Source organism: Bactrocera tryoni, unplaced genomic scaffold (genome assembly GCF_016617805.1).
Source record: "Bactrocera tryoni isolate S06 unplaced genomic scaffold, CSIRO_BtryS06_freeze2 scaffold_25, whole genome shotgun sequence".
Taxonomy (NCBI): domain Eukaryota; kingdom Metazoa; phylum Arthropoda; class Insecta; order Diptera; family Tephritidae; genus Bactrocera; species Bactrocera tryoni.
Genome location: NW_024395977.1, coordinates 14,527,542 through 14,671,720, shown reverse-complemented (window position 1 = coordinate 14,671,720; position 144,179 = coordinate 14,527,542). Strand labels below are relative to the sequence as shown.

At 35.4% G+C, this 144,179-nt stretch overlaps 2 protein-coding genes across 2 annotated transcripts; both read right to left on the bottom strand.

The window, feature by feature from the left end:
* Positions 1-60,555: 60,555 nt before the first annotated feature.
* On the bottom strand, positions 60,556-123,328 carry LOC120780756 (coiled-coil domain-containing protein lobo). The gene is made up of 8 exons (XM_040113011.1): positions 123,203-123,328; positions 117,324-117,683; positions 116,537-117,251; positions 115,269-115,450; positions 114,977-115,195; positions 93,999-94,220; positions 60,934-61,125; positions 60,556-60,869 (listed from the first exon to the last, which is right to left on the bottom strand). The coding sequence occupies exons 1-8, from the start codon at positions 123,326-123,328 to the stop codon at positions 60,627-60,629; spliced, it is 2,259 nt and encodes a 752-aa protein (XP_039968945.1). The 3' UTR covers positions 60,556-60,626.
* A 620-nt stretch (positions 123,329-123,948) lies between these two features.
* LOC120780755 (histone-lysine N-methyltransferase, H3 lysine-79 specific-like) lies at positions 123,949-124,695 on the bottom strand. The gene is made up of 2 exons (XM_040113010.1): positions 124,648-124,695; positions 123,949-124,589 (listed from the first exon to the last, which is right to left on the bottom strand). Exon 2 carries the CDS (start codon positions 124,573-124,575, stop codon positions 123,949-123,951), a length of 627 nt encoding a protein of 208 aa, XP_039968944.1. The 5' UTR covers positions 124,576-124,589; positions 124,648-124,695.
* Between the last annotated feature and the right edge of the window lie 19,484 nt (positions 124,696-144,179).

Sequence of the window (144,179 nt, the reverse complement as noted above, 5' to 3'; positions counted from 1 at the left end):
AAGTTTTATTCCGCTATCATCATTGGTTCCTAATGTATATACTCGTATTATACAGAAAAGGCATCAGATGGAATTCAAAATAGCGTTATATTGGAAGAAGGCGTGGTTGTGAACCGATTTCACCCATATTTCGTACATGTCATCAGGGTGTTAAAAAAATATTATATACCGAATTTCATTGAAATCGGTCTAACAGTTCTTGGGATATTGTTTTTGGTCCATAAGTGGGCGAGGCCACGCCCATTTTCAATTTTTAAAAAATGCCTGGGTGCAGCTTCCTTCTGCAATTTCTTCCGTAAAATTTAGTGTTTCTGACGTTTTTTGTTAGTCGGTTAACGCACTTTTAGTAATTTTGAACAAAACCTTTGTATGGGAGGTGGGCGTTGTTATTATCCGATTTCTTCCATTTTTGAATTGTATATGGAAATACCTGAAGAAAATTACTCTGTAGACTTTGGTTCATATAGCTATAGTAGTTTCCGAGATATGTACAAAAAACTTAGTAGGGGGCGGGGCCACGCCTACTTTTCCAAAACAATAGCGTCCAAATATGCCCCTCCCTAGTTATGACACTTTATAGGTTTTCGGTTTCCGCCATTTTGTGGGCGTGGCAGTGGGCCGATTTTGCCCATCTTCGAACTTAACCTTCTTATGGAGCCAAGGAATACGTGTACAAAGTTTCATCATGATATCTCAATTTTTACTCAAGTTACAGCTTGCACGGACGGACGGACGGACAGACAGACATCCGGATTTCGACTCTACTCGTCGCCCTGATCACTTTGGTATATATAACCCTATATCTGACTCTTTTAGTTTTAGGACTTACAAACAACCGTTATGTGAACAAAACTATAATACTCTCGTTAGCAACATTGTTGCGAGAGTATAATGAATTATTGCGACCCTGACATTCAACAACGAACGGTCAAATAGAAAGAATCCACTCAACAATAATTGAAATTGCAAAATGCCTAAAAGAGGAAATGGAATTAATAAATGATGTTGAAATTATAATACGTGCGGTACAATCATATAATCAAACTATTCTTTCTGTAACGGAAAGAAAACCTTTTGAAATATTAGATAATAAAATTAAGCATAATGATTTAACCGAAAAATTAAAATTAGGTAGAAGTCAGATGCTTAATTATACTAATAAAGGCCGTAAATTAAGATCACTCAATGAAAATCAAACGATATATGAAAAAGGAAATAAAATTCAAGAGAAAATCTGGATATAAGAAACAGATAGTTAGCAGTATTTTGGAAATAAAGTTATGATTCAAGAGAAAAATAGAATTATTCACAAAGGTTGTATACATAAAATCTTAAATTCTATAGATACAATGATGCAGATTACGATACTCTTTTTGGCAATACCTCTAATCGCAGCCCAGATAGAAATAGTAGATTTGAACCATGGTAACGGCTACTCGCTACTAGAATTAAATGAAGTCAAACTAATCGAAATTAATGACAGAATATCATAATTAGTAAATACAACGTACAAACGTCAAGTAAATAATTTGGAAAAATTAATTTTGAAAGAACAAAATCCTTACCCCTTTACATATTGCTAAACTCAAGCACATTAAAATTCAAATATATACTTTAACCCCATATCAGCAAAGGCAAAAAAGAGAATTGTTTAACTTTTTGGGAACAGGACTTAAATATATCTATGGAACTGAAGGAAAATTAAATATTAATACTCAAATTGAACATAATGCAATTGAACAAATTAATAAACAAAAAAATATTAATGAAAAATTTTCCAATGAAAAATAAACTAGTAGTTTATACACTCTTGTAAAGAATTAGTTGAAAATATGAAGAGTATCAACTCAGAACTTAAAGCTGTATCGAAAGAAAAATGGGAGAAATCACAATGACTAGCCAAAACAACTTATTAAGTAGAGATATTATTACAGATGAAGATATAAAAAATTTTAATGTAACTTTCGAAAAACTTAAATAAATAAAAATTATAATAGTTGCTAAAAACGAAAATATTGTAGTATTAGTAAAGTTACCTCAATTTGGAAAATAAATATATCAAACAGTTCATGTACAACCAATACCAAATGCAAGACAAATGGAAATTTGTATTAAAGAAAACGATATATTGTCCATTAATGAAATAACTTATAAGAAAACGAAATTTATATAAATTATAAGAAGACGATTTTAATATTTACAACAATATGAAGATAATTGTATTGAAAATATTTTTAAAAGAAAAATGCACTGTAATTATATAAAAAACAATAAAACCAATGTTATTGAATATTGAATACATATATAATCAATGCCATAAATGAAACAGTTAATCACAATTGTGATTCAAATAACTTTACCATACAGTCTTCTGATGATATTGATATCATCGGCCTAAACACCCGCGCCGTTAGTTCTGCTTTCTCCAGGCTGGACAAGGAAGCACAAAAAATGGGTCTAGCAGTGAACGAGGGCAAGACGAAATATCTCCTGTCATCAAACAAACAGTCGTCGCACTCGCGACTTAGCTCTGACGTCACTGTTGACAGTCATAACTTTGAAGTTATAGATAATTTCGTCTATTTAGGAACCAGTATTAACACTAACCAACAATGTCAGCCTGAAAATCCAACGCAGGACTGCTCTTGCCAACAGGTGCTACTTCGGACTGAGTAGGCAATTGAAAAGTAAAGTCCTCTCTCGATGAACAAAAGCCAAACTCTATAAGTCACTCATAATTCCAGTCCTGCTATATAGTGCAGAGGCTTGGGCGATGACAGCAACCGATGAGTCGACGTTACGAGTTTTCGAGAGAAAAATTCTGCGAAAGATTAATGGTCCTTTCCGCATTGGCCACGGCGAATATCGCATTCGATGGAACGATGAGCTGTACGAGATATACGACGACATTGACATAGTTCAGCGAATTAAAAGACAACGGCTACGCTGGCTAGGTCATGTTGTCCGGATGGACGAAAACACTCCAGCTCTGAAAGTATTCGACGCAGTACCCGTCGGGGGAAGCAGAGGAAGAGGAAGACCTCCACTCCGTTGGAAGGACCAAGTGGAGAAGTACCAGGCTTCGCTTGGAATATCCAATTGGCGCCACGTAGTGAAGAGAAGACGCGACTGGCGCGCTGTTGTTAACTCGGCTATAATCGCGTTAGCGGTGTCTATACCAATTAAGAAGAAGACGATTTTGTAAATATACTTACATACAAATATTATATACATATCTAATTTTTACTTTGCTGAAAAGGTGTCCAAAAATTGAATACAATTGAAAAAAGGATTCGAATAATTGTTTGAATGTCCCTATGCAAATATGTGACTATTATAGGCTCGTTTCATAACTGCTGACTATGACTAACTGGTTTCTGTTGAAAAAGCGTTTCTAAACCCAAAAAACAAGCAGAACATAGCACAATTTAAGAGTGTAAGCGGCAAAGAGAGCTGGTATTGAAATTTCAGCTAAAATTAGCCGCTGTTAAAACATACTAACTTATGTCTATATAAGAAAAATTTTAAACATTTGCAATTATGTTTGTTTTAATAGTTTTTAATTGTGAAAATAGAAATTCTATTAAAAAATTTTTAATTGTTTTTTAATAATTTAGCATTTTAATATTTTTTTTAAATATTTTTTTTGCCAATTTCTGCTAGTTGCTAGTGTGTTTACACTTTTGTTGGTTCGCTCCTTGCGTGAGTAACCAGCATTCTGGTTCTCACTGATTGCTACAGAAATGGTCCATGGTCTGCTTACAGATGACAATTATTTATTGTACTTACATTCTTGTTGATGTTAGGGTTATTACAAATTGACCAAAAGGGTTGATAGTGAGATTTGATCATTTTGATTCTGGGCCTAGTATAATTTTTCGTGGGAATGCATTCATTAACATGTGCTTTTGAATATTTTATCGAGTTAATAGGTGAGTATCTAACAAGACGAAAATTTATTTTTGTTCAGTTTTCTCTAGTTTAAAGTTGTTAAGTCAAATGAAAAGTGGATTTTTAACCAAAAGCTTAGAATACATTGCTTATATTTTTAACGTCCTTTGCAATAACAAAAATTTAAGTTAACATAAAACGTCACAATAAAATTGATTGTAGGTATTATTTTCTATATATATATAGATTTCTTTGGAGGAAACCATGGATTTTGAGAACCTTATACACATTTCTCTGTTGGTCCGCGTGCAACCGTACTGGGGAAATACTTTCACATGTAACCGAACTTTTATATTCGCAAAATTTACTAATTATCCATTTCACACTGCTGGTAAAAGTTTTTAAGGCGTTTGTCCTAGCGAATTTGGTTATTATAGCTTAATTGGTTTAAGAGATATATTCACTAAACTAAATGAGGCAACTATTTTTTTTTTAATTTTTAATGCGCAGGTTCCTCTTGCTATTGCAATACTCTGTACGTGTATTGTATATCTTAGTTTACTGGTTAATTAGGGTATGTTATAAGTTTGCGATTAATGACGTTTTGTGGGCATGGGATTGGTCCGATTACGCCCATCTACAAACTTCTCACTTTTTTTGCCAAGGAGCACGTATGCATTAAGATGTCTCAACCTTTACTAAAGTTATAGCTTGCACGGGCGGACGGACGGACACTGTGCCAAATAAATAAAATATATTTTTTTTTTCGGTCCCATATCAAAATTTCGTTGAGAGTCACGAAAAAAAGATTGTGTCAAAATTTGAGCCCTTTATCTTCATTTTTCAGTTAGCGCTCGCAAAAATAAGAATTTTCGTCAAAAAATGTTTTTTTCATTCATTTTTTGGTTATAGATAATTTAAAATACCAAATATAAAAAAAACCTTGGAATGGTTTTGTAGCAAATTAAATTCTCCACCAAAATGATCCTTTCTCGAATTTATAGAATCAACACCGTTTTTTTTATTGCTCATTCAATTACAATTTGTTCTATGATTTTTATTTTCAATTATTGACAAATACTTATTAAACTTCTTTCCAACGAAAAAAAAAACAAACTAAATCAATTTTTCTAGGAATGTTTATGATCTAAACAAGTAGTTTTTATACTGAAATAATGAATTTTATGCTAATTTTATCTTTTTTTGCTTTTGTCCTTATTATTGTGTCAAAGCTTAGTAAAATTCATGTTTAGAGTCAGAATTCCACAAATCTTCGATTTTATGAAAAATTATTGGTATGTTAATAGAAATAGATAGTTACTACAAACAAAATATCTTAAAAAGCTTACATTAAGTAAAGAAATGATGAGCTATTGTATTTTATTACTTTTATTCACATGTTTCATTAATTGTTAAGATCTTACATCTTTTCTCTAAAAGATCCTATATCCTCTGTCATAAAATTATCATGATAAACATATTTTTGATCTTGTAATAAAAGAGGATGATAAGATCTTTACTCGAATGACTTTAAAGTCAATTATGAAATCCAAGTAAACATATTACTCACATAGATTTCGTTTATTACAATTGGGATATTGTTTGCGATGTTCAGCAAATACGAAGTTTATAATAATTACCATGTTCATAGGTGTCATTTTCTATTGGTTCAAGAGGAAAACTCTCATCTTCTACGTCATCTGGTAGATGTGTTAACCGGCCTTAACTTTTTTTACTAACAAAAAAAGTTCTTCAGGACAGGAGTTATCAGATATATCTTTTTTGAGTCTTATATCAAATAATTCTTCCAATTTATTGGTATTTTTTTTTATTTTCAACAGATGAAACTCAGAATGTTTTTTAAATCGACTTTTATCTAAATTTCTCCATTCTGTAAAAAGCGTTTCGATTTTTGTGATAGCATGTTGGTTTTTTATAAGTGGTATGTTCATAACACTCCAATTCTCTTGAACTTCTTCTATAACCTCGGCAGCACATTCACGAATTGTTTTCTTTAAGATCTTGTACTTAAACCTGAAATAATTAACAACTTCTCAATTTTTGGGCAGCTTGCGTGATGGCAAATTATTATGAACGGCACCCAAAAGATAAACATAATTTGAACTATTTTCCGACATAAGTAATATATCTTTACAAAACAAATAACAATAAATACCCACAGATCTCAAATTATAGAACAGAAACTAGTCAGCTAATGCAGCCAATTTCATCTAATCAGGTGTGACACATACATACTTATACTTACGACATCTATGAGGTCCGCGAGACTTATAAATAAAAATTGTAAAAAGATTAATCTTTTTGTCCTCATTATATTTGTTAATAAAATTATTTTTATATTTTACTGTACCATATAACAATCAATTAAAGTATAAAAACTACTTGTTTAGATCATAAACATTCCTAGAAAAATTGATTAAGTTTGTTTTTTCGTTGGAAAAAAGTTTAATAAGTGTTTATCAATAATTGAAAATAAAAATCATAGAACAAATTGTAATTGAATGAGCAATAAAAAAACGGTGTTGATTCAATAAATTCGAGAAAGGATAATTTTTGTAGAGAATTTAATTTGCTACAAAACCATAATAACTGTTATTATAACCAAAAAATGAATGAAAAAAAAACATTTTTTGACGAAAATTCTTATTTTTGCGAGCGCTGACTGAAAAATGAAGATAAAGGGCTCAAATTTTGACACAATTTTTTTTTTCGTGACTCTCGAAAAAAAATTCGAAAAAAAAATATTTTATTTATTTGGCACAGTCTAATGTATATAACATAACCTCATTTATTTTTAGGTGATACAAATATGTAACTGTTAAGTGAACAAACTATTATTCTATGTAGCAACATGTGGTAAGAGTATATAAATATGGAAAGACTAAGTTCGGGTGTCACCCATCATTTTATACTCTCCCAAAGTAAAGTTTTATATCAGATTTTTGCATATTTTAATTTGAGGTAGGAAATATTACCTCAGTTATTTACATTCACAGTGAAATTCACTACAGCAGTTTATGTACTAAGTTTACTAAAATTAGTAGAACTCGCACTTAAGTTTTGTGATGAATTTTATTTATTTGGCCAATATTATAATACTGTAACTTAAAAGTAATAAATATTATCAACTTAAATATTTTATATTTGAAAGTTTAAATACACATTTTTATATAGATTCTATTACCTCGGTGTATATATGTATGCCTATGCAACATATATCCATTTAACAACATTTATCCAAATTACATTTCATTTCCTCTTATACTATTTAATTTTTATTTTATATATACACAATTCTTATAAATAACAAATAACACATATAATTTATATTTTATTAACTAAAATACTTATATATTGATATATTTTATTTTATTCGGAGAATGGACTTCCCGAAGTGCAAATAAATGTATGCCAGAAAAATTTGCATTTCTGTATAGAATTGAATACAGGGTTTGTCCGGAAAGTAATAGGACTGAGTTAATTAAAAAAAAATTATTGAACTAATCGTTACAACTCCTTTCAAAATAGGCTCCTTCTGCGCCGATGCAGTGCTGTCAGCGCGATTTCCATGCATTGAAGGCGTCACGGAAGGCATTCTCCGGAATTGTCATCTCAAAATGCTTGCTTTTCATCGGCTTTTTCTGGCTTGGAACAAATTTATGGAGGACTATGCCTTTGATGTCAAAAAAGGCAATGAACATCGTTTTCACTTTAGATTTGCTCATTCATTAGCGACCTCTTTCCGGCCCTCAAAAGAGGTCTGCTGAAACTGAAACACACCATTTCTTGCTAAAGCAACTTCTGAGAAAGCCTGCTTGATCATATCAAGCAGGTTAATCGAGTTTCACACCGAATTTAATCGCGTACCTCTACTCTAACAAACGCTGCATTTTCGGCTTGGACCTCTCACAGAAACACGTCGCGCGAAAATGTTTGTCCTGACTCTACTGGTGCTCGGAGACAATTCACCAGCCGCTTGTTCCTTAGCTAGGAACGCCCTCTACCGAACCCAGTGTGTGCGCGCACGCTCCGAAATATAGACGCGGTAGAAGAAAATCAGTCCTATTACTTTCCGGGCAACTCCTGTATTAACATTAAAACCTTTAAACAAATCCGCTTCAAAAACTTTGAGGTCTGAATAATTTTTTGGGGCACTGCATTAAAAATTCACTATTTTTATAAATATTGTGTCGATAACGTCATTGACTCAAGATTTACTACTGTGAACAAATTGAAAGGTGAATTTTGTTATATTTTTAAAATCTTTATTTATTCTTGCAAATCCATTTCATCTCCTTCAAAGCAATCCCCTCCCGCTGCAATACACTTATGCCATGTCCGTCGTGATGGCCATCAGAGCCTTCTTCGATTCAGCTTTTATATCCTCAATGAAGTCAAAACGGTGTCCTCGGAATGGTCTTATGAGTTTGCCAGAAGTCACACGGGCCAAATCAGGCGAAAACGGTGGTTGCAGAACGATATTTTATTGAATTTTTGGCGAAATTATCACGAATAACCATTGCAGTATGAGGAGATGCATACGTAAACGGGGCATAACACTTAAATAATATTCCTTGTTCACAGTTTGGCCCGGTGGAAGGAATTCATAATGCACCACCCCACGATAATTGAAGAAAACTGTCAACATAAAGTTGGTGTTGAGCGACTTAGACGAGGCTTTTTCGTTTTCAGCTCGCCTTTAGCACGTTATTCGCTCGATTGATCGGTTGTTTCGCAAACATAAGCATAGATCCAAGCCTCATCTCTAGTTATGATGCGTTTTATTACGTTTTTATAGTCAGAAAGCATTGTTTCACAGATGTTAACACGGCGGTGTTTTTTAGGAAAAATGGAGTGTTTTTGGAACCATTCGATATTTGACTCTTCTCAAGCCTAATTCGTCTTTCAAAATCGCCTGCACCGATCCAATTGATATGCATAAACTATCAGCAATGTCTCTAATAGTTAATCGACGACTTCTTTGACTTGTTTGACATAATGTTCATCAGTTCATCAGTCGATTTGACACCACATTTTTCTCAACACTTCACTTTTAGAGCCTCACAAATAGACGCGTATCTCAAATACTAATGAACATTTTTATCACAGTAGTATATTCTGTATAAGAAAGTCAGGATTATATAATATATAAGAAATTTGGTTGAAGATTGTAGAGTTGTTACTGGGATATGAGGGTACAATAGACCCTAGGTCGCGGTGCAATCCTCATTAATTTATCTACTGGGATATGGGATTACCTTAAGATTGTGACACCGGCTACTGTGACGCCATTACATATCAAAGTGGTGGTGAAATATAAAGTGCTTAAGTATTTTTAATTCACACTATCAGAGGAGGTATCGGTGGGGACACTCCTACTTAAAAAATTTCATATTTGCATGATTGAAATGTTCGGCAATGTTCGAGTTGTATATTATATACAATACACTGCTTTACTCGTGTACTTGCTGTACTACGTAGCATGCTGAACTAAATAGGAAAAAGTTAATGTTGTATTCGGCAAAAAATGAATATAGGGATTTATAACTTATAGCTGCATTTAGAGGATGGAGTCATATGCAGAAGTTCACGAAAGTGAAGACAGTTCCCTGAGCACCATTCACCTGGGATTTACCAGAAAAATTTATTTTATATATGTCTCAACGAGCTCACGACTTCCAGTCTCAGACCAAATATCATTTGGGCAACTTTTTCCGTTTGAAGGCGATCTAAAGTGAGAAGGCGAAACATCCATTTCCAGGCTTGTGCTCTGGTTTTGGGACCTGCCACATAAAAACCGACCCAACTGAAAAGGAAACAACAACTTCGGATGAGAGACGCCGCTTTTGGTGACGACCACTGCAATTGCATTAAAGATTGTGATTTAAGGGCATGCACCTGGAATATCCGGTGCCTTAATTGAGAAGGTGGCACTGCCTACCTGGTTGATGTTCTCGTAAAAGTAAAAGCTGACATCATCACCATCCAATAAGTGCGATGGACAGGAGATGAGTAGGTTATTGTGGCTTTTATTTATTGCAGTGGCGATATAAAAAAGCGCAAATTCAATATGGGATTCGTGGTGCAAGAGAAACCACGACGCCAAGTCCTGGCATTCAACCCGGTGGCCGTCTAACTACAATTCGCATTAAAGCGAAGTTCTTCAACATATCTATGAGCGCTTGAAGTGCGCCTGTGAGAGCTGCCCCACCACGACGATAGAAAATCGTCGTTGGATACTTTAACACCCCGGGTGTCCAAAGAAGTTATATTTTTCATAACGTCCTAACATTGACGTCTTTGTGCAGCAAAAACGCACGTCAACAAACACAAGGAAAGTTCGATGACAGAAAGCTGCCGCCCCAACATACCTGCTTCTTCTCTCTGAGATAACTCATCAGCAACTCGGTATAAGGGAACTGTGGGACGGGAACAAGCTCCTTACATACAGCTGCCAACGAAACCATTGGCTTTCGGAAAATGCAAAAATAAACAGCTGGTAAGATGAGGAATGCCATCATGCTCTGCCCAATCCACAAAAAGAGATACCCACAATCTGCGCCAACTACCGTGAGATAAGCCTCCTCAACATCGCATATAAGTTTCTATCGTGTGGCTTCAGACCTGAAGAATAAGCAACTGACCATATAATCACCATTCGGCAAATTTTCATAAAGATCAGTGGAAAGAAGATCGACACTCAGTGTACAGCTGCTAGCGTACGCCGATGATATGGATATCGTTGGCCACAACTTTCGCGCCGTTAGATCTGCTTTCTCCAGACTGAATAAGGAATCGAAACAAATGGGTCTGGCAGTGAACGATGCCCAGACGAAATATATTCTGTCATCAAACAAACAGCCGTCGCATTCCCTGCTTGGCTCCCACGTCACTCTTGACAATCATAACTTCGAAGTCGTATATAATTCCATCTATCTTGGAACCAGTATTAACACCAACATATGTCAGCCTCGAAAACCAGGACAGAAAACTTTTCCAACAGGTGGTCCTTCGGACCGAGTAGGCAATTGAGAAGTAATGTCCACTCTCGGCCAACAAAACCCAAAATCTACAAGTTACTCAAACCCCCGTCCGTGCTGTATGGTGCAGAGGCATGCACGGTGACAACATAGGATGAGTACAAGTTTTCGAGAGGAAAATTCTGCGGAAGATTTATAGTACTTTCTGCCTTGGCAGTGGCGAATACCGCACTTGATGTCACGATGAACTGTACGAAATATACGATGACAGTGACTTAGTTCTGTGTATTAAGAGACAGCGGCTTCGCTGGCTAGGGCATGTCGTTAGAGTGGATGAAAGCGCTCCAGTTCTTTCAGTTGGAAAAACTGGGTGGAGAAGCACCTCGCTCCATTTGGAATCTGGAATTGGCGCCAAACTGTGCTTAGTTATGTTTCAAAGCTTTCAAAGTGAAGATTGTGAAACCAAAACTACTAGTAAACTACATGTAAGGAATTTTAACAGAATTAAAAATGGTGTAATGACTTATTTTTCATATATGCAGTATATGTATAAGTTTGATGAGTTTTCTGAAAGCTTGATGTATTTGCTAAAAGATCTTTTCTGTTCTGTTGTGCCGTTCGAAACTACAGTTAGAAAGAAGTAGACAGTATCGAATATACTTCAAAATAAGCGATTATACGGTTTCAAAGAGCAGCAAAAGTTATTTCCGCCAAACCTTATGCAAAATGTAGAATAAATAAATAAACATAAGTATTTTAAATTAATACCTGAAAAGATTTCCGGCGCAATTAATGCAATCTAATTTTTACGTTGAAGCGACTGAAATATTTATTGAAAAAAAAAATTAAATAGTAAATAATGAAATGAATAATATATAAAGATAGGTAAGTTATCATAAAAATTTGAGCTAAAGTGGAAGAAAAGACATCGTGTGAAAACGTATTTCTAAAAAATACGCCTTATTACCTCGTCCAGTTATTGTTATTGAAACATCAGCAGAAGTGCATTTGCAGTAGTTTTTGGACAAAACTGCTGAGAGTTTGTTGAGTGGAAGTTATTTTACTTTGCAAATGGGGTTTAATGGAAGTCATAGCATTTTAAGAAACCCTCAATAAGTTAAAATATTAACTATGACATGTTGTATTGTTAAAGTAAATCGATAACACTGGTATGTAACTAAAAACTCCTTTAAACAAATATAGGATCAATATGAAGTACTCAATATCCTGAATCTAGATCTGCTTTTATTTTTCTGCTACAAGTATATGTATATTTTTATACTCTCGCAACAATGTTGCTAAGGAGAGTATTATAGTTTTGTTCACATAACGGTTGTTTGTAAGTCCTAAAACTAAAAGAGTCAGATATAGGGTTATATATACCAAAGTGATCAGGGTGACGAGTAGAGTCGAAATCCGGATGTCTGTCTGTCCGTCCGTCCGTCTGTCCGTCCGTCCGTCCGTGCAAGCTGTAACTTGAGTAAAAGATGAGATATCATGATGGAACTTGATACACGTATTCCTTGGCTCCATAAGAAGGTTAAGTTTGAAGATGGGCAAAATCGGCCCACTGCCACGCCCACAAAATGGCGGAAACCGAAAACCTATAAAGTGTCATAACTAAGCCATTAATAAAGATATTAAAGTGAAATTTGGCACAAACGATCGCAATAGGGAGGGGCAAATTTGGACGCAGTTTTTTTGAAAAAGTGGGCTTGGCCCCGCCCCCTACTAAGTTTTTTGTACATATCTCATAAACTGCTACAGCTATGTCAACCAAACTCTACAGAGTCGTTTTCTTCAGGCATTTCCATATACAGTTCAAAAATGGAAGAAATCGGATAATAACCACGCCCACCTCCCATACAAAGGTTATGTTGAAAATCACTAAAAGTCCGTTAACCGACTAACAAAAAACGTCAGAAACACTAAATTTTACGGAAGAAATGGCAGAAGAAAGCTGCACCCAGGCTTTTTTTAAAAATTGAAAATGGGCGTGGCCTCGCCCACTTATGGACCAAAAACCATATCTCAGGAACTACTAGACCGATTTCAATGAAATTCGGTATATAATATTTTCTTGACGCCCTGATGACACGTACGAAATATGGGTGAAATCGGTTCACAACTACGCCTTCTTCCAATATAACGCTATATCGAATTCTATCTGATGCCTTCTCTGTATAATATACATATGTATTTATTAGGAACCAATGATGATAGCGGAATAAAACTTTACAAAAATACGGTATTTGAAAAATATATAAATGACGTATAATGAAATCTCGATTATCACTTTATCATGCGAGAGTATAAAATGTTCGGTGACACCCGAACTTAGCCCTTCCGTACTTGTTTTAATTTTTTTTTAAGCTTAAAATTCTATATTTTTTAATGTAGTTCGTGCGTTAGAGCAACTTCATTTAGTTGAGATAGTGGTTATGCACAAAAAAACCACTCGTTTTTATAGAAAGAGAAAGAACGATACCGACTGAGTCATTTTTATACGAATACATGCGCCTGCGGAGTTATCGCTGTAACTTTGTGGCGCTCAGTACGTTAATTTTTGTATATGTAGTGCTTGTTTTGGATTTACACGGAATATTTTGGTAAGTTGCGAACAATATTTATATGTGTAGTGAAAATTACATAATAATCTCAGTTACAGTGGAAAATAAAGTCACACGATAGGAATATTACTTTGATTTTATAGCATTTTTTATTATATTGCAGGTACGTAATGCCAAGGACTTGCAAAAATTCTCCTCATGTGTTTTGCTACATTTGTGATGAATTTACTGCAAAAGCTCAGAGAACTGGTTTGTCTAGCCTCGTTAAAAGTGCTTATCTACGTTATTTTGGGTTTCCGATTGATGACAAGGATAAAAATTGTCTCCCAAAAATGTGCTGCAGCAGTTGCTCAAGAACCTTACGTGGTTGGCTTCATCTACAAACTTAGAAGAACCTCATCTACGAACTCAGTCAGATTTGAATGATCTTGTTCGAGATCGGAGATTGAGATAGGACTCTCAAAATCAAAGAGTCAACTTTCTGATCAAGACTTAAACAATGGAATTTATTAGAAGAAAATACGAGGGTCTCATATTTTCGACACAGACATCAAGAGTTTGTTTGTTACTTCACCAAAGATAATGATTTAGTATTTTGTTCTTCCTGAACTCCATATAAAGCTTGGTCTAATGAAGAATTTGTTAAAGCCATGAATAAAGATTGTGAAGTCTTTCAGAATCTATTATTGTCCGCCAGTTTAAAAAAGAGCTCGTTCTCGCGTGATCTATTCCCTCTGATGTTCGACCGGTGCTCCTTTAAGACCTCACAGTTGCAATCATCCGCGGTACGAATACGACAGTCCTCGTTGTGCCTCGCAGCAGCGGCTGCTAAGGATTGCAAAGCTTCCATAATCTTTACGTGGCGTATGGTATTAGATGTATACGGTAGAGATGTTTCAATATTGTTAATAGAAATAGGTATGTATATTGACAATAACATCTTTGAGCAAACTCTGTCTCTGATACCCCAAAAGACGGATGGTAATTAAATGCAATCTGTGCATTATCAGCCGTTTCCTCAATTGGAGTTAATTTTTCAAACCGTATGGTATTTCAGGAAATTTTAGATCATTAGCTAAAAATATTTTTGCAATGTTCTTTTTTGCAAACTCATTTTTGTAGGTTGCATAAAAGTAAAAAGAGGGCCGATACACAATTCAGTTGACCTTGAGCCTTGATTAATTGCTTTGAAATTTAACTCGGTAATATTAAGATAACAGTTAAAGAAATAATGGAAATCATACCATCCCCCCAGCAAATTGTCAAATAGTCACTATGATATATTTCTATAACATTGAGACTAATTCTTTGGGACTGTCTTTAATTTTCCATTCACCTGTAAGTTATGTTATTTTTAAGTAGGAGAATGTCACTATGTCCAAAATGTTCTTAGTTCAAATTTTCTTTTTTTTGAACCCCTCATGCTAAGCTGTCGACGTTGTAGTAATCTAATACGTTTTTTTTTTATTTGAGGATTTCTTCTTACGTTTTCTCTTTATGTTTGATTACGCATGCGCCCTAAACACTTAAATGAGATCTACGAGATCTACGTCTGTGCTGTGTTAAACAGTACTTGCACCTTGTTCAACATATCGAAATTCAGAATTTTCATATGGAAATTACCATACTTGTATGTCTTCTTCTTCTTAATTGGCGTAGACACCACTTACGCGATTTTAGCCGAGTTAACAACCGCGAGCCAGTCGCGTCTTCTTTTCGCTACGTGGCGCCAATTGGATATTCCAAGTGTAGGCAGGTCTTTCGTAGAACTTTTCTCTCGAAAACTCGTAACGTCGACTCATCGGTTGCTGTCATCGTCCAAGCCTCTTCACCATAAAGCAGGACGGGAATTATGAGTGACTTACCTTCTTCTGCTTAATTGGCGTAGACACAGTCCTTATTTCGTTTGCCATGGTCGTCATCAAAAGGCGGGTCTCTCATCCGAGGCTGATTATACCTATTCACTGGGGCACAGTGTTGCGAAACCGGAATTTTTTGGAAATCATATTGCCTAAACTGTAATTTTAATTGTATCGATGAGAAACTTCTACAGATTGGTCATTATGAAATCCCAAACAGAATGAGTGAAAAAAAAATTTACACCGAAAAAAATTGTTGGGTCAAATTTTCAACAAAAGTATAAAAAAAAAAAGTTGTTCGAAGAATTTACAAAAAAAAATGTATTTTAATTCTTCTTTTATTTCTGATAAATACCCTATGATTAGTTTTTTATATAAAGTATAGGGTGGTCCGAACAAGAATTATAAACGTCAAATTTTCATGATTTTTCGATATTTCTTGAAAACCTCTGAAATTTTATATAAAACCAAAATCTATTTCATTTTTTATTTGAAAGGTGGCAATAAAAGCTTTAATTTGATACCGCTTTGAGCTCAATAGCTTCAGTTTAAAGAGAGTTATGCTCATTTTTGTGGAGTGCTAGAATAAATGTAGAATAAAAAAAATAAGTGATTCCGAGAATTTCCGTTCTATTTCTATGGAATAAATACTGAGAGTGATATACTAAAATCGCTATAACTCCCAGGACGGCAGGTATGGGCAGCTGATTTTTTCACAGTTCGTTGAAAACAAATTATGTAACATTTCTGTAGTGGGACTCTCTGGGACTTTTTAGATATTGCTTACCTAACCCAAATTTAAAGGAAAAAGGGACCTTTAGTCGGGTTTTCGCTCTAAAAAAGGTGCACATGAAAATGTCTCAAACAACATTCCTTTGTTTTACAGAAGATACTTGTCCGAAGGCAAATTTTTTTTCCGAATCAAAATATCTGTCACCAAAATCAAATGAGATCATTTTGAATACAGCCCTGAAATCCCCTCTTTTCGTGAAAATTTTGTATATTTGACTTCTAAAATCATTTAAAAATCAACGGACCAACATAAAAATAAGTTTTATGTGTTTTTTGTTTACTTGGAATGTAATCTGTAACAAAATTGCATCATTAAAAACACTGAAAAAAATAATCGGAGGAAAGTTACTTTTCCACTAGCCGCAACACAGAAGGCGCTACTTCGGAATGAGTAGGCAATTGAGAAGTAAAGTTCCCTCTCGACGAACAAAAGCAAAACTCTGTAAGTCACTCATTATTCCCGTCCTGCTACATTGTGCAGAGGCTTGGACGATGACAACAACTGATGAGTTGACATTGCGAGTTTTCGAGAAAAAAGTTCTGCAAAAGATTTAGGGTCCTTTGCGCGTTGGCCACGGCGAATATCGCATTCGATGCAACCTCCACTCCGTTGAAAGGATCAGGTGGAGAAGGACCTGACTTCGCTTGGAACAGCCAATTGGCTCCACGTAGCGAAAAGAAGAAACGATTGGCACGCTGTTGTTAACTCGGCTATAATCGCGTAAGCGGTGCCTACGCCAGTAAAGGAGAGGAAGAAGACACAGATATGCACCGTGCGGAAGAAAAAAAACTACTTACATATTGGCCGATAAAATTTTATTATTCTGATGCATGTGGTTATTGATTTATCGTACTTTTTGAAGCTTTTAACAAAACCGTTATAAAGAAATGTAGGTGATTATAATCCTATTTCACCTATTTCCCCACTGCCGAAAGAGGTATGGAAAGGATTTTTCCTGGTAGAAAAAAATTTCAAGCCACAGGTTTTTTATTTTTTGAATCTATTTAAAAACAAGTAAGGAAGGGCTAAGTTCGGGTGTCACCGAACATTTTATACTCTCGCATGGTAAAGTGATAATCGAGATTTCATAATACGTCATTTATATATTTTTCAAATACCGTATTTTTGTAAAGTTTTATTCCGCTATCATCATTGGTTCTAATGTTTATACTCGTATAGCATACAGAAAGGCATCAGATGGAATTCAAAATAACTTTATATTGGAAGAAGGCGTGGTTGTGAACCGATTTCAGCCATATTTCGTACATGTCATCAGGGTGTTAAGAAAATATTATATACCGAATTTCATTGAAATCGGTCTAGTAAAACAGCTCCCTGAGGATATGGTTCTTGGTCCCATAGAGTGGGCGGCGCCACGCCCATTTTCAATTTAAAAAAGCCTGGGTGCAGCTTCCTTCTGCCACTTCTTCCGTAAAATTTAGTGTTTCTGACGTTTTTTGTTAGTCGGTTAACGCACTTTTAGTGATTTTGAACATAACCTTTGTATGGGAGGTGGGCGTGGTTATTATCCGAGTTCTTCCATTTTTGAACTGTATATGGAAATGCCTGAAGAAAACGACTCTGTAGAGTTTGGTTGACATAGCTATAATAGTTTCCGAGATTTGTACAAAAAACTTAGTAGGGGGCGGGGCCACGCCCACTTTTCCAAAAAAATTACTTCCAAATATGTCCCTCCCTAATGCGATCCTTTATTGCTTGAAATTTCACTTTAATATCTTTATTTATGAAACTTAGTTATGACACTTTATAGGTTTTCGGTTTCCGCCATTTTGTGGGCGTGGCGGTGGGCCGATTTTGCCCATCTTCGAACTTAACCTTCTTATGGAGCCAAGGAATACGTGTACTAAGTTTCATCATGATATCTCAATTTTTACTCAAGTTACAGCTTGCACGGACGGACGGAGAGACGGACGGACGGACAGACAGACATCCGGATTTCGACTCTACTCGTCATCCTGATCACTTTGGTATATATAACCCTATATCTGACTCTTTTAGTTTTAGGACTTACAAACAACCGTTATGTGCACAAAACTATAATACTCTCGTTAGCAACATTGTTGCGAGAGTATAACTAGACAAGCTCAAGCAAGTGTTTGAGCTTTTTATACTCTCGCAACAATGTTGCTAACGAGAGTATTATAGTTTTGTTCACATAACGGTTGTTTGTAAGTCCTAAAACTAAAAGAGTCAGATATAGGGTTATATATACCAAAGTGATCAGGGCGACGAGTAGAGTCGAAATCCGGATGTCTGTCTGTCCGTCCGCCCCCTACTAAGTTTTTTGTACATATCTCGGAAACTACTATAGTTATGTCAACCAAAGTCTACAGAGTCGTTTCCTTCAGGCATTTCCATGTACAGTTCAAAAATGGAAGAAATCGGATAATAACCACGCCCACCTCCCATACAAAGGTTATGTTCAAAATCACTAAAAGTGCGATAACCGACTAACAAAAAACGTCAGAAACACTAAATTTTACGGAAGAAGTGGCAGAAGGAAGCTGCACCCAGGCTTTTTTTAAAAATTGAAAATGGGCGTGGCGCCGCTCACTTATGGACCAAGAACCATATCTCAGGAGCTACTAGACCGATTTCAATGAAATTCGGTATATAATATTTTCTTAACACCCTGATGACATGTACGAAATATGGGTGAAATCGGTTCGCAACCACGCCTTCTTCCAATATAAAGCTATTTTGAATTCCATCTGATGCCTTCTCTGTATAATACGAGTATAAACATTAGGAACCAATGATGATATCGGAATAAAACTTTACAAAAATACGGTATTTGAAAAATATGTAAATGACGTATTATGAAATCTCGATTATCACTTTACCATGCGAGAGTATAAAATGTTCGGTGACACCCGAACTTAGCCCTTCCTTACTTGTTTGGTGATACGTTGCTCCTTAGTACGCAGGCATATCTCTTCGTATAAGGCATGTTCGCAGGAATGTACAGAAGCATTAGCCAAAGGGTTTGGGTGATCCCGGAGTTTAGATATTTATTTAATTCTGCTGTCATCTACTTCTTTCTTTACCATAGAAATACCAAGGTCTTTATGGATATTTTCATTACGCATGTATCATGGTGAATACGTGATTGTTCTAAGCATTTTTGAATGGTACCTTTGTATTATATCAATATTAGTTGCACAGGTTGTACCCCACAGTTGAATGCCATACATCCAAATATAATGACCGCATTATATAAAAGTACTTTGTTGTCGAGGCTATGTTTGGAGTTTTTATTAAACGCTAATTTAAATTTGCAGCTCTAATCTTCACGCAAGTTATTTTGCTAGATATATGTTTTTTCCACGTAAGTCTTCTATCTAAGTGAATACCAAGATAAGTTACTTCGTTCCCTTGGGGTACTAAAATAGTGTTCATTTTTACTGTCGGGCGCATTTTTGGTTTTAGCGAAAACGTATTCTTCGACAGACCTTAAGTGCTCTGCTAATATTCTTGATGCAATTATGTGGCATTTCATACGGCCCATTTAAGCTGTGTCATCCGTAAAAGTTGATGTTAATACATTATTAGTTGTTGTATATATGATGTATAGAGTTGGGCCTAAAACACTGCCGTATGGTACACCAGCCCTTATTTGTCGTTTATCAAATTTGAAATCCCCCACTTTTACCATAAATTGTATATTTTTTTAAATAAGACCCCAATGTTTTATACAATTCTAAGAATTTTGTTAATCTTATATAAAGGTCTTCATGCCACACCTAATCAAACGCCTGAGCCACGTCTAGAAATAAAGCCGAACAGTACTCTCCTGTGCTCAAATGCCTTTTTTATTTCGTTGGTAATTCTGTTTACTTGCTCTATCGTGCTATGTTTTTCACGAAACCCGAAATGGTGCGTTGGTATTATATAATTTTCGTGGAGGAAAGGGGACATCTTTGATAGTAACACTTTATCAAATATTTTATAAAGACAGGGTAGAAGACTGATTGGTCTGTATGAAGACGGCTATGTTAAAGATTTCCCAGGTTTATCTATCAAGATAATCTGCGACCTTTTCCAATAATTAGGATAGTATCTGAGATTATGAATTGCATTGAAGAGCAAAGAGAGCACTTCTACGGCAATATTTAGGAACTCAATTAGCATTTTTGGGGTAATATTATCATGTCCTGGTGACTTTTTTGGGTTAAGCTCTTTTATTATTCTAATAATTTCAGAAGGTGAAGTCTTAAATAACTCGAGTGACTCGTTAACTGTCTTGGGTAAGATTGACAGCTTAAAGTTGTTCTTTGGCAAATATGATTGAATTACCTTTTCTAGGTGATTTGCAAAACAATTAGCATTTTCCTTGTCACTTCGAGCCCAATTTCCACCCATGTCTCGTAAAGGCATGTTGGAGTCAGTTGGTGGCTTCATGGGCTTTTGGGCTTTCCAAAGGGAATTTTGCTTGCTTGAATTTGGACAGAGCTTCTTTATATACATTTCGGTATTGAATTCTTCCTCACGTTTAAGCGCTTTTTTTAATTTACGTGCAGCAGATTTCAATTGAAGCTGAGTGGAAGGGGAGCGATTTATCTGCGATTCACGCCTTGCACGCCTTTTTTCATTTACAAGCTTTTCTATTTATCTCTTAGAGCAGGGATGGGCACATTTTTAGCCCGCGAAGTTAGCAAAGTGCGCACGAAGGCTAGATGAGGAGAATATCAGTTTACGGAGGGAAGGGCAAAAGAAGTTGCGAAAAAAATCAATTGCATTCCTCCGTAACTTAATGTTCATCGCAGAATGGTTGCGGAAATACTGACATTGACAAATTAAAGAGCGGAAGTTTACTTCAAATCGGAATTGTACAGTTGCGTGAACGAAAAGAGGAAAACATAATTTGTAGGGTTTAGAGTTATAAATTAAGTATTAAATTATAATCACTGTTAGGAAAAAATTATATAAGTTATACTTGTATCTAAAAACAATTTTATTTATTAAAAAACAGCATGTTTTAAAACTTAAAAACACCTTATGGTTGTTCTTATTTTGTTCACACCACTATACATGTGATAGAACAGTTAATGGTGGTGATGCCAGTTGTAAAAATTCATTTTAGCTACAATTGGGGAAACTTTTCTCAAGTTGTGGGCTTTTGTACGTGCATATGCAAAGCAGTTTTACATATATATCTGCATATATAAACAAGAAAAGATACTTGTGACCATAATATATGTATATTTTGTTTAAACATATTGCAATTTAATGAAAATGCTTATATAAATATATAATTTGTGATATTTTCAGTTAGGTTGTTTTATCAAAATATTCAAAGAATTGAGGTTCCTTTCTAATATTGTTTTGTTAAATTTTAAAAATATAAGTTGCCTCTATAAATGTATTAAAATAATAATACGCGCTAAAGAAAGGGAACACATATTTTCAAAAATATAAAAAATTATCAAATAAAAATATATTTGCGCGGTATAGCATTATTGATTGGGAGTGGCTAAGCACACAAATAGGATACAAACATAGGAAACATAGAATACGCTTCTCCCTTCGCAACGAGCGGCAAGCGTTTTGTTCTCGTTTTCATTCGAACTATGTTGCTATTACTCAATACGCATATGCAGTTTTATACACATCTAACTTTTCAATTATAGTTTTTCATAATATATAATATCAAAACTGAAATCAAACTATTAAAAATAGTTTATATATTTTTAAATAATAGCATTCGATTCTGATTTTGGGTTAGTTTAAGAAAATTTCGAACATATTGAAGACATTTTTTTATAATTACTGCAGTATATCGAAATTGGCAACCCCGCGAGAGAGCAATCTGTTGACGCGTTTCTACGGGGAAAGCCCCATATTGTAAGCGGGCGGTAGAAGCGGTGTTGGCTTATCATTCACATTGCGCTCTCATAAGATTCATTTGGGCATATGTGTTTGAAGAAACAGTGGTTCATAAACTGAAGTTATTATTAAAATTACTTTCTATTAGGATGTTTAAAGAAATAACCTGGCTTGAAACTTTTTGATTCGAAAATTATATCTATGTTTGGAAGTACCTACACTTGTGAATAATTTTTTTCAATAATGAAGTTAAACAAACATAAAATAAGAAGAAAGTTATCTGATTTAAATATTGCTACAATAATGCGTGTAGCTACAGCAAATGAGATTAAACCAAACATAGAATGTATTATTTGAAATAAACTAAATTAAATGCTGTTATAAAGACATATAAAAAAAAATGATTACTAAAATAAAATATTTACTATACTTTTTGTACTTTGTCTTACATTTTATAAATTTATAGTAATTACAAAGAAACTTAAAATTCTTAGGCAATTTTACAGTTGTTACCCACAGTTCAACTTCCCATATATGCGCGCGCTCTCATTTGTAAACATGGTGTGGCAAAATACGTTGCTCCCATTTGTAAATATGGAGTGGTAAAATACGTTGCTCTCACTTCCCTCTTCATGTCTGCCCCCGATGATCACTGTTATAAAGAATACGAATATTTATTAATTGAGTTTTCCAAAGAATTGTTTGTCCAAGTGCATTTTCGCTAACGAAAATGCAACAGTCAACAACTCCGAAGAATTTTAATAATTTGTATTTATTGTTCATTCAAGTGCATTTCCGCTAACGAAAATTCAACAGTTAACAAAATGTATAATAACTTTATTAACTGTATTACTTTGCAAAATGCACAAGACACATTTCCTAAGAATTTTTACGCAAGCATTTATTTTTAAGTTATTGCAAGAAAGCAAAATATTAGTATTTAAGAAAGCACAAAATAAAACGGAATGCTGATTATCGATTAAACCTTCAACTCAGTTGTTTAATTTGTCGTTGTTCATCACTTCGGTGAAAAAAGTGATCACCTCATCTAGCCCTCAAAATGTGCACTCGTGCCCGAACGGGCAAAATGCCACTGAGGGCTAATATGCCCACCCCTGTCTTAGTGATTTTTCTGGGACCAAGCGGCTTATACATAGTTATACCCTGAGCAGGGTAGGTTAAGTTTGTCACGAAGTTTGTAACATCCAGAAGGTAGCGTCGGAGACCCTTTAAAGTATATATATATAAATGATCAGTATGTTGAGCTGAGTCGATTTCACCACGTCCGTCTGTCTGTCCGTCCGTCCGTCTGTCTGTATATATACGAACTAGTCCCTCAGTTTTTAAGATATCGTTTCGAAATTGTGCAAACGTCATTTTCTCTTCAAGAAGCTGCTCATTTGTCGGAACTGCCAATATCGGACCACTATAACATATAGCTGCCATACAAACTGAACAATCGGACTCAAGTTCTTGTATGGAAAACTTTCATATTTGACAATTTATCTTCACAAAAGTTGGCACATGTTATTTTCTAAGATAATAATGTAATATACGAAGAAATTGTTCAGATCGGCTTACTATAGCATATAGCTGCCATACAAACTGAACGATCGGAAAAAAGTTGTTGTATGGAAAACTTTTGCATTTGGCAAGATATATTCACAAAATTTGGTATAGACTATTTTCTAAGGCAACAATGTAACTTCCGAAGAAGTTCTTCAGATCGGTTAACTAAAGCATATATCAGCCATACAAACCGTACGACCGGAATCAAGGGCTTGTATGGAAAACTTTCGCACTTGACGTAGTATCTTCACGAAATTTGACATGGATTACTGCTTAAGGTAATAATATCTTCCTCTTCTTCTTAATTGGCGTAGACACCGCTAACGCGATTATAGCCGAGTTAACAACACCGCGCCAGTCGTTTCTTCTCTTTGGAATTATGAGTGACTTATAGAGTTTGGTTTTTGTTCGTCGAGAGAGGACTTTGCTTCTCAATTTCCTACTCAGTCCGAAGTAGCACCTGTTGACAAGAGTTAATCTGCGTTGGATTTCTAGGCTGACATTGTTGGTGTTGTTTACACTGGTTCTCAAATATACGAAATGACTGTCAACAGTGACGTAGGAGCCAAATCGCGAATGCGTCGACTGTTTGTTTGATGACAGGAGATATTTCGTCTTGCCCTCGTTCACCTCGTACACTCTTATAAAAGATTGTACCTGGTCGATTAAGTTCTGCAGCGCGAATTATTTTATCCAGCAGCAGGTTGAAGAAGTCGCACGATAGGGAGTCGCCCTGTCTGAAACCTCGTTTGGTATCGAACGGCTCGGAGAGGTCCTTCCCGATCCTGACGGAGCTTTTGGTGTTGCTCAACGTCAGTTTACACACCCGTATTAGTTTTGCGGGGAAACCAAATTCAGACATCGCGGCATAAAGGCAGCTCCTTTTTGTGCTGTCGAAAGCAGCAGGGATCTCCATTTTTGAGGATTGGGTAGAGCATACTTAAATTCCAATCGTTGGGCATGCTTTCGTCCGACCATATTTTGAAAAGAAGCTGATGCATGCTCCTTATTAGTTCTTCGCCGCCGTGTTTGCTCGGCCGGTATTCCAACGACCGCCGCTGTTTTGTTGTTCTTCAGACGGGTAATGCTATTCGAACTTCTTCATGTTCGGGCAATGGAACGTCTGCTCCATCGTCATCGATTAGGGAATCGGGTTGGCCTTCTCCTGGCGTTATGTGCTCACTACCATTCAGCAGGCTGGAGAAGTGTTCCCTCTATAATTTAAGTATGCTCTGGGCATCGGTCATTAGATCACCTTTGGGGGATCTACAAGAGTATGCTCCGGTCTTGAAACCTTCAGTTAGCCGCCGCATCTTTTCGTAGAATTTTCAAGCATTAAGGTAATAATGTAATCGCCGAAAAAGTTGTTCAGATCGGATTACTATAGCATATAGCTTCCATACAAACTAAACACATAGTTACTAAAAGAAAAGTACCTGTGAGGGATTTATTAGCTTCTGTGCATCCGAAGTTAACGTTTTTTTTTTGTTTTTGTTTGGTGTTGCTATGACAGCTACGTTAGTTATTATATCATTCAGTTCTCTTATTGTTTCGTCAATATCTATTCCTGTATTTATGTTGAACTCAACATTAATGTGGCTACTCACGTATTGTTTTATATGGTAGCCAATTCGTTTTATAAGATGCTAGACCCACTTTTGGATCAACGAATATGGGTTGTTCGCATAATTTTATTAGTACAGAAGAGTGATCAGAAGATAGATCAGTACATGTATCAGCTGTTATGTGCGATTTATCTATATTTTTGATTACAGCAAAATCAATTAAATATGGCATTTTGTTACGATCACTAGGCCAATATGTCGGCTTACCAGGAGATATTATGTCAAGGTTATTGTGCCTGTTTTGTGATACAGTTGTCGTCCTTTCGGATTATTTTATCGTGAGCCTCAATACGTATGTTTTTCATTGCAATCTGCACCTGCTAGAAATCTATGGCCTAGTGTTCCAAAAAAGTCTTTAATTTCGATGTCTGTAATTTTAAATCGAGATGGGCAGTATATTGCCGTCAGGTTTAAGTCCCCGGAGCAGTTTTTTACAGTTATTGTTGTAGCTTGTAATTGCGCTGTGGCATAAGATTCTTATGCGAGGTGATTTAACCGTTTTATAACCAACACTGCTGTTCGTCCATGCGCCTTTCCATCTGGGTGATTTGTAAGATATATTCTTAATCTTAATTAGTTTCTGACAAAAGCATTACATGAATATTATTTTCATCCAGAAATCTAATAAGTTCCAATTTATGTTGGTTAACACCGTTAACATTCCATAAACAAATGTTCAATACACTTAATTTTTATTTAAAAAAGTTTGCAATATTTGGTTTTGGGATTTGATTATCTTTTGAAACATATTTTGCTTTGACGCCATAAATTGTGTCATACATTGGGTAAATTAGAAAATCATAGTCTCAACGCTTCCATTTGGTTGGTTTTGGGGCAATTGCTTTACTGGTTTGAAATAGGGACGGGGATTTCAATAGCATCATTAGGAGGAATATTACCCTGTGACAACTTCGATTTCAAATCTTTGTATACAGGGCAACCCCTGTAGTTAGCAGTGTGATTGTCTCCACAATTGCTGCATTTTTTTTTTGAATCCTCTTTTTTGAGAGTACATTTTGAAGTAGGATGTAGATCACCACATACTACACAGACACTTCGTAGAGTGCAATATGCTTTCGTGTGTCCATATTTTTGGCAGTTTGTACATTGTACTGAACCATTTCTCTTGTGTGGTTTCTCAACGGTGATTCTGCGATGGATCAGATATTTTAAATTGTAAATCGGTCGTATTTCATTTTTCTTTAGTTGGTTACAATTTGGCATCAATTCTATTTTGAACATTGGTTGTGGGACTTTGTTGCTGTTAAAAATATTTACTACTGATTGAACCATCTTCTTCCAGTGCTGCTTTAACATCGTTAGAGTCTACCGAAGACTCTATACCTTTTATGACAACAACTAGGCCTTTTGAGCTCTTCAGTTGGTAACAGTAGTAATTCTTGTTATTATTTGACAAGTTCTTTACAATATCCATGAAACTTTTTTCAGTGTATGTTTGAATTTTTGTTTCATCTATGTTACCTTGTTTCAAGGGCACAGTATGAAAATTGTTCGTGCCTATTAAATTGCTTAGTTTGGAGACAAGTGCATTTGAGCTACGCTCACGCAAATACGTTGGAGGGGGTTTGGCATTCACGACTGTAGTGGTACCCTTTGCATCATCGTTAGGCTCCTTGGCCTTGGAATTTCTGGCTTTTTACCATTTGGCGTACCTGGTTGAAATTTTTTGTTATTGACCGTTGATTTAATTGGACTCGATTTCCTTTTTACATTTACGTTGAAATTAAGTGTTATTGACCGTTGATTTAATTGAACTCGATTTCCTTTTTACATTTACGTTGAAATTAAGTGTTATTGACCGTTGATTTAATTGAACTCGATTTCCTTTTTACATTTACGTTGAAATTAAGTGTTATTGACCGTTGATTTAATTGGACTCGATTTCCTTTTTACATTTACGTAGCGGTCAATACCAGTCTGAACAGATGGTCCTTTTTTGCATACATTCTCACCTTGCGTTTTGTTTTCCTTCGCTGTCTGGGGGCTAGCTGGTACGTATACCTGCATAGTGTCTGCTGTCGGCGCATTTGTTGTTGCCCGATTGTTATTTACTGTTGGCTACGCTTGTTTAATTTTCATTTCGGCTGATTGCTGCGATAAGTCATCATCGCCGTTACATTTTTTTTTCCAGGCGTTGTTTTTGAAAAAATCGATCAATCTGCGGCATAATTTATTGAAATTCAGAGCAAATCTTTCCTTATAACAGTATGCCTGTGTGTGTGTATATAGGATCCTCTTAGCCGCCATATACATAATATAAAGATTTTTGATTTTCCAGTTTATTTTATACCCCATATATCAGCCAATATATCGGTTATCTTGGTGAAAACGGGTGAACGTATTCTCCTAATAACAGGGGATCTCTGTGCCTAAGATTGATAAAGTTGGGTGGAAATTTGTCCCATATAATTGACATCAGGATTTTCAAATATCTGTTTGACTTTACTCCTTATTGCTTATATTGCTGATAGTATGTGAGGGACAGTAATGCTAAAAATACAAGCCAATAAAACTGGGTCAATGCTACCCGTATGCGGCATGGCTTTGTACCGTATATACATATTGGTCGATAAGTGTGATATCTTAGCAAAATTAACTCAACGTATTATATTAGTTATACCATAGTTTAATACCGAAAATATGCGAATTTATCCTCAAGCTCAATAGTATTATGTATAATTATTATCGTTATTCTAGCAAACCTTAAACACCTGATATTTCCTCGGCTTTGATCCTGAAAAGTTGCAAATGTAAAATTAAATGATTGGTTACACCCGAACTTAGACCTTTATTACTTGTTACAGATAGTTTTAAGTTTTAAATTGAAAACATTTAATAATATTTAAACGCATTAAATATTATTTTGATCAAAAAACAACGTAAGTTTAGTCTGTAGGTGTTCTAATAATCGAAATACATATGTATATGTATGTATATGTAAAGTTAGTACAACATATGAACGAAACCTTTTATATCAACCGTTAAGCATGCTCTTAAAAAGGTGTGGTCTGATTTGTGCCTACCGATGTCAAATCGTCTAAAATCAGTTATTGAAGCACAAGGTGGACCAACAAGATACTAACTTGATTTTATGAAATTTAATATACCCCGGACAAGGTATACCCTTATTAAGTTTGCACGAAGTTTGTAACATTCAGTAGGATACTTGGAAGACGTTATAAAAAATATATGTATGTACACATATGAAAGTCCATCAGTGTATATAAGCGTACTAGTCCCTTAGTTTCGAGATGTCGCGCGCCGATATCGTCATTATACGATAATTGCTAAAGTGAAGGATCAAAATTAAGTTCTTGTATAAAAAACATTTTTATTTGTGAAGATATTTCGGTGTGAAGTTAACGCATTTCTTGTTATACTCTTGCAACATGTTGCTACAGAATATAATCAGCCTTATCGTCAACGCCATACCTAATGAAAAAGTTCCCAAATTTGCGTTTTCATTAAATGAAATTAAAATGAAGATATTTTTTATTTCGATATCGAGATATTTTTTGTCTTAATATAAACAACTTTTTTTTTAAATAAGTTATATTAATAAGGCAGAGAACTGATTAGGTTAAAGGATTTCAGAAGGAGAAGAAAGAAAATGTTAATACATAATCAAAGAAGTTGCATGGTTCCATCAACAGCATACGCCCACCATTGAAATCAATTGCAGAATGAAAAAAGATAAAAATTGCTGTTATAGCATAATAAATTGGTGGAGAAGGTTTTGAGATGTATGGATAATAGTGCAGCCATTGTCCAATTTTAAACCAGATTTCATAAAACTCTTTCTTACCAACTTTCTGCAAAACTTAGTGCTTCCTAAGTGTTTCCTTACCGAAGGCACCCAAGAACGCATCGCAATTGATTGAGCGTAGCTAGTAGTGACATGGTTCACTTTATTATTTCCCCAGGGCCTCCTAACCTCGGGAAAATAATATGCTTTACTTATCTTTACCCCCCACCCCAAAAGAAAAAAAAACTTACATACAAATTGCTTGAAAACTTTCCAGAACTTTCTCAAGTTAAAAAAGATTGTCCTAATTTTGTTCTAATATCTACAGCAGATTCAAACAAAACCCTCTTAAAATATTCTTGTTTCGCTGTACATAATAGCTTAGAATCAATAAGCAAGGAAATTTTATCTATCACCGAATTAAGTGATGGAAATCTACTCCTACTTGTTAAAAATCAGAAAATTACTGAAAGATTTCTAACAACAAAGAAATGAAATGGAATTTGTGATATTAAAGTGAAATTAAACAACAATTTGAATTGCTCAAATGGTTCAATTTACACTCTATTCCTAAACAACATCGCAGAAAAAGAAGTTGTTGACAATTTAAAAGATCAGGGAGTTACTTGCGTCTAAAAATTCACTAAAAATCTAGGAGGATCGAAGTCTCATGGCGCATAATGCGGATTAGAGCCTTTTTCCCAAACCCCATGAGGTGTAAAAGTTGACAGCTTCTAGGCCACACAACTAAACGTTGCAACAACAATCCAGCCTACGATATGTGCAATTTCCGCCCATATCTTCCCTCGCCATGTAACCGCACCTTTTTTGCACTCCCCTCCCCTACCACTCTCCATAGACACTGTACAAAAATCCACAACAAAAGAAAACCATGAAAGAAAATAAAAACAATTTTGTAATTAATAACCATATAACCATCAACCCTCTCTCTCTACAGCCAACCCCGATCTCTCTTCGCCTACTTATACAGACTATATCTCACCTCTTGTAATTACCACCTCTTATAATTCCTCCGCACTTTTCTCTCAATACCCATATTACTAAGAATTGTTCAAATGGATTATGAACGGATTCTACAACAATTACACTGAAATAGAATTACTCTTAAAAAAACAATCATCAAGCGTTATATCACTACAAGAAACACACTTTTTTGCCAAAACAATGCCCTGCCTATTTCTCCAACTTAACACAAAATCATACTAACAAACAAGGTGTTGCTACTTTAATAAAAAAGGTATCTGTTCACATGAGCTATGAACTGCAACATCTCACATCGCATCACCTCCCGTCACGTCACATCACGTCACGTCACAACACCTCATCACACAACATTTCACAGCATACACCAATACACACACACGCATCAAACACAGTACTTAACACCGATCATTACTACAACACTACAACACAACAACCACACGATTATCAACGAGACGACTCGTAATCAGCATCTATTCACCACCCAAACCTTTAAAAGGGATTGATTCGACCGGGATTGGTCTCTTACCGTTTGCATCCGTAAAGCAAAGCAGTCGTCCGTGACATTTAATTTTCATTTTTTTTTTCAACGCAATCATCAACGCAAATTTCTTATTAAAAACGCCAAGTGACGAGAGTAAAGTGAATCACCAAGTTCGACAACCGTGTGCAGCAGTGGGTTCCGCAGAACATCACAATAAAATATACGCATAGAGCATATATACATATATACATAAATTTTGGAGTTAAATAAATTTTATAACGAGTGTGAAAAGTGCGTTTTATTTTCGATCTCATACGTATACTATACCACGTAAGTATACTAGTGGCATACGTTACTAAATGGTCCTTCGAGCCGTTCAGAAAGGCACCTAAGAAGAAAAAAAAATAATAATAATAATAATTTAATAACTTCCTGGTGCAAGTGCGCAAGTGCAGTGTCTGAACACAAAAGTCATAAAATAAAATAAAACAAAACCCTGAAGTGAACATACTATGACAAAGTTAAAGTGAACAAATACATATGTTACAGTGAAAAAAAAAAAACATCCCAGAATCACGGAAAACAGAAAGTGACGTGAAAATATATAAGTACATAAAAGAAATTTAAATATAAGAAAAAATAGAAAGTGACGTGTAAAGATACATAAAAGAAATTGAAACATAAAGTGAGTGAAAAAACAACAAAGAACCTACTAACATCAAAACAGGCGCGGAATTAATACAGCAAAGCTTAAAAAATATAAAACCAAAAATCAAAAACGGGCGCGAAATAAACTAAAAACCGAAACAACAATACCAAACCCTACTAACATCAAAAACGGGCGCGGTAAAAGAACAAAGTTCAACAAACATACAAACATTAAAACTGAAACAGCAAACAGGCGATAATCACAATTAGCATAAATAGTCACGGGAGACTACATCAAAAAACAACAAAGAGAAAGACAGCTAATCATCAGGGACAGCGCTGAACGTACAGAAGAAAAAAAAAAAACCTGAAGAAGGAACTGAAGGAAACAAAAAAACGAGTAAAGGTTCAATGACCCAAAACCCTTGGCGGAAATAAAAGTGAGTCCGTTCCATATTTACTTTAATATATAAAAATATATAAATTCAATTTTTATGCACATATATATGTATGTATGTTAAGGTACAGTTTTGACGGTATTTCGGGACACCGTTAACTGTTCTTAACAGTTCCATATATGTATGTATATCTACAAAAAAATAATAACTGCAAAAAAGTACAGTACCCGCCTTTTGCTTAGCTTGTGTCGTTAGGCACCCGATTATAATTTCAAAAAAAAAAAAAAATTTCCAAAGTCAAGTATAGCTTGCGATAATTCTTGCGATACCCCTTGCAAAAGCGGAAGATAAGAAAAGAAAACGAAATATATACATACATATATAAAAAAGAAAACATACATATATATAAGCATATTCCCCTAAAATTGCAAGTCTTCCGTTTAATATACAGATGTACATATTTACATACATATATGCATACACAATCATATGGTACATACATACATAACATAATTTAGCATAAAGCTAGAACATATAATAATACCAAATAATACCAAACTACCTGCTTGGATGTAAAAATCGCTTAGAGCATTCAAGCAAAGGTAGGTAATAAACAAAAAAAACAAAAGGATAAAGAAATAATAGAGAGAAAAAAAGGCATTACATTTATGTACATATGTACCTATGTGCCGGTAAACATATGCAACTCCCGTGCGACATCCATAAACTCATATACATAATTATAAATATATCAACATACATATATTATTTATTTCAATTTTCTTTTTCTATTTTCTAATAATAGTTCACATTTGAACTACTATTCAACAAATATACATAGATCATTACATAAATACATATATGTATAAACATATACATACATATTATATATTTCTATTTTTTCCGCGCGTTTATACATTTATGTGCGATTAGCGAAGTGTTATATGTTACATTTTTTTAACATATATACATACATATTTAGCGAATTGATAACTACAAGGGATACGAGCAAACATATGATAATAAATGATACATACAAACAATTTTACGTATTTTATTTCTCTTTCGCGTTCTTGATTCGTGCAGATACAATTATACAAATTAAGCGCGAGTGACCTGAAGATACTTTGATACACTTCAAAAAATATTTTCAGTCACATTAAAAAAAAAAAAAAAACAAAAAAAAAAGGATTAATCTTTGCGGTAGCGAAACGAAAATTTGATCACATTATATATTTTACAAAAATATATATATTTTTACAAAAATAAATCTTCTATTAACAAAATTTTTAATTTATTCTTTTTCTATTTGACTACATTGCTGTAGCAATATTAATTTTGAAACAATTATTCAGTTGACAAAACTTTAAGCTAAAAGCTTCAAACTCTATTCAAATTAATGCAATCTGACAAATCAAGAGAGGTTAAGCCAAAAACACCTCTATCATTAGAAATTCCGAAAATGGCTGATGAAGATAAACCACAAGGCACACCTGCTGAAGCTACACGCTCAAAGCAGAGTATAAAACAAAAAAGATCAAAAGATCAGACAATATCTAGATTCATCACTGAAAGTGACAGTTTTATAAGATATTGTATAAGATTTCAAGCTTCCCCTATTACTGACATAACAGAATCAGTTTTAAATATAAAATTAGAAAGTGTTAACAATCTATGGGCACGCCTTCAGGCAGCGTACGATACAGTACTAGATACTGACGACGCAGAACTCCCAGAAAACACAAAAGCTTCGGCGACAGCCAAGTATGATAACTGCCGTGATCAGTACGAATTGACAAAGGGAATGATAACTGAACAAATAAGTTTAGTAAGGCCAAGTAGAGCCACTACTCTACTTACAACACAAAAAGAAGACCTAGATAAAGGCATGTATCTAAAAGTACCAGCTTGTGATACTGAAGTTTTTAATGGATGTTATGATCAATGGCCGTCCTTTCGGGACATGTTCACTGCCGTTTATATAAACCATCCTAAACTCTCACAAGCGCAAAAGTAATACCATCTAAGGTACAAAACAAAAGGGGAAGCAGACAGTATCGTCAAGCGATTCGCTTTAAACGACGAAAATTTTAAGCTGGCTTGGGAAGCACTAGTCTAAAGATACGAAAATGGAAGGGTTATGATAGAAAACCCAATAAAAACATTATTACATCTACCAAAAATTCAAAAAGAAACCAGCCAGGAATTTCAGAATTTATACTCGACACTGACTAATTGCATATCAGTGTTAAAAACACAAAATATCTCCACAGAATCGTGGGACCCCATCATAGTAACTATTTGTGCAGAAACACTCCCTGATGCTGCGTTACTACGATGGGAACAATCTCTTGTGGAAAGGAAAAAAATGCCTACATGGGAGCAAATGAAAGCATTCCTCACTGCTCAATACGAGATAGCTGAGCGAATGACAACAAAAATATAAATCTAAAAAGTCATCAAAATGACTCAAGTAAAAACTTGTTCAAACCTCAAGCCAGCAATATGCAATTCAATAGACACGTTAATAAAAGTCACACTTTCGTGTCAAACCAAACTAATAAATGGCAACCATTATGTGAAATTTGTAAAGGAGGTCACAACATAAGATCTTGCGAGAAATTTAAAAAACTTTCCGTTTCTGACAGGAACAATCTTGTCAGACAACATAAACTTTGCATCAACTGTCTGTCGAATGCTCATACGACAAAAGACTGTGAAAGCAAATTTAATTGTGTGAACTGTCAACGAAGACATCACTCATTGCTTCATATTACAAATTTTCAAAATATGAAGCAAAATCAATTTCATAAAACCACCGGGTTAGTCACTACAACCAAAAGTGGTAATCCCGAAATCTCAAATCCCTAAAAAAGGGAAGAACAACCATGCTGCTCTAAAGCAGCAAAAATTCAAGCTCTTCATTCCGAAAATGAAAGCAAAATTCTTTTACCCACTGCGGTCATCACCATAGAACATAAGGGTGATTTATTCAAACTAAGAGCACTAATAGATCAAGGATCTCAAAGATCCTTTATATCATCAAAGGCTCAAAATCGGCTCAATTTGCCATTAAAACATTCAAATTTCCAAATTTCGGGAATGGGCCGAAGAATTATCCAAAATTCGAACAAAATATGCCCAATTACCATAGTATCTCCAAATGCGGATATTAGAATAGATGCACAAGCCATCGTTCTACCGCAACTTACAAATTTGCTTCCAAGCTATGAAGTAAATAAAGTACACTGGGAAAAATGCTCACATCTCAAATTAGCAGATCCCAATTGTCATACCCCATCACAAATCGACATATTATTAGGCAGTGACTTAATACCTCAAATAATTCTTGAAGGTATTGAGAAAATCTCCAATAAATTGTTAGCCCAAAATACAATCTTTGGGTGGATTATAAGTGGCCAAGTCCCTGAAAAAATCAATTCTTTCACCACACAAGTGGAAAATATCTCAAACGAATTTTTAAATAATCAACTTAAAAAATTTTGGGAAATAGAAGAATTACCCCAAATTACCCAGCTTTCAGAAGAAGACCAGGCATGCGAAGCCTATTACAAGTCCACAACAACAAGAAACGAACATGGTCGTTATGTTGTGCGACTACCATTCAAACCAACTTTCCCTGAAACCATAGCTCTAGGCCACTCTAGAATATCAGCAGTCCAGCAATTTCTAAGCCTGGAAAAAAGCCTGATAAAGAAAAGTGAGCTTAAATCGGCATACGATAATGTGATGGACGAATATCTTGACCTCAATCATATGGAAGAAGCTGTACCATATGAAAAAGTATCTAAAGGTAGATATTTATCTTTTTATCTGCCACATCATGGGGTAATAAGACCTGATAAAATTACAACAAAAGTACGAGTGGTTTTCAATGCCTCAAAGTGTACGAGCTCAGGCAAATCACTCAATGATGTACTATACACAGGGCCAACCTTACAACCTGATCTCATGCTGTTAATATTAAATTGGCGCATGTTTAAATACGTTTTTAATGGGGATGTAGAGAAAATGTACAGACAAATCCTAGTACATAAAGATGAAGATTTCCAGCGTATAGTCTTCCGCAAATCAAGTAATAGTCCAATCAGCGACTACAAACTTAAAACCGTCACCTTTGGCATCAATTGCGCACCCTATTTGGCGATCAGGACACTACATGAAGTGGCAAAAACAAATGCAACAAATTTGCTTTTAGCATCTTCTGTGTTGCAAACACAAACATACGTGGACGACATACTATCAGGTAGCCACAGTATCGCATTAGCATGCGAATCACTATCGCAAGTGATCAAAGCATTAAATTCAGCAGGTTTCCCCCTAAAGAAAATTACTTCAAATCACCCTGAAATAATAAAAGGCATTAAAAAAGAAGACTTATTAGATACAGACTTCCTTAAATTTGAAAAGGCTAGTACAACTAAAACTCTAGGAATTCAATGGAATGCGATAACAGATCAATTCTCATATACAATTGGGTCAACATCTTCAATGTCCGCCTATAAAAAACGCCAAATACTTTGCTCGGTGGCAAAACTTTTCGACCCCGCAGGATGGCTTTCGCCAATAAGGATTCAAGCTAAACTACTCGTTCAAGAATTGTGGCAAGTTGCACTGAATGGGATGAACAGGTAAAACGTTTACGTTTAGCAAATGAATCCCTCGTCGGGTAAATTTCACCCCTAACATTAACCCAGAATTACACGGTTTCTGTGATGCCTCTGAAAAGGCTTATTGCGCAACAATCTACGTACGCACTCAGTACGATAACAAAATATCTTCACACCTCTTGGTAGCCAAAGCCAAAGTTGCACCTTTGAAGACACTCGGTCTACCACGGATTGAACTGAATCGTGCTCTTCTGTTAGCAAAATTTATTTCAATAGTTCAAACCCATCTCAAATTAACCGATCATAAAATGTATCTTTGGTCAGACTCGGAAATAGTTTTAGCGTGGTTAGAAAAACCACCCTATTGCTGGAAGACCTATGTATCTAACCGAATATCTCAAATTTTAGACTTAGTTGGCCCAGCAAAATGGCAACATGTTGCAAGTTTGCAAGTGCAGATAACCCAGCGGATCTTGGGACAAGAGGCTGCAAGCCACTGCACCTTACCAGCACTACACTCTGGTGGAACGGTCCCACATGGCTAGCAGAATTCCCAGAATTCTGGCCTAAATCTCCTGCTCGGAATATCATACCTCCGGAAAGAGGGAAAATAGAAAATTTTCATGTCACTCCAGAAGAGGATGATATTCTCCACAGATTTTCATCATTTCCTAGAGCACTAAGCGTAGTCGCTTATATGAACCAATTCATTCAAAGACTTAAACAAAAAATGAAAGGAGCACCAAATGATCCTTGCCTACAACTAACGCATTCCGACTTGCAACATGCCAAGGTCAGTCTAATACGATATACACAAACTCGCTATTTCAGCAAAGAGATATCGAAGTTGCTTGAAAAGCGACCTCTCGAAAAGGGAAGCTCTCTTCTCGTCCTAAATCCATTCTTGGACTCTAAGGGATTAATAAGGGCAAATGGAAGATTAGCGAACTCCAGCCTTAGTTATAACGAACGACATCCCATCATTATTCCAGAGAAATCCCGTTTCACTTACCTATTTCTATCATATCTGCACCAGCTTACACTGCTTGGTGAGCATCGCTTAATGCAACAAATGGTCCGTCAAGAATTTTATATACCGCGACTAAAGCCACAAATCAAAAGGACGATTTTCATGTGTAAACCATGTACCATGTACAAACACAAAATGCGTACGCAGATCATGGCAGCTTTACCACCTGAACGCTGCAACTATGCTCTACCCTTTACCATCACTGGGGTTGATTTTGCTGGACCTTTCCAGATAAAGGCCTCCATGTTAAGGTCTTCTTCATTTAGAAAAGGGTATGTGGCTGTCTTTGTATGTTTTACAACAAAGGCAGTACACCTCGAGCTTTGTTCAGATCTGACTACTGCGGCTTTTCTTGCAGCATTTGCACGCTTTGTCGGACGACGCGGATTTCCCTCAAAAATAATGAGCGATATTGGGAAAAACTTTGTCGGAGCCCAAAGAGCAACAGAGAAGGTCTTTATAAACTTCATGAAAGAAGTCTCCCCTGAAATAGTTAACAAATATGCACCCCAAGGGATCAATTGGCAGTTTATACCTCCATGTTCTCCACACATGGGTGGACTTTGGGAACCAGCAGTAAAAAGCTTTAAGTCCCATTTAAAGAAAACGGCTGGTAATCATAAATTCAATTATGAGGAGTTTACTACACTACTCACTCGTATCGAAGCCGTACTAAATTCAAGACCCATATCACCCCTCTCGCAAGATCCCTCCGATTTCACAGCGCTTACACCAGGTCATTTCCTCAGAGGAGCTCCTCTTCTCGCTATACCTGAGACAGAAGGAGACTCACTCACTTTAATAAATCGATGGGAAAGAATCAAGATTCTCCATCATGAATTCAGCCACAGATGGAAGGAAGACTATCTCAAGGATCTCCATAAGAGATATCGATGGAAAACGGCCCAGAAGGAAGCCAATTCAGGAGAATGCGTCATCATACAGGACGAATGCCTTCCTCCAACAGAATGGCGACTAGGCCGCATTGAAAAGGTTCATCGAGGATCAGATGGTCACATACGAGTAGTCGATGTTCGAACACAAACCGGCATGTTAACTCGACCAGTCACTAAATACTGTAAAAATAACACCTTCCAATTTTTCAAGTGCGAATATCTCTATAAACAAATGCAAATTATTCCATCTTTGTAGAAAACACAAATGTACTAACTTCAATGTAATCTGTAATAATGCAAGTATTGTAAATACTACAAGCCTTAAATTCCTAGGTTTAGTATTTGATAAAGGACTTACTTTTAAGGAAAATTGTACAAATCTTCGTAAGCAACTAGTTTCTAGGCTTAATATAATTAAGTACCTATCATCGAAAAATTATTTGATTCATATTTCTTCTCCCATCAATATTACAAGAGATTTATTTGTATCTAAGATTGATTATGGTCTCCCTATCGATGGCAATTGTGCCAAAAGCAACATAAATCAAATCTTTGCACCTTATCATCAGAAGCTTTTAGAAAGTTCATATTAACGGAAGCGGGACTCCATCTACCGAGGAAAGAGTTATACATACTTCGCAAAATCGTATTCCAAAACTACTATTATGCAATAACAAGGTTTTATATGGTATAGTAAAAGCCAAATGGACCGACGAGTCAAACTCCAATACTTCCTCCACTATTTCTAAATGTATTAAATTAGCTAAAGATCTAGGTACAGTGGTATCACGATTCTTGCGCATCTCGATACTTGCAACATCTCGATTCTTGCAGCAAAAAAATATTTTACATTACGTACATGCGACATCCAATAAATTTGACCTCGATACTTTTGACGAGACCTTGTTGATTTTGGTAACGGTTCCTTAGTTCGAATATATTTCTGAGAAGGCCCGTTTTTTCGATGATGAATTGTTGTAATTACGCATGTGCGTTTCGGGAGATTTGAATTAGTTTTAACGCTTTGTGTAGCGTGGTTTCATAATGGGAAGCAACAAATTTACGTTGCTAACAAAAAAGATAAAGTTGACATTTTAAAAAATCTAAATGCATGATAGTCTGTCAATTCCTTATCCAAAAGTTATTAAGAAAAATCAATGGTCCTGGAAAGACGAAAACGTTTAAGTCACCAGAACTTCCAAAAATGGAAAAAGCACTCATGAAATGGTTTGCAAAACAACGAGCAAAGAACTTACCTATCACGACTGATATGCTCAAGGTAAAGGGTGGATCACAAATTTCAAAAACAGATATGGAATATGATATGAATAATACGATAATAATAATCGTTCAGTTAACCCATTTTTACGAACCTTAAATAACAAAAATTACTGATTTAGGTTTGAATAAAGATATATACTATACAATGCCGATGAGTCTGGCCTCTTTTGGAAGCTTTTGCCTCTTGTGCGCTCAAAAGAAACCTCGGTTCCGGGACATAAAATCAGTAAAGAAATAATAAATTTTCTTGTTTGTACGAAAGCGTCTGATAATCATAGAGTAAAAATAAGGGTTGTTGGGAAATTATTGAATCCACGCTAACTAAAAATTTTACGGATTTGCCTGTTATCTAGAAAGGAAATAAAAGTGCTTCGACGACATTGGCTTTATTTGAGGAATGGTTCATTTGTTCTAGAGTTGTGTAGATGATTTGTTTTAAAATTTCTTAAAACTGCAGGTAAAAGAGTTTGTCCGGTTCGAAAATGTTCCCGAAAAGGCTATTTTAGATAATGCTCCCTGTCACCCCAAAGAAGGAGAGTTAAAGAGTACTGACGGTCAAATATTGGTAATGTGTCTTCCTCAGAATTGTACTGCTGCTATACAGTCCATGGACCAGAATGCCACAAGGCTAACGTAAATGAACTAGCTTTTTAGGTCACATCGTTCGACAATGAAAATCAGTTGATTAAGCTCTGAAAAGCATCAGCTTGAAAGACGCAAAATGTTTTTGAACTAACGCATGGAATGTTTTTAATGTGTCTTCAATTCGGTCACCTTTTCAAAAATCGTTTGACATAATAACCGAATGAGTTAATGAAGACGACATCCCTCTTTCACCCCATTTAAATTTTGCTTCTAGATGTAGAACCATTGCAGAAGATATCCAACTCTGAAATTGAGCAATTGATTGGTGAACATACTTTGGAGTCTTTCGTACAAAATGTAGTTCACTGTGCCTATGATGATAACTCTACTGAAGGTGAGGAAACAAACGACGCGATCCTCAATACGGAAAAAGTTACGTCGGCGAAGACTATATCAACATTCCATACTTGCCTAGAATGGACGGAGCAAAACAATTCTTCATTAAACGATGTTATAACGCTTCAGAGGCTCAGAAGCAACGCAGTACAGAACAAGGCAGGCAATTAAAAATTTCAAATTTTTTTAACTCCACATAACATACTCGTACTATACATACACAAGATGCGTTCCAAAGTGAACAGGTTTTTGAATGTGGCGCCCCCTGGTGCGCCATCTATATGTCGACTAGTGCGTTAGAGTCTGCTATCTTTATCGATTGTCGAGTGAGAATTTCAAGACATTTCATTGATTGGAAGTGAAGTTATTACGTTTTAAGTGTCAGTATGTTTGTGTTATCGGTGCCAGAATGAGCATCGAACAAAGAGCCAACATTAAATTTTGTTTTAGAATTGGTAAAACTTTTACCGAAACGTTTAAATTAATGAAACAAGTTTATGGCGATGATTGCCTATCCCGTAACAGAGTGCACGAGTGGTTTTAACGTTTTCAAAGCGGTCATGAGGACATAAATGACGATCAATATGTGGGCCAATCAAAATCCGTGATCACCGGAAATTCCATCGAAACTCTGTGCGAATTCATCAACAATCAGCCGAAATCATCATTGAAGTTCATGGAAATGGAATTGAACACATTCAAAACAACGAACTATCGCATTTTGACCGGGCGTTTGGGCTTACGAAAGGTGTGTGCACGGTTTGTTCCGCACAAGTTGACTGACGACCAAAAATTACTCAGAATCCAACATTCGAAGGACGATTATTTGACCAAAAATCACATTTTAACCATTAACCACTTTCCGTATTCACCTGATATGGCACCGTGCAACTTCTTCCTTTTCGGAAAAATGCATTTGTCCATGAACGGAAAGCGTTATGCAGACGTAGGGGCCATTCAAAAGGCTTGCACCGACTTATTGGCGGCCATACCGTGCGGTGTATTGAAGCAGAAGGAGACTATTTTGAATAAAATAAATTGATTTTGCCGAAAAAACCATTTGTACTGTTTTTTAACCTCCTGTTTGTTTTGGAAAGCACCTTGCATTAATTGTTTCTTGATTTGTTCACTGGAAAATGAAATTCAAAACTGTGTGATATGGGAAGTAGACGCGGTTTTTCAGTTTAGAAATTGGAATATAAAAGGAATGCCATCTTTTAAACTTTGTCGAAATCGGTAGGTCGGGTCCCGAGAAATGGGATTTCACCAAAAAGGGCGTGGCACCGCCGCCCATCATTTAATTTTTACACCGGCTCATTTAAAGCCCTCTCATACTATTTCGGAGGTGAAATTTAATGTCCCTTTGCGAATTTAGTTATTGATTTATTGCGCTTTTAGTCGTTTTTAACAGTACCTTATATGGTTATATGGGGAGTGGCGGGGTTATCTTTCGATTTTATGCATTTTCGCACTGTCGGTGGGAGAACTTATAATATTTGTGGTGAACGAATTTGGTTATTGTAGCTTTAATGGATATCTACATTAAACTTATTACAGGGCGGGCCACGCCCACTTTTTCACAAGTTCTTGTCTACAACTGCCCCTTGCTACTGTTATCACCTGTGCCAAATTTAAGTCGTATATCTTAATTTAGTCCTTAGTTATGGCACTTTATAAGTTTTCGGTTAAGGGCGTTTTGTGGTCATGGCATTTGTCCGCTTACGCCTATCTACGAACTCGTAATTTTACCCTGAACAGCGTATATGTATTAAGTTTGTCACGAAGTTTAAAATGATCAGTATGTTGAGCTGAGGCGATTTAGCCATGTCCGTCTGTCCGTCCGTCTGTCTGTATATATACGAACTAGTCCCTCAGTTTTTAAGATGTCGTTCGTTCAGTTTATATAACAGCAATATGCCATAGTGAGCCGATCTGAACGTTTTCATCCGATATGACATTATTTCTATGAACAATAACTCTTACCATATTTCGTGAAGTTATATTGTCAAATGAGGAAGTTTTCCATGCAAGTATTTGATTCGGGTCATTCATTTTGTGTGGAAGCTATATGCTATAGTAAGCCGATCTGATCAATTTCTTCGTATATTACATTATTATCTTAGAAAATAACATGTGTGTACATTGTCAAATATGGAAGTTTTCTATACAAGAACTTGATTCCGATCGATCAGTTTGTAGGGCAGCTATATGTTATAGTGGTCCGATATCAGCAGTTCCGGCAAATGAGCAGCTTTTTGAAGAGAAGATGACGTTTGCAAAATTTTGAAACGATATCTTAAAAATTTAGTGACTAGTTCGTATATATACAGACAGACGGACGAACGGACGGGCATGGCTAAATCGTCTCAGCTCAACATACTGATCATTTGTATATATACTTTATAGGGTCTCCGACGCTTCCTTCTGGGTGTTTCAAACTTTGTGACAAACTTAATATACCCTGTTCAGGGTATAATAAAACACTGAAGCTTTGTCAAAATTGATTCTCCCTTTTATGATTTGAACTAAATTTCAGCTAAGGCTGCATACTTCCACCAGTTTATGCCAATTTTCGATGAACTGGTGCAGAATTTCGGCTATAAGCGCATAATGTTGTCTTCTGGCTGCTGGAACGTTGTTGATTGATTGCCCTAAACCAGTGTTTCCCAAAGTGGGCGATAACGCCCCCTTGTGGGCGCTGCAGGTGTCAAGGGAGGCGGTAAGAGACCCAGAAATAAAATGGGGGCGTTGTGTAGAGGCCTGGGGGGTTATTTGTAATTTAATTTAGCTAGGAGGCCTCTTAGACAACGACTACATGAGCTCCCGACTCTCAACAACAACTTGTGAACATCAACTAATATGAATTAAGAGATTGCTCAAACTCGGTTCTATATTTCTCTTCGCGTAGTTCATATATCTGTCCTATTTTATTGAATATAGAAAAAATGAAAATCATCTCCATCGGTCGCTTCGTTTCATAAGGGGGCATCTCGACAGGATAGAATTTATAGAATACTGACTGTCAAGCGTATTGCTATTGCCATTGCCAAATCTGTATGTGGGCATTTGCTATCATAATATAATCATTTGCGCAAAGGTGTAGGGTAGGTAGGTTTGAGCTGATGTAGCGAATGCTTTGAGCTCTTGAATAATTTATTTTATCACTTGCGAAATGTCGTCGGCTAGGTAGCTGATGTAGCGCACGTTTTGAGCTTTTGAACTCCTTAAATCTTTTTTATGTGGAAAATAAAAAAAGGATCTTTATCCTTTCTTACAAATTTCTGGGGAAAATAAAAAAAGGATAAAGATCCTTTTTTACAAATGTATTTCTGGGAAAAATAAGATAATACTTAAAGGAGAAAGATCGTTTTTTTACAAATGTATTTCTAGGAAAAATAAGAATTCATATTTTTGGACTACTATATAATAATTGTGCTTAAGCATTCCTATATAAACAATGTAATATTTATTTTATATTCATTTGTGGTTTTGCGCGCAATAGATGAGCATTACTTACGCCTCCTTTACACTACTCGCGAAGTTAAACGTATTTCTCAAAGCAAAACAATGTCGGAAGTAAAAAAGAAGAGACGGCAATACTGTGCGGAATACATTAAATTCGGATTCATTGAAAATCCCACAAACCCATCCTCGCCTTTTGTGTCTTCTATGTCTAAAAACATTTTCGAATGAAGCAATGAAGCCTTCAAGACTGCAAGATCATTTGAATAAAATGCATCCAGATAAGAGAGACAAGAATGTAGCATATTTTCAAGACCTAGAGAAGAAGCATAATACTCAGCCAAGTGTAGCAAAACTATTTTCGGCGGCTCCTAAGCAAGATGACGACGGAATTCGTGCTTCGTACAATATCTCTGTGTTAATTGCTCAAAAAGGCAAACCACATAACATCGGAGAAGAGTTAATATTGCCAGCAATAAATGAATTAATAACTACCGTGCTTCATAAACCGGCCGCAGATATTATCCGAAAAATTCCTTTGAGTAATAATTCTGTGCAAAGACGAATTGATGAAATGGCTGAAAACATTGAAGAATCATTTTGGGATCACCTGAGGTCAAGTCAATTTTCAATTCAGCTGGATGAGTCCACTTTACCAACTAATGAAGCATTGTTGTTGTCTTACGTGAGTTTTATTAAAGATGAAAATATGTGAAGATAATAGTTCTTGATAGAAATTTAAAGACTGATACAAAAGGCGAAACCATATTCAATATATTGGAAAAGTTTTGCGATGAGAAAGAAATTCCTTTGAAAAATATTGTTTCAGTTGCTACGGATGACGCTCCGGCTATGACAGGGTGCCATAAAGGCTTCATAGCGTACTTAAAAAATAAAATTCCAGATGTCCTTGGTGTACATTGCGTTTTTCATAGACAACATTTAGTTGCTAGAAACTTGAGTGAAAAACTATTTCAATCACTGCAATATGTCATCAAAGCAGTCAATAAAATCCGCAACAGCTCTTTGAATGATAGATTATTTCATCAGCTTTGTGTTACTAATGACAAGGATTTCAATCGTTTGTTATTTCATACTGAAGTTCGTTGGCTATCAAGTGACAATTGTCTGACTCGATTCTACAACCTGTTTGACTCTGTTATAGAGTTCTTGGAAACTAAAGATACAGAATTTCAAGACAACCTCATAACATCAAAGAATGATATAGCTTACATGACAGACCTGTATAAATTGTTCAACGACATGAATCTCCAACTGCAAGGCGATAAACTAAATTTAATTAAAACAAAGACGTGAGTTTCACAATTTTCCGAATTTATCAGTATCATGCAGTAACGACGAATTATTTGCCTACTGCCAATATTTGGAAAACCTCCACATTGACTCCACCGAACGATACCAGGAAATTTTGAACTTGGAAATACCAGACTGGGTGTTGGATCCGTTTACAAATTTCAACACAGCAATGTCACCTCAGCTGGAAGAACTTATAGAATTGACAACAAACGAGGAAATAAAAATCAAGTTCAAAAATGGTTACCAGGAATTTTGGCTACAAAAACCGATCCCGCAATTGTACCCTGGATTGTGGTCAATCGTTCAACGATTCTTGATAGCATTCCCATCGTCATATTTGTGTGAACGTAGATTTAGTGCTGTGACAACACTGCTTACTAAAAATAGAAAACGTTTGCTTGTTACCGAACGTGGCGACTTGCGACTGTTCTTGAGTAAATTGAAACCTGATATTAACAAACTTATTAAACAGCATCAGATTCATCCTTCACATTAGTTTTTATATATGTATAAAATATTCTCTGTTTTAATACTATAAAGGTTGTGTTTCAATAATCATTCTTATTGGCAGGTGGAGCCCGTAAGGGTTAGCTTGAGACCTAAGTTCTAAAGTTTCGTTTAGAATTCTTCGTTAATATACATACATATATAGGTCACAATAATTAATTTGAAGTTATAGTGGTTTTTAAATAGGTGAAAAAATGGGGGCGCTAAAAAAATATTTATTCTCAAAGTGGGCGGTAGACAAAATAAGTTTGGGAACCACTGCCCTAAACCTTTGATTGAACATATCCCCAAAGAAAGTAATCTAAATTCTTTAAATTGCATGATCTTGGCGGTAATTAATTGAGTAATTTTTCGAAATTAAGGGGCACACCTAGTGTAAAGTTTTCAAAAAATCGAATTTTTTCTATATTTCGATAGGTTATATCTTTAAAAATAACATACTAAAATTTCAAATCGATATCTGAAACAGTTTTTGAGTTAAAGCCATTTAAAAGAGTTGCCGCTCGTCAGTTAGATAACAATCACTTTATCTTTAAACGCGTTTTTCTCGAAACAGCATTTTTCGAATTTGCTGGAGTGATCAATCGGAGACAAATGATCCCATCGTTATCAAATTTTTTTTGCATCCATCCCATCCATACGAATTTTGGGCAAGCCAAAAACGACCATAATTTTGGGTGAAATTTAACTTTTTTTAACATGCCGCTATTTCGTCAATTTTTGATTTTTTTATTAGTCCGAGGTCATCGTATAGATAATATGTTTTAGTTTAACGAGAATTTTTTTTTTACGTTTTATCAACAGAGAAGGCTGCAATAATGGCAACATTGGAGGACCTTGTTTTTTTTGGCGCCGCCGGAGATCGCTTGTCATTTCAAAAATATTTATTATTTTCTTTCAAAAATTTTCTTGTTTACTCTTAATATATGTATAAATATACCCTCAAAATTTTAAAACGATTGAATGACTAGTTTTTTGTTTTTTTTGATCCCAAAAAATGCCTTTTTTTACGCGGTCACTCTAGGTGTTCCCCTTAACGTGTCGCCAAGATTTGCACACAATGTTTCCACGTTTAGACGCGAAACATGAAGCAGCGCACTAACTTATTGAAAATAGAGATTGTCTGTGGCAATTGGCAAGTTATTGAATACATTAATAAAATTTAATATAAATACCTAAACAAGCATTACAGCCAGAGCTGTCAAAATCACGTCTTATAAATATAAAATGTGTCATAACTTCAGCAGACAGAGTGTACTAATTTCTCAAACTACAGTGTACACCAGTCGTGTTGGACAAAACCATTTTCTCCAAGAGATTGAATGGCAACAAAAAAAGAAATTTCAGTTTCTTGAAGTCCAAAGTGAAAATTTTTACCTTCGAAATTCAAAACATTTTATAAAACATGCCGTATGATTTACTTGGTTATACAGGGTTTGTCCGGAAAGTAATAAGACTCAGTCGATTTAAAAGCATTTATTTAACCAATCGTTACTATTCTTTAAAAACTTCCTTCTGCCTTTCCAAGCATTGAAGACGTCACGGAAGGCATTCTCCGGAATAGCCTTGAGATCCGAGGTGTATGCTGCTTGGAACTCCTCTGTCGCCTCAAAATGCTTGCCGTTCATCGGCCTTTTCAGGCAAGGAAACAAATAAAAGTCCGGGAGGTCACATTTGGGCTGTAGTGCAGCTGCGGAAGCGTTGGGATGCCGGCCTTGATTAGGTAGCTGTTCACAAGAAAGGCGGTGTGAGCCGGGGCGTTGTCGTGGTACAACTTCCAATCGGCTGCGATGTCTTGTCAGACCCGATTAACCCTTCGTTTAAATCCTTTGAGGACTTCCACGATAAACTTGGCGTTGACGGTTTATCCAGGAGGAACAAACTCAAGGTGGCCGATGTAAGCCTGTTTGATCATATCAAACGTCTTGGTCGCAGATTTATCGAGTTTTACACACACTCTCCAGGTGCTCGGAGACAACTCATCAGCCGCTCGTTCTCTACCGAATCCAGTGTGTGCGCGCACGCTTCGAAGTACAGTCGCGGCGGAAAAAAATCAGTCCTATTACTTTCCGGAAAAACATGTACAGTGTTTCAGTTTATTAGAAGTACTCGGCAAAGTAAATTTAAAGATGAAAATGAAGTTAGGTACATGCGTCTTATGTTTTTTCTGTTTTTTTTTTTAAATTCCAAACAAAAAAATATACAATTTTGATTTGAGTATAATCGAGATATCATATGCTGTATTATGAAAATTGCAGCTATTTTTTAATGAGCTGTCAATCATCCCTAGAACTATGTATGTAAAAAATTATGTCGCCATAATTTTTTAAGCTAAATTTTTTGAATCAATATTTGGCTTATGTAAGTTTCCTCTACCACAGTAGGCTTTCAATATACTGCGGATTTCTTTTATTTATGTAATACTAGTACTACTACATCTACTTAGAGTATGTTCGGCAAGCCTAATGACATTTATTAAGCTGTGATTTAAAAAGTCTACCCAGGGGATCGCATAAGGAACATCTGTTGACTGAATTTTTTTTAGGCGGCTACGTCCTCAAACTGGTGTAGTGTACATACTATATATTCCAAACCATTAAAGATAATGCAACCAAGCTTGCTCCTAAAAAGTCTCTTTAGCATCTCTTTTTACTCTGAGAAAATGGGTAAAGTCCGATAATAACACCGCCCACTTCCCATAACGGTTACGATGAAAACTACTGAAAGTACGATAACAGATGAATAAATGCGCCACAAGCATTAAATTTCACAACCAAGATGGTGGAGAAGAACTTTACAGGAGATCTCAAGAATTACCGTACCAATTCCGAAATTTGGTAAGTGATACTACCCCGATAATTCTATCACAAACTGTGAAAATGAGTGAAATCAAACAAGAACCATGTCTACTTCCCAAAAAATACAACTTTAAATTTCATCTGAATCTTTTACCACTAATATACAAATCGTACACCGATGAATATATCCATATAATACTTTACAGAAGTAGTGTTCTTAAGTATTTAATCTTATGCAAAAAAGTAAGGTCAACTGTAGGTACCGGGGTCAAAATATTTGGTACCTATGGGCTTGAACAGTTTTTATGGAATTTAAATATCTGAACGAATAAAGTGGAATTCAAAATTGTGCTATATGGAAAGTAGGCAGGGTTGTTGTTTGATTTCGTCCATTTGCACAATGTCACATAAGAGTGAAAAATAATGAATTCCATGTATTAAATTTTGTCGAAATCGGTTGGTTGAGTCCCAAGATATTGGCTTTCACCAAAAAGTGGGCGGTGCCATGCCCATCGTCCAGTTTTCACACCAGGTCTCATTCCATCTGGGTGGTAAAATTTAATGTGTTTAGCGTAATTATCGCGCTTATAACAGTTTTTAACAGTACCGTTATATGGGGAGTGATCGGGGTTTTCCTCCGATTTCATCCATTTTCGGTGGAAGTTAAATTTGGTTATTGTAGCTTAAGTGGTTTAAGAGATATGTACATTAAGATTGTTAGAGGGCGGGGTCCACTTTTTCAATGATTTGAGCCCACAACTGCCCTTGCTGCTGCGATTCTCTGTACCAAATTACAGCTTTATCACTTAATTTAGTGCTTAGTTATACAAGGAGTGTTCAAAAGTAAACAGGACTTTAAAAAATAAACCGCACGAATGGTTTTTTCGTCAAACTCAATTTATTTTATTCAAAATAGTTTCCTTCTGCTTCAATAAAGCATGGTCCAAAAGCATGTTGAACGAGAGTTTTAGTTCGTTGGCCGGTATGGCCGCCAGTATGCCGGTGCAAGCCTTTTGAATGGCCTCTACGTCTGTATAACGCTTTCCTTTCATGAGCAAATGCATTTCTTTGAAAGGGAAGAAGTTGCACAGTGCCATATCAGATGAATACGGGAAGTGGTTAATGGTTAAAAGGTGATTTTTGATCAAATAATCGTTCTTCGAATGTTGGATTCTGAGCAATTTTTGGTCGTCAGTCAATTTGTGCGGAACGAACCGTGCACACACCTTTCGTAAGCCCAAATGTTCCTTCAAAATGCGATAAGTCGATGTTTTGGAGATGTTTAATTCCACTTCCATGAATTTCAATGATGATTTCAGCTGATTTTTGATGAACTCACGCACAGTTTCGATGGAATTTCTGGTGATCACGGATTTTGATTGGCCCTCATGTTGATCATCATTGATGTCCTCACGACCACTTTGAAAACGTTGAAAACACTCGAGCAATCGGCTAAGAGATAGGCAATCATCGCGATAAACTTGTTTCATCAATTGAAACGTTTCGGTAAAAGTTTTACCAATTTTAAAACAAAATTTAATGTTGGCTCTTTTTTCGAAGCTCATTTTCGCACCGATATCACAAACATACTGACACTTAAAACGCAATAACTTCACTTCCAATCAATGAAATGTCTTGAAATTCTCACTGGACAATCGATAAAGATGGCAGATTCTAATGCACCAGATGGCGCTACCAGGGGGCGCTAAAGTTGTGTTTAATTTGGAATCCACCTTTTATGTTTTCAGTAAATGGCGAGTGGTCCGATTACGCGCATCTGCGAACTCGAAATATTTTTTGTACTAAGGAACCCACAATTTTTACTCAAGTTACAACAGACAGACAGTGAACTTGATTTCAACTTTTCTCGTCATCCTGATCATTTATATACATATATGTATGTGTGTATATAACCCTATTGCCCGGTTTCACAGCCCATACTTAAGTTGTGCTTAAGATAAATCAGGAAAATAGTGTTTTACAGTTCATACTTAAGTTATGCTTAAGCACTGAAAAGTGGAGATTTAAGCAGTGCTCAAATAACAGCTAATTTTTGTTTTCAATTATTTTGAATTTTCAGCGACAGCAACTGATTAGAAGTGTATAAAAAATAAATAAAACAATATAAGTTAAGAAGTACCAAGTACGGGTGTAACCAAACATTTCAAGCTCTTGCAACCTGCAATCATCAAATCCGGTAAAATACCTCTAGGTGCAATAGGTTTGTAGTTATATGGGGTCTAGGCTAGTTTTCACTCGCTTTTATTCATTTTAGTTTCGCTGTTTTAAAAAGAAATACGCTCCCTTAATTTCAACAAAACAACTCCCACATTGACCCATATCAACTGGAAGTTTGAAAATCTTTATATTAGGTATGTAAGGCTATAGGAAGTTTTTATTTATTTATTTATTTATAATAATTCATATAACAAAAAGAGTTTTATTATATAAATACATAAAAACGCAGCACTGGCTACGAGGCCTTCAGCCGTCTTGTAATTATAACTAGGTGAAAAATTCTATTTGCTAAGGGTTAGTAAAGATGTAAGTTGCTTAAATATATTTTAACAAATCGTTGGTTTTTAAGAATCTATATACAATCATCACGTTTTTTCTGAAGGTTCACTTAGTAGTTTTATGAGATCAATGTTGCCAGAGTTGTGGGCTGTTGGGTGAAGCATCGGACAGAGTGTGAGTAAGTGTTTGATAGAAGCGGTGTCATCGCAAAGGGGGCAAATGGATGGGCTTTTACCCGATAGTAAGTGGGCGTGTGTTATGATAGTGTGTCCAATCCTTAATCGAGTATATGTCTTCATTGCGCTAGTTGGAACTGTTGACGAGTAGATTATACGATTTCTGGCTGGGTTTATGACCGCGTAGTGATGTTTAAATGTTTTCCATTCGCTTGCGTTTTTTATGCCTTTTGTGCTTAATAAGGTTAAGAATGTCTTGCTTAGATGAGACGTAGTATGTTAAGGCAGGAGTCCTGGCTACATTTTTCGCAGCGAGGTCTGCAAAGTGGTTGCCTGTAATACCAGCATGGCCAGGGATCCACATTACTTGGATTTCTGAGGGGCACCAATGACCGCGTCCCTGATAACTTCTATTATGGGATTGCGATTGGAAGGAGACGTTATTGCAGACATACACGATTTGCTGTCTGTACAGATGAGGAACTTTCCTTTAGTCTTTTTGCGTAATTAACTGCATGAAGGATAGCAGATCCTTCAGCGGTAAATACAGAGCTCGTTGAGGGAAGAAGCCAATTGCAGATAATTTCTCCTGTGGCAGTGACAACTGCTAACGAAGTGGAATCGATGGACTTGAGCCATCCGTAAACAATAACTTCCAGCCATTATTTGTGTAATTAGATTCCAGTTCAGCAAAGGTTTGTTGAAAGACTTCGTTTGGTGTGTTTTGCTTGGACAAAAACATAAGCTTATTCTGTAGTATTTTATCATTGATCAGACAGGGAGGATGTCGAGTAGTGAATTTGCGTGTTGCGTTACGTAAAATATTATTTTCTGCAGCGAAACTTAAGCATCTCGAAATAGCCGATTGTATTATTGGAATTTTTCGTTTTTTCGTGGCATGCGTGATAGTTGTATTTAGTAATGGGTTGGTGTTCTCAGCCGTTTTCGCAAGAATTTGAAGCGAAGAATCTATAATTTTTTTTTGAATTGTTGGTAAACCAGATTCAGCCATTATCGTTTTTATTGGCGAGGTTGGAAAGGCCCGGACACTTCTCCGTATTGCGCAATGGTAAGGTGCATTTAAAAGGTTGATACTGCTTTTGGAGCAATTGCCATAGATGGGGAGCCCATAATCTATTTTTGAAGTTAGCAAAGCTCTGACAACATTGACTAGTGTGTTCGGATGAATAAATGAATGCTTAGACGAGAGATATTTAACAATATTTAATCGTGACATTAACGAGTTTCTGACATATTTACAGTGAGCATTAAAATTATAATTAGAGTCAAAAATTAATCCTAGTATTTTCAGCTGTGTTTTACATTCGATGTTAGTTTGGTTGTGGGTTAGTGAAATACCGTTGCAATTTTGCTTCCTACATACATGAAGGATATGTGTTTTGTCTAAGGAAAGTGAAGCACCAGACTCCAGTGACCAAGTCTCAATTCTGGCGAGTATATTAGTAAATAAGGATTGAGCTAAATTAACGTCAGAGACTTTTGTGTAGATTAGGACATCGTCAGCATAGATCTGATGCTCAACTCCTATGTAATTTTTTATCATCCTACTAATATCATCGAAAGCAATGATAAAAAGGAGGGCTGAGAGAGGTGAGCCTTGCGGCGTACCATTAGAAAGCGGGAGTGTTGAAGAAAGTTAGTAATAAAACGTATCATATTCTGGCCTATTTTCCATTTTCTAAGTTGTCGAATAATAATATGGGCTCCAATTTTGTCGAAAGCTCTGTGAAAGTCCAGAGATAGTACGGACACGTGGTTTTTGCTGGACAAAGCGTTAGTAATGAAGTAGTCTAGTTGGATTAAAGCATCTAACGTGCCTTGACCTTTTTTGTAGACGACTTGATTCGGTGATATGAACTTGTTTCGCTGAGCATACCACATCAAGCGGTTAGCCACGATCTCTTCCAAAATTTTGCCCATACATGGAAGGCCTATAGTTAGCAAGTTCATCGGAGGATTTGTGTGGTTGGGGTAGACACCAGTATTGAAAATTTTGTTATAAAGCTTTACCAATCGGAGCTTGAGACTTTTTGGCATATGTCTGATAATTGGATAAGAAATTTTATCTTGCCCCGGGGACTTACCCTTAACGGTAGATGCAACGAACTCGAATTCAGACAGTGAAATGCTGGTTTCTATTTGTTTAGCAGAAAAAGAAAGAGGGGAGACAGAGTAGGAAGTGTCGGACAGTGTGGTGGTTTTAGAGGTTTGAAACTGTGTGCTGAATGAAATATCTGAGCTTGTTTCAGCATAGTGGTTTGCAAAACTCGGAAATATCGGATGGATTGGTTACCAAACCTGTTGGCCCCTTTACGCATTGAATGGTTAGATTTCTAGGCACTCCAGAAAGTTTTTTTAAAGCGTTCCATATTAACTTAGGACTAGACGAAGGATTTATTTTGCTTGTGAAATCCTGAAAACATTTACGCTTGGCCTGTTTCGCGGAACGACGGAAAAGAGCATTGGCTTTCCTGAAAGATATTAAGTTGACTAGTGATCGAGCGCGTTTGTATTCATACCAAGCTGTCTGTTTTTTTGTCCGCAATTCAGTGATTTCTTTATTCCACCAAGGAACACTCTTTGAACTTGCTGTTGGCTTTGTATGAGGAATGCTAACATTCGCTGCTGAACGGATAATTTTTGTTAACCTCGCACTTTCTTGGTTAGCGTTGTCAGATATTGGGGTATTATTGCCATTTATCTCGCAATGTGTCTGAAACTTCTCCCAATCAGCGTAATCAGTTTTGAATACCTTATTTATTTTGTGTTTTTTAGTTGTTGAACATAGGTGCAATTTTAGTACAATGGGGAAGTGATCGCTTCCATGCAGGTGGTCGAGTATACTCCATTCGCACTCTGTGGCAAGTGTGTCGGTGCACATTGTCAAGATCTACATGGGAAAAAGTGGAGTGAGTGGAAAAGTGTGTCGCGGATCCGTTATTCAAACATATTGGGTTACAGGAAAGTAAAGCATCTTCAATGCATTTGCCCCTCTTTCTTGGCTATTGGAGAGCTCCATAGTGGACTCCATGCATTAAAATCAACAGCGAAAATTAAAGGAGTAGAAGCTTGGTTGATTAATTGCAGGATGTCTGTACTGGTAAAATGTTCATCTGGTGCAATATAGGTGCAGATAATGGTGATTTTTTTAACTAAGATAATTTCGATCGACATAGCCAGCAAGTTGGATTGAATGGCATTAATTTTGTGTGGAATATCTCTTCTTATGAGAATCGCAATACCTCTCTTACCTAAGCTAATATGTGGAAGATTGTGAAACATGCCAATATACTGCTTAGGAGTAAAAGCCGACAAGTTGAAAGAGATGTGAGTTTCATTTAAGAGTATAATAGCTGGGACATGATCTTGTATTAATAATTGAAGCTCATTGTAATTATTAGTGTAGCCGTTTAAATTCCATTGCAATAATGGAATCATAAGATCTATGTAGGAAAAAAAGAAAAAGGGAAATAGAAGAGAGCTAGAATATCAACTCGTATGAGCAGTCAGTTGAAGCTGAGTGTCACCAATTGAGTACTAGTTCAAAAGAGAGTAAAAGCTAAACGTATTTATTCAGAGTCAATTTCTATTTGTTCAGTATGTTGAGTAGAGTATTGATTATCGTTGGAATTGCTTGTTGTTGGAAAGAGATTTTCGTGATTAGGTGGATTAGACTGCACGGTAGTGTTGTTGAAGTCAGTATATTTATTAAGCGAGTTTAAGGAGTTGTTTAAGTTAGAAATGAGAGAGGCTTTTGTTGGACTGAAAAGTTTGGGATTTAAGAAAGAGGCTTGTTGGGTACAGTTGTCGCTGATATTTTTAGCTGAATGTGAGACGTTGTTGTAGTCTGAACTGATCGATGCAGGCTTGTTGATGGAAATATTTTTGTTGTTGGCGTTTGATGAGTGATTTTTTCTAGTTAAAGAGTTTATTGATGAGTTGGGTGCAGAGGTGACCTCTGCGTTTTGTTTTGATGTACTAGGCAAGTCATTGTCGGCAATTCTATGAGTATTTTTAGATTTTGTGGAATTGTTGATAGCTGAAATTTTTTTGAAATTAAGCCCATTTTTTTACACAAGGGTGTATTATTAACAAAAAAATATTTTACCCGAATTACATACCTCGCGGATAGACCTATATTTTTGTCAAACGTATCTGAAATGTGAGGTCTTTAACAGTTATGGTCCGATTTTGACAATTTTTTATCTAGCTAGTTTACCTCAAAAGCACTATTTGTGCAAAGTTCTGTCGAAATATATTGTATTGCTTGTCTTGTGTATTGGAAAGGGAAGGAATCATACAAAATTTAAAATTGTCCTATATGGGAGGTAGCCGTGATTGTAATCCGATTGATACCGCTTGCTATTGCGATCCGCTGTACGAAATAACAGTTTTATATCTTAGTGCTTGTTTATGGCACTTTAAAAGTTTTCGTTTAATGGCGTTTTGTAGGGGTGGCAGTTGTTTCATTTACAAATCAAGCTTCACATATGTGCCAGGGGAAATGTCGTTTGCACAGACGAACGGAAGAACAGACTGCTATCACGGAATTCAGAAGTTTCACATCCTGATCATTTATAAATGTATATAAAACCCCATATCCAGCTCGATTTTTTTAGGTGTCAACCGTAACGGGAACGAAACTATTATACTCTGTAGAAATATATTGCAATAGTATACTAAAACTGTGTAGTTAAAAACATCAAATTTCCGTGCTGTAATTTGAATAACAAATTTACTTCCTTAAAGAATTTGAGAAACCACATGTAACATAAATAATAAATAATGACACAAAAATTTTAAAACATGCGTTTAGAGCAGATTAAACAATATAAATTTAATAATAAAACAAAATTAAAAAAAAATTAAAAAAGCACCTCAAACAAAAAATTCAAAATGATTGTACAGACAGATAAAAAAAATACTTGTATTATTGTGGGAAAATCCATATTTTTCGTATTTCTAGCACACTACAATTTATATTGAGAATTAATATTCACCTTTCATTTCTTAGGTGCTTAAAGTGCTGATTTTTAGTTTTTTCATATACTACTCGTATATACATATGTATGTACGTATTACGGTTGCATCCTCCATTTTTGCTGATTGTTTGAAATGCCAACAGCTTTATGCTTGAGATTTAATCTAGCTCGAGGGCCTTCGATTCGGTTCTTGGTTCGGCTTAAAACCAACAAAAAGAAACGATTCAGGTCAACAAGCGGTGTCATAAAAAATTAAATTTGTGCAAATAAACGCAATTTGGGTTAGAGGGCACACCTGGTATGAAAATTAGAATAATTTGGTTTTTTATATTTCTCAAAGCTATACAAGCAGTTGGATGCAATTTTGTTTCTACTGGAAGACCCAGTTATTGGCCTACAGATAGACAGAAATTGCCAGACCTTCTTGACTTCTTTATAATCAATAAACTACTGAAATTCAATTTATTAAAGATTGCTCAGACCTAAGATCTGACCATTCCCCAGTGCTACTAACTCTGTAGGAAAAGTGATTTATTTCGGCAGCCAAGCCAACGTTAAGTAATAAAGTCGACCCCAAGCTTAAGCACATTGCACTGTGAGGTTGAAGATTTCACAAAAATATTATAAATCAAAACGCTGCGTGGAAGAGTACACCAAATATCCGCTTGAATCTAAGTGGTACCAAATACCCAAAACACATCTTAGAAAGTATCCATAAAAAGCGCAAGCTTTGCCGGAGATGGCAGCAAACTGAGCCTAATAATTGTACATCGAAATTAAGAATACAAATTAAACAGTTTAAAAATGTTTCCTTCTACATCCACCGACTATTCACTCTGGAAAGCTGCAAGAAATATTAGTAAACAAATAAAACATGTAGCACCATTAAAACTAACGAAACTGCATGGGCCAAAACGAATGAACAGAAAGCTGCCGTATTTGTAAATCATTTTAGAAACACACTTATCCCTAACGATAGGTATGAGATAAACTGTGAAAATAGTTGGGTGGATTCACACATCAGAATTTCCCCTGTTACTATTAAAGAAATTAAAAATCTCTCAAGACTCAAAAAAGCACCTGGGTATGATTTAATAACTGGAGAAATATTATGCAATTTACCAAAGAATTGTATAAAAAACTTGTAAACATTATTAACAGTGCTTTAAGCCTAAGATACGTGCCATCGCTTTGGAAAGTATCTGAAGTCATAATGATACCTAAGCTTCGCTGCTGCCAGCTTTATCTAAAATCTTTGGGAATGTACTCATAAATAGGCTAAAACCAATAACCATGCTACCCAAACAATTTTGGGAAATAATTGCTTCATACTTAAAAGACAGACACTTCCGCATTAAACAAGAGGATGCATATTTAAACTTACAACCGATAGAAACGGGTGTTCCCCAGAGAAGCGTGTTGGGGCCAATGCTTTATTTGCTTTTTACCAGTCACCTCCCATCTGATTCTAGTTATATGACAGCGACATTTGCGGATGACACAGCTTTGGTAGCAGCTGGAGAGTCAACTTCAGTATCTAGTCGACGAATGCAGACAGCAGTCAACGCAATTACTAAGCGGGCATCTAAGTGGCGCATGAAATTAAACGACATCAATTCATGTCGACTTTACCTTGAAAAGCCGGCATATTGTCCAATTTATATACACAATTAACATTCCTATACCATATCATAACAGTGCTAAGTACCTAGGTACCACCTTAGATGCTAAGCTACGGTGGAAAGACCATTTCAAAAAAAGGTGCGAGCTTGATATGAAATTTGGCAAACTTTACCACCTAGTTGGCAGGAAATCCACGCTACCAAATCACACAAACTGTTAATATATAATCAAGTTCTAAAGCCAGTTTGGGTCCACGGATCCCAGCTATGCGGGTGCTCAAGTCAAAGCTGTATTGCCAGTATTGAGCGCTTTCAAAGGAGGGTACTAAGGACTTTAGTTAATGCTCCTTGCTACATTAGATATGCTGACCTGCATCGTGATCTAGGCGTGAATTCAGTGGTAAATTAAATCTTCAAAATAGCAAAGTCTCACGAACTGAGGCTTAGACAACACGTTAATGAGGAAGCCTCCAGACTCATCGAAACTGCTGGGCAAGAAATCCGGTTGAAGCGCAAGAAGCCTTCCGACCTAGTAAGACAACAGTAGCAGCAAATGTATTTCCTAATGTTTAGCTTTTAAGTATCTCTCCTAATTATTTTGACTATAATTGTTGTTAGTATTTTATTTTTATATACTAGGTACAATGTAAAATAATAATAACAAAAAAAAATATTTCTGTAGTTTACACTTTTCCAAAGTACTAAAACTAAAGCTTCAAATCAATCAAACGATATCTCAGATAGTTTTTGAGTTACAGCCAATTAAGACAGTTATTTCTTAACCCTTAATCTGCCTATTATGAATATAATTTTACATACAACGACTGTATCGGTTTTTTGACCTGATCTAAAATAAAATTCTGAAGACCAAAAAAAAAACCAAAATTTGGTGTAAAATTAAACTTCTTTAAAAAGCCGCAATTATATCAATTTCTTATATTTTTTTATAGTAGGTTATTGTACGGAGAATATCTTCTAGTTTAAAGTTTTTAATTTTTTATTTTTAGGTTTCATCCATGGCAGGGGCGTGCGCAAAGGAGGGTTTGGGAACATTTTACACTTTCGCAGTTTGGTGGCGAAATATTTTCAGATATTGACAAAACTTTATATTAAACAAGTAAGAAAGTACTAAGTTCGTGTGTTACCATGCATTTTATACTTTCCCAATTTAGAAACCCTTTTATTAAAAAATTTACGTAACAATTCAACATTCATTATTCGACGAAATGTTGGATATAATAGAATCATATTTGGCATATTAGTAAATAATATTAACTATAAATTTACTTAGTTTCATTACTATATTGTGGCCGATATATTAATATTATATAAGTGCAACTAAATAGAGAATGAAAAATCATTATTCTTCTTCTTAATTGGCGTAGACACCGCTTACGCGATTATAGCCGAGTTAACAACAGCGCGCCAGTCGTTTCTTCTTTTCGCTACGTGGCGCCAATTGGATATTCCAAGCGAAGTCAGGTCCTTCTCCACTTGGTCCTTCCAACGGAGTCTTCCTCTTCCTCTGCTTCCCCCGGCGGGTATTGCGTCGAATACTTTCAGAGCTGGAGTGTTTTCATCCATCCGGACAACATGACCTAGCCAGCGTAGCCGATGTCTTTTAATTCGCTGAACTATGTCAATGTCGTCGTATATCTCGTACAGCTCATTGTTCCATCGAATGCGATATTCGCCGTGGCAAATGCGCAAAGGACCATAAATCTTTCGCAGAATTTTTCTCTCGAAAACTCGTAACGTCGACTCATGAAATCATTATATTAAAAATTTTGCCTCATATTTTCGCGGTCTAGACCATTTTTATTCAAATTCACCGCTAAACTACAAAAATTCTTAAGACTATTTGACAATTTCTCCACATATTAAGTAACATAAATGGTTTAAAGTCAGAGGGAAAAACGGAAATCGCTATATGTAGTATATTGGGGCTAGAGCAAGATTTGAACTTAAGTTTTGGAATAGTTCAAGTGTTTTGTGGGACATGTTTTCACACAATTTTCTGGAGGTAATTCGCACGCAGACCGACATATGCGGCTTACAATAATGTGAATGTTATACATATACAAGTATTAATAGTAATTTTTGAGATCTGCGGAAATTCATGGACCGAGTTCACACATTTTCGGCAATAAACCATAGTATATTCAAATATTGTACGTTCCCTTAATTTTGCTAGATATCTTAGTCATTGACCAATATATACGATATAAATTCAAACGAAACCTTGAAAGTCCCTTAATTAGATTTTTATACGGATATTAGAAGCATAGACCCGTTTTTATCCATCCTTATTTTCAGTTGAAAGATTATTCATTTTTTTTGGTAAAAACTCTTTCACTGGCACGAAGGTTTACATATTCGGTATCTGGGATTACACATCCGTTTCCGACTATTTTTAGATGTGAGATGTCATAACTTTAAGGACTACTTGTACAAGTGTTTATTGACTAGGTTTAACCTAAAATTGTGTCATAACTCCTGTTGTCGATTTTTCATATACAAGTACATGAGATCTTATGAAGCCCTTTTGCATCAATATTTGAGATTTTAATACTTCTGATGTAACCATTCGACGGTTATATAGTAGTGGGCTCGCCTTCGGCAAGTTATGGGATATGAACATTACACATAAGTATCTATTAAGTTCACATGTACTCTTAACTACTGTTCTGCCCTATACCAAATTTATAACTTAATTTGAAACTTAATTATTGCCAAGGAAGACGTATAGAAAGTTTTATCTCAACGTTTACTCAAGTTGTCGCTCATGGAATTCAACTCGCCCTAAATATTTATGTACATTCATATTTAACTCTAAATTAATCTCGACTGTTTTTAGATGTTATTAGCAATATGTGGCGAGAGTATAAAAATATTTCTTTATTAAATTGGTTGCATGTGTTCCAGAGTATTTAGGTAGGTATATGCATATATTTAATCTTCTGCTTTAGACATTGTACGATTTAAGTTAAGACGAGGATCTCTCAGAAGAGATTTTTTCACAGTTTCATATTTTTTTTGAGATTCTTCATGTGCTAAAGTCAATCGTTGTTGGATCATTCGCTTGTGCAAGGCGATGATGTCAGCTTGCTCCACAAGTTTCTCATAATTATAGTTATCAAACTGGTCTTCAAATTTATTTAAAAAAATTTGAAGTGACTTAGCTTCAGAAGTAAGCTGCAAATAAATATTAAAAACACGTCACCATTTAAATATTAGCTTAATACAAATTTTTACATACCTCTTCGTATTGACGTTGAAGATCACTTAGCAGCCTCACAAACCGGGTTTTGAGTTCGAATAAGCATTCATTGTAAGCTGCCCATGATTCTTCATATGTGAGTGACCGCTTTTTATAAGATATTAAATATGGAGCTAGAAAATCTGCTGGTTTGATTGACATCTCGTATTTAAACGCTTCTTCTTCAGCAGCCTGAAAACAAAATTGGTTTTAACAAAATAAGTATTTATAAAAAAGATAACGGAGCGATAACTGCTTAGAGAAAAAAATAAGTTAATATTTACGATTACGCAAATAGACAGAGCGTAGTTCTAATGAGCTTAATTAAATAATAAATAGAATCTTTTGTTTACAAAATAATTATTTCAGCATGTGTGGTCTGGCAGTTAACTTGCAATTCAAGTATGTATGTGTGGCATATCTCTTCAAATCTTTGAAGACCAATTGGTGCAATCGAGCAATGTTTTGAAGCCCTAGTAGTGGAAGCGATGAGACCTGGTTCCATTCCTAACTACATTTTATGCTGTAATAGACCATTTCAAAAGTTGAACTTCCTATTTGTGAAATTGTTGGTAATTGTTTGGATTTGGTTCTGCAAACATGCAGCCATGATTGTATCGCTTACTCCGACCGATGAAAATGAACACGGCGATGTCCTACGAAAAGTAACAGATCACCCATTTCGCTTACCATAGGGACGAAGAATTCTTCGATACCAAAGTTAATGAAGAATTCTTCGATGCCTCAATTAACGAAGAATTCTTCATTGCCAAAGTCAACGGAGAATTCTTCTATGCCAAGGTCAATAGTATAATACAAAAAATTTCATATTAATTTTGCTTTATTTATGAAAATACATGTATAAAATTCGATATGAAAATAAGTATTTATGTATTAAAAGGAAGGGTTTTCTTTTAATTTTGTGGCTGAGTCTCTTTTCGTTTTTTTTCCAAGCAACGAGACTTAAAGAAAGGGCCTTTGGCGAGTGTGATGCATTTTTGAGTTTGGTGAACACATCCGATTCTACAAAAAAAGATGAAACCGTATGTAATTATAAATTTCCATCAATGATAAAAACACGAAAAACTTACCAAATAGTAACGCATTAAAATGCTTCACTTTCTTCATTTTTAATTAGTCTTCTCATATGCCTTTTCGATAATGTTAATCTTTTTTTTTATTTAAAGTTTAAACACAAAATTAAACAAAATTTTTAATTAAAATAGCAGCTCACCTAAACACAACAGACTTTCTGCAAATTTTCTAAAAATGCTTGACGATTTGACGACATAGTGAAAATATTTACTTATAAATTTTATTTCATCAACATTTGCTGTTTACAAATTGTATTCTAACATTTTTCATGTACTTACTTGATTGTAAATATGAACGCAGTAGAATTTAACCGCATTGCTTATTTTTATGCATTACCTACTATCGAAGAATTCTACATAGAATTTTCTTCAGAGCATTCTTCAAAGAAAAATGTAAGCGATGAACCATTATTCCGCTGGGTATAAGTAAGTTATTTATTCAGTAATATTTGTAAGCAGAGCGGATATTTGCTTAAAAATGCATGTTGCATATGCATTTTGCATATTTAATACTTAAAAGCATGTTTCCAAAATTTTGCATTTCGCATTTAATTCAAAAACCAAATGGCAATCTTTAAATAGAAAAATTACATAAATTTTTTCTGGCAACGTGTTTAGCCTTAGGTATCGATGAGCTGATTACCAAACAAGTTTTGCGAGGCAAAAAAATTGTTGCTCTGTTAATTGCTCTGTTACGGCTACACAAATGTGAAGAAACACCATTTTCAATGCAGGTATTCAGCATAACAAAGACGTACTTATTATAATTGATGCAGTAACATAAGTATGTATATACTGGCTGCTGTTAATGCTCTCCAGGTTATGTATCCTAAAATGAAGTGTTTCACTTGTCTTTCGCTTAAATTACATAGACTAGCGGAGACAGTTTTTTATTGTTTACAGTTTCATTTCAAATAGGAAAAACGTATTTTTAAATGTAAAGTGTTGATAAAATATTTTAGAACATTTAACTTATTTAAATTTTTGAAGGCTCCATAAAGTAGCAATACATTTCAATGTATTCTGCCTGGCGTACTTCTATGGCCAAGGCCATGTTACACATTGAAGTATGTATGTGGCTTAAGACTTGGGTTCAAAAAATCGAAAATTTTTTTTTGCTTAATTTGAAAATACACTGTGAATATTTCAGACATATATTCGAAATACTTCGGGAGTTATAACGAGTTTCCCAGACCGGCTCGGAGTTCTCTCTCTCGCAGTTGTTGAACTTTAAACGCGTTTTCCTCAAAACATTGTTTTTCTGGTCAGCCCGGGTCCTAACTATTTTTCTACTGAACCGATTTTTTTTATATTTTCAATATGTAAATAAAAACACTATAAATATTCAAGATAATTAATTTTTATTTTCCTATAAAAAACCACCCTCTAAAGAAGTCATGAAAATAGGCATAAATTACCAGACTACTACCTTAAATCTGCTCCTTAGTATTTTGATTAATAATAATAGTAATAGATTCACTTAATAGCGACGATTCTGGAGCCATTCGATTGTCTCAGCATTTTAATTGAAAAACGAAAACCTTTCGGATTTGTTCATTGTAATCGTAATAACTTTCACGAACAACAATTTGAGTATATATTGTAAACAAATTTTTATATGGTTTACTTAAAGATTCAAGAAAAAATTTATAAATTTTTTTTCTTTTTTGCTTATTTGAGCGCAAATTTTTATGCTTTTTGGTTATATTATAAGCGCTTGTTTTAACATTTTTCGTGCATATAAATATCCGCTGTGGTAATAAGTGAGTGTTAAAATAATAATTTATAAGGTATGCTCTGTGTATCATTGTAATATTTGCTGTAAAGCATTTCATCTGACTTCAGTTAACCCTTTTTACACAAATTTAAAACTCGTAGTTAAATATTTTTCATTTCTATTTAACTCTTTTTCATATTTTACTTTTACAACCTGTTGCACCAGAGTATACTATGTAATAGTTTTGTTCACCTAACGGTTGTATGCCATGCCACGCCCAAAAATCGCCATTAACTGTATACATATTGAAACATTTTCAAGCTTTTTTGAGTAATATAAATTAATTGGGATGCACGATTTACTTTAAACGTGCGAATTGCCTGTCTTTATAACACGGATTTCATGGTTTAGCTTAAAACTGAACCAAACGGCTTAAACTAGTGGTAAGTATGTATATAAAAAAGGGGTAAGTATATGTAGTCATAATTCATCAATCTTATAATTCATCGTAATAGAGTATTCTAATACATTTGTAGTAGATGATATTTTGTTAATATAAAAAGGTAAGTATTTTACATGATATAAAAACTTTTTGTAATATATTCAAATATTATTCAATTAATTTTATTTATTTCTAAAACAATATTTTTAGATTTATGAAGCCGCTTGACGCAACACCGGCCACCTTGACAGAATCATAATCCTTCAACTTCGATAGGGCGCTTAATTTTGCTTGCCTTGGTTGCCATGTCTGCCCCTCATACCTTTCCATCTCGCCCCTCTACGGTTGCGGCGATTCGTCCTAGTACCCACTGCTGCGGTGGCGTGTTGTCTTCGTGGACGAGATCGCCGGGTTGCAGGCTGCATTTGCAGCCACTTGTTGCTAGAGACAACAAACAAGTGGCCATCTCTCGTAGCAGCGAGTTGGGTCCATTTACACCTGTGCCGTTAGTAAAGTTCGGAGGGAGCACCGAATGCTACACCATCGTTGGGATCCTGGCTCAACGGTGCGAGGGGCCGGAAATTGAGGATGACCTCCACTTCAGCCAATAGTGTTCCTAGCTCTTCGGGGGTGAGCAGCACGTTGCCCATTGCGCGCACGGCAAGGTGTTTGGCGGAATTCACTGCCGCCTCCAATAATCCGGCGAAGTGCGGTGCCCTCTGTGGTATAAAGGCGAATTTGATCCCTTCTTCGGCGGCGAATCCCATTTATTACGAAGACGGGGACTGAAACGCCTCTTTGAGTTCGCGCAACTTGCGATCGGCGCCGACGAAGTTGGTTGCGTTGTCGCTGTATATCGTATGTGGCATCCCTCGGCGAATTTTGAGCCTTTTTAGGACTAAAATAAAGGAATTAGTCCATAAGTCAGAAACTAATTCTAAGTGAACTGCTTTTGACGTGAAACAAACGAAAACTGCGATATAAAATTTTGCGGGTGGTCGACCGTATATTTTTAATGTAGTATAAATTGGACCACAAAAGTCCACGACACATATAAGAAAGGGTCGAAGTCTTTCAACTGGCAAGTTCCCCTTTATTTGGGTTTGCAACTTCGGCTTATAATAAAAGCAGTGTGTAGAGTTTCTTATGGTTTAACTGCATGCTTCTTTTGCCAACGCTCTTGCCCCTGCGTGGTGATTTCGAAAGTGCAGGAATCGTAAGTAATTGATTACGAAGTACGAATTTTTTTTTAGTAATAATGGGAATTTGGCATCGTATGGGAGAGGTGCATTTAAAAGGCGACCTCCTACTCGGATTAATTTGAATGAAAGCGACATATCCGAGTACTCATGCAAGAACGGATTGAGTTTTTGCAAATTTGCGGGTAGCGTGCTGCCTTTAGTCAGTTTTTGGATTTCATTCGCAAATTCCGAATGTTGGATCACCTGAACAATTTTCAAAAAACTCAAGTGTAATTCGTCAGATGTCAGATCCCTTCCCTCCGTAGGCATTTTTGGTCGTCTAATCCACCGTAATAAATAGGCAACCACACGAAGCAACTTTTGATGAGAAAACAATTTTTCGATAAAGTTCAATAATGTATCCTCTTTCACAGCTATGGCTAGTGTGAAAGTATTTTTCTTCTTCTTTAATGTTTCGTCGTCTGGGGAGAGCTGGAAGTGAGTGTTAATTGGCCATAATGCAAGGTCTTCTAGGAGGAACTACCGACCGCCAATCATATTGAACTATTCAATTAATCCACGTTGCAACCCCGAAACACTTGATCCGCAGTAATTTGTTTCGTTGGGACATGTCGCCAATATATATTGTCAGACAATTCTTGGATTTCAGACACTCTATTAGCAACAAAGGTTTGTAATGAAGATGGGTGCGTTTTTACCCAATTTCAGAGTCTGTCTAAAACGTAATTTTTTCGAGTCGTCGATTCCACATTGGCGCAATTCGTGACCATAATTTGGCAAGACGATGTGCTGCCGAGAGCTTAAGACGCGGAAGGGACTTGGTCATCAGCGGAGCCACTTTAGACTTTGCAGTAAGCAGCGTACATTTGACACGACTATCAGATTCGCTTCGCATGTAGATGCAGCATCCGTACGCCCTTATCGATGCGTCGGAGAACCCATGTATTTAGCAGATAGCACTCTAACTCAACTCTAAATTTACGTACCGAGAAATGCTAATTGATGACAGCTGCAGTAGGTTGACTTTGAAATTCTGCCAGCTAGTGTCAAGGCGCAATGGAATCGACTCATCCGAATCTAGTTTTTGGATCCACAGCTCTTGCAATAAGATTTTTGCTTTGGTAACTAGTGGGACTATAATCCACAAGGATCGAAAATGAGAGCAGAGACTGACAGTTTGTTTCGTTTAGTAGCTCGCAGATCATTAACATGGGCATCCAAATTGAAACAAATCGTCTTTCGCCAACCAATGGATTCCTAGTGCTTGTTTACTGAGTTTTTGTCATTGAAGCTTAATGACTTTTCATTACAATTACTGTCGAAAAATTTAGAGTGGCTTGAAAACCACTTCGTTAAGGTGAATCCGGCCGAGTTTAATATTTTAGTTACTTCGCTCCTTATAAGATCTAGAGACTCAAAACTTTCAGATCCTGTTGATAAGTCATCAACATAAAAGAGAATGTTTTGTTGATGAGCCGAGTGGATATTTAGTTGTATTAGCATCGCTGATCATTTGTAAAAAACGAGTTCCAAGAAATGGTGCAGGTGCAGTGCCATAAATGACGGTGTTAAGTCGCAACATCTGAATTTGCTCTGAGGGATGCTCTCTCCACACAATGAGCTGACAGTTTCTGTATTCATCATGCATGTTTATTTAGCGGTACATTTTAGTAATGTCGCCGATAAAACGAAAACGATGAAGAGTTGAGTACAATTTTTCTTGGATGGTTGGGCCTACCATCAAAAGTTCATTTAATGAAATTTGAGAAGAAGTACGGCTCGACGCATCAAAGACAACCCGTAATTTTGTTGTTGCGCTTTTGTGCCTCAAAACGCACTGATGCGGAATGAAATAGTGTGGCTCACTCGGGATCTTATTATTTTGTTGGGCTTATGTGACCCAGCGCTTTATACTCATTCATGAAGTCCAGACACATTTTACGAAGTTCTGGATCTTTCAATGTTCTCCTCTCCAGGGCCTGAAAACGCCGAACTGCGATTTCATAGGAGTGACCGATTAACTTTTCGGTCAGCCTTAAAGGGCATTTTGACTTGCAGCCTTCAGTTCAGTTGTATTGACGAAAAATTGTTCACACTCAATTTGTTCAAGTGTGAATGTGTTGCCGATTGTTTTTGAAGGAAATTCCTCAACAGCCCAGAATTTTTGGACTACTGAATTTATTGACGTTAAGTCTTCTTCAGTTTGGCATAATGTGCCAATTACCTCGGGAGGAGGACTAAGACTGCTGACATATTTGCTAAACACAATCCATCCCAAAAGAGTTTTCTGTAGCGTTGGTTGATTAGGGCCATTTTTAATTTGACCCGACTTTTGTACTTGAATTTCTAATTACTATATTATATAGAGTCCAGTTTTGGCATCGAATCCGCAGTTTTTGGGCCAAATCCTGAGTCCAGCAAGGCTTTTGCGGGCAGGTATTCTCCACAGCTTGATCTCACAAGAATAACTGCTGTTGCCAACATTATCCGATCAGGCAAATTTATTGTATGCATTGCGTGCGTAGTTGTTGTTGGTTGCGGATGAGGTTTAGCAACGAAGGAAACAGGATACTGGTGCAGTAATGTATGGTGAGACTGATTGCACACGCGGCATCGATCCGCTCAGCATTTGGATATCGTATGTTCCTTACGCAAACAATTTATGCATAAGAAAACCGATTTGACAAACTCAAATCTCTGTTGAGCAGAAAGAGTTTTAAAAGTGGCGCAAGCTGTTAAATAGTGGTCCTTTAATTTACGCTGCTGGCATGTCGGCTGCTTCGTATTTGCTGCAACTAAAACGGACTTCGTTCCATTCATGTGAGGCTGCTACATGTTATTCGCGCTAGCTGCGGCTATGAATTTCGATGATGATGCTCCTTCAGCTGATAGGTACTGGTACCGTCTATTTAAGGTATCTTCACAATCCTTCCACAATGGTAACTTGTCGTAATCCAGCTGTTCTTCCCACTTTGATCGGGGGGCAGAATCAACTTTTGTCCTACTATGTGTATAATTATCGCATTTTTGATTTGTTTCTCATCGCTCAGCGATAGCAATGAGTCATATACAACCGACACTTCATCAATCATCGCGCGCAATGATGGGGCTGATGCCTTAGGGATAGTTGGCAGCTCAAAATAGAGCAAAATAGTCGAATAGTTTTTATCCGACATTGGAAACGCTTTTAATGTGCCCAGAGTCTCTCCAGATAGACAATTAACCAGATGGTTAAATTTTTCAATATCGGGGATGCTTGGATCATTGTCAACCAAACTCTCAAACAAACTCATGACATTTTTAAATTCCGAATATAATTTCGGCAAATTCATTTTTGGGAGTCTTGAGATGTGAGACGTTACAAATGATGTTTCAGCAAAAGGCGTTCTATTTTTAGCTAAAATTGTATTAATTATAGATTTTGTTTCTACAATTTTGTCCTCTAACTCTCTTCAATTTTAGATTGACATTTCATAAATTTTTCATTATGTGAGTTTAGCATATCGCGACTTCATTCCAATTCGATTGGATCTAATGACATAGTCTTTTCTAGAAGACCAGTTTTTATGCGCAATGCTACTTTTCGCCACCGTTCTTTGCCGCTTTAATGACTTTGAGTCGATCAACTCCTTACTTGGAGAGAGGTGGGCGATAGTTGGCTTTGGCTTGCTCATTTTTGCTTGTTTAATTTAAATTTCCGAAAAAAAGGACGATAACGGTTGGCAAGAGATATATTAGGAATCGAATATGAAAACAAACAAAATATATGTAAGATAAGAGAAATGAACAATAGCGATAAAATTTGACACATATATATTTGGAAGCGATTACGAAAAAAAAATATCGATTCCCAAGTATATGAAAGCCAAACCGATAAGGCATGAAAAATTAGCAATAGCACAGTTGAACGTTTGGAAAATGTTTTTTTTTTATAACGAGAAATTTTTCCAAGAAACGGATCGAATTGTATAACTTTATTTATTTTAAGTTTTTATTCTGGAATATAGGTATAAAAATGTCGCACCATAATGTATGATTAAGAGTGCTACTGCAAATCCCACAATCCCCCTTTCACTTAGATGCATATGTACATATAGTATATACATTAGGGTGTCCCAAAAAAAATTTTTTTTTGGATTTTTGCAACGCATACCCTCTTATTTTTTTTAAATAATATATAATTAATTATGAAAAAGTTTCGTCTATTTAGAACTACGGTAAAGCTTGCCGACTTGCATCGAAACATGTCGGTACTTGAATATTAAGGCGCGCGGGAGCTCATGTATCGATGAGCTTGTTATTGCCTGTTTATTTTATTAGTGAACGCATTGTCTTTGTTCGGTCAACATGTCAGTGGAATTATGTAGTTATAAAAAGGGAATATTTTTAGTAGGAGACGTCAAACATCAAATAACAGGGTCAAAACTTCCCTCTAATGGACCAGTACTTTCAGTTTTGTTCTATAATATTCGCGAAGTGAATTGAAGTGTCAATGAAAGTGCTAACCTTACTATTCGTGAGTGTATTATCTATTGGGAAAAGGCACGTATACCGATTAAATCATTTCCTAACTGTGTTAAGAAATTGGTAACCTTGTACCGAGTTTGGCGAGATTTACAAAAAAATGCAAACAAAACAAAAGCAGTTTTTGAGCAGCGTCGACAAGAGTTTGTTACAAATTTGGATAACTTGTTTGATTTTGCACACGCGGATGCGCTACAGTTAATAAAGATAAATGAAGATAGAGTCTTCTTGCAGCAACAGAGACAACCAGGTCGACTTGGTCACTTGGCTGGAGTGGACAAACAATTAACAGAAAAGGAGGAGAAGTCACGTCTTAGAAACCTTGAAGAGCAAAAGAGGCGGGCTAAATATGTTTCATCATTAACTTCTTCGACATCATCTTCTGTTCCCCTACAAGAAAATGTATCTTCCGATTCTGAAGTAATTGATCTACAAGAAAATCTGTCCATTCCAACTGAGACGACACAGCCCGGTACTAGTAAAACTTATATAAGAAAAAATTTCATTACTCCAAAATTAGTGGCAGCATTAGATAGGTGTCAGTTAAGTATGCAACATTCTGTGTTTATTATTGAAGCGACTATTGAGGCACTTGGACATAACACTGACGAATTTCCTATTAGCAAGTCTTCCATTCAAAGAATTCGCAAGGAAAAGCGAAAAGAGCGCGCAGAAGCTATTAAGGTTTATTTTCAAAACGAGGTTCCGGATACTGTAACTGTTCACTGGGATGGAAAACTGTTACCGGCTTTAGATACACGTAAATCTAAAGAAGAACGTCTCTCAATAGTTATTTCGTATGATCATAAAGAACAACTCATTGCTGTGCCAAAATTGGGCAGTTCTTCAGGATGCGAACAGGCACAGGCAGTTTGGAATTCTATCATTGACTGGAATCTTGAAGATAAAGTGCAGATCCTTTGTTGTGATACAACGGCTTCAAACACAGGTCGTATTAATGGGGCCTGTGTGCTTCTAGAACAGAAATTAGACAGAGAGATGCTTATTTTTGCTTGCCGTCATCATATCTACGAATTGGTATTAAAAGGTGTATTTGAAGCTAAAATTCCCCAGGTAACTACAAGCCCCGATATACCATTATTCAAAAAGTTTCGAGAAAACTGGAAAAATATCGATTCCCAGAAAATACAGGTCAGTACTGAAAAGTTATCATGCCTGAGTAGATCAGAAATTGATAAACTATTAGCATTTTACCAAGCTGAATTGACTAAAGAAATCGCTAGAGATGATTATCGAGAATTAATTGAGCTTTCAATAATATTTCTTGGCGGAGATACACAGAACAAAATTAGAATCCGGCCTCAAGGGGCAATGCACCAAGCCCGATGGATGGCAAGAGCAATTTATTCATTAAAAATTTCATTACTTAGCTCGCAATTACGAATTTCAAATAAGGATAAGGCAGCTTTGTTAGACGTCTGCCTGTTCATCGTGACATCCTACGTCAAGCCTTGGCTCCAATGTATTTTAGCTGTTAAAGCACCATTCCAAGACTTATGCTTTTTAAAAGCCATGAAGGCTCACGAAATAATCGATAAAAATATCTCAAAGGCAGCTTTACAAAAGTTTTGCCAGCATTTATGGTATTTGACAGATGAAGTGTCTGTCTTGTCTCTATTTGACGATGACGTTGACCAAGAAACTAAAGTAAAGATAGTTGCTAACTTAACTAAAGAATATCCATCGGCCAACGGTAAACGCTACATACCATCGAAAGACGAACTTTGTGGTCCACTTTACGGTTAGTATGAGAGTCAATAATTTTAGTTTTTACTTGTTTTATTTTGTGTTAACTGTCGCATTTTATTTCAGAGAAAAACATCGATGACTTTGTTTCAATAAAAAGCAAATCTTTATTCAATCGACTTAAAATAGTTGACGATAGCTTTCTTAATGAGTCTCCAACTACATGGCCAAATAATTCTTCGTTCCAATATGCTAAAAAGAAGGTTTACACACTGAGAGCAGTTAACGATACCGCTGAAAGAGCGGTTAAGTTAATGCAAGACTTTCATGGCTAAATCACCGTCGACGAGGAACAAAAGCAATTTTTGTTACGTTGCGTACAAGAACACAGACTGATATATCCGGATTGTAAAAAGAAAATTTTGAAAAGAAAATTTAGTAAATAATAATATAATGTTATTTATAAATACTCAATAAATATAAAATATATGTAAAACGGTGTATAATTGACTACATAAATATTTTAATCCGCAATCCCTAGAAAGCTTCCATACTAACTTTCATATTTCAAGTTTAACGTCAAGTCGGCACAGGTTATCGCTATTCAATCGCAATAATATTTATTATTTGAGTTATTAGGATCAAATGTAAAAAAAATCGCGGGTATGCGTAAGTAAATTCGAAAAAAAAAATTTCGCCCTTGTTGGCTGGGACACCCTAATATACATACGTATATGAATAGTATAAGGTTTGATAGTTATATGCAATAATATATAGATTTATACGTATGCGAAAAATTGTGAAAAGAGGGAGAGCCAAAAAGTGAAAGTGTGCAATATGCTTTTTGTTTTATTTTTTAATTTTCGTACTTGTCTTTTTCTTTTGTTCGCAATACTTTCAGTAATTCGCACTCGTTACCTGTTGTGAATGCGGAGGCGATTTGCCGCGTTCACTTCCCTTTTACAAACGATACAGTTGCAGTTCATTCCCACGCAGCCTCAGCGGCAGTGGATGTACCGTCGATGTTAAAAGTTGAAGTAGCAGCGGCGCGAATGTTAGCGTTGACGCAGAGCCGTACAGAACCAGTGTACTCAGTGTATATAATTTTATAATAAAATAATAACTACACAGAACAGCACTGAAGCGGTTTGATTGGTTGTTAGTTAACTGCACTTTCTAGAAAAATAAATGTATTTCCAAGCCTTGAGTTTATTTGCGCACTCCACTGTACTCGTAGTTATCCGTTTAAACAAATTGTCGAATACTATTTGTTGTTGCTCACGCATTTTTCTCTTTCGGCCTTGTATTTTTTTAAGCCTAGATACAGAGTTTCATCTTACATTCTAAGAAGTGCAGACTTAGGTGTTAGATGATGTCCTGTCTTATTTTACATAAAGCGTGCCATAAGTTTTAGTTTATGGCCGCTTCCTAGTTGGCGATGTGTCAATAACATATTTGACACATTCGTTTAATAATGAATTTATATGAATATTGTTTACTTTAGGCAAACGTGCCCTTAGCTATTGGTGGCGTTATCTTTATTGTTTATTTTAGGCATAAGTGCCGTTAGCTATTGGTGGCGTTAACTCCCCCACCTCTAAATCGAAGCGTCCTGTCTTCGAATATAAATTTTGTAAGTTATTAATTTGTGTCGATAGTTTTACTAAATTTTTTTCTTTTTCTTTTGAATTTTTTATTTTAATATTTAATATAATATAATAATTTAATATAAATGTCTTAAATTTTCCTTCTTTTAAATATTTATAACTTTATATGCTTCATTAGTCTTTGTACAATTAGCTTGTTTATTATTTAACATGTCTGATAAACAAGTATTATTTCTTTTTATCATACAAAATGCATTATTTAACTCTTTTTTTACAAAATTGAATTTATTTTTGCATTTTATTATTTCATTTTCGATTAGTAATTTACTCTTGTGTAGTCAATGTATTGTTGATATATAAAAGTATCAACGAAATCTGTATAAATGTCTTAATTCAAATTAAACTTTAATATTGTCTTTATTAGAGTGATTCAAAAAAAAAAATTTTTTTTTTGTTTGGTACTCGGAAAAATAGGTTCCTAGACACCTCTAAGAAAGCCTCTCCAAACATGAGTTTTTAATTGTAACGGGAAGTTCCTCCTACATACAGTTTTCTATTTTTTCTTATTATCAGATAGAAAAATTTATATCTCATTCTTTCAAAAATGGAAGAAATCGGATAATAACCACGCCCACCTCCCATACAAAGGTTATGTTGAAAATCACTAAAAGTGCGTTAACCGACTAACCAAAAACGTCAGAAACACTAAATTTCACGGAAGAAGTGGCAGAAAGAAGGTGCACTCAGGTTTTTTTTTTTAATTGAAAATAGGCGTGGCGTCGCCCTTTTATGGACCAAAAACCATATCTCAGGAACCACTTTACCGATTTTAATGAAATTCGGTACATAATATTTGCTTAACACCCTGATGACAAGTACGAAATATGGGTGAAATCGGTTCACAAACACGCCTTCTTCCGAAATAACGCTACTTTGAATTCCATCTGTTGCCTTCTCTGTATAATATATACATTAGGAACCAATGATGATAGCGGAATCAAACTTTACACAAATACGGTATTTGAAAAATATGTAAATGATGGATAATGAAATATCGATTATCACTTTATCATGCGAGAGTATAAAATGTTCGGTGACACCCGAACTTAGCCCTTCCTTACTTGTTATAACTAAAAATGGTTGTAAAAGTTCTAAAATTTGTTATTCTAAACTCGATTTGTCTTCAATATATTTTATTGTCAAAAATTTTGAATAAGAATCAATACACATAAGAAATTTTAATTTCCGTGAGAAAAAAATGTCGATGTGAAATTGTTCTCCCTTCTTTTGTAGTATAGGAGCTTCCCCTATTGGAATTTGTTTTTGATGTCTTTCATATTTATTTGTGTTGCATATGCTGAATTTTTTTTTATCATTAAAGGCCAATAATATCGTTGTCTTATTTGTGCCAAATTTTCACTATAATTTCTATGCGCTCTATTATGGGTTTGTTCAATTATTGCCCCTTGATATTCTTTATTAGTAATATCATTCGGGAATAGTTTGGTATATACAAATTTGATAGTCGGAAAATCTTCTTTCAAAATGTTTTTTATTGCGTATAGCACTTCAGGCGTGCAGAATATTCCAGTAACTATTTTTGGATTTATATATTCTTTTAAAATACCAACTATATTTTCTGGTATGTCGTATTCAATTAGAAATCTTATGTTATTAACCTTCAAGCGGGCGCGCGGTCATTTGTAACGGGAGCAGGCGCGCGTAACCGAAAAGACGTTTGGGATGAATAAAAGAAATAAAGCACTAATTATTCAGTAATTATTTATTTATTTGTACTTAGATATATTATCATTGTCCTTAAAGTCTATTTTGTCAAAAAAAGTAATTAAAATTATTTAAAAAAAAATTATTAAACTAATTAACATAACTCAAATATTCTTTGGATCAAAACAAAAATTAGGAATACAAAACCCATTCACATATCTTGAACTAGTATACATATATACCTAGTCTAATAATAAAAAATACAAAGTAAGAATAAAAATGAATTAACTTTGGTTTAGTTTTCCTCAGAATCAGTTTCTTTGCCCATATAACATTGTTTTCAAATAAATGTTGTATGACTTCTGCAAATATTTTTCATACATTTCATACATTGCGTTTTTGATTGCCTCCTCTTTTTGGCTGGACATATTTTACAAGTTACTCTGGATGTGCCAGAACTAACTGCTCCTGTATCAGCAGCACCAACCTCCATATTCATATGCTCCCTTATCCTTCTCTTTAGTTTTCTTGGAAGGCCTACTATCGTTGATCTTTTTGGACGTACTCTTTTGTCAATTCAGTGCCTAATGTCCGTAAATACATTCGCCTTTTCCGTAGAGTCATATTATTTGCCCTCAATATCACCATACTATTTATTCCTGCAATATCCAGAAGACGAAAGAATAGTGTCAATGGCCATCTATTATTCTTCCTTAAAACCTAATACATTTTTTACTTTTTTGTCAACTTCATCGACACCGCCCTTTGTTTTATTGTAAAAGGTAACTATGCTGGGTTTGCGCTTTTCATTTGTACTTTCATCAATTTTTGCAGCACAATGAAGTGATGATATAAGAACTACAGATCAAGGACGTAGCCAGGATCTGAAATAGGGGGGGAGGCAACTATTAATTTCAAATTTTTGATTTTTAAACTTACAAATTTTTATGCAAGTAGTAGACGTCTAGGATTTTCTGAAAATTTATTGATGATTTTTTCTTCAATGAGCTGTTGATGTTCTTTCACAAATGTGCGATGCACGCTCATCAGACTTAATCCAGATAGTCTCTCTTCTCCCATCGTGCTCCGAAGCCAAGTTTTAACTCTCCTTAGCGTACTAAATGAACGCTCCACCGTTGCTGTGGTGCATGGTAATGTACATAATATTTTGAGAGCTTTTCGAATTGAAGGGTAAAATTCATCTGCCAGTTTGATCAATTCAACAACTTCAATTTCTCTTAATTCCATTTCAGATAAATTTTTATTTTTCCATAAATTGTACCAAAGTTTCAATTCATTGCTGACATCTAAATCGTAATGCTTTTCGAATATTTTCGAGTTTTCAAAAACGGCTTCAATTGAACTTTTGAGCATATACAATGGATGCAACCGAGATAGCGCAAATGCTGGAGTTTTTTCAGGGGCAAATCTTATTTTAAACGAAGCTGTTAAGGAGTCAAGATATGGAATCACAATACAGCGTCGCCAGTACTCATCTTCGTTGTTTGATGGAGGATTGCTTCTATGTTTTTATTTTACAGCTAAACGCGGTAAAGATAGTTCTATATCTAGCGCAGTAGCAACTCTTCGCGCTTGTGCAAGGAGTTCATTCGTTACTTGCTCTGCATTGCTACGATCGTTTTCAATTACCTCAATAATGTTTTCAATATCACCTATTAAACAAACAAAAAATAAGTATTCTGCTAACATTCCAACTTTACAAATATGATTTTGTTACTTTATTTGAATATGCTCACCTACTGCAATCATATCAATTGCTTTCGTTTGCAAAATATTTACTGTTGGTTCCAGTAATGCAGAGTATTTTGCAATTGTCATTAGGGAAACGATAAACACCTATTTTGTCACCTCTGAATGAAGCTGGTATGCACTCTTTCTTGTGCTATAGTTTCCATCTATGGATAATTTTTCCAGTCCTTCAACAATATCAGGAAAATTTTCAGAAAACTTTCTTTCTGCCTTATATTTTTCCGACCGTCTGGTTTCACACAAACGTGATATAGTAGGCGCACAGTTCCTTAGCGTGGTTGATTCGCGAAAAAAGTTTATAACGTCCTTTGTTTTTGATATGGCATTTCTTATTTCTGGAACCGCATTTGTATCATTGACAACCAGGTTCAGTTTATGGCTGGAGCAATGAAAATATTCTGCACGGGTATATTTTCTTCTTAAAATTGCTTGCACACCACCTTCTTTTCCTGCCATTGTAGAACAGCCGTCGAAGCCCAACCCAACACAAGATTCTTTTAAGAGTTCATGATACACCAAAAACTTATCTATTTCTTCAGCAATGTTAGAAGCATTTTGGGCTGAGAGCTCAATAAATCCCACAAATTCTTCTCTTATTATTTCTTTTTGTTCGTCGAAAAAACACAAACCAATTGAAAGCTGCTCTTTGCCGGATATATCAGCAGTTTCATCTGCTAAGACGGTGTAAGGATTTGTTGTGTTTATATCATTCACAATAAGTTCTTTAATAATTTCTCCGAAAATGTGTATGAAGTCATCTTGAATTTGTGGTGAAGTATAAACTGCGTTGCGGTGACCTGTCTGTAAATGCTGTTTTAACTTTGAGTCGCCTGAAGCGATTCGCAAGTTTATTAAGTCTAGAAGAACGCCCTCGTCGGAATTTCTCCCCCTGAGAGGCATGTCGTGTGTGCCGCAAAATAACACACATGAAATAATAGATTTTATAATATTTCTATTATCCTCCATAGTTTTCATATGGTGTGTTTTCAATTGTACGTCGACGGGCACATTTTCAATAAAAGCCTTCGCTGCAGCTGCTGCAGCAATGTGGAGACTTGTTTGAGAATGCTTTTTGGAGAACTCGTGCATTTTTTAAAATTTGTGAATGGTCGGATCATGAATGAACCCAATACGATCCAGGAACAGGCGGAAACAGCACACAGTACTTACACAGTGTACCTTTCAACCGCTTGGAATACATACACCAACTATATGCGCCATATATCCAACCACCCATGGTTGAATTTTCTTTGCAAAGCTTTTGCATCAGTTTTAAAATCATAGACAGCATTTGGAACCCACGGACGAAGTAGAATCTCCTTTTTTTTCGACAGACAGCTGCGAAGCTCGCCCAACATAGCGGCCCACATCATTTACATGGCATTCCTCAGTGACATCTATTTCGACAGAAGAACCTTTATTTGCTTGCGCCTCAGCAACAGGCACAGCCGATTGTGATGAACAAGCGCTCACAATAGCTTCTTGACTTCCACTGCTGCTGTCACGAATATGTTTCCTCTCAACAGAAGAGATACCTCGAAAGTAATAGCAATAGTAGACAATCAAAAGTTTATAACCCATTTATAAATGCTTACCTTTTTGAAGAAAATTTCTCATATCCATAAATTTTGCACTTGTAAACTTGTAAACATGTAAACTAAATTTTTGCACTTGTTTGAAAGCCACCTGTTTTGTTTGTGATCTAAAGATGACAAAACTATCGATAGTTATCATTGTGCTTTGTATTAACGGCTGACAATGTCAAAATGAGTTGTGACAATAATGCGTCAGACGGCGCTCAGATCATTCAGCTGTTATGAATGTTGCGTATTTAATAAATAAATGCATAAAAATGTAACTTCCAGCTGAGGCTATCGTCAACCAACTGAATAAAATTTTAAAACCTCTTTTTAAAAAAATCTAATAATGAATAATAATGAAAATAATAATTGTTCAATCTGTAGGGGGGGGGAGGCAGCTGCCCACCCCTGCACCTACCTGGCTACGTCCTTGCTACAGATCTTTTCTTTTTAGGCACGTAAGATACGAGAGTTGCTGTATCTGAAAATCCAAATTGACTTGAATATTCAGGTTGCTTTTTATCTATAAAGCAAGGAGGTATTTCTTTCCTGTTTTTGCGGATGGTACCCACAACAGAAATCTTATGATCCTTGGCCAAATCGTTTGTCATCGGCACACTGGTATACTAATTATCGACGGTTCTCCCAGTGCCAGAAATTGGTGTAATTAGCCTCTTTACGACGTCTGACGCAGCATTACTCACCTGATAATGGCCTTCAGGCTGCTTGCCAGCATAAAGTTCAATATTTAGGACGTAAAACGTAGCAGCATCTACTAGTGGATAAAGTTTGATTCCGTATTTATCGGCTTTGATTTCATGTACTGTCGGAAAGGACATTTACCTCGAAAGCCAACCATCATCTCATCGATTACTACATTCTCTCCCACTGAATATGACAGTTTTTCGTAAACATATCTAAAACTTCTCTTATTGGCGCAGCTTTGTCTAAAGTACGACGTGCTTGTCGCGTAGTAGCATCATCAAACCGCAATGAATTCAGTAGAAATTTCACTCTTTTCGCTGATATATTAGTAGGAAAAATAGGTATACCTGTCCCATCACTTGCATATAAATCTTCTAAATTGGCGTGTGATGTCTTCAAGAATCCCGCTATATACAATAATCCGAAAAGTGCTCGGATTTCCACCGCATCTGTTGGTTTGCAGTCACGTATTCTGTTATACGATGATACTTTCTTTTGGAATATATTCGCATCTTCCGTTAGAATATTTTGCACTTGACGCCTCACTGTGTTAATGTTAGATTTTTGAAACTTCGTTACTTTATCCCGCCCTGTAAAGCAGCTATTTATTTCTGAAAGTGGCAAATCATCCTCTTCTGAGTCCGAGGAGTTTGATTCCTCAGCAGGTAGAGGTTCCTCTGCAATGATGTGGTCGAAAGTTTCAGAGACTTGGTCGCTAAGCTCATATTCACTTTCTTCATTCTTCTTTTAGTAATTCCTATTCAATAATAATGAATGATGGCCGAAGAACTACTATGAGCCTGAACGAGGGTATGTCGCATTGAGCGTCGCGCGTAAACTTTTCGACGACAGGCGCGTGTAGTCTTTTTGACGACTGCACCGGGACCACAAATGCGATCTGTGGAGTGGGGGAGCGCCCCGAGCGATGTTTTATACTTTGTTTTACTCCCAATGACATAGCGACAGGCTACTAGAAGTCACAAATAAATGTAATGGGTAGTAATAGTAATATGAACGTAAATGTACTAAGCGCGGTCGATTCGACTACGCGCGCCCGCTTGAAGGTTAAAATAGGAAATTATCTCCAAGACTGATATTTTCGCCTCATTATCGATTACTATTTGCTTCTTGAAATGATATAAAGGTTTTTCGTTTCGTGAATTTGGTATTCATCGCTGCTTTCTGCAAAATATTGGGTTTCTATAGTCGGAGTGACTTAATTCGCTTGAATTTGTTAAATTATTTAAAAATTGCCTTGACAATGCGTCAGCAACCACATTTGTTGCTCCCGGTTTATAAATTATTTTTGATGAAAATTCTTCAATGAAAGCTCTCCATCTTTCCATTTTTACGTTTGGATTTTTTTGACATTGCGAATGCCTATGGCTGATGATTTGTATGGATTTCCAAATCCTTTACTGCATAAAGATAATGTCGTAATATTTTCAATGCCCATACTATGGCGAATAATTCCTTTTCGTTAGTTGCGTAATTTTGCTCGGTAGAAGTTAAGGTTTTTGAAATGAATGAATTTGGTCTTCCTTCTTAGGATAAGACTGCTCCTACAGCTACATTTGACGCATCTGTGGTTAGAACTAATTTCATTTGAAAATCTAGTTGAACAAGTTCAATTTGTTCTTGTAATGCTTTCGTTAAAGTTTCGCAAGCAGTTATTCCTTCCTGATCTAGGATAATAACTCTTTTCTTTTACATATATTGTGATACTTTTCCATTTTCTCCTTTCAAATGTTTGGTTAATGGTTTAACAATTGTTACGTAGTTTTCAATTAATTTCCTGTAATATCCCGTTATTCCTAGAAATCTTCTAAGTTGCCGTAACGTGTTGGGATTTGGATAATTTTTTATTGTTTCTATCTTTTTGGGATCTGTTTTTATTACTTTATGGGATACAACGTATCCCAGAAATTCAACTTCAGCTGCTATAAAGGTTTACTTTTCCATGGAAATTTTCATATGACCTTTTTCAAGTGTTTGTACTATATATTTTAAATGAAATATATGTTCTTTAATGTTTTTCAGTATACTATAATATCGTCAATATAGACGTGACAAAATTTTCCGATAAATTCGTGTAGAATATTGTTCATTGCTCTTTGAAATATACTTGGAGCATTTTTTAGCCCAAATGGCATTCTTAGGTATTCATGCCTTCCGTTATTTACAGAAAATGCTGTTTTTTCTATGTCGTTTTCTTCCATCAATATCTGATGAGATCCAGACTCAAGGACTATTGTAGAGAAATATTTAGATTCTCCCAAATTAAAGAGTATTACCTCTGGATTAGGCATTGGATATCCGTTATTGTTTTTTCGTTAAATTTTTTAAAATCGATGACCATTCTTAGTTTTGGACTACCGTCCTAATTTATACCTTTTGTCGGAACAACCCAAACAGGAAAGTTATATGGGCTTTTGCTATGCCTTATAATTCCCTTTTCCAATAAACTTTGGACTTCCTGATTGAAAAAATTATTTGCGGATAATGAATATGGATATTGTTTTAACCATCTAGATTTTTCATCTTCTGTTCTTATTTCTGCTTTGATATCTGTTCTAAATGGTAAATCCATGTCTATGTTTTTATGGGTTTTATTTATTATTTTGATAACATCCTCTCTAGGATGTTAAAATTTTTAACTTCTTTACCTTTGTTTATATATTTTTCTGCAAATTCTTCGAAATTTTTTCATCGGTAATATTGAAATTATTTATTTTTAAAATATTAGTGCTTCCTTTTTTTGAAGTATATTTTTTTATTTTATTGTCGGTAGTATGTTCGACTGGCGTCTTAGGATTTTGTTGTCCCAAGTGGTTTAAATTTTGTATTTTTATATTTTTATTTGGGTTTTCACCATTCTTTTTTTGCCTTATTTTGCCGACTTCGGCTGGCTTTTTAGGCTCTTTTTGTCCCAAAATAAACATAATAATAATATTGCCGGTAAACTCTTCGGCTGTCGTCTTAGGACTATCTTGTCCCAAGGAGTTTAACAAAATTAAATCATTGAGAAAATGTATTTTCTCTTCTGTTTTATTTCCATAAATTGGTTTCCGATTTTGAATATCTATTGCGGCTCCGATTTTTTTTCGCTTTCTAGGTTATCAATTTCATATAAGCGTTTTTGTACGCCCAATAGATTAATATTATGAAAATATTTTATGATGGTCGAACCATTAATGGGTCTTACACTCTTCTTAATTACTAAAGTGTTTTTGTTATTATAAATTCCAGTTCGTATATATGAACTGGTTGCCCCCGTATCTATTAAAATTCGAATGATTTGCCGGGTTTTCATATCTGTTTTTATTATATAAGGCAAATCAGAGTTTACACTACAAAATGGTTTTCCACAATGTTGTTAATTCTTTGCATTTTAGGTTGTGGCTGAGTGCTTACTTGTGCACTTTCATTTTGCCTCTTTGGTATATGGGCAAATCCTGCGTTACGAACGCTACATTCGTACGCGTTTTCGGGTTGAAATATAACAATTTTTTGGTCTTCCAAAAGACATACCTTCAAGTTATACACAGTGTTTAGTGGATTTGAGTGTACTTTCGAATGTCATCAAAATATTTTTTGTAACAGGTTTAAGCTGCGAAAAATTCGATCTCAAAGTATTGTTACGCACGCTACAAAAAATGGAAGTAGCTGTGAAGGTTGAGGTATGTTTTCGTAATTTTTAGCAAATTTTGTATAATAAAGCACACGAAATGAAATACCTTAAAGAAAGATGAATATAAGAGAATTCTAAAATAACTTACTTGCAGCCAAAAAATTTTGTAGTTTTTTATCAATGGCCGTGAACCCAACGTTACGCACTCTACGTTACGCACGCTAAATTTTTTCCAGTAGTATATAAATAAAAACAGTTGTATTTATTTTAACAAAACAATTTATACTCTTTTTAATAAGATTATTTAATTCATATTTTATGTTTTTAAATTATTTTATTAATGTATATATGTTTATAATTAAATTTTATGTTTTGCTGAATCTGCCGTTAGTGCTATTTCGAGCTCATTTTCATTAAGAAATGAAAAATAATGGTTGCTTTTTATTCCGGGAATGCTCTTAACGTTAGCCCAACTCTCCGACAGAAATGCAGTTGTATTTTTTATATATGTACTGCTTACATATAAAATAGAAATACCATTTATATTAATTTTTGCCAATTTAAAATAATCATGGGCGTTATTAAGAACAATATTCTGAGCTTTCACCATTTGCCAAATTTTTCTCTTTATGACAGCTCCAATTCCGTCTACTGCACCCTTTCCGTGAGCAGTTGCAAAAAAATTCCACTCAAAATTGGTCAAATCTAATTTTTCTTTAAAAAACGGTATAATACTCAAAATGAACTTGTTTTTAAATTGACTTGCACAGCCATCAGAAAATAAAAATAACTTCGAAATAGCGTTTTGTTCTTTAAGTTTCTTTACAATTAACTGGAGAAAGCAATAAACATCATATTTATTGTGTGACAGTTGATCGCTCGTAATAGCAAATGAAAACACAAGTAAAAATGGTAACTTGGGAGTAACTAAAATGTGCAGACTGAATTTTATTTTGATTGATTAGCCTATAGTTTTCCGCAAAATCGACTTGCAGAACAGCTTCATCTTGTTTAATAGATATTTTTCGGTCTTGAAAGTATTTTTGTTGAGTTCTTTTAACGTAAGTATGCAGTTTAAAGGAAGGTAACTGAGATTCCAATTCATTAATCAAATCAGTTATTGGTCCTTTCGTATAACTAATGATGATGCGTTTATCAACGATTCTCCAATGCTTCCATATAGTAAGCTCTTCGAGTTGATTAATGTAAATCAAAGGGACGAAAGCGTCTGTAATGTCTTTAACGCACTTGTTGCATTCATTCCTCATACAAACTTCATTGGTTTCGTCACAACACACTTTTCTTAAAAAATTGCCGAAGTTAGATGGGAACATACGAAAAATGCCAAACATAGCTTCCAATAAAAATGAAAAATTAGCGTGGTACAGGCAAACACACATGTTATGGGGAAGCTTACTAGACAATTCCACGTGTTTTGGTCGGTTGTTATGAAATTTAGTACGTGAAATATTTGTTCCAGGAAACGTTGTTTTAAACAATTCATACGCTTCTCTAATTGTCATAACCATGTATCTTTTAGATATTGGAAGGTTATTTGATTTTGATATAAGTGTGGACTTTCTTCCGGCAGTTTCCGTAGAGATGTCATCATTAGTGTAAAACTCATAAATCATTTTAACATTTTCGTCAACCGTATTTTTTGTTTGAGCTTCTTCTTCATCTTTCAAGTATTTTTCAGTAAGCATTCTAAGAATTTCCTTTTTTTTGTTAATGTCTTTTGGTACCGCTAATTCCACTTTTTTTATGGCCTTGTAAAGGGCATTTTTGCACTTATATGCACCATCCAACGATATTATTGGTTGCTCTTGTGGTTTGTGTTCCTTTATTTTCTTTCTATAATTTTGCATACGGTTTCGGTGGTCAGCCTTTACTTTTTTTGATAATGAATCATCATTTTTAAGTTTTTCTTTAAGATTTTTTCTATAAATTTTCATTCTTTTCGCATTTTTTAAACGTTCTATTTGTGTAAATTTTCACTGGATTGTATTTTTTTGCGATATTTTCGAATACGCTCTGCACCCGTTTTCATTTTTTCAACTGTTATTATTAAATATTATAATGTAAACAAACAATTTTCTGTGGTACAAATATGCCGATAATCTAAAGTGACACTGAAAGATAATTGCAACTGATTCAAACGAAACCAAAGGCGAGACAACGTGAAATTTACCGTTTAAAAAAATAATCGCTAATCGGTACGATTATAGTAGGCTAAGAATAGTAGGCGAAGAATAGATTTAAGAAGCGAAGTGATTAGAAAACAGAGTAAAAATTGCAAAGGTTTCTATTGTAATTTTTGTGAGAACTCAAATCGTTACGCACGCCACAGAAATGAATATGCTGTAATTTTTTGGTTTTTAATTGTAGAATGAAAATTTTTTTTTTATTAAAAGCAGGATATTTATTTAAATTAAAATTATAGATGATTTGTAAAAAAAAAAAATTTTCTACTCACAATATAAAAAAACCTGATTTTCCGTTACGCACGCTACAACGCATTTACCTAACATTTCATACCAAATTTTAATGTTTCCAGAAAAGTAAACGAAATTTTTTTTTTTACAAATTTTAAGAAGAATTGACTGAATATCAATATGGCTTTCGATTGGACCATCTATGTTAATACTAAAGCAATGATGAACACGTAAAAAATTTCACTTTTTTTGTATAACACCTGAAAAGACCTGAGATAGGGTAGGATTTGGTAATAATTTTTGTATTAATCATCATCGAAATAATTTTATAAATTTATAAAATTGGACATATATTCTAATGCTCCACTAAAAAAAAAATTAGGTTGGATTAAGTTCAAATATTTTTGGTTGGTAGACAGTTTCTGGGATATGCGAATATTTCTTTGTTGATAATTGGTTTCCCAATTATACGGATATCTGTTACTCCTAGCCTGTATTTGGCTTGTATAGGCTAATAATAGGATAATTCATTATTTGGTTTGATTGGTCGACGTCCACAGGTTCTGGACGATTGGAATATTTTTGGTTTGTATTAGTTATCCGTTGCGGATACCTCAAATTATTTTGAAAGTTTTTATTAAATTGTTGTTTTCAAGAATCAATTTCTTCATTCTTTTTTTGAGAATTGTAACGCGAATTGTGACCTCATCTGGTTTGACTGAAGTTCTTGCGCTTTGGCAGGAGCATTAGGCAAATCAGTGGCCGTTAAAGTAAAAAGTATTTGCTTTAAAGGTAGTTTAAACCAGTTATGAAGTTTCTAAGTGCGGATTCCAGATTTTTAATATTTAATTGCTTGGTTATTTCAGAATTTGTTTCGTGCGTCATTATTGTTTTTTTTTTATTAACAATGTCCATTTCTTATTGAAATCTTTATAGTAATCTATTAAGGATTGTGATCCTTGTCTAAGTTTGCTCATTTCTTGGTCAATTACGTGTATTGGCCTTCTATAAGCATACGCAAAATCTAATCTCGAAAATATGGCCTCTAAATTTAAAACTGTGCCGTGGTTTATCAAAATGTCGTTAGCATTGCCCACAATCTTGTTTCGCAGTATTGTTAGGGCTCCAAAATATCTCCTACTTTCCATATAGAGACTCATTGAATTTTTTGCAGCTTCTCTCCAGCTGACGTATGACCTTCCCGAGAATTCCGGTAAAGATTTTACAATTTCTAAATTTTCATTGCATATAATTGAGAATAAGAGTTTTTTTGTTTTCTTTTTTATTAAATAAGGGCACTTGTGAGTGTCATGATTATTGGTTTTGCAATACTCACAGTGAAACAATTTTTCATACTTAATATCAGTGGGATTATTTACCATTTAATTAATAAATATACGATTTACTTACAACTAACTTTATGTTGTTGTTGCTACTGCTGCTGTTGTTACTGTTGCTGTTGCTACTGTTGCTGTTAGTTCTTGCCTATGCTGCTACTGCTGTTGCTCTTGTTGCCTTTGCTGCTGCTGTTGTGTTGGAAACTAGTTGCCTTTTTTCTTTATGCTTTTTCGCTGCTTGATTGCTTTTGGTGCGGAGTTTTCACTGGCACTGTTTATTTTGTTGTTTATAAAGAACTGTGTGTTTTGAAATTATATTTCTTTTTGTGATTTAAGTCACTCTTTCTGTTTTTGTAATTTTGTATTTTGTTAATTAATTATGTTTTAATTATTAATTTTTAAATCAATTATTTAAAAAAACAAAATTTTTTTAATGTCTTGTTTTTATTATACTGCGATTGTCGCTTCGTTGCTTATTCTCACTCACTTTGTTTCAGTTTTTGTTTGGTTATTAACACACTTATAGTTATTTATCTCGGATTTGATTTTTATGCTTTTTCATAAAATAAAAATGTTACTTTTGTAATTGTATTTCTTTTTTCGCGAATTCGCGATACTTGTTTGCGTTTTGTTTTTTTTTTATGTTCTTGGTCCAACAGGAGTTTTACGTGTCTCCTGGCAGGAGCGCCAATTATTACTTGCTCGAACGCGGGGTGGTTTTTAAAAAGATGTGAATCTAGTGAGTTATGCTCAAAAAAAACTGAATTATCTTTATTTTACTTATATTTATACTATTGATATTTTAAACCTTTTTTTGAAAAATATAAATTAATTGGGATGCTCGATTTACTTTAAACGGTTAAAAAGACGATCGTTCTCGATTATGGTTTTTGTACAATTGAATTCTTTATTACACGGATTTCATGGCTTAGCTTAAAACTTAACCTAACGGCTTAAACTAGTGGTAAGTGTGCACATATGTATATAAAAATGGGGTACGTATACTTATGTAGTTATAATTCAGCAATCTCATAATTCATAGTAATATAGTATTCTAATACATTGGCAGTAGATGATGTTTTTGTTGATATAAAATGGTAAGTATTTTACATGATATAAAAACATTTTATAACATATTGAATTATTATTTAATTAATTTTACAATTTTTTTTTCTAAAACAATATTCTTAGATTTATAAAGTCGTTTGACGCAACACATATAAAGCGCCATAACTCAGATGTAAAGCTGGAGCTTGGTACAGAGGATCGCAGTAGATAGGGACACCTGTGGGAAAACTTTTTAAAAAAGTGAGTGTGGCCTCGCCCTGTAACAAGCTGAATGTACATATCTCCTAAACAACTTAAGCTACAACAACAAAATTTGCTGAGTACACATCTTATAGAAACCGCTACCGTTAGTGTGAAAATTGATGAAATCGGAGGATAACACCGCTCACTGCCTGTATACCGGTATTGTTTAATACTACTAAAAGCGCGATAAATCAATAAATAAATATTTCAGAGACATAGAATTTTACCACAGAGATGGTATGAGCAGCTTAATTCAGAGCCGTTAGAAAATTGGACAATGGTCGTGGCACCGCCCACTTTTTGGTGAAATCACCAAACATTTAGCGAAAACTTGACCTAGCCCCTGTATAACTAATATCACGATTTTCGGACATTTGACAGGCTTTACTCTATATGATTGTTTTTTTAGTTGTAGCATGTTAATAGTATGTGGTATTGGGAAAGATAGATAAAATCGAGTCGATACTACCCCAACTCCCATAGGCTACATACATCCTGTCCAGAAAGTATCAGGAATCCCTCATTTAAATCTCCCGCTTATATAAAAGACAGGTACATTTTTTTTTCTAGGTTTGTACAACTTTTCTTAATTATGATGTCAGTCGACCTCAACTCAGAATTTGTTTTGATGGCTTCAATTAACTCAAAACGGTTTCCCCGGAGCGATTCTTTAGGTTACAAGAATGGTCAGAAGTCACATGAATCTAAATCAGGTGAATACGGCGCTTGCTTAATGAATTTGTGGAGTGTTTGGCCAAAATTAAAAACAAATACGTTACAAAATTTTGTAAAATTCGACAATCACTATTGATGTACACTGACATAAACAGCTGCTGTAAACACACTGGTTGACAGATCGCGCTCATTTTAGGCATCATAACTAAGGACAGTTCTACCTACCTAGGGAAAAAAATGTACTTGTATTTCATATAAGCGGGAGATGAGAGGGGGGAAATGAAGAATTCCCGACACTTTCTTGACAGGGGTATAATGATTTTTTCTAACAAACTTGATGTGAATGACAGTGAATGAGTTATATATATATACATATATACGAGGGCTGCTATATATATTCTGGCCTAGGGCAACACTAAGTGTTGCCAGGTGTAATCTGACATTTCCATTGGAAAGTCAGATTTTCAGTCAGACATTTTTTAACATAACATCACTCAGAACGTTTGTCATTTAATCGTGAATTGTTTTATTTACAGGGAATTAAAAAATTCATCTCTTCCAAAAAATGGAATTAACTCGTGAATATTTTCGTGGGATCATTTTTCACAACTTTCGACGTGGATTATTACGACAAGAGTGCATCGATGAACTAAAATCTTTGTATGGCTATGAAGCACCATCCTATAGCACTGTGAAAAACTGGTACAACGAATTCAATCGTGGCCGACGCTCGCTCAAAGACGAATTCCGTGAAGGTCGTCCAAAAACAGCCGTTGTGCCAGAAAACATCGATGCCGTACGTGAACTGATAATGCAAGACCGTCATGTAACATACCTTAAGATAGAGGCATGCCTATGCATTTCTCCCACCAGCATACATTCGATATTGCATGAACACCTGGCCGTAAAAAAGGTTTGTTCTCGTTGGATCACGCACAATTTGACAATCGCTCAAAAAAAGACTCGTGTGGATTGTTGTAAAGAAATGCTGAAAAAATACGATCGCGGTGCTTCAAAAGACGTTTATAAGATCGTCACAGGTGACGAATCATGGATCTATGCGTATGAGCCCGAAACAAAACAGCAATCGACTCAAAAAAAAAAAATATTTTCGTTGATAAATATGCCTATTTACATTATTAGGCCAGAAATATATATATGTAAATATATATACATATACTATATATATAGTTTCCGAATACTCTGGTTGACGGCTCTGATTCTTTCAATTTGTTTCGTGTCAATTTGTTTATGTTTATTTTTAATGATTTGTGTGCACTGTTTTTTATTTAATTGTTTACTTTCAATTTAAATACAGAATTCTCGTAGCGAATTAAACAACACGTCCGTACAACTTGAAAGTTCTACCCCACCTTATTACCGAAAATTGTCCAAGTCCAGCAAAACGTCTTCAAGCTCCTAGGTATCGAATGTATGGAATATACAATTGAAATTCCGAGAGAATCTCCTGACAATTTTCACACTGTGATATGGGAACGTTAAAATGATTTTATGTACCGAATTTGGTTTAAATTGATGGGGTATTCACCATTGCCTAATTCTGACGTTTGCTTCTAAAAAGCTCTCTCTTGTCATCTTCGATGTCTCTTATGCATTTAGTTTTTCATTTATCGCACTTTTAGTAGTTTTTAACAATACCGCTACATGGTTAGAAGACGCGGTTATCACATATTCACCTATTTTCCAGCCACCGCAAGAGAAATTTTGAAGATATATATTGAATAGTTTGGGAGATATATACAATAAAAGTGTTAGGAGCGGGGCCACTCCTTCTTAATAAAAATTTTCTAACTACGGATGTCCCTCGATACTGCCATTCGTTGTACAAAATGTAATTTTAATTTGTAGCTTAGTTATAGCAATTTATAAATTTAGTTTTCGATTAACGGCGTTTTGTGGGCGTGGGGATGGACCGAATACTACCATCTACTAACCCGTTCTCCGGTTTTTGCTAAGGAACGCGCTAACCAAGTCGGATTATAGGGTAGCCATGCACACTCGCCATACTAAATGCGCGATAACGCTTAGTTATTATATAGACGGAAATTTAATTGAAAGAACTATATACACCCAACTCTTTTTTTACACGGTAGATACGTTCCTCAGAAAACCGTGTAAAAACGAACCGTGTAAAAAAAAGAGGCGTTTTCTATAGAAAATGGGGGATACGTTCCATGTCATCTGAAAACCGTGTAAGATGTAATAAAGAACTATATTTACTTCGAAAAACCGTGTACAAAATGTTGAAAATTATAAAATTTCAGATATGCATACAAATTGTATATTCATATGGAATTTTATTGAGCATTAAAGCTTAAAATACATAATTCATACAGGTGAAAAATTGGCAGATTAAGCAAAAAAAAAAAAAAAGAAATCTGTTAATCCAGAATTAAGAACAGAAAAATTATAATAGAAATAAGGAAAAAATAATTACATAGCTACATAATTATTCTTCGCTACTTGATAGCAAGCGCAATTGTTTGTGACGAATCGTCTGTATCGTCACTGGAGATATCCATTTCAACAATGTAAATATCATGCGAACAAAATGTGTAGGTAAGAGTTATCGAATAAGGGGATTTCAGAGTTACTACTATGTATGTTCATTTCAGAAATGCTGCTAAGTGTAGTAAAAACAAACATAATTACAAGACAGTGCTTTTGAAACCGTACTAGATTACAACTTTTTTTTTCAACCGTGTAACTTCAAATCCGTGTAAAAAGAAACCGTGTAAAAAAAGAGTTGGGTGTACTTTGAAATTGGATTGCGTAGTCCAATATAATACGCAAAAATAAATACATACATATGTATATATGTTACTATTATTTTTATTTAATTATTCTTCCTTATCAGATTTTATCACTATTTTTATTTCATTAATCTTTGCTTTCAGAGTAAATTTTATATGTATTTAATATATTTTATTTTTTCAGATAATATAAATTTTTTCTTTCAGATATTATTATCATTTCATACAATTAATCTTTCTTTTTCTTTTAGATATTGCAAATTCAATGTAATTATTATTTATTTATAGAATAATAACCGTTATTTTGTTTCAATCTTTTTTCAGATATTTGTCTTTTATAATCTTTTTTCACTCTTTTATTTTTAGGTTTTAATAACCTTTATTTTATTTCAGGTATTTGTCTTTTATTTTCAGGTATCAATAATGTTTTTCTTAAATAAATTTTTTTTTCAGATATGAATTATTTTTTTAAATTTAATATATTTTTATTTATATAAATTATAATAAATTTTATGTAAATAAGTAAAAAATTAGATAAAAATTTTAAGAATTAAAAAGTTTTGTTTGAAATTTTAAGAAATTTTTAAAGTAGGAATCAAAAAATGCAACACTGCATCAGCTGTTTAAAATGCAACCTTGCATCAGCCGTCCATTGGGGATATTAGAGCAGGACAGACATCCTTTTTGTATGACACTGCTGCATAAGGGCAACAGAGATGTATGATCACATGTGTCACGTACGTGTGAGGGGAAAAGTGAGTAGAATCTACACGCGGCCTATCGCAATCTACTCACATTTTTACCCACTTTACTACTTACTGTTTCACTGGTTTTTTACCCGCTCATGGTTGGAAGGGATATTGACATGATTCAACCCATTTTTAACACACAGACAAACCATTGTCAGTAAAGTTTATCCCTGAATTTAAATAATGTATCTCCCACGTTTACCGATTTCGCGGTAAAAAGTCAACTGATAATTTATGGTTTATATTTATAACTTTATATTTTTCTTAATTAGCTGCAGGTGACACAAACAACCGTTAGGTGAACAAAAATATTATACATGTTGCAAGAAAGTAAAAACGACCTTTTGTGCAGCTCTTTATCTTGATTTTGATGGGTCAGTAATAGGTTTTAGTGTTTCGCTCCAAACAATTTTTTCGAAGTGGTTTAAAGTGACAACCATAATGCATGCCAAATTTTGTGAAGATAGTTTTTCTATATATTCATATAACGGGTAATTCAAATAGAAGTGCTTTTTCGATAGCCTCTTTTTGATAGATCACGCGTGAGTCGTGTCAAACTCTCATGTTGCTTTTGTTCAGTATTGTTTGGTGTTGCATCATGGAACGACTTACGCCTGAATAACGTTTTCAAATTGTTCACCTTTATAATGCAAAATTCTATACCGTTATATTAATTACTTCTTGATTTGTGTACTGCAAACTGAAGGAAACAAATGGAACAAATATGTTATATGGAAAGTAGGCGTGGTTGTAGTCGGATTTCGCCCATTTTCACAAAGGAATATAAGAATAATACCACCTACTAAGCATATTCGAAATCGGACTGTCGGCTCCCGAGATTTGTGATTTCACCAAAAAATAGGCGGTGCCACGCTCATCGTTCAATCTGAATACCGGCTCTCATAAAGCCCTCCCATACCATTTCGTAGGTAAAATTTAATGTTACTGTTGATTAAGCGGAGAGGAGTTATCTTCCGACTTCATCCATTTTTGATAGGACTTCTTACAATATTTTCGATGAGTAAACATGGTTGTTATAGCCTTAGTAGCTTAGAAGATATGTACATTAAACTTATTAGAGATACCACGCTTAGTTTGTCACAAGTTTTGGTCCACAGCTGGTTTATTATCAACCGAAAGAACATTATTTTGCATTTAGTTTTTGAAGATTATCTCTTTCAAGTGTTGGCCGCGGTCTCAGACGGTCCATTCGTTGAGTTTAAATTTCTGTTCACCGAAGTGTTCCCTCAATAAATCCATAGAATTTTAGGCATCAATAGTCAGTCGTCTCCGAGCACCGGGAGAGTTAGGACAAATATTTTCGCACGACGTGTTTCTGTGAGTGGTGCAAGCCGAAAATTCTGCGTTCGTTAGAGCAGAGGTACACAATTAAATTCTGTGTGAAACTCGGTAAATCTGCGACAGAGACGTTTGATATGAACAAGCAGACTTACCCAGATGTTGTTTTAGCAGGAAGTGATGTGTTTCGGTGGCACCAGACTTTTTTGGAGGTCCGGGAAGAGGTCGCTGCTGAATGAGCAAATCCAAAGTGAAAACGATGCTTATTGTCTTTTCTGACATCAAAGGCATCTTCTACCAAGAGCGCCAAGTTTTACGTGGACGTCCTCAAGAGACTCAAACGAAGGGTCAATCGCAGCCGATTGGAAGTAGCACCACGACAACGCCCAGGCTCACACCGCCTTTCTTGTGAACATCTCAACCCTTCCGCATCCGCAGTTTTCGTGTACACTCTCAGCTACAGCTGCAATATTTGCTTCACTGCGTAATGGAAGTGATCTATTCGGACAAATTATATCTAATAATGAGTGCTGGCTCTCAAGACGGGTGATGGTATTGTGTTCAGTAGCCTTATTATGTTGACCGTAAGTTCAAAGAAATGTCAAACAATACTGAACAAAAATAGGAAGACAGTTTGACACGACTCACGCAAGATCTGTCAAAAAAGGTTATTGAAAAAAGTATCTATTCTTCAATCATTCGTTGTAACCTCATATCTACTTCGATAAATTTACGTGATAAAAATTTAAATATATGTTGTTGATTCTGCAAAAATACCAACCTCTCGTATCCGTAATTCTTTGGCCGCTGCGTTACGCAAAGGATCAAATATACTGAATTTCAGAATGGGATGTTTTATTTCTTGTTTACGAATATCAAATATTCCATTGATTTCTTCAATAAGTTTATCAAATTGCTTCCTGACTTTTTCTTCGTGCCTTAGTTCTTCTAATAAAACATTGTAAAGTTCCAAAGACGTAGGATCAGGATCGGAAAGGTTTGCCTAAAAATTTAAAACATGTGTATATGTAAAAAACAAATTGTTTGGAATTAATGTTTATCATTTGTAAAAAAAAAATAAATAAGTTACTGGAATGAAATGAACTACATATATGAAAAAAACCATATGATCAAAACTGAAAACAAATATTTTATGAACATCATCAATTTATCTCTTATTCTGCCCATTATATACAATATAAGTGCATATAGATGTTTAATTAATACTATAAACTATGTAGGTAACAGGAAAAAGCAGTAAAAGTTATAATTTAACAAGAAATCCTTAGTTCAAAATTTAATTAAGATTGATTGAGTAAGAAAAAAAGAGAAGTCTTGAAAACCAATTTTTAAAATTAAGTTTAGAGAAGAATTTAAAGTTTTATTCGGATTAGCTTGAGCATTATAACAATATTCTAGAGTTTTTGTGGGATTTAATAAGACAATGAAATTTTTATTATGTGAATTCTAGATATCTATGAAACCTCTTAATAAAAGGTGTCACTAAAATAATTAGAAATACGAGAAACTAATATCGGGCGCAGCCATACAATTTCTCCTCTTGTAACTGGAGAGTATGAAAGTGGTAACATATTTTGAGGTGTGGGTACAACTTTATCTTAAGCAAATGGGCTCAGAGAAATATAATTTTTATATAGCGATTGGGTGATTATGAGTTCACTTAGCTTTGTTACTACAATATCACAATTTTCTATAGCCGGAAGACGTAATGTAGGCAAAGCCATAAAAAAATTCAATATATTGAATCCAAAAGGGAAAACTCAATCAGATGCAAAATTGTTATAAAACGGTATGAGAGGTCGACTAAAGTCTGGACCTTTTGCATATGTACAGGGTTTTGAAATGTAGAATGTTTTCTAAAAAAAACACACCAATTGTTAAGGAAATTCTAGTGTTCTATTTTTAATATGAAGAACAATCGATGCAATTAAGTTCTGATATAACATCATTCAAATGGCCTCCAAGACTTCTTTTGCAGAAATCAGTTCGATGAACCCAATTTTCGAGTACTTTTCCCTCTAAATCAAGTCGTATGTTATAAATAGTATGTTCCATTATTAACTTCTAAAGCTTAAAGAGAGTCTGGTTATCGTTAAAGACGAAAGACTTCAAATAACTCCACAAGAAATAGTCTAATAGTGTTAAACCACAACTCTTTCCAGGTCATCCAACGTCACAATTTCTTAAAATAATCGAACCTCCAAACGTTTTTCGCAATAATTCGGTTGTTGCATGTCCTGTGTGAACACAGCCCTGCCTTATTGGAAGCAGATGTTGCAAAGATCAACTTCTCCCAATTACGGCCATAAAAAGTTTGTTATCATTGATCCATATTGTTCTTCACTGGCATTAAAGGTGTCACCAGCTTCGAAAGAAGTACGGACCGATGATTCCACCAGCCCAAAAACCACACCACACTCTCAAAATCTAACAATTATGGAATAATAATTTGTGGATTTTTTCGCCCCAGAATCGAGAGTTTTGTTTATTAACCACACCTTTACTAAAAACTTGGTTCACAAGTCGTGTTATTTGAAAATTTTTGCCTTATTGATTACACTGGTAGACACATAATTTGTGACTTGAAAATTCTAAAGTGTTTCTAATGCAGTTTGATTCCCTGAAGTCAAATCTGAAAACAGAATTTTTCCATCACCCATAGATATTCTATAACCTGCGGCTTCAGATTTTACAATACATAAAATTCATTATATTACACCATCTCATATTTTCATACGATCAGGGATTTATCCGGTTTAGACCGGTTCTGCCTGCTTGTGAGAAGTAAACAGCGTATTTTACGATCATTTTATTTTACAAAATTTATCAGTAGACTAACGGTGTCCGAATCGATTACGTGTTCTATGTTTGGATAGCAAAACGTTTTTGAGTCCACATTCTTTTACGTTTTTGAAATTACTGCGTTAACAGTTTTTGTGTGCGAGAACTAACTTTTAATTCGCAAAAACGTAATTTTACTCCGCTTGTGCTAAAAGCTTACGAACTGTACTTTGTTGTTAAAGTTGGGGATCAAGACAAAGCATGGGCCTCTCATATCTGTTAGAACATTGTTAACAGCTTGATTAAAAAGTTCAAATTGTAAAATACTCTTTGCAGGGCCAATAGTTTAGAGAGAACCTAAAGGCCATGTTACAGACTGCTATTTTTGCCTCACGAATATTAAAGGTGTTGGGTCGAAGTCTTAACATATTGTTAAGACTATTCCAAAAGCATCAGAATCTTGGAGTCTCGATGAAGAACTAGAGTCGACTAGTTGTTCAAGTGATGTTACAGAAACCGCAAAGGAAATGACAAACGATCCTTTATTTGATTTAGCAAGATGTTCAACAGTGCCGCATCTAATTTCACAGGGTGAACTTAATGTCTTAGTTCGAGATCTAAACCTTTCAAAATCGCAGTTCAAACTTTTAGCAGGTTGATGTATATAATAAACAATATGTGAAGACCTTAAACCTTGTAACAAAGACATACGAAATATTGTTGCTTCTTTTGCGAATGGAACAGCCGTGCGAGAGACTGTCATTATGTAAAGAAGCAGTGGCCAGTGCGTCAGGCACTCAATCCGGGACCAAACAACGTTATCAGTGAAGCTCTAGTTGATCCCAAAAAGGTATTACTACTACCTTTCCATATTAAATTGGGGTTAATGAAGAATTTTGTTAAGGCAATGGACAGAAATGGAAGAGGGCTCTTGTATCTGAAACAAAATTTTCCATGAGTCAGTGAAGCAAAAATTAAGAAGCGCACACTTGTGGGTCCGAGATTAAAAGAACTAATGAAAGATAAAACGATTGAGGAAATGCTCAATGAAACTAAAATACGAGCCTGGAGTGCATTTAAAACTTTGCTAAAATTTTTCGTGGAAATGTGAAAGCTGACAGATAAAAAGATCTTGTAACTGAACTACTTACTGACGATAAAAAAATGGGCTGCAACTTGTCCTTTAAAATTGACTTTCTGGACTTCCATCTGGATTTTTTCCCGCAAATTTTGGGGCCGTAAGTGACAAACATGGGGAAGGGTTCCACCAAGACATTTCTGCTAAGGAAAAACGGTACCAAGGCAAGTGGAATGCCAGTTTGCTTGCCGATTACTGCAGAACATTGTTAAGGAATACTCCGAAAACAAAATAACGCAGAAAAACATTGATAGTACCATGTTAAGGTAAGGTACTCTTTGGTTAATAAAGTAATATAACAATAATATACACATCGCCATTTTTTACACAAAAATCCTTATAGCAAAAAACTGTAGGTGATTTTAACATAATAGATAATGTTATTGTTTTGGAAGTAAAATTTGAATAAGCCAATACAACTCGATGTCACGAGTTTTCGAGAGAAAAATTCTGCGAAAGATTTATGGTCCTTTGCGCATTGGCCACGGCGAATATCGCATTCGATGGAACGATGAGCTGTACGAGATATACGACGACATTGACATAGTTCAGCGAATTAAAAGGCAGCGGCTACGCTGGCTAGGTCATGTTGTCCGAATGGATGAAAACACTCCAGCTCTGAAAGTATTCGACGCAGTACCCGCCGGGGGAGGCAGAGGAAGAGGAAGACCTCCACTCCGTTGGAAGGACCAAGTGGAGAAGGACCTGACTTCGCTTGGAATATCCAACTGGCGCCACAAGGCGAAAAGAAGAAACGACTGGCGCGCTGTTGTTAAATCGACTATAATCGCGTAAGCGGTGTCTACGCCAATTAAGAAGAAGAAGAATACAACTCGATGAAATACAAGCTGTGTTCCGCCAGTATGCCGGTGCAAGCCTTTTGAATGGCCTCTACGTCTGCATAACGCTTTCCTTTCATGGACAAATGCATTTTTACGAAAAGGAAGAAGTCGCACGGTGCCATATCAGGTGAACACGGGGAGTGCTTAATGAGTAAAATGTGATTTTTGGTCAAATAATCGTCCTTCGAATGTTGGATTCTGAGCAATTTTGGTCGTTAGTCAATTTGTGCAGAACAAACCATACACACACCTTTCGTAAGCCCAAATGTTCGGTGAAAATGCGATAAATCGATGTTTTGGAGATGTTCAGTTCCATTTCCATGAATTTGATGAATTCTCGCACAGTTTCGATACGGTTTCCGGTGATCATGGATTTTTATTGGCCCACATGTTGATCGTCATATATGTATATCCTCACAACCACTTTGAAAACGTTGAAACCATTCGTGCACTCTGCTACGGGATACGCAATCATTGCCATAAACTTTTTTCATCAATTGAAACGTTTCGGTAAAAGTTTTACCAATTTTAAAACAAAATTTAATGTTGGCTCGTTGTTCGAAGCTCATTTTCGCACCGATAACACAAACATACTGACACTTAACACGCAATAACTTCACTTCCAATCAATGAAATGTCATGAAAATCTCACAGGACAATCGATAAGGATACCGCAACAGTCGGCATACAGATGGCGCCACCAGGGGGCGCTAGATTCAAAAAGTCCTGTTTACTTTGGACTTCACCTTGTATGTTTAGTGTGCTATTTTTGCCTGCTATTCTATCAGCTGTTTTTATACTCTTGCAACCAGTAGCTACAAAGTATTTTAGTTTTGTTCACCTAACGGTTGTACGTATCACCTAAAACTAATCGATATGGACATAGGGTTATATATACATTTATAAATGATCAGGGTGACGAGAAAAGTTGAAATCCGGTTGACTGTCTGTCCGTCCGTCCGTCCGTGCAAGCTGTAACTTGAGTAGAAATTGAGATATCTTGATGAAACTTGGTATGCAGGTTTCTTTGTACAAGGGCGTAATCGGACCAGTGCCACGCCCACAAATCGACATTAACCGAAAACCTATAAAGTGCCATAACTACGCACTAAATTAAGATAAAAAGTAGCCAGGGGTACTTGTGGGAAAAAAATTTTGAAAATGTGAGCGTGGCCCTTGTCGATCCCCTATACCGAATATGTAGACCCCAAGATTTATAGTTGGCTTTTGACAGAAAATATCGGTCAGTGTGTGAGGAGGTATACAAGTGAAATTCAGGCAGAGCCCTTTGCTTTGCTGCTATGTATTTAAAATGAGTTGAGTCGAGTGAACACATCCCTGAGCCCCCATACACCTAATATAAAGATGATTGAACTTCCAGGTTACCTTATGAAGTATATTGCGGCCAATATTTGAGTTATTTCAATGAAAATTCCTGAAAATGCTTTACTCATAATAGTTTAAATTTGTGCCCAAAATAGATACAATTAAGCGAAAACGTGACCCAGCTCCCATATAACTATTATCAGGATTTTTGGACAACCGGCTGACTCTGCTCCTTATAATTGTTGATTGTATGTAAGGTACCTTAATGAAACCCAGGGAGCATTTATTTTAGTGCGTGGCATCGTAACAGCTAATAGACAAAATCGAGTCGATACTACCCATATACTACACGTAATGATTTTGTTTCTAACAATGTTGAATTTGCTGGTCAGTGTATGAGTTTTATAGAATATATGTATGTATTAGTATATAAAATTGCTTAGGTTCCGATCCTCTGGCTTTCATTTTTGCAAGTTGCAACAGTATGAAATATTCGGTTGCACCCGAACTTAGCCCTTTCTTACTTGTTTTTGTTTTATCTATTAAGCTTAGTACGCAGCTCTCAAGAAACGTAAAAACTTCATATAAAAAAACGCTTAAGAAACGGTCAAGATACTTTCCTACGACAAACTTACTTGTGCTAGTACGCAGCTCTCAAGAAATCTAGTACCAATTCTTGATACTTTTTTCAGTAAAATGTGAATATGGCAAACCTTGTTTTGCGAAGAAACATCAAATCAACAATTGTTTCTTGAAGGAAATTCGAAGTAATCGTCAAATTCATCCTAAATTAGTTGAAATCATTATTATGAAGTATATTCCATTTTGAAATGTTGTATAAAACCTACCAATCATCAACAACATTTCTTAAATCTCAATGAAAATATTTATGTTACCATATACATACATACACACATACATATGACGCACAAAGTTTGTTTTCTTTGTTTATTCTCTCTTGCTCTTCTAATGTAGATCATTCACAATGCGTAACCAGCTGCCAAAATTACTTGAGAAATAATGTATTTTTTTTCTTGAGCAATTACTTGAGAGCTGCGTACCAACCTTTATAGTAAACTCAAATGAGACGTACTCAACAAAAGAGTTTATATCTAATATATTGGGTATTTGAAGAAACGAAAGAATGATCTATATTGATGACATTAGCTTTTGCCATTACTCAAATACAAGAGCAGAATATGTTTCTTAACAGTTTTATGAATAATAAAGTCTGCAATATTGGGGTAATTAGGAGACCCATTTCACTTACTTTCGGCATCAAACTAGGCGTCCACCTGGTTGACTTGTTGATAAGCTTGCTAAAGTAAAAAAATGTTGCATAGGAATTTAACGTGCATTTTCCAAAGAAAGTATTATCATTATCAAGACCATAAACACTATTCACATATTCAGCAGCTTGATATTAGATTTCATCTACAAATTGGTGAAGCCAGGTCCCTTGTCCAATTTTTAAACCGATTCTGTTTATGCCCTTAATTGTATTTATTGATGGTATAGTCCATGCAATCGAGATCCCAGATCACTCCAATTTCGTCAAGGTAGTTCAAAATTAGTTGTTGTTCCAGAAACTTTTGATACTATACGCAAACTAATATTGCAAGCCAGTCATGTAACCTATGGTTGGGGTGGGCGTGATTATTATCATATTTCACAAGTTTTAAGATTGCCTGAAAAGGTACGGTAAGATATGTCCTAAGAAAGGTTGGTTGATAAAGTTTTAAAAGTTTGCGAGATACGTAATTTAACCTAATAGGGACTGGAGCTTGACCATTTTTTAACTTACAGCTAGCGTTCGAAAAGCTACGCTACTCCCGTAGCTACCGCTCTCACTTTGTCGGGAGCCGTAGCCGAACAATGCAAAAGTATGTGCTCTGCTCTGCTCGGAGTTCTGTTTGGTAAAAAACTGTAGCTGTAGCAATAGCCAAAATGAAGTGCTGCACTCTGCTCTGGCGTAGCGGTAGCAAAAAATTGCGAGCGGTAGTAGAGCAGAGCTGTTACACATGCGAGAGCTGTAGCACCTGAAAATTCTAATTATCTGTCAATAATGTCATTCGAGTTAATTTTCTGATTATTATTACACGTCTTCAAAGGTTCATCGCGATAAGATACATACATATCCCATTCATTTGCAAAATAAACTTTGAATATACAGTGGCTCACAGTCAGTGGCGGATTTGCAGTCCTAGCCGCTCTAGGCCCCAGGCCATGGGTCGCCCTTTCTCAGCACCCATCATTATAGACTAAAGACATAATTCATGAATTTACTTTATTCCCGCTTTTAATTGATTCAGAAAATTGTTTAACTAAAAGCTAGCGGATAAATCTAGTTTATAATATTTTCCGAGATTTCAGGGATGATTGGACATTTAAATAAAACATTTAAAAATGGTTTTAGGTTTTGTTTTTAATAAAATAAATGTTTTACTCTTACAATGTGTTACAAAACTCGTCAGCACTTAAGCGCAGCAAAACCATTAGTCAAATCTTCGCAATCCAATTTGCTTAAAAAATCAGCTTCTATGTTAAGCAAAGCAAGATCGTTTAACCTCTGCTCCGTCATTGTTTTGCGTAAATAGTTTTTCACTCTTCGCAAACAAAAAACCGATCTTTTTCCAGTACAGTTACTGGCAGGTGTACACACACACATACGAAGAGCAATATCCACGTTTGGGTAAATGGTTTGAAGACCTTCGGTTCATAACCATTTCAACGAACTGACTGCACTCTTTCGCTCCTCATTTTTTATACTGCAGTGAAAACGAAAATGAAGACATTCTTCTGTATAATCGTCTTCTAAGTCAGTAGAATAAATCATTTGCAATGCCTTAGCCTTATCTTCGACTTCTGAGATGTTTAGATTCGTCAGGTTGGTAATAAAGTAAAATTTATTGTAGAGTAATTTATAAGCATCCCGACGTCTTTTCAGTTCTTCTGATAATGTATCAATTACTACTAAAAAAGTATTTATTCTAAAATTTTCACGGCCATTTTTTGTTGCATCTCTTCACCTGTATTTATCTCGCCAGGAAGCAGCTTACGCTTTCGATTGCGTCGAAAATCTTTTTCGTATTCCTGTACGAAGGACAGTTTGTGGCGTTAATGCGATCTAGTAAACATCCCTAAAAATCAGCCATGAGGGCCGTTTCAAAACGTTCCAGTTTCAAACGAATACCTCTTGCTTCGCATATAACGGTTTTCTTCTGTTGTGTGTCATTTTCGATGGTGACTAGCGCTTTATGGATTTCATTCCAAGATTCACGTAAACTTTTGCATGCGTCTGCACGAGCTGACCAACGAGTCGTTGATAGACTTTGGACGGTGAAATGGGTTTGAAGGAGTTCCCAATGCTGAGTTGTCGCTGCAAATAAATTGTATAACTCTTGGAATAGAGAAAAGAACGAAAAAGCCTCATGGCTGCTTTGTGCTGAACAGGGAACATAGTCGGCAAGGGGTGAAATTTCCTTTATTTTAGCTTGCAGGCCGTTATAATTGCCTAACATGTTAGCTGCGTTGTAATATGATTGCCTGCGGCAGTTTGAAATGTCAACTCCCAATTCAATTAAAGTTGAAATAACAGTGTCATTTGTTGTGATTTGTGGCCTGTGTTTGGAATAAACTTGAGAAACCGTTCTACAGGTGATCCATTAGGCAGGACATATCTGATTACATAAGTGAGCTGGTCTACCTGAGATATATCCGGTGTCGAGTCAATGATCAGAGAAAAATATTTTGCTGTTAATATTTCCATTACAATTGTTTCCAAAACTTTGTTTCCCATAAGTCGAATGAACTCTTCGCATGTTGTTGAAGAAAGATAACTCGTAAATCCTGAGCCTGGATTTCCATAACATGTAATGTGTTTAGCTAAGAAGGGATCGAACTCGGCGATAAGCTCTAAGGATATTAAATAATTTCCATTGTGGATGGAAGTGCCTTTACGCATGCAACTACTCTTTTCAGAATGTTTTTCCAGTAATTTATAGCGCAGTGTCACAGCGGCGCGACACACCGCTTGATCTTGACTGACACGCGCGTAATAACAATAGGTTAGGTACCTAAGTACTTATTCTTCCTAGATACTTTATATGTACGATGTACGAAATTATTTATACTTTGATACGCAAAAATAGTGATTTAGGAAGATTATATAAGCATACGGTTAAGATACTTTGCATTTGAGTTATTTCTTGTTAATCTTGTTGTTATCAGCGATTTTTTTGGCACGATTTGCCGCCCTTAATATCTGGCCGCCCTAGGCCCGGGCCTACTGTGCCTTAGGGCAAATCCGCCACTGTTCACAGTGAAAATGATTCACTTGTAACAAAACCCCTCTAAATGCAATCAAATCAAGGACATTATCTCCTATTATTTCAGTCTGTTTACTTTAATTTACGATCTTACGCTGATGTGAACACTTGACTAATCTATTAATAAAATTGTTTAGCTCTTAAGTAAGATGGGGCGCCATACCACAATTGAGTTGCGAAACTAAATTATTGAAAAAAAAATTGCCAAAATTGTTAAAAAAAAGCCCGTACAACATCATTCACCGGTTTAAAAATGAAAATCAAGTGGTAAATACTCCGAAAATTAGCCCGAAAAAGTTCTTCAGTGACCTTCAAGAGAGGTGGATTGTCATACAATGTAAGATTAATCTTCGGCTGGGTGTACCAAAATTCACTGACATGGTATAGAAACATTTTGAAATAAATTGTAATGCCAAGACCATTCGAAGAGTCCGTTTAAAGATTTATCTTTATGGAAGAACGGATATTCACGGATGAAAACAAATAAAATATTTTGGGATCAGATGGCAGAGTGAACGTCTGGAGAAAATTCAATCAAGAGACTGCTATACTATATGTTTGAGACCGACAGTCAAGCACGGTAGCGGCCATGTGATGATCTGGGGTGCTTGTTCAGCTGCTGGTGGAGATAAATTACACTTTGTCGTAGGAATTATGGACAAATATCAATATATAAATATTTTGAAAGAATAATCTTATACAAAAGGCCGAAAAACTTAGTATTAAGGACTTGTATAATTTCTACCAAGACAATAATCTCAAATTTACGGCTGGAGTCGTTAAAAAATGGACATATGGATATAAACGTCATAAAATTTTTTGACAAATTGGAAATTGAAATAAGGAATCACCGCATCTCAAGCAAAGCTGACTTTAAAAGGCCCTTCGGGAAGAATGGGATAAAATAAATCCAAAATATAATAAAAAGCTAATGGAATCTATCGTAAAACGTTTAAAGTCCACTATTAACCAAAAATGATCTATCCAAATATTAGTAATAAGTTTAATACTGCTTATTTAATAATTGCTGTGATGGACCATTTTCATTATGATATGAAATTTTCTCCTATTTTGTTGAATTCATATTTTTATGAAAACTGCATTTGAATTAAAAATGTTTTGTTTTTTTCTAGTTTTTGTAAAGTGTTACCAAATTGAATTAAATATTAAGTTGAAATTTTAATAATATTTTAAATTAAAAGAGTAAGAGAGGGCCTAGTTATGGTTGTATCCGAACATTTTAAATTCTCGCAATATTCTAGGCCAAAAATTGTGGAAATATTTTTAGAGCTTGGAAAACTTTAATTTAATAAATAAGGAATGTCTAAGCAAGGGTGTAACAGAATATTTTATACATTCGCAATTTGCTAAGATCAATTCCTGCAAGTGGTAACCAAACTTTTAAATACACTAAAAAAGGAACTTGCAAAAATTATCAACAGGGGAAATCCGGTTTTAAAAATTTTTTGTTTGCATTTTTTTTTTACTTTTTTTTCTAAACGACCAATATGTCGAAAATATTGTGTACAAATTTAGAGTATAATATAGTCAAACTAACGGAGTTACAGCGTTTTAAACGACCGGCCGTGATACCTGACTTTAGTTGTATAAAAAACTTCATATCGATTTTACCGAAAACGTTATTTTTGAAGTTCGTGAACATTAGAACTTAAAATTTACTGAAGCGATCCTTTTGAAAATTTGAACATTACTTCTTCACATAAATCAACAGGTAATCAGATGGAGTTTTTTTTCATTTTTTTCTATTTTTATTAACAAATTAACCTCGAATTCTTGAGCTAAAATCGAGCTTTTTACTTTCAAGTGCTTAAGAAAATAGAAAAAACTCTTTCTGCTTACCTCGAGAAATACATCACCTTTAAAACGCATATTGATTTTTTTGTTTCAGATGATCCGGTAACCAGTTATAATGTTCCACTTTTTTTCAAAGCGCTTCTGGAGATTCACCGTCACAGGCTTATTTATTAATATTTTTCATGAAAATTTTTTCTAATATACTTCAAAAGTTGTACAATAATATGGCATTAAATATAATAAAATTATATTACTCATGTCGCCGCAAAAAAAAAACACAAATCCATAATTTTTTTGCCTTTAAAACCTCAAGCGAATTTCGTTATTTTAAGAGATATTTACAATAAACATGTAAAGGGGAGGGACCGCAACCACTTCTTCAAAATTTTTAGTACGCATAGTACGCAGGTTCCCCTTGGTACTTTGATCCCCTCTTCCAAATTACAGTCCTGGATCTTAATTTAATACTTAGCTACGGCATTTTGTAAGTTTTCATTTAATGGCGTTTGTGGGCGTGGCATTAGTTCGATTACGAACTCTTTGCCACTTTTTTGCCGAGGAAATCGTATACAAAATTTCATTACGATTTCTCAACTTTTTTATCGGTTGCACAGACAGACAGATTGACGGATACATAATCTTATATCTAATTATATTATTTTTAGGTGATGCCAACAAGCGTTTTGTCAACAAAACTATTATACTCTGTTGAAACATGTAGCAAGAGTACAAATATATTGCTAAAGAATTCAATGATAAATTTTCGAATAATAGATTAATGCGATTAAATTTTCTATCTTATTCACTTACATATATATATTATAAATCGTAAACTCATTTACTTTCAATGGTATCTCAAATATGAAAAAGTATTAAAATCAAACTACTTAACTTAAATGAGACATAAACTGCATTTTGTCAAGTTAGCACAACTCAGAACTTAATTGTCTTGAGTAATTTCTATAAAAACTCAAAAAAAAAAATAATTCTAAAATTATTAACAGTTATTAACGAATCAGTTTCCTACTTAGTATTTTACCGTTTTTTTCTATATTTTTTAACAATATTAACTGTAGTACGAGTAAGAGGCAGCTGTAGGTTAAAAATTTTGAAAAAAAATGTAAGTTAATACCACCAGTTCATATTACATGAACATATTGTATTTCTGTTATAAATATGTAACCCATATGGTACTTTCCTAATACTGTCCACCTTAGGTGGTCCCAAAATATAATTCATAGATTGTAAGATGAATCTTTCCACTTGTAACATATGTCATATCTCAAGTGGATTGTAGAATGTAAGATAAATATTTGTATCTACACTTAAGCAAAATACTGTATATAAGAAAACATAATAAAGAAAACGAGGCAGTTGCCCGTGGTTGCCCAAAAACAAACGACATAATTAATTGGTGATCCTGCCAGGAGACACGTAAACTCCTGTTGGACCAAAAACAAAAAAAAACAAAAAAAAAAACGCAAACAAGTATCGCGAAGTCGACTCAAAGCGTACGGTGGTAATTAGGAGCGCGCAAAGCAATTAACGGCAGAATAAAAATCGCTAAGAGACATAAGAAAAAATCTCAGCGCCACAATTGAAAAAAAATTCGAGTGTTTGCCAACTGCCTATCGAACGCGCCACGTCTATACGGATTACGAGCGAAAAACAAGCTAACGTACGCGTTACAACAATTGAAAAAATAAGTAAAATTAAGAAACAAAAAACTACAACAGTTTGACAAATAAAGTGATTTTAAAATGTGTATTGAAAAACCAAAAACTGAAAGTGAAAATTTTTGAAAATTTCAAACAAATAGAAGAAAGTGCGTGGATCTATAAACTATCCACATAAAAACAAATAAATAAAAAAATTCTGTAAATCAGAAATTTCACCAAAAAACTGATTTCATTTAAACCTCGCACACGGCCGCCAACGACGACCATTGCACAACCAACCGCCAAAATTCGACTTAAAAAGCAACAGCAGCAGCAAAGTCAACAATAGCCGCAACAGTAGTAACAGCAGCAACAGCAGCAATAGCAACAGTAACAACAGCAGCAGTAGAAGCAGCAACATAAAATTAGTTGTTAGGCTTATACATATGTATTTATTAATTAAATTAAGTATAAAAATTGTTTATTGTGAGTATTAATTTGCTTCATGAAACTCACAAATACATATAGTACATATATGAAAAAGGGCAAACCCGAAAAATAACGATTATAAAAAAGCGGCGATAGGAATAAAGAATTTTTAAGAGATCAAGATAATTTTATAATTTTTCAAAATGGCAGTGAATAATTTTACTGTAGACGATATAGCTAGATTAATAGCTACACAAACCGCAAACTTAAGAACTGAGATAGCTCAGTTGAGTAATAGAATTATAATTCTAACAGATGCGTCACATGTAACTGAGTATGAAACTCAAAGAATTAACGATTCCATAACATGTGACGAAAATTTAGACATAATAAAGTCTTTGCCAGAATTTTCCGGTAAATCTTATGTCAGCTGGAGAGAAGCTGCAAAGAATTCGATGAGCCTATATATTGAAGGTAGTAGAAGGTATTTTGGAGCATTAACTATCCTCCGAAATAAGATTGTAGGTAATGCCAATGATATGTTAACTAATCATGGCACAGTTTTGAATTTAGAAGCAATATTTGCAAGATTAGATTTTGCTTCAAGCTAACCGAAGATATTCGAATTTTCAGAATAACTTAAGATACCCCCAAACAAATAATAATTCATACCAAATGTATGCCAATCACCCAGAACCTATGGAAGTGGATCAATCAATCCAATTAACAAATAAACCCAATCAAAGAAACCAACCACACGTGAGGAGTAACAGATATAATTGGCAGACAAATTATCAGCTAACAAATATACCAAAAAGGTCCATTGAAAGTGCACAAATAAGCACACAACCTCAACCAAAAATTCAACGAATTAATAATATTGGTGAGAACCATTTTTTAGGGTAAACTCCGATTTGCCGTATGTTATTAAAACCGATAAAAAAACTGGGCAAATCTTTAGAATTCTCATAGATACGGGGGCAACCAGCTCATATATACGAGCCGGAATTTATAATAATAAAAGCATTTTAACAATTAAGAAGAAGGTTAGAACCATTCATGGTTCGACCATAATAAAATATTTTCATAATATCAATCTGTTTGCTATACAGGAACGTTTTTATGAAATTAACAATTTAGACAGCGATCTTTTAATTGGAATTAATTTCCTAAATAAAATCGGAGCGACAATTGATATTCCGAATAGAAAATTGATTTATGGGAATAATAAAACAGAGAAAATAAATTTTCTCAATGATTTAATTATACTAAACCCCTTGGGACAATAAAGTCCTGAGGCACCCGTCAGTAATAATATAAGCAAAAATGATACTAAGGATAGGAAAATTAATGAAGCAAATGCTCACAACATTTTAAAAATAAATAATGTTGAACATTCTAACGAAGTTGCTGATACGTACAAATGTAATAATAATGAAACGAAAGATATCAACATTTCATTGCTAAGAGAGGATGTTATTGAAATAATAAATAAAGCTCATCAAAATGTTAACATGGATTTACCTTTTAGAACAGATATTAAAGCAGAAATTAGAACTGAGGATGACAAACCTATATGGTCCAAACAATATCCTTATTCTATATCTGCATATAATTTTGTTAATAAGGAAATCGAAAGTTTACTCGCAAAAGGGATTATACGACATAGTAAAAGCCCATATAATTCTCCCGTTTGGGTCGTTCCAAAAAAAGGAATAAATGAAGATGGTAGTCCGAAATTAAGACTGGTCATCGACTTTAAAAAAATTAATGAAAAAACAGTAAACCAATGCCTAATCCCGAGGTGATACTTTTTAATTTGGGAGAATCAAAATAATTTTCCACAATAGATATAGAGTCTGGATTTCATCAGATATTGATGGAAGAAAACGATATAGAAAAAACAGCATTTTCTGTAAATAACGGAAAATATGAATACCTTAGAATGCCATTTGGACTTAAAAATGCTCCAAGTATATTTCAGAGAGCAATGAATAATATTTTACATGAATTTATAGGAAAATTTTGTCACGTATATGTTGACGACATAATAGTATATTCAAAAACTCTAAAGGAACATATATCTCATTTGAAATATAAAGTACAAACCCTCGAAGAAGCCCATTTGAAAATATCTATAGAAAAATCTAAATTTATAGAAACCGAGGTGGAATTTTGGGATACGTTGTATCCCATAAAGTTATAAATCCCAAAAAAGTAGAAAAGTAGAGACAATAAAAAATTACCCATATCCCAAGACGTTACGACAACTTAGAGGATTTTTTAGGATTAACGGGATACTATAGAAAATTTATAGGAAATTATGCAACAATAGCTAAACCACTAACAAAACACTTAAAGGGAGAAAATGGTAAAATATCGCAGTATATGTCCAAAAAAACAATTATTAATCTTGATCAAGAAGGAATTGTTGCTTGTGAAACCTTAAAAAGAGCGTTACAAGAACAAGTTGAATTAGCTCAACCAAACTTTGAGAAAAAAATTAATTTTAACTACTGACGCATCTAATGTTGCTGTAGGTGCAGTCTTATCCCAAGAAGGAAGACCAATAACATTTATTTCAAAGACATTAAACACCACCGAACAAAATTACGCAACAAACAAAAAGAATTATTCGCCATAGTTTGGGCATTAAAGACATTACGCCATTATCTTTATGCAGTAAAAAATTTAGAAATTCATACGGATCATCAACCATTAGCATTTGCAATGTCCGAAAAAAATCCAAATGTTAAAATGAAAAGATGGCGAGCTTTTATTGAGGAGTTTTCTCCAAAAATTATTTATAAACCGGGAACAACAAATGTAGTTGCTGACGCATTATCAAGACAAGTATTAAATAATTTAACTAGTTCATGTGAGTCGAGTGACTCAAGTGATTCACTAATAGAAACCCAACATTCCGCAGAAAGTAGCGATGAGTACCAAATTCATGAAACAAAAAAACCTTTGAATCATTTTAAGCAGCAGATAGTAATCGATAATGGAGCAAGAATTACTGTCTTAGAGACTATTTTTTCTTTTAATAATAAACGTTTTTTAATTGAATATGACAGACCAGAAAATATAATTGGTATTTTAAAAGAATATATGAATCTAAAAGTAGTTACAGGAATATTTTGCACACCTGAAGTGCTATATGCAATAAAAAACATTTTGAAGGAGACATTTCCCACGATAAAATTTCTATATACTAAACTATTCCCTAATAATATATGCAATAAAGAAGATCAAGGATCGATAATCGAGCAAACACATAATAGAGCACATAGAAATTATAGGGAAAATTTGGCACAAATTAGGCAGCAATATTATTGGCCTTTAATGATAAAACAATTTAAACAGTACGCAAAAAATTGTAGCATATGTAATAGTAATAAATATGAAAGACATCCGAAACTAATTCCAATAGGGGAAGCACCAATACCAAACAAAGAGGAGAACAGCTCCATATAGATATTTTTTCGCTTTAAAAGCTTAAATTTCTTACATGTATAGATTCATATTCCAAATTTCTAATCGTAAAATATATGAAGACAAATCAAATTTAGAAGAAAAAGTTTTGGAACTGTTACAAACATTTCCAAATGTTAAAAGTATAGTTATTGATAATGAACCAGGCTTAAGTACGATACAGTTCAAGTCTTTAATGGAAAGGATTAATGTGCAAATTTATTATTGTACACCACGCCACAGTACAAGTAATGGCCAAATAGAAAGAGTTCATTCAACACTGATTGAAATCTCCAGATGTTTAAAGCAAGAACACAGCTTAATTAGTAATTTTGAATCAATTATGAGAGCAGTTCAACAGTATAATAAAACAATTCATTCTGTAACAGGTAAACAACCTTGCAACATTTTATTGGGTAAGATCAAAATTGTAATTGTCACTCAAAACGAAAATATTGTGATTTTAGTAAAGATTCCTAGTTTTACTAAAGAGACCTATCAATCAATATACATACATTCAACCTATACCGAATATAAATCAAGCAGAATTAAATATACGAGAAAAGGAAATTTTATGTCTAAATGATATCACATATAAAAAGACTTCCATTAAAAAAGAATTAGAAGAATACAAAGACGATTGCATCGAATATTTATTTAGGAGTCAAATTAAGATGAATTGTAAATATAAGTATAATAACCAATCAAAAGTAATAGAAATGGATACAAACCATATTTATGTAATCAATGCAAAAAATAAAACCATTTATCACAACTGTAATTCTAACAACTTTACTATTAACGGTAATTATTTAATACGATTTGAAAATTGTAATGTTCAAATTGATAATTTAGTCTATAGACATCGTAAGCCTCTCACAATGAAATTATTACCAAATCCAGTTAAGGTTATTAATATTACAATCACAAAGAATTGAAGTATGGAAGAAATACATTTTCAAAACATTAAAAATATTCAGGAAATAACAGAACTCAGGTATGAAGCAAAAAAAAGTAAAATACTAATAATCTGTAAATACAAAAAGAATTAAAGCACACAGGTTAAAATTAACATTGAACAAATTCCAATGCAAGATCAAGCCCAACCTATAGATCAAATGATGGAAAGGATCAAGCACTATTCCTCTTTGAATCAGGATGCTTCAATTTAGTGGTGGGGGAGTTAATACCACCAGTTCATATTACATGAACATATTGTATTTCTGTTATAAATATGTAACCCATATGGTACTTTCCTAATACTGTCCACCTTAGGTGGTCCCAAAATATAATTCATAGATTGTAAGATGAATCTTTCCACTTGTAACATATGTCATATCTCAAGTGGATTGTAGATATACTTCCTAGAATGTAAAATAAATATTTGTATCTAGACTTAAGCAAAATACTGTATATAAGAAAACATAATAAAGAAAACGAGGCAGTTGCCCGTGGTTGCCCAAAAACAAACGACATAGTTAATTTGTACGTGGAACGCCCTCTAAGAGGTTTAATGTATGTAGATATTTCCCGCACCATTAAATCTAAAATAACCAAATTCGCTCAGAGTGAGCCCCATAAGCCTCCCTACCTGTAAAATTTCTTACACAGTAAAAATCGATGATGAAATCGTATGATAACTCCGCCCCCTCCCAATATGACAACGGTATAAGCCAATAACTAAACACGCATTAAAATTTACCCTAGTGACGGTATGAGCCGTGATAAACCCATATATCTCGTGAGCCGCTCTACTAATTTCAACTAAGTTCGGTTTCCTACTGGCATTTTTATATTTTAGTGTGAAAATGAGCGAAATCGAAGTATAACCACGACTATCTCCTTTATACATATATAATAACCGAATGAAAAATTCCATATGATTCTTTCACATTCCAGTATACAAATTAAGCACCACCGAATGTATCGAGAATTATGCCACTTGATGTCCAAAAAGTGACGATACGACCGATTGATCATGTGTTTCCGGGTCGTTAGCATAGATCCAAGAACAATCGTCAGTTATATCCTTTTAGTCGAAAATCATTTTTTAACAGATGTTAATGCAACGCTACTTTTCGAAAAAAATTTAGTGAATTTGGAATCAATCGTACTTTTACTTTCCTTATGCCAAATGATTGATCCCTAAGCACTAATTCTTCTATTTTATTGACGTATTGATCATCAGTTTTTGTTGATGACCGTCCTGAACGTGGTTCGTTGTCAACGCAAAAACGCTCGTTCGAGACAAACAATTACCACCGAAGACCTTTCTTAAAATTCTGATCGTTTCGGCCCCATATACTTGATTCCGCACACAAAATTTAATGGAATTTCTTTTTTGAAAAATTTAACCCGTTGTAAAAATCGTCGAATGCATTTTATGCACTTCAGAAAGAGAAGCGCATACTAAACACTGATGATTATTTTAATGTGACATTTGACACAGATTTGTCACAGTCAGTTGGAAATAATTTTATTTGGGTTAAGAGAAGATCTTGACTGATCAACCTGCGTATTACTCAGTTATATGTATTTGGAAACATATTCCTTTCCAATTTTATGAAGAAATATGTTTACACAGGTTTAGTCAACCGGAAGTTTAAAAATTCTAATACTGATTTGTTTGTAACACCTAAATCGAAATATGTAGACGTAAAGTTATGTATAACGGGTAACTGTATGTCCAAAGAAGCTGAAACTTTAGTAAAGCTTGAGATATCACGGTACATGTGGTCAGTTTATTGTGTAAGCAGTTTGTTAGTGTAGATGACCGGAATACGACGCCTACAAAATGCCACTTGATGATTTTGGTTTTGTAAATTAGAGCATTAAATTTCATATACTAGTACAAATTAATACGAAACCAGATACCTATGATTGTAATCCATTCATCGGTTTTACTCAAACTTTTTTAATTTAACAATATCTACACCTGAAAGTATTACCACGCCATTGAACTTTGCAAATTGTCAGAGTAGATAATGTTCTATTACACTCGATCTTAAATGGAATATACTCCGTGTCGCAAGTCAGTTCACTTGTGCGACAGGTTGTTCAGACATCATTTCGTTGTAATCGTTGAAGTGAATGAAGCGAGTCTCAGAAAAGGAAATTTTAGCGCTATTTGTACTTTCGGTGTGCGCGGAAAATGAGAAGTAAAAAAAGCCAAAAAAAACTTCGTGTTCTCGAAGGAAGTCTAGTGGTGACCAAAGCGTTAGCTCATATAAGTATGTCCTCCCCGCCAGCATCAGACTTTTAAAAATTTTAAATTTTTTTAAATTCTTTTCTATAGGTATTTTACATGCCATTAATGCGCTTTTTTACCATATCAATTGTGGTATCCTCATCAATTTCTTTATATTTGTTTACAAGTTTTTGCCAATTTTGTATTCTTTTTAACTTATTCTTGTAAAATTCATTTTTTTCCCAAAGCCTTTTTCTCCTCTAAAGGCTTTAACAAATTCCCGCCAAAATTCGTTTTCTATTATACTCGTAGCCATTGTGATGTGCGCGCAACCTTTCACTACAAAATTTAAACAAGAATGACATCGGTCTGCATACCGCAAGATACACGTTGCTACCCTTCGCAACAAGGAGCAGGAAAAATGAAAGATTTGCTCATACTTGTATGCATACTTAGAATTCGGTATGCATATCCGCCATGATGCGACGTTAGGCAATACTTGACATGTAGCACAGACATTGTATAACCTGCTTTAACTCTTTCTCATTTGTGGTGCTTATTTTCATACAAATAGGAGCATATTTTTACTCACAATATTCATACTTGCATAATGTAATGTTCCTCCCGTACTTCGCACCTTTCTTTTAATTGAAAATTATCACTATTACTTTAATTATAGTTAAATTGGGTACCATATTTTCATAACAGTTTCGATGAATCTTAAAATGAAAATAGATAATCTTTATTAAGACTTAATTACTTTGTAAGATTTTGTAAGTTGAGGATCAAACTGTATTTCATGTCCGTAATCTGGTTTTGCTGGTTTAGTAAACGATAGCGTTGATGAGGTTAAGGCTCCGAGAGCATAGTGAAATTTTAGTGAAATTTTGCCTTGATCAAAATCGATAGTTCGCTCTGCAATATCTTTATAGGCCGGTACAAATCCAACACTTTGACGCTTAAATTTTTCTATTGTTTTCTGTATAAATAAAAATAATAGATTAGATAATTTTGTCATTTCATTCATTCTAGTGTATTAAGTATTTCAAAACCTTCAATGCTTGTCCACCTGGTTTGAATTCGAACTCTTTTAAAGTACAATGGTCAGCACGGTTACTGTAATTAAGAACAATTCTCTCACTGCTGACGGAAAGATTTTTCAAGGAGTCAACTCTCGTAGTTGGATAAAAATGCAATGTTTTTGGCTCATTAGGATCACGGTTGTATTCCATGACTGCAAAATATAATATATAGTAAATGTGTGACGATTAAAGTATGACATTTTAAAAATTATCGAAAAAGGATCATACACCATAAATTTTGTGTATGTATCTCAAAAACTACTAAAACTATATTAACTAATCTAATTGGAAATTTTTCACATCAGTATGAAAATTAATAAAATTTGGAACTAAACCCAATTTTTTTAGAAAGGTTTGTCGATGTAAGAGTAGCCAATGGGCATGTCCGCCCAATACCTCGTTAAATGCTATGCTTTAGCGACTATTTGACAAATTTCCGTGAATACCATTATCTTGAAATGTCTGAATCAATTTGAAAATATGTATTTTTCTGAAAATAATGAGCGGTACTACTAAAAACTGATAACATCGCGATAATATTTCTTTTATCTCTGTCCAATTTTATAATCTTCATATCACCAAGACGTCTATGATTTAACAAATTTAACGGACATTTTTTGCTAATCACAATGCGGTTTAGTAATGATTGTGAATAAAATCGGTTTTAAAATTTTTGCGTACCATACACATATCTCTTATACACAATATGTTAAATATCGTTCATTTGGCTGAATTTATATAATAATAATATAGAATAAAATTTAACGATATTATTTCGATTAACAACATTCCACCTGATTAGGAAATAAAAATTGTGGATGTTACTATGACGAAGATAGTGATTTGTGTTAGTTAAGCTGCTTTGAATATAAATTTTACTGACAAAAGGAAAATGTAATAATGGAATGAGTTAATAAGATATCAAATGTGATGGAAATCATTTCACGGTCTCATTAAAAAACGAATATTGAATTAATTTTCGACATTTTACATCACGATAGTTTACTATTCCACCATTGTATCAGGATTTTCAAAGTACGAAAGCTTTGTCAGCCAGCGGGAGATTCCTGACTGGTATTTCTTCTAGATGTGAAAATAAGTCAACACTGATTATAACCATGTCCACCTAACATACATAATTTATTTGGAAATTTAGTAAAAGTTAGAGAAACCTGAGAAGAAATTCTAATGCTTTTCATATAATATGTATAATACCAGAATCTGTCAAAAATACTTACACCGAAGACTATCGTTTCGACCTTTATAAAATGTTTCCTCTATTTTTCCGTTTTCACAAAATAGTTTTATTTGCTGCAGCAAATCTGACCTATTTTCATAATACTGCCACCGTATGCTTGGTTCTTTATACTCATCATCGTTGTAGAGAGTTAATTGCTCAGATTTTCCATCGCGTTGAGAATATCGTGAAAATCGTTCATGGACTGCACCAGCGTAATAAATAGTTTTTTGTAAGTGTGGAAATCTCTCTTCGAATTCTTTCAGACCAATGTGCAGTTTATCTACCCATGACCGTATTGTGTCTAAATGTTTTTCTTCTCCTAACGATCTTATGCTTTCTGAGATGTTTTCATCAGATCCTGCAGTAAACGAACGCATTTCTGGCGGCTCTCCTGGGAGAATATGCTCCCAATCTTTGTTATCCTGTAAATTCCAACGTAGTTCACTTACCCTTTGATAATCCTGCATGTTTACATAATAATTTTGGTGATCCCATACACTATCAATAATAATATATTGCTTGCAATGGGTATCACAAATGAAGCCTGTGGAAGGCTCAATGAAACGAGCTTTTGGTGGCGCGAGCACCTGGTCACCTTCGTCGTTCACGTATGTTTTTTTTGGCTTGATACTCCAAGGCGCATTATCAACAATTACGACCCAGGCATGAGAACGTCGAAAATGATATCTATCTACAGCAATCAATTCCATTTCCTAATCAATAAGTATGAATATATGAAATCGTACACGTAAATAAAATTTTTATCAGTCTATCTTGCATATTACCTCCAATTCTAAACGTTCTGCTTCTAACCGCAATTGTTTTTCGTCTTCTTCTTTTTGTTTCATCATTTCGACAATATTCTCTTCTAAGTGGCTTTCTAAATCCGGAATAGTACGTAGTTTGTATTTTTGTCCCGCCCAGATTTTTGGATTTTCCTTTTCTTCTGTTTTGACTTCTTTTATTTGGTGCGGATATGGAACATTACGTTGATCATTCAAAACTGTCTCTGCCCGCGCAATACCAGATACTACCATTGCAGGATAGCCTGCACCAATTAACATGCTACAAAGCAATGTAGCTATTTCAAAACTATTTCCTCGACGTTTTCGAAGAGTGCTTGCTGGTGACACTAAACGTGTTGGCTGTAAAAAAAAAAATAATTAAAAAAATATATATTTGACTCTTTTGGACCAAGTATGTATGTATTACTATGTATATACCATACTACTAAACTACATTCTATATGTTGTCTTTAAATATACCTACTTATAATACATTTTTGTTACGTCAAAGAACTAGCAGTCAATTAATTTAGCATAATTGGATTTTTGACTAAATTAACTTATGGTAAACTCTGAAATGTATCACTATTTATTGAGTATTTGAATTTATCTGTTAATTGCTGCTATATTGCTTTATATTATGCAATATTCAATGTACTTAATAAATCTACCCCAAATAAGTAACTAGCTGTAATTTTAATACATTTTTTTTTTTGTGAAAAAATATAAAACGTACTGGTAATTATGAAGTCGACATCAGAGAACTTATAATATAGACAGAGAACGTCTATCATTGAGAAGGTTCACGTTTCAAATATCGTAATTTTTCGAAGGGGTACTCGGCAGAGATGGAGGAGTCTCACCACAGACCAATTATAAGCGTGTTTCACCACGAAAATAGCAGAATTGAGCATTTTCAGTGTTAAGTGTTAATGTAAACAAATTTACTCCTACAGATTCGTTTATTTTCTATGCGCAACCGGCTCGCCATATAATTTATATATGATCCGTATATATGTAAGTATTTGGTAAGGTATGTATTATTACCCAAATAACACAGTACAACAACTAATCTGGGGTGTGAGAAATTCCAAGTCGGAGTGATGGTACTAGGTCAGTATAGTAAAACCCTCAAAGGGTTTGGCGTTCGTATGTGTCAGTTTTTTTTATGACCATTTAAATTTCACAGTACAACAGCTAATCTGGGGGGTGAGAAATTCCAAGTCAGGGTGATGGTACTAGGCCAGTATAGTAAAACACTCAAAGGGTTTGGCGTTCGTACGTGTCAGTTTTTTTTATGACCTTTTAAATTTTTTCTTACGTTATAGTGAACCAAAATTGGATACCAAATATAGTGTGTAAAAACTGCTACAACCGTCTAATGGATTGGAAAAATAGATAATAGTGGTTCGCGAGTTATGTTAAACTACGTTTTTGCCAAAATGTTACAACTAAGCGAAAAAACATCAAGATAAGGAAAAAATTTAAAAAGTCATAAAAAAAAGGAGGATTTTACTATACTGACCTAGTACCATCACCCTGACTTGGAATTTCTCACCCCCCAGACAATAATCCCAAAAATGTTCCACAGTGTAATTAATACAAATAGATTTATGGTGATTAGTTTTAAATTTACACATTTACATTAAAAGTTCTTAAAAGACCAAGCGGTCGCACATGTGCTCATATGTATGTATATAATGTATGTATGCGTGCATATAAACAAATATGACAGACCATACGCATAATGTTTGTAAATTTGTCTACATGCAATATATGTACATTTGTAAATATGTACACTCAATGCTTCATGCGAAATCTACGTTGACACGGACAACCAAGTGCCGAAGCTCACGTTTTGTCAACGGACCTACGCGACAACAAAGCATCACAACATTGTGTTGATGGTAGAAAATCCGAGCTGTGCCGAAAAAATAAGCGAACGAGCGCCGATTGTCACCGCTTGCCGCTGTAACAGCTTCTCCTACAAACCAGCGTAAATACATATGTATGTATGTTTCTATATGAGCTAGCATACATATCGACGCAAATTTTTGCAAGCCGCGTAAAAATATTTTTTACATTCCTTGACAAATACAGTCAATCCCGGTTATGTGCCACAATCAAAGATACATATTTTTGTAGTTTGTTAAAAAAAAAAATGTAATATGGTACATAAGCGACCGCGGATACTTAAGCGAGTGGTACTTAAATCAATAATTTCTATGTATTTCAAAAAACAAAATGTGTGATACAGCAAGGTATAATATTGGCTGTTAAGAGTGATGAGGGAGGGATTTGATTTTCATTTAAGCGGAGTACTACTTAACCGGGATTGACTGTACACATAAATCAGACGAATATTGAACATTTTCTTCGATACATTTCTTGAATTGAAAATCGACAAATAAACTATGTTGTCAATTTTATTCTAATATATTTGAATACTTATATTTGCAGGGTTGTCACTTTTTCCTTCTCATACAAATATCAGAAATTGTTCAATTTATGATTTTTAGCATTTGCCATCGTCACAAAAAGACGCTTGTTGGCAAAGGCATGCTCGGGGAGATGACACCATTTGCTTTTATGAATGAAGCGAGTTTGCCTGTTTAAAGTGCGCTTGCGTTCATGAATGAAAAAGCAGTTGTTGTGTGTTTTTCTACAAATTTGGGCATCGACTATTTGGCTGCCATGCCTAATGGCTTGTGACGCTGCTGATGCTACTTGAAACGATTGTTGTTTTTGTAGAACAATATTTGTAATTTTTGCGGGTGACATATCGACATGTGAACGCATATAAGTATGGATATATATGTATGGATTATTTGTGTGGGAATGTCATACGCACATATTTACATGTGTACACATATATGTACATAAGTATGTATGATGCTATTTCAAACGATTGTTGTTTTTGTAAAGCAATGTTTGTAGTTTTGCGGGTGACATATCTACATGTGGACGCAGAGAAGTATGTATGTTGTGTATGCGTTATTTGTGTGCCAATGTCATACGCACATATTTATATACATATGTACATAGGAGCAGCGCGCACATGTTTTTATTGATAAGTGATAATATGATTTGAATTCGCGAAAGCGAACATAAACACATATGGTCATGATACATGTGAATATAAGTTTTGAATGATAAAATATACGATTTATTTACATTTATCACTATTATAATATATATACTTACATTTTCTAAAATATTATGATAGTTTTTTATATATTTGCATACAGCTGTGTTCAAAATAAAAGGAGTGCCCCTGAGAAAAATATTTAACCCAAAAAAAATTATCATGTTAAAACATGAACGTCAAGCACTTTTCAAGAAATATTTCTAACGGTATTCCGCGAGTAAAACACAAAGCATAAACTTCACCTGTTTACATTATTTCCAATGTTATGAGTTCAAATCTGGGTCGGTCACTGAATTGCGCTGTTCACAAAATCGTAATGTGAGATACCAAGTGGTATAAAACATTATTATTTAAACAAAATAAAAAAATAAATAAAATCTATAAAAAAAAAACTAAAAAGTAAGAAGAAAAAAATAAAAACGATGGGATTTTTAAAGGATAAATCATTTATTTTAATTAATGGGTAGAGGAAAACATCCCAGCGACAAAAAGCGTGAAATCATTAAAAATCTTAGAAAAAAACGGGAAAACTTATAAAGAAATTAAAGAAATATTCGGATGCTCTGATCAAATGATATCAAATTCCCTGCCCTACAAAAATAAAGCCGAAACACGTGGACGAAAATGCAAAACTACTAATGAAATCGATCGACGTATACTCCAGTCGTCTAAGAAAGATCCCAAAGCGTCGTCTAGAGAAATAAAAAAGCGCCTAGATCTTGATGTTAGTGACGTAACAGTTCGTAGACGTTTATTGGAATATAATTTAGTTGCGCGGAGTCCGCGAATAGTACCATAGTTGACAAAGAAACATAATTAGAGCACGGCTCCAATTCGCCAAGGAACATGGCAACTGCCAACCGGAGAAATGGAGAAATATTTTGTGGACAGAGGAATATGAGGTGGTTTTATTTGGTGGCACAGGGCCTAGGCAGTATATCCGTCGTCCACCAAATACAGAATATAAACCGCAATACACTCTTAAGACCGTCAAACATGGCGGTGCATAGTGGGAAAGCTTCTCGTACAATGACGTGGCACCAATCCATCTGATAAAAGAAACCATGGATCAGTACGTGTATGTGGATATATTGAAAAAAGTTATGCTGCCATAGGCCGAATGGAATATACCATTAAAGCGGTTGTTTCAGCAAGATAACGACCCGAAACACACAAGTAAATCTGCAAAGGAATGGCTTCGAGTCAATAAAGTTGAGGTTTTGTCGTGGCCTGCTCAGTCGCCTGGCCTTGTGGGCAGATATTAAGAAAGTTGTTGCTGACCGCAGACCATCAAATGCAAGGGAATTATGGAGCACAGTCCACGAGGCATGACAGCAAATCCCGATGAAAAGGTGTCGTGATCTGATCGATCCCATGTTCCGCAGATCTGCAGCAGTAATAAAAAAATGGCGGTTACTCTACTAAATATTAACTAAACTAACTTATATACTAGTGATAATTTCCAATTTTTTTTATTTTTTTTAGTTTTATTGTATTTTGTGATACACTCCTATTATTTTGAACACCGAATTTTTGGGGTTCTTATTTAAATAATTTATTTTTTTCATTTACTGTGTATTACTAAAAATTTAAAAGTGCATAATAAAACTGCATAAAATGAACAATTCGTGGATAAAAGATAAATTAATAAAATTCTTGTTTTCGTTGAAAAACATAACTTTATATTCCATATTGTGATGCACTCCTATTATTTTGAACACAACTGTATGTAATGAAGTATACACATAAGTATGAATATATCAGGTACAAAAAATAATTTTAAAAATAGGCTTTATTTCCACATTAACTAAGAATATTGCTTTGAAAAAGTAATCTAATTCAAATGTATTTAATTGCACATGTATTCATTAATATTCACAAAAAGAATTCATACGAATACACATGTTTGCATATAAACGAATAAAAATATTTATAAGCAAAAGAGCGAACATACGTCTGTTAGAGCAATATATTAGGGGTATTCGGAATCTGTTGTATTCGTAGTAATTATTTACTTTTTTTACAACGAATTCAGAAATACACAAGAAAATCGCGAACACACCCATTGTAATGTCGTTGTAAAATTTGCCGAACAGCTGATTTTTGTGCCACAACAAATAAACAAAAGTGAGAAATATGCCGCGAAAAAGCGAAAAAACTAAAATATTAGATTTTATTGTTGATAATTGTGAAAATCGAATTGCTGATGTGAACGGTAGGTAACTTAAATACTTATAAATAAAGATCTATTTATTCGAGTTCCGTATTTGTAGATGCCGATGATGCAGCCGTGGATGATATTTTAGACTGCTCTATGGAAGAGGTGATCATTATATTGCAGTGCCGCCGAGGAATTGAGAAATTTATTCCAAAAAGTATAACTTGGCGTTTGGATGTAGGGTGGATCGATTTAAATTCACTCATTTGGTTGGGTTAATTAAAACAGATGAGGTTTTTAATCGACTTCACTCCTGCAAACAGTTTTCTATAGAGTTTCAAGTTGCAGTTGTGTTATACAGACTTGGGGCTTACGGTGAAAATGCTTCCATAAGGAAAATAGCTTCTATTTTTGGAATTGGCGATGGAAGCACAATTGGCGTTGTAACAGAAAGAGTATTTAAAGCTTTCCAACGATTGGAGAGAAAAATTATTTTTTGGCCAGATTACGCTGAAAGAAATTTAATATGTAGTTTCCCAAACGTTCAACGAACTTCCATATTGCATTGGTTACGTATATGGTACAGAGATTGCTCTTGCCGAAGCGCCCGTCCATAGCCACACGACGTATTTTTCTAAAAATCGACGTTACTCTATAAAAGCTCAAGTGGTTTGTGACCACAAATGCAGAATCAGACATATTGTAGTGGGCCATGTGGGTAGCGCTCATGATGCAAAAGTATATAAAACATGCGCTTTGTTTCTTGAAGAGTCGAAATTTTTTTCAGGATTTCAGTGGCTAGCAGGTGACTCAGCTTATCCGATTTCCAAAACGTTAATAACACCATATCAAAGCAACTCAAAGCAATTGAAAAACGCAATGAATTCAATCGACGCCATAGTAAGTATCGCGTACGAATTGAAAATTGTTTTGGGTTGTTAAAAGAGAAATTTGGTAGTCTAAAGGAGCTCAGAATGCGAATTTAAAACAGAGAAAGTCACAAATTTTGTTGTGATTGGTTTCGAGTCTGCTGCATTTTGCACAATATTTTATTAAACCAAAAGGAAATAGAGACAATATTTGTCGATCAAGAAAATCGAGAACCAAACCAACCAGAAGAAGAATTCCAAACTAATACCCGACAGGAAATCGAAATGAAAAGACGAGGTTTATACCACATGACTAGTAACAGTACAAGTTTTTTAAGTTAAAAATAAATTTAATAAACAAAAAGTTTAATGAGGCACTCTTTCATATAACAATAGATTGTTGTTCCATAAATAAATAAAGGAAAATGTGTAATTTTTGGTTTCTGTTTTCTAAAAAAAACTTAGCTTCTGTTTTAGTTCTAACTCAAAACGTGCTAGCCGCTCCTTCATCTCCAGCTCCATAGTCAAAATTTTTAATTTATCTTTATTGTTCTCTTTTTCTATGGCAAATTTTTCTTTTTCCAGCTCAAACATCTTCTCGTGTCTTTCTTTTTCCAAAACAAACTTTTCCTTTTCTATACTTATCCGTTTTTCCTCCCTTTCCATGTAGTTTCTGTGTTTCTCCTTTTCTAATTCTAAGCGTTGCATTTGTAGCTCATTTCTTTCCGATTGTAGTGCAGATAATTTGCTAATTGCTGTTTTCGGTGCCGATTTCCTCATCTTTTCAGCGAATTCTACTGCCTTGTTGTCATTTATATTTTGAGCTCGTTTAGAAGAAACTGGTGTTGCAATTTCGATATCATTCGGCAACGTATAAAATACATAATCATGTTCGCTTTCAGTCGTTGTCGCAATTTCGTCAACGAACATACTACCACTGTCATATTCGCTCTGCTGAATAATTTCACATTCACCATGATTAGTTGTACCATCTTCGGACTGGAACACGTACTGTGTCGAGTCTGCCGATTTGCTCTTAAAAAATATGCTCTGCAATCGCTTATAATGTGGACACATCTTGCTCAGTTTTTCTAAAAGCATAAAATAAATTACCAATAAAATATAAATTTCGAAATTCATTATACTTACGATCAATACTTTCGATACCTTGTTCCTCTAACAGGCCGGCGCCTGTCCCATTTCTCCACTGCTCTGCTTTGTTGTATGCGGTGCGCATGTTGCGTACTTTCCACCGAACTAAATTCCAATCTGCTGCGATTCCTGTTTCTAATAGTAATTTTTTGTAAAAAATTTGTGCAGAAGGCATCTATAGTATAAAGAGATATAAAAGCGTCCATACAAATAAATATAAACAAACAAAATAGGAATAGCTGCAAATTACTTCAAACGACGGATGCTCCTGCAAATAGTTAAGAACTTGTCCCACTTCTTCTTCTGTCCATTTCTTATTAGGTTTTTCCCGCCGCCTTATTTTATCCTTTTTTAACTTCTGTAAAATAGACTTTTTATTAAAATATTTAAAAAAAAGCTTAGCAATAAAAACTTACAGCGTCCATCATTTCAGCCATCTTTTTAATTGTGATCAGCTGTGAGAAATGTACGAAACAAAAACCACAATTACAATAGGGTCGCACTATTGTATTTTCTTACACTGTTGTATTTGAATGGTATGTTTATTTTGTTGTTGGATTTTTACTACATTTACTATAAAAACCACAGAAACCACGAATACAAAAATACAATGGCAAATACAACAGATCCCGAATACCCCTATAGTTTTGAGCATAATTTGTATTCCACGCTCAGCTCTTTTCAAGCGAAAATGTTAAAATTTCTCCTGCAGAGCTGGCAGTGGTGAAACACTTCCATCTCGACCGAGTTAGCGAAAAATATTTTTACGTTCTTCGCGCCGTGAACCTTCTCTATGATAGACGTTCTCTGATATAGAGAAGGTTAACCGCGTTGCTAAATTTACGATATTTCATTTTTTAGAGGGGTACTCTTTTCTATTAGTGGATTTCACCAATATTAAACAGGAGGGTCGAAAATAGCAGAATTGAGCATTTTCAGTGTTAAATGAGAAAAATAATGCTAATTTCAATGTTTAGAAATGTACGTTCACAGATTCGCATATTTACAATGCGCAAGCGACTATGTACATACATGTTTAATAACAAAGCTCATTAGTATATACATATGTATGTATGTATGTGCAATTTGACCTATTTAATGATACATTGTATTAAATCTGTTGGAATTTATAATAAAGTCATATTTCCATTATTTCCTAAATAAATATACAAACAAATATGTATATTGGGCATTAGAGGTTTTGATAACATTTTGAAGACCAAGCCGACGCACATATGTATGTACAAATTATTAAAACACTTGTTGAGTTTTAATCTTTTTTATTTCTCTTGTTTACACAAGAGTAGCCGTTTCTATCGATCGAGTTATTACAACTGATTTGCTTAATAAAATATTGCGACGACTACGCCTAAATACCTGACTCTTTGTTTTACCTGTCAGTTGCTGCACATGTTTTGCCATGTGACTTGCAAAATGCAATTCGGCAATTTACCTCTTGCTTTTCCGCTGTAACGATGTTGTTGTTGTCACGCGCTACCTAGTTGACGCTTCGTCATCAGTATCGGTCGGAGAGTTGTCGTTACGCTATTTCCACACTCAAACCTGCCGACGCACCGTCAGCAATATCGGTGGGAGTGGAGTGTTGACCGGATACGTGTTTACCGGTGTTAACTACCCCCCCTCTTGTAATGAAGGCGTCCTCGGCCTCTTTGATGACTTTATTCAATATCACCATGCTAGTTCGGCTTCGGTTCACTAAGATTGCTCCAACTACAGAGATGACAAATAGGAGCAAGAGAAGTGCGCCCCGAGATTGTAATGAACGGGCGTTATCAAGATCATGCAGCCTCGCTATGTGCCTAATGTTCCTCATAATTACTTTCTGTAAGTATGGTAACGATAGTAAATTAATGTGTTCGGTGAAATTTACATATTGTGCGCGTGCAGCTTCGGGATGCGATCGAATAGTTTTAGCCCAGTTGACGTAGGTCTTAGTGTTTACCATAATCTCTGAATCAAATGTTACAAGGAAAGTTCTCTTCGTTAGTTTCGTCAAGTTCTGAGATTGTATAGACACTGGTTGATCGTTGATTACCAGGATGCCATTATCAACTTCCTCAATAGCGGGAACGTTATCGGCGGATTTTGACTTACATTTTGCGGAGTGTTCGTTAAGTAGTTGTAGCGTACAGGGGCTTTCAGAGGCTGACAAAAGTTTGCCGCTACAGCTTCCTTGCAGTTGTAGAGTGGAATGTATCTACCATTACATTCAGCAATAACGTCTGTTTCTAGAGAGATAACTTTTCCGTGATGGATCACTGGCAGCAACTTTACATTATTACAGAATCTGTCTATTTTTGGGAATTTAATAACAAAGTAAATGCTATTCGTATCTTGAAATATCTTAATTTTAGAAATGGACAATAAATCACTTATGCTAATGTTTGCAGAGTGTTCAGCAGCTAACAACCCATTGATCTCCATACCATTTAGCAGGATAGGGTTGACGATATTTAACGTGCCCAGAGTGATTGACGTTAAAATGGTTTCCAATTCCATTATAACTGCTCTATTACTGGCGTAGGCTAGAGAAAAGAGATATCCCGTATCTATTTGAGTGCTTTTTGCATTTTGTAGTAATTTGTTTACCGTCACTGTCAATTCGTTTATTCTCTTTTGTGTAGCTGAATTTATCGCTATTTGTTGTTCGTTTGTTTCTAATACGGCATTGGTTCTGATCTTGAGCATTTCAAAATTGTCGGAGTCTGGAGTCCCTGTTATGTATTTCAAGGCAGTCCCCAGAATATTTATACCTCTAGCGTACCGATGGTGTATTTTTATTGCGTCCAATAGTTGCATTGGATCAGTAGTTCGTCTGTCTCCTCAGCTACTGCTTCGAATGTTGATAAATTAGTTCTATGAAGTAGAAAGTCATGCTGCTCATAAACAGCTACAGCTCCGGATGTAATTGGAATGTAATAAGAGTTGGTATAGTCGAGAATTCCCGCGTTAGCTCGAAAGCCTAACGAAAGCAGAATGATCCTAAGGGCGACAGAAGGGAGAGCGGTCAGTGTCTCAAATTATTTTTGTGCACTTTCGTTCATCAATTATAACAAATGTTCCAAGATCCTTATGGATTACTTTTTCGGTGTTAAGTTTTGAAAATTTGTTTCCTATTCTTTTATTAGTCTTCACATAAACTGGATCCCCTGGATTATACGGTCGTGTTTGTCTATTTTCATTATGCTTTTGTAAATCTTTCTGCTGAATACGTGTAAGTCTAGTTTTTATTTCCCTTATTAATTCGTCCGGTATTGAATGTATTACGTCTATTGGTTTTTTGTTCGTTACTGAATGAATTGTGCGGTTGTACTTAGCTGTGGCTAGCAGAATTAGCTCAATTGCGATACCAGTCTCAAGCTTCTGACAGCGGGCGATTTCCGTGAGGGTACTGTGGAATCTTTCTACCTGACCGTTCGTCGTACTATGGGCGGGTGGGGTGTTATAGATTTCGACGCCAAAGTGATTTTTAAGTATAGATTTAATGGTTTCTGAATTCAAAGATCTCTCATTGTCACAGACCAACACCTTAGTATTTCTGTAAAAGTTGAGAAGTTCGTATATGGCTTCTTTAACATCAACTATGGCTCTAGATTTGATTGGAAATACTATTGCAAACTTTGAGAACTTGTCTATTGATGTTAGGAAATGTGTCTTATCGGTGGAATAAACGTCAACATGAAGGATTTCTCCCGGATATTCAGGTAAAGGAGTCGATCCTATTTCTGGGTTTGGGGGATGCCGTTGGTATTTGGCCTCGTGGCATATCTTGCAATTAGAAATTATTTCCCTCAAAATATGCCGTATTTCGGGGAAATAATAACTTTCAAGGACTTGTTCCTGGTTTTCGCGGAGTGACCGATGAGCTCGGTTATATTCAATTTGAAGTATCTCGCGCTGGTCATCTTTGTTGAAGACATCGATTACCTGTTTGATGGTATGACGGAATTTGGCGGCCGGATATGCCGTGACCAGCTCATCTTGAATCTTTACCAAGATGGGCAATTCACACAGCGAGCCGTTCACAACATTTGGGTTGACGCATTGTTTTATAGTTTTCATCAGTTCCCCTACGTTATTGAACTATATTCGGTGCCTCATTCGGGATTTAAATATACATAATTTTCGAGTTAAGCGTTGTGGAATTTCCTTCCTCAAGGACTATTTGATTCCGAAAACAATTTATGGGGTTCTTTACAGTGGCTTCTTCTTCGCTATCCGCAGCCATGCTTGCCGAGTCCACGTCGTGGTCTAATGCATTTATATGTTGTCAGGAGAGGGCGTCTGCGACGAAGTTTTCCTTACCTGGCTTGTAATGAAACTGCGGTCAAAACTCTTCAATAAAGGCACGCCATCTTTTCATTTTCGCGTTCGGATTTTTATCGGATAAAGCGAATGTAAGGGATTGGTGGTCGGTGTAAATATTTAAATTCCTTACGCCATACAAATAGTTACGCAGCTTTTGTAGAGCCCATACTATTGCCAGCAGTTCTCTCTCATTGGTAGCGTAGTTCTCTTCGTGATAGGTCTTCAATTCTGTGACAGAACGGCGCCTATAGCATAAGAAGAAGCATCTGTAGTCAGACCAAATGTTTGCTGGTACTCAGGATAAAGAAGCAATAAGTCTTCTGATGCAAGGATTTTCTTAATCTTATTAAATGCCTTAAGTGCTTCTTCATCAAGAGTAATTTGAATTTTCTTCGACTGATTAGCGCCTATATTTCCGTTTTCCCCCCTTAGGTACTTTGTTAGAGGTCTCGCAATCGAGGCATAGTCCTTTATAAACCGTCGATAATATCCTGCTAATCCTAGGAATGAACGCAAAGCTCTTAACGATTTCGGGATAGAAAATTCTAAAATGTCTTTGACTTTGTCGGGGCATGTTTTGATTCCCTCCTTTGATACGGTAAAGCCTAGAAATTCAACACTTGCCTGAAAGAACTTGGATTTTTCAAGGGAAACGCGCATATTGGCATCGAAAAGCTTTGTCAGGATTTGCTCAATGTCCTTACTGTGTTGTTCGGCAGTTTGGGAGAAAATTATAACGTCGTCTATGTAAACATGGCACGTTTTCCCAATTTCTTCTCTAAGGACATCGTCAATCGCCCTCTGGAAAATGCTAGGGGCATTTTTCAGGTCAAAGGGGAGCCGACAAAACTCCTACTTTCCATTATTAACTGAGAAAACCGTTTTCTCCTATCCTTTTCCGCAAGTTTGATTTGGTGAAATCTGATTTAAGATCTATTGTCGAGAAAAAATTCAGCATTTCCCATGTTTGCCAAGATTACAGAGGTGTCCGGAATTGGGTATTTATCGTTTATTGTCTTAGTGTTTAGCTTTCTAAAGTCAATAACGAGTCGTGATCGCTTGTTGCCCCTTTCGTCTAAACCTTTCTTATCTACAACCCAAATTGGATTGTTATAAGGGGCGGGATGGTCTAATGCTTCCGTCACGCAACAGATCTGATATCTCCCTATTGACAAATTCCGCAGAAGCAATGGGGTACGGGTAACTTTTTGAGTAGACAGGTAAATCGTCCACGGTCCTTATTGTACCTACAATGTTGGTATTGTAAGGCAGTGCGTCATCTGGATCAGCGAAAACTTTAGCATGACGTTTTAGCAGTGTAGAGATATCAATATTGTCCTCGCTTGTTTTCGATTTACTTTCTGCTATCTTGTTAACGTCCGAACGGTAGGGGTACAAGAGCTTTTCCTTTCCACCGTCATAACTCAACGTACCACTCGTCAATACGACCATTTACCTCTTTTAGTAAGTCGAATCCTATAAAGCCGTCAAAAGTTTCTAAACTGGGTAGGACAAAGAATTCAACATTCTTATTTAATATGTTTATTGTACATTTTTTGTTTATTATATCGGTACCGTGGATGGATTTAACAGTGAAAGGGTTATTCACAGGTTTTATTCCCTTTAGAGCGTTAAGGTGTTTTACATAGCTCTTTGCAGCACCGGTGTCGATTAAAAATCTTATTCCTCTTCCCCCAAGCGTCCTTTCGACATAGGGCAAGAGGGACTTAGTCCTAAAAAATTAACGTCGTCCTTTGGTTCGTCCGGGTCATACTCAGCACTCTTAAGTTCTGCGTCATGATAATAGCCATCATAGCCGGTATCACTCCAATATTCACTTTCTGGTTCATATTGGTCCTGGGTGAGATTGTTGATACGCTGAACTTTTTGTATTGGTAGCTGATCACTACCATGCTGCCTTTTCTCAGCTTTTTCTCTATTCAAGCCTGTTGACACGGGCTGTTGGCGATTGAATGTGCCGGCCGTATTGCCGTTATCTGGACGGTTTATCTTAGGGTAGGCTCCTTGATTACGGTACCTATCGGTATTACCACGGAGTTGCTGGGGTCTGTTCTGTCTGAGTCGGGAATGTGATGGGTCTATGTCCATTGGTACTGGGGTTTGCTGAGTTAGAGTTTGTCCTCGTGTGTCTTGAGGTACTCTACGTTATTGGGGTGAATAATAATAAGGGTCTAAGTTATGGGGTGCCTGCCTGTTAAAGGAGCATGCAAATGTTGATCTGGCTTGATTCGCTTCCAGTTCCTGCGCTAGGGCAAGTGCTGACGGAAGATCAGCGGGTCTAGAGGAGAAGAGAACATCGCACAAAGGGCGGTTGAGTCCCGAGATGAACACGCGAAGGGCATCATCCCGATATTTCTTGTTAAGTGATCCTATCAGCGTGGTGTTCTCACCGTGGGTCATGATTGTTTTATTGACTATCAGAGTCAACTTTCTCTCCACTGCATCATAGAACTTCAAAACTGATGATTTTCCTTGCCTAAGGGTCGACAATTCTTGTTCAATTAAATAAATTGGTCTTTTGTCTGCATAATCAAAGTCTAGACGAGAAATGATAGCGTGAAAATTTAAAACTGTATTAAAAGAGGATAAAACGCTATCTGCGGCTCCTACTACTTTGTTTCGTATTATGCCTACCGCTTGGTAGTGCCTTGAGCTCCCGAATACGCTTCGAACACCCTATAAGCAGTATGAGCTGCTTGTCTCCAAGACACATAACGGGTCGCTTCGCCTTTGAACTCCGGCAAGGTTTTCACAAGGTCCAAGGATTCGTCACATGGTATTCCGGGTTGAATAGTCACCGGTTCGTATTGGGTAACACGAACTGGTGTTTCGATTCTTGCTAACCTGTTTGTCAGTTCGTCAACCCGAGACTGAAATTCTCGCCGAGAATGCTCGGTCGCAACACGAATGGCAGTATTAAGAAGAGCTTCTAGAGTTTGTGCGTCCATATTTAATTTTTTCTAAGTCAGTCATGTGCTAAGTGGATATAGGGATTTCCCTTTCTAACCGTTACCCACCTTTACAAATTTAATTTATTATTTAAGAATTACCAAAAAGGATAGAAAAGAAAAATATATATTTATTTTTATTTTTTTTTTATTTTTTATTTTTTTTAACAAAGTTAGCTGCTAAATCACTCTACTCACATGAAATTTTCCATATCTCGATAAGCTATGTCACTAAATAAGGTATGATAAGGCAGCAGCACGATGATTCCTGGGGTTGTGATCCAGCAGCAGGAAGACTGGATTACGATGATTAAGATGCTTTATTTCTTAGAGCATTGGCTCCACACTTTCTCCCACGGTTAGGTAGTGTTTAAATTTCACAAAATAATATGTTTAATGCAATAAGAGTTTAATGAAATGGTTGCGGTTAAAATTTTTCAAAATAGAAAATTGTTCGTAGCTCTCACTATTTATGTAGTGTTAATTAAGTTAAATGTTTTTCCGCGACTGTCGGGTGGATTCGAACCACGGCCACGCACACGATTTGTCCTTTATAAGGATAACACAAGAACTGCACTATGGCCCCACGTTGGGCGCCAATTAGTAAAACACTTGTTGAGTTGTAATCTTTTTTATTTCTCTTGTTTACACAAGAGCAGCCGTTTGTATCGGTCGAGTTATTACAACTGATTTGCTTAATAAAATATTGCGACGACTACGCCTATATACCTGACTCTTTGTTTTACCTGTCAGTTGCTGCACATGTTTTGCCGTGTGACTTGCAAAATGCAATTCGGCAATTTACCTCTTGCTTTTCCGCTGTAACGATATTGTTGTTGTCACGCGCTACCTAGTCGACGCTTCGTCATCAGTATCGGTGGGAGAGTTGTTGTTACGCTATTTCCACACTCAAACCTGCCGACGCACCGTCAGCAATATCGGTGGGAGTGGAGTGTTGACCAGATACGTGATTGTTAACTTACATATGTATGTATTCGCATATGGATGTAATTATGTGTACGTATAAACAGATTTTTAAAAACCATACCCGTAATGATAAAATTTATTTTTGATTAAATCCCGTTTTGATAAAATCTTAAAAGTCATATGCATATAATTACGTGTACATGTAAACAGATTTTAAAAAACCGTACGCCTAAAGTTCACATATTCACATATGTATGTAATTTTGTGTGCACGTAAACAAATTTGAAAGAATCATTCGCATAAAGCTTTTAAATTTGTCTACACACAACTTTCTATGTAAATATGTATATACATCCATTGTTTCACACAAAAACTCCGTCGGTCGAACTTAACGTTTTGTCAAATTCCAAGCTTTGCCGCAAAAAATAAACGAATGGCCGCCGATTGTCACCGCTTCCTTTGCCGCTGTACAGCTACGCATACAAACCAGCGTAAATTTGTATGTTTGTGCGTGAGCTTGCATACATATCGACGCAGCTGCGTAAAAATATTTCAGAATTACAAAATATTTTTTACATTCCTTGACAAATATAGTCAATACAGGTTATGTGCCACATTCAAAGATACAGATATTTGTAATTAGTTAAAAATAGATAAAAGTATAATATGGTCCATAAGCGACGGCGGATACTTAAGCGAGAGGTACTTAAAACCATAATTTATATGTATTTCAAAAAACAAACCGTGAGATACAGCAAGATATAATATAGGCGGTTAGGAGTGATGAGGGGGTTATTTGATTTCCATTCAAGCGGAGTACTACTTAGCCGGGATTGACTGTACACATGAATCAGAGGAATATTGAATCTTTTCTTTGAAACATTTCTTGAATTGAAAATCGACAAATAAAATATGTTGTCAATTTTATTCTAATATATTTGAATACTTATATTTGCGGCGTTGTAACTTTTTCCTTCTAATACAAATATCAGAAATTGTTCAATTTATGAATTTTAGCTTTTGAAATCATCGCAAAAAGACGCTTGTAGGCAAGGCATTCTGGAGGAGATGTAATGGCGTCTGCTTTTATGAATGAATCGAATATGCTTTTTGAAAGTACGTTGGCGTTCATGAATGAAAATTTTGTTGTTGTGTAATTTACTTTAAATTTTGACGTCAGCAATTTGGCTGCCATATTGGTTTCTGATGCTTTTTCAAACGATTATTGTTTTTGTAGAACAATATTTGTAATTTTTGTGGGAATGTCATACGCACATACTAATTCACATGTGTACTCATATTGTAAGTATGTATGTATGATGATTTTTGAGACTATTGTTGTTTTTCCAGAAGAATGTTCGTATTTTTTGATTTACTTGCCTACGCATATACTATTTGTGTGAGAATGTCATACGCACATATGTATGTACATACATACTATGTGTGTACGTAAATATAGAGAAGCGCGCGCTTTTTATATTACTGATAAATGACAATAGGGGTAATCATAATCCGGTGCAAATGGTCTTGCAAATGCAAATTTCGGTGCAAGTGCAAAATATTTTTGCACCATATTTTTAAACAAAAACAAATTACATGTGTTTTGCAAATGCAACACTGTTATGCAAATGCTACACTCAACCCCTATTGTATATGTGCAAATTAGTATTGTATTTAAAACAGCTGATTTCTTTTGCATACATATTTGTTTCGGTTTTTGGCGCGTCAGGTAAAATTTTTGGTAAGAAAAGAAATTTGAAAGAATTAACAATTTAAAACTTAATAAAACTATTTACAGCAATATGAGCGATAAGAAAGGGAAAAGGGAGCGACCGAACAAAAAATGGACAAATGAAGAAATCAGCAAGTTTCTGGATTTTTTGAAGGAAGCAAATGAAATTGAGGTAAACATTTTAAGAAGTTTGAATTGTATAAATGCTTACTTATTTTCTTTTATTAGGCTCCAACAGCACAATTTTTTTGCAAAAAATGCATTGTGGTTAAGGGAATCGAAGCCACGTGGGACTTGCTGCGGTGGAAGTTACGCCACCTAAAGAGTACGTTTAAAAAAGCGAATGATTATCGCACCTCAACTGGCGCTGGAATTGATGAAATGGATGTGGGCGTAGGCAGTTTTGAAGGTAAATAATAAGAATTGAAAATGCTTTGGGAACTTAAGTGATTAAATCTTTTACAGAAAAAATTGAGAAAATGTGCCCCCATTACAATCGCCTAAACAAAATTGTTGGAGCTAAATCGCATGCGCATAATAACTTCTGCGCTGTCGACACGGGCAATGACTTGCTGCTTATGGCGTCACAGCCGTCAACAATTTCCCCACCAGTACATTTACCGCCAATAGTCATTCCACCAGCAATTTCAGCGCCAATAATAGTCTTTTCACCAGCAATTTCACCGCTAAAAGCCTCGTCACCAGCATTTCCACCGCAAATAGCCTCGCCATCAGCATTTCCACCGCAAATAATCTCCCCACCAGCAATATCACCGCCAATAGCCTCGCCGCCAGCAGTTCCACCGCCAACAGTTTCGCAGCAACCACTCCCACTTGGGGCTGATTTTCCACAATCAGTTACAACCATGGCTAAAAAAATGAAAATGCAGGCTCCCAAAACATCAGCGGCTTGTTTGATGGTTTACCAGCAAAACAGAATGGAGTTGGATAAAGAAAAGCTTTAATTTGAAAAAGAAAGTTGGAGAAGCACCTAGAACTATCAAAAGCTGAAATTGAATTGAAAAAAGAAGAGCTAAAACTTAAGAAAATTAAATTGGAGCAAGATGAAAAAATAAAAAGGTTAGAAATAGAAAAAGACGAACGAATAGCAATGTATGAAGTAAAAATGAAACACATGAAGTAATCCAAAATTTAACCTTTTTGTTGTTTATTCAAACATTAATGAATGTATTGCTAGCCTTTTAGTTCCCCCTTTTGTGTTTGGTTGTACATCTTCGCTTTCCTCACCGTTGTCATCAGTGTACGTGGTGTCCTTATCGAGATTTGTATATTCGTAGTTTGTGCTGTCATCCTCTCGTAGTATGTTGTGCAATATACAATACACATCAAACCAATCACAACATAAATTGTGGCTTTCTTTATTTATAAGGCGTGCTCTGAACTCCTTAAGACTGCAAAACCGCTCCTTCATTAGGCCAAAGCAATGCTCGACTCGAACTCGAAATTTACTGTGACGCAAATTGAAATTAATTCGAGAATTTATGTCTAGCACTCGAGCATTACTTCGGAATGGAGTTATCATTGTTTCGGATAAAGGATAGGCTGAGTCACCAGCTAACCACTGCTGTGACGAAAAGAATTTGTCGTTTTGCAAGAAAAGTGAGCTGCTGCGGTATACTCTCGCATCATGCCAACTGCCAACATGTCCCACCATTACGTGTCGTATTTTGAGTTTATAATCGCAAACTATTTGGGCTTTGATAGAGTATATGTGCTTACGAGAAAAGAATGATATAGGATCGATAACTGGCGATTCTGCTAGCTTTAACTCCGTACCATCAATATAGCCAATGCAAAATGGAATTTCGGAATACGTAGCATGTACAATTTCTGATCGCTCTGTTTCATTTGGCCAAAAAAGGAAGAAATCTCTTAACCTTAGTATAGCACTGAAAACTCTTTTTGTAATTATGGATAGAGTTCCACCATCTCCTACACCAAATAATGTTGAAATTTTTTTCAATGCAGCACCCTCTCTGCATGAGACCAGACGATAAAGTACAATTGCTAACTTCAAATCCACAGGAATCTCTTTCGAGGAATGTGCTTTATTGAATTCCGGATTGTTCTTAACACATTCGCGTAAATTGCGGGAATTCCCGTCATTCATGTTTCCTTCAATAAAACAATTGCGGGAATTCCCGCGCTATATTCCCGCAATTTCTTCCGCACATATAAAAATTAAATGCGGGAATTCCGGTAATGACGGGAATTCCCTAATTTGTTCAGACTATTTAAAAAAATTAACCTGTAGAAAAAAAGAGGTAATTCCCGCTCTTCAATTTTGTATGGAAAAATTAAGTGATTATCTGGCAGCCACCCGCAAAATTTAAATGAACGCGAACGCGTTAATTAGGTGAAATATATTGTTAAATTGTTCCTTGCTTACTCGAAGCATTTGGCGGAACCGGTTTTCGTCGAATTTATTCAAGATTTCATTTCGCCATACTGGTGACTTTGGGACTTCATGCTCAACTCCGCGCCGGCATGAAAGCACTACTTCAACATTCATATCCAATTCATCTAAAATTTTATCGAACGCCTCACCATCTTCGTCCACTTCTGCATAAAAAAAGGAACCATGAATATTAGAAGATATTTAGTCACCTACTTTTACCTATTATATTAAGAATATCATTTGCCGTATTCTCTACCAAATAATTAAGAATTTTTTCTCTTTCGCTTTTCCTTGGCATGATTGCTAATTAGAATATTTACCAAATATTTCAATTCACATTTGACAACTAGAAATCAACTGTCAATTTTACAATGAACAGGGATGCATTCAGATATAAAAAAAAACAGTCGCTCACGATCTATTGCTACATATACACTTTTGCATATGCAACGATGCATCGGATTCTGATTACCCTTAATATCTTGATTTGAAATTGATTTGTACTTGCATACTTGCATACATACAATGTATGTATATTATTATTGTAATATATTATTTTAGGATATTACGATATTACGATAATATTTCATATATATAGCAAATATACATGCATACGAAATTATATAATATTATCAAAGATAAGAAATATTTAAAAAGTAGCTTTTATTTGGACATTAACTACAAATATTACCATGAAAAAAGCATAATTTAATAATAATGTTATCAATTTTGCATGAATTCAAAAAAATTCACAAAATGATATTCTTATCAATTGATATGATTGCATGTAAACGTATAAAAATAAGTATAAGCAAAAGGGCAACATACATTCAATGCTCAGCTCTGTTCGCTCAGCACTTTTAAAATTTCTCCTTCTCAGCTAAAAGTGGTGAAATCCACTAATAGCATTTCGTTAGCTCTTGACAGTTCACACGCCTATCCCCAATTATTATACGTTCTCTGTATTGTGTACCTACACATTTTGTTCAACACAATAGGTAAAAGCTTCATATACTACAGTTTTCAATGGATTTGTGTGTATTTTAATTGAAAAATTTACATCACCATAAAAATTGGCTCTATTGTGAAATCGCGGAAAGAGTTGGTGCTTAACATATCTTAAGCTATGGTAAAACTTTAAACGAAACAAGTAGGGAAGCGCAAAGTTCAGGCGTAACCGAACATTTCAAAAACTCCATTCATATTTAGCGCTTGAATTCCGCATTACTATCAGTCTGTACGTTCGTCCGTCCAAGCTGTAACTTGAGCAAAAATTTAGATATCTTGATGAAAATTGGTATACGCGTTCCCTGTCAAAAAATGTACGAGTTTGTAAATGGACGTAATCGGACCACAGCCACGCCCACAAAACGCCATTAAACGAAAACAGATAAAGTGTCATAACTAAGCACTAAATTAAGTTATAAAACTCTGATCAGATCACTGTAGCAAAAGGTACCTGTGCGAAAAAATTGTTTGTAAAAGTGTGCGTAGCTCCGCCTTTTAATAAGATTAATGTACTATACATATCTCTCAAGCCATTTCAGCTACAACTACCCACTTCGGCTGGCGCACATAATTTAGGAACGCCTACTGATAGTTTGAAAATGGATTAAATCGGATGGTAACCTTGCTCACTTTGCATATGACGATACTGTTAAAAACTACATACTAAACGGGTGATAAATCAATAACTAAATACGCTAGAGACATTAAATTTTATCCCCGAAACAATACGACAGGGCCTTAATCAAGCAGGGTTCAAAATTGGACCGCCATTTTTTGATTAAAACACTAACACAAGACATTTTTCTGTAACACTGTGAAAATGGGCGAAATTGGACTACAGCTACGCATTCTTCCAATATTACAAATTCTAAATTTCATCTGATTATTTCCTTTCGAGTGAAAAAATCAAACAGCAAGAGAACGGGATAAAGCTTTGACCGAATAATGCCTTTAGATTATGCCACATTATGACACAAATTGTCAAAATCCAATAGAAACTGTTCAGGCCCTAAGTACCTATAATTGACTTTTACCGAAAATATTGGTCAACGTGTCAGAAATAAATACAAATAGGTTGTTCTGGGTCAGAACTTCCCTTAGCCCACAAATACATGGCATAAAGATTTTCGAACTGTGTGACTTTATACAACATACTCGTATATCGGCCAATATGTTTGTTTATAACTATATTTGTGCTTAGAATATAACAGGCCTTATGTACCTGATGCACTTCCCTCGCAAGTAGCAAGAGTATTGAATGTTCGGTTATTACCGAACTTAGAAAACGACAACCAGAATATCGCAATTCATGACTTTTGGGATATGACTTTAACACAAAGGTCTAGATTAATTCCATTCATATCAGCACCACACTATTACTGTAAAAAAGTTTGTTAGAATAAAGAAAATTATTAAATTTGGTAGAATTGATGTTCACATTTTATCGGTATTAAAATATATCCAATATTAGACGTTCCGTTAATTTTGTTTAGATATCTTACATATTAACCGATACATAATAGGTTGTCAAAAAAGTCTTGCGGTACTTTCGCTAGTTGCCGTTGAAAGCGCGTAGTTCTACTTTTATTCGTCGCATCGGGTCATGCTATACCTTTCTGGAAAGCCCAATTCACGCGCTAACACGCGTTCAATTGATTGTTGTTTCTTTTAAGTCGTTCGTGAGTTATAGCGTCGCAAACATCGAGTAAAATAAAGAGAAAATACGGCATATTTTACTACCACGATAAAGACAAAAATGCATCTCAAGCCGCCAATAAAATTTGAGCAGTTTATGGATCCGATACAGTTTCCATTTCCACCGCAGAACGATGGTTTCAAAGTTTTTATTCTGGTGTAGAGGTGGTCGAAGATGCGCCACGCTCCGGAAGGCCTGTCGTCGAAAATTGCGATAAAATCGCTGAATTGGTCGAAGGAGACCGGCATAGTAGCAGCCGTAGCATCGGTCAAGAGCGGGGCATGAGTCATCCAAAATTCATTTCAATTTCAAAAAAAAAAAAAATAAAAATTCAATAAAAAAACGGAAAGACTTTTTTGACAACCCATTATATACGGTATAGAATAACCGGATGGCTAGATACTATAATATTATTATACACTTGCAACAAGTTGCTACGTAGTATATAGTTTTGTGGACCTAACGGATATATGTAGCACCTGAAACTAATCGAGATATTTATAGCGTTATATATATGTATGTACATGATCAGGATGAAGAACCGAATTGAAATCCGGGTGATGGTCTGTCTGTCCGACTGTCCACCCGTGTACGCCGTAACTTGAGTAAAAATGGAGATATATTGAAGAAATTTGGTATGCGCATTCCTTGGAAAAGAAGAACGAGTTCGTAATCGGACCACTGCCACGCCCAGAAAACTCTGTTCAGCGAAAACGTATAAAGTGTCAAAACTAAGCCCTAAATTATGGTATAAAACTTTAATTTGGCACAAGGGATCGCAGTAGCAAAGGGGAAAATATGGAAAAAATTAGGGTGGCCCACTAACAAGTTTAATTTACAAACTTCGTAAACCACTAAAGCTAAAACAACCAAATTCGCTTAGTCCAAATATTATAAGAACATTGTCAATGCACAATGAACAATGTCGTCGTATATCTCGTACAGCTCATCGTTCCATCGAATGCGATATTCGCCGTGGCCAACGCGCAAAGGACCATAAATCTTTCGCAGAACTTTTTTCTCGAAAACTCGCAACGTCAACTCATCAGTTGTTGTCATCAGGCCTCTGCACCATATAGCAGGACGGGAATTATGAGTGACTTATAGAGTTTGGGTTTTGTTCGTCGAGAGAGGACGTTACTTCTCAATTGCCTACTCAGTCTGAAGTAGCACCTGTTGGCAAGAGTTATGCGTTGGATTTATAGGCTGACATTGTTGGTGGTGATTACGCTGTTTCGAAGATAGACGAAATTATCTACGACTTCAAAGTTATGACTGTCAACAGTGACGTGAGAGCCAAGAGGCGAGTGCGACGACTGTTTGTTTGATGACAGGAGATATTTTGCCTTGCACTCGTTCACCAATAGACCCATTTGCATTGCTTCCTTCTCCAGTCTGGAACTAACGACGTGGGTGTTGAGGCCGATGATATCAATATCCTTGACGGGTCTTTTCCAAGATTTGGCGCATGGTGAATATCTGGTCGGTTGTTGATTTGACAGGTCTAAAGCCACTCTGATAAGGTCCAATCAGTTTGTTGATGGTGGGCTTTAATCTTTCACACAATACGCTACGATAGAACCTTATACGCGATGTTGAGGAGGCTTATCCCATGGTAGTTGGCGCAGATTGTGGGATCTCCTTTTTTATGGATTGGGCATAGCACACTTAAATTCCAATCGTTGGGCATGCTTTCGTCCGACCATATTTTTTATAATTTTATTATTATTAGTTCTTCGCCGCCGTGTTTGAATAGCTAGGCCGGCAACCCATCGGCCCCCGCCGCTTTGTTGTTCTTCAGGCGGATAATTGCTATTCGAACTTCTTCATGGTCGGGCAAAAGAACGTATGCTTGCTCGTCATCGATTGGGGAATCGGGTTTGCCTACTTCTGGTGTTGTGCGTTCACTGCCATTCAGGAGGCTGGAGAAGTGTTCCCTACATAATTTAAGTATGCTCTGGGCATCGGTGACTAGATCGTCTTTGGGGGTTCAATAAGAGCACGGTCCGGTCTTGAAACCTTCTGTAAGCCGCCACATTTTTTCGTAGAATTTTTGAGCATTAGTAGTCCGAGTCGATGTTAGAGCCTCGGAGCGTACGCACTTCTAGAACACTGGAAACGTGTCTTCCGTCTATCACAACATGATCGATTTGGTTGGTGGCTTTTCGATCCGGAGAAAGTCAGGTAGCTTGATGTATTCTCTTGTGCTGGAATCTAGTACTACAGATAACCACATTTCGGGCCCCGGCGAAGTCGATCAGCCTCAACTCAGTTGGGTATGATTCGTGGTGGAGGCTGAATTTACCGACCGTACTGCCAAAGATACCTTTTTTTCCCACCCTGGCGTTAAAGTCGCCAAGCACGATTTTGACATGGTGGCGGGGGCAGCTCTTATAAGTGCGCTCCAAGCGCTCATAGAAGGTATTTTTGGTCACATCGTCCTTCTCTTCCGTCGGGGCGTGGGCGCTAATAAGCGATATGTTGAAGAACCTCGCTTTGATGCGGATTGTGGCTAGACATTTATTCACCGAAGTGAATGATAGTACTCGGCGACGAAGTCTCTCTCCCACCACGAATCCCACACCAAAGTTGCGCTTCTTTATATGGCCACTGTAGTAAATGCCGCAAGGACCTACTCGTCTCAGCCCTTGTCCCGTCCATCGCATTTCTTGCACGGCGGTGATGTCAACCTTAACTCTGACGAGGACAACAACCAGCTGGGCAGCGGCACCTTCCCAATTAAGGGACCGGACATTCCAGGGCATGCCCCTTAATTCGTAGTCCCTATTTCGTTTGCCATGGTCGTCATCAAATGGGGGTCTCTCATCCGAGGCTTATTACTTCCTTTCATTGGGGGTATTTTTTTTTACGTGGCGGGTCCCAAAATCAGCGCACAACCCTATGTAGGGGATGTTTCGCCTTCTCACTTTAGCTCGCTTTCAAACGGATGTTCTTAGGCTACCCAGAGGATATTTGGTCAAAGACGGTGAGCTGCTTGAGTCATATGTAAAAGAATCGGTTTTGGCCACTCCCAAGTGAATGGCGGTCAGAGAACTTTCCTCACTTGCGTGAACTGCTACCCATGACTCCATCCTCAAGCCCTTAAAGCACCTAGGTACCGAATATTTAGACCCCACTATCTATAGTTGAATTTTTACCGAAAGAAATTGAAAACAAGGAAAAACGTTAACTTCGGATACACCGAAGCTAATATACCCTTCACAGGTGCATTTCTTTTAGTAGCTATATGTTCATTTTGTATGGAAGCTATATGCTATAGTAATCCGATCTGATCAATTTTTTCGGAGATTGTATTATTACCTTAAGCAGAAATCCATGTCATATTTCGTGAAGATACCACGTCAAATGCGAAAGTTTTCCATAAAAGCCCTTGATTCCGATCGTTCGGTTTGTATGGGAGGTATATGCTATAGTGGGCCGATCTGAACAGTTTCTTCCGAAATTACATTATTTCTATGAACAATAACTCATACCAAAATTTAGTGAAGATATATCGTCAAATGAAGAAGTTTCCCATGCAAGTATTTAATTCCGATCATTAAGTTTGTATGGCAGCAATATGCTACAGTAAGCCGATCTGAACAATTTCTTCGTATATTACATAACTATCTTAGAAAATCACATGTGCCAACTTTTGTGAAGATACATTGCCAAATATGAAAGTTTTCCTTACAAGAAGTTGATTCCGATCGTTCAGTTTGTATGGTAAATATATATTATAGTGGTCCGATATCAGCAGTTCAGACAAATTAGCAGCCTCTTGAAGAGAAGATGAAGTTTGCAAAATTTCGAAACGATATCTTAAAAACTGAGGGACTAGTTCGTATATATACAGACAGACGCACGGACAGACGGACAGACAGACAGGCGGACATGGCTAAATCGACTCAGCTCAACATACTGATTATTTATAGATGTATATACTTTATAGGGTCTCCGACGTTTCTTCTGGGTGTTACAAACTTCGTGACAAACTTAATATACCCTTTTCAGGCTATAATGAGAGAGAACAGTATGTATGCCACAAATAAGTTCAATCGGGTCAATATTTCCCTTAGCTCCCGTATACCTAATATAAAGATCGAACCTGGAAGGTGACTTTATACCGCATATATCGGCCAATATGTGAGTTATCATAATACAATTGAGAGAACGTGTTTTTCTTTTAACTGTGCATATTTGAGTTTAGAATGATTAAAATCGGATGAAAATAGCCCTAAGCTATATAACCTATAACTAAACTTAGCTCTTTCTTATTTATTTTTATTTAACGTACATACATACGATTATCAGGAATTGATTCTCTCTTAATTTGAATAATATATGTTAGACATGGATCGATGTTTTCGGTAAAAGGTCAGTCGTAGGCTCTGGGGTCCACTCTTTTGTAAATCTTTGAATCTGAAGTAGCATACCTTGAAGGCCTTT

Excerpts from the sequence above, each read along its gene's own strand:
- LOC120780756 (XM_040113011.1), bottom strand. The coding sequence starts at position 123,328 with ATGTCTGATTCTGCATTTGTGGTCACAAACCACTTGAGCTTTTATAGA. Across the intron at positions 117,252-117,323 it reads CAGAACGTTTAGAATTGGAG|GAAATGGAATTGATTGCTGT; the intron begins GTAATATGCAAG and ends CTTATTGATTAG. Across the intron at positions 94,221-114,976 it reads AACTTACAAAATCTTACAAA|GCAAACCTTTCCGATCCTGA; the intron begins GTAATTAAGTCT and ends TTAAATTTTTAG.
- LOC120780755 (XM_040113010.1), bottom strand. The coding sequence starts at position 124,575 with ATGTGTCCACATTATAAGCGATTGCAGAGCATATTTTTTAAGAGCAAA.